The following is a 144,179-nucleotide window of genomic DNA, read 5'->3' as shown; positions in this document are numbered from 1 at the left end:
TTATTTATGGATGGCATTATAGTGAAAATAAATTATTCCCCTTTTTTTGCTGGAGACCCCCTGGAACTCTCTTAAGGACCCCGGGGGATCCTCAGACCCCACTTTGAGAACCAGAGGGATAGCCTACCTTACTTTATTAATTCCAAGGGGAAAAATGGTTACACCAAGTAACATGAAGGAAGCAGAGCAGATTAACAAACTTCATGAGAGTTTAAAACAGCAGTGCATTAGCTTGTTCATGATGCTGATATTTTTGTGATGTACAGGCCAATGCAACAATGAATTAAAAGCTTACTTTATTAGACTTAGGCTACCACAGGAAATAACAACAAATATTAGTTTTTTTGTTTTTGTTGAGTGGAATAGAACATGTTTAAAATGTGGTCAGGTCTCTCCTACAGCTTAAAATTGGCCCCTGGAGAGGAGACAAATACAGATGAATGAACTAAAACATTATGGTTAAAATAGTGACTTTAGCAGACAACATGCATGAATTTAAAATAGGCCTACTTTAGCTGTCATTTGTCAGTTCATATTAGCACAAAATATCTTGTCATGTCATCACTTTGCGGCCAAGCTAGCGTTTGCACAGCTGGTTAAAATGCAGCTGGATTTTGCAACCATGTGACTTGACACCACCTCCTCAAAGTTCAATCAAAGATGAATAAATATTAGCGTCATAAAACAACAACAATTATATCATATCATCAAAATGGTGCAGAATGAGAAAAAATGCCACCAATATTCTACTGAATACCTTAGCTATGGATTTGTACCTTCTCCCATCAATGCACAACTTCCAGTGTGTTTATTGTGTGAACAAGTGCAGACAAGAAGCGTCTGTTCTTCCGTGCCCTCAAAGAGAAGCATGGAAAGAGCACCATCAGCAGTCTCTTCGTTAGGAAGATCAGCCAGAGTGATAGCTGGCTAACAGCGTCCTGTAACATCTCCCTGCTAATAGCCAAATGTGGGTGGGTGCCAGATGAGACAACCAACTCTGACTACAACGCTCTGCTTATGGTCTATGTCCACTATAAGTCCTCCAACAGTTAGACGGCTGATAAATTTTTCTTTTCCACTTATCTGGAAACAGACACCAAGGGCCAGACCACTTTTAGTGCACTGGATGTGTATCTACAAGAGAAGTAGATCCCAATCTCCTGCATCCTCGCATGTGCCACTGATGGTTGGCAGGCACTGTGGCTTCACTGCTCTGCTGAAGGAGCAGGTCCCACATATCCTGACAGTCCACTGTATCTTGCACTGCCACAACCTTGTGGCCAAATCAGACGTAGCCAAATGTGAGCCCACTATCCAGGAACATCTTATCGACATCCAGAGCGACGATGAGGCCCAGAGTACTTTCCACACCTCTGGCTAGAGCAGCATGTGGCTTAAATATGCTCAGTGACCTCGGTAATGGATAGGGGGCACTGTCCCAAAAAAAGATTGAGAACCACTGTTCTAGGGCTTCTTCATATGAGAAAGCCCCAGAGGTGGTTCAGCCACCTTGACCCGATACGGCAAAGGAGTGCATGATATAACTATTCATCCCTCACTACTATTAGATCTGACGTACTGGAAAACCACCATGTTCTGTCGATGGGGTTTCCCCTCAGGAGAGCTACGTCACACATTTCAGTGTACACAGACACATCTCTTCGGTTGGGGAGGAATGTGTCAATATGGCCATAATTGCCATAACCTCCATCTCTCCACATAAACTGCCTGGAGCTGTCCACAGTGCTGAAATTGTTGAGACACTGCTGATGGGCAAACATGCAGTGGTGAGGACAGACAACATGAAGGTAGCAGTGTATATAAGGCAACGTGCACTCAGCTCGGCTGCTGGAAGCAGCCAGGGGTCTCCTTCAGAGCGGTGTACATCACAGGTGTACAGAACCAAGCCACGGACATGTCATGTGGAGGTCCCTACCACAACAAGTGGAAGTTGAGTCCCACACTTGCACAGATGTTCTGGAGCAGATTCAGTAGAGTGGAGGTGGATCTGTTCACCTCATGAGAGAATGCACAATGCTCACTGTGGTTCTCCATGAACATGCGAGACGACCCTCCACTGTGGATGAACCCCTTCTCTCACTGGCCGTCGCCCAAAGCTCCTCTTCATGCATTTCCCCCATTTCCTATGATTCCTCGCCTCTCAGCACGCATTCAGGAGGAGAATTTAGCAGTCATTCTGGTGGCCCAAGAACACATGAGTGTGTCATAGTTCCTGACTATGGTGCAGCTGCTGGTAGGGGAGCCATGGTGGCTCCCATGGCGCAGAGATGCACTGTCACAGCTGGATGATGTTGATAGATTGATGTTGGTAGATAAGAAACTTGCTCCATCTTCTATTAAGGTTTAAGCTACAGTCATCTCATCCTGTCACAAAAGCTATGGAGAGAGATCTGTTTTTGCACATCCTTTGGATGAGCGCTTTTTGAAAAGAGTCAGGTGACAGAGACCTGTCATGCGCTCTTTGGCACACTTTGGGTGGGATTTACCCCTGGTGTTGCATGCTCTGGGGGGTCCCCCATTCAAGCCTATAGCCCAAATATCTCTTCAGATGCTGTCATTGAAAACAGCCCTCCTCTTATCCCTGACATCAGCTAAGAAAGTGAGTGACTTATGCACACAATCGGTCTCTCTGTCTTGTCTTATTATCAGGGAAGATGGGAGCACAGTTATTCTGCAACCAAATCCCTCATTTATGCCTAAAGTCACAACCAGTTCTTGTAGGTTGAGGGTTATTTCTCTGGATTTCTGTCTAATCTCATCATCATGGATTAGTGAGCTGTGCTGTCCTACATCACCTGTTCTGCTCGCATTGGGACTGTTACGGTGCGTAATTTTCGTCCCACTCTTCTGCAGCAGCAGGTGTGTTCTGTGAAAGGAGTGTGAAGTTTTTCACTCTGACCTTCACACGGGGCTTGGCATGGAGAATGACTCCACGCTTGTGGTGTTGTGAATTGGTTTGTGTATCTGCTTGTGGACTTCGGTGTCACATGGGTCATTGACTTCATCAGCTTCCCTCTTAACCCAACAGCAACAGCTCTGAGAGGGTGAAGCCTATACAAAATAGAACATTAGTTATGTATCGTAACTCCAGATTCTATGAGAATAGGTGTAGCCCTCTAAGATCCAGGCCCCCCTGCTCCATCGGTGGCAGCTGAAGAATAAGTTGGCTATTGGCAGCAAAGCTCGGGTCACAACGTTATTATATACCAGAGATGAGGAGCTGAGGGGGGCAACTGTGCGCAAAAGAAGTTCTTCATGCCTACGCATGTAAATGGGTTTAAACCCATCACTGACAGCTCTTAGAGGGCCACGCTTATACTCATAGAATCTGGAGTTACGATACTTAACTAACGTTCTCTCTCTCGCTCTCTCTCTGTTTCTCTGTGCATGCATGTGTGTGTTTGTGTGTTTTTGTGTGTGTTTGTGTGTCTGCACTTCAGTCCAAGTGTCACTCAGCCTTGTGATTCCTTCAGAGCCTGCAGGCATTAGAATCAGAGTCATGTTCCAGCGGACACTTCGGACAAAACGGTCCTGAGGAGGAGGAGGAGGAGGAGGAGGAGGAGGAGAGTGTGTCTACTTATTTTATTTACCACCTTAATGATAATATTATGTTTTCCATGAGCACATTGCTAAGTTTGTACTTATGTATAGGCTGTTGTCACAATGCAGTTTCACCTCTAGGATTAATAGTCTATAAATCTATGTACAGTATCTATCTATCTGTCTGTCTGTCTGTCTACATATGTATATGTATGTATGTATATATATATATATATGTACATAATTCTCATTTGCAGCAGTGTAATTCATAGAGCCTTATCAACTTTGTCTTGAGTGTGGTGCTAGAGGAAAGCTCATGCTTCCGTCTAGCTAGCATCTTTCCTCTATTTGCTTTGCTCAGCAAATTTCATATCAATCTGTATTTTAGCTTGTAAAACATCTTGTGTGCAAATTTGACATTTTGCCCTGAAGGTAGCACTAGAGGAAAACAAAGTGTAACATAAATCATCAAGATTTATCCTCTTGACACCATCAATATCTGCAGCAAATTGTGTTTTAAAATTAAAGTTTAGAGTTCCACACTAACAAGAATAAGAATATCATATACAAGATAGATAGATAAAATGTGTTGACTTCAATGTAATCATTATGGATAGGAGAATGAATTAATATTTCATGTTAATCTACCAGACTACTGTTGAGTACCCAAGACACAAGGTCTCAAATACGAACATGGGCATATTAAACAAATGTGTTTATATATGTTTAGTATCAATAAGCACCTATGACATTATATGATGAATATTCCAGATTATGAGCTGTTTTCATTTAGACTTGTCATATAACAGGTGAAGCATAAATCACCTGCACTTGTCATAAAACACAGAAGAAACCAATAACATTAACGATGGCTCACTTCATGAGTATTGGAAAAACTAAATGGGATTCAGCCATCGTTAATGTTTTCAGTTACAGCTGTGATTTTCCTGCTTTGACATATCAAAATGTCTCCTCTGTCTGCTGGTCCCTGAAACTAAAGCAGGTACATCATGTGACTATACCACAGACACAACAGCCCTGTGCAGCTAAACCAATAAATAACATATAATAAAGTCATTTGTAGGCTTATAGTTCAAGCACTAAGAGCTCACTATAGTGAGTTCCTGTATGATTATGGTATAAATGGAAAAAGGCACACTAGAGTACAAATCTATAAATTGAAAATGCTTTCAAACACTATCCATCTTTATCTCATTTTATTCTATTTAAATTCATTCTATTTTCCTCTTCATTGTGTTTTTAAAGTCCTCATCAACTGCTATGTTGACTGTTTGAAAGGTAATTAAACTTTACTTGCCCTCTTATAAGATCACTATAAACACACCACTGAGAACTAAAGATAAACTATAACTCTCCTCTAGAATATTGTAGGTGTGCGTGTCAGACTAAACTCAACAATAAGTTCTTATTACAGCAATCTTTCTGTGGGGATCTATGCGTAAGGGGCAGAGCACATGTCCAGCAAGTGACACCTGCGCCGGCCAATCAGTGGCGAGCTTCAGGGCTGCGCGGGCCAATGACAGCGTCCTGTGGGCGTGTCTGTCCACTGCGAGGTGCGTTTTTTGGAGTTTGCTAAATGACTGCAGCAAGAATATAGGCTACAGTGTCGGAGCGCACAGAGGCTGGCTCTGCTGTCTAAACTGTACCTCTGTGTGTGTGAATGTGCGCGCCGGGCAGGGGCCAGTGTGTCGCTGTCGCTCTCTTGCCATGGAAAAGGGTCCACATCAGTCCGACACGCAGGTCCTCACGTTATTATAACACTGTCACTTCTCCTGTGTGGATTGACTTATTTTTTTTCTTTCTAACGGAAGCAGTGACCGGATGGGAGCGAATGCGGAGCGCAGCAGCGGCCGCCGGTGCGTCTCCAACTTGACCACCACCAGACAATGGGAGTAGCTGAGCCGTGCAGCTGCACCTCCAAGTACTACTACTACTACTCGCCCCTGGGAGACAACTACGAGAAGGAGAAGCAGCAGCAGCAGCAGCAGGAGAGGGAGGTAAAGAAAAAGAAGGAGAGGGAGAGGAAGAAAAGGAGACAGACTTGTTCCACCTGCAGACCTCCCTCTCTGAGCAGCAGCAGCAGCAGCAGCAGCAGCAGCTCCGGGACTCCCGCAACAGCCGATACGCACGGAGCGACGTTTCAACTGCCTGTGGGATGCATGTGAGAGAAAACCTGCAGCCAGATCTGAGAAAAAGCACTCCAATGTGTGCGTTTGTGTGTTGGGAGGTCTATTCCGTGAGTGGATTTAGGGATATAACACACATGCACAGTTTGTGAGACCTCTGGAGACACTGAGACGCAGCTACCCGCAGCCAAAAACTCCCAGTATTTTTCTTTTTTCTACCACTGAAGGAATATGTCTTATTTCCCCTTTCTCCGATGTGGATCGCACAGACTAGACTTAAGAGTAATTGAGTGTAATTGTGTGTCAATTAACAGCAGCCTGTGAGCGACTAACCTCCCCTCGACCCCCCCACCCCCTCCTCCTCCTCTTCCTCCTCCTCACTTTGCCCCCCCAACCTCCCACTCCCCCCCCCCCACTCCTTCCCCCCCTCCCCCCTCAACCAAAACCTGGACGAGCTTCCTCCCCGCAGCCCTGCCGGTGTCTCTTCCTGTCTCTGTCCGTGGTCCTGAAAACAATTTCGGGGTGGATTTTGTGGATTTTCCCGCTCTACGGTGGCGGCGCTGCAGGCGTGAGAGCGGACACATGATTTCATGGCCGGTGAGGTCATGAGCATCCCGCGGCTCAGCACCGGCTACTCCGGGATCTGAAATACACACACACACAAAAAAAGCGGAAACATTTTCGGCTCACCTTGGAGGTCATAAACCATAACCATAAACCCCCCTCCCCTCTCCTCCTCTTCCTCCTCCCTTTCCACCACTAAAGGATTTTTTTTTTCTGAAGGGGAATTTCAGCCTCTCAAGAGTGTGACCCCCCCCACCCCCCCTTCAGCAACACCTTCACCCCCCCACCCCCTCCAAACAAAATGAGACTGGCAAAAATGTGCCGACTAAACGCGCTGGGGATCTATTTGTGGGAAACGGTAGTATTTTTCAGGTAAGCAGAGGCATGAAATGGACTTCATGAGTGGGAATAACGATGTGTGTGTTATTTGGATGGATTTGATAAAAAATTGAAATTTGCATTTTTATTGCTTTTTTTCTGCCATTTGGAGACGTGAATGGAAATTAGAGCTCCCTTTTTAGAAGTCTTGAAGGGAAGAATATTCAAGGGAAGGATCCATGTGAAAAGCAAAGTTGCCTTTGGGTTGTGTGTGTTATTGCTCATGTGCACGCCAGCCTGCACGCACTAGTGAGTTGAATTAAGTCTCATGGAATCCATGCAGGACAGTATGTGGAGCAAACAGCGACTGCTAGTGGGCGGTGTAAGTCGCTGATGTGCTGTCCCAGAATGTCAACAGGCATGTGAGGAGAGAAAAGAAGACTCTGCTCGTGTTTTATGGCATTTAGATGATCCCTTGTTTGTGATTTTAATAGCAGTGACAAATGCACGTACAGACTGATGTTAAAGCTCAAGTTAATCAGTGAGTAGATGCAGGGACGGACTTTCCCATTATGCAAGGTAGGGAACTGCCTGGGGCCCCCAGCTAAAGGGGTCCCAAACAGCTATAGCTTTATTGTGATGTTTAGATATAAAAATATTGATATTATGTCACTATTCTAAGTCATTGTACCCCAAAATAACTTACAAAAGGGCCCCAAAGCACTTAAAATATGCAGCTGTACACTACTTACTTACTGTTTACTTCTACTTCAGAGGAAAACGTTGTACTAACAGATAGATGTTACTGGTTACGTTGCAGATTCAAATTTTACTCACAAAATATTACAATTAAAATATGATGCATCATTAAACTATTCAACATTATAAGTCAATTTAAGTACATTGTGCTAATAATACCTCTCTTTCAATCTTCACTTTAAGTCAAAATTTGAATGCAGGACTTTTACTTTACTTTACCTTGTGTTCATAGTTTTACTTCAGAAAAGAGTGTGGAGTACTTCTTATAACACTGTCAATACCAACATTCCCAGTTAGAGAAAGGGTGGAAATAAAGCAAGGTTGTGTTTGCTCCCAAATCACTAAATCTGTCCCCTGAGTAGATGGTGGCTTTTCTGTCCATGTGAAGGTGAATTTTTCACCCGAAGAAGCTGTGAAAATTCAATCATTATATTTGTCTCTGACTTACAATGGCTTTCATTCCTGAAAATCCTCATCTCATTTGTCTCACCGGCTCGATAAGACAATCAGTTGTTGTGAGGTTTGGGTTGTAATTTCTTTTTTCATTACAAGTAATCCATTAACCGATTAACAGCCATTCATTCCGCTGCTGCTGCTGCTGCACAGGTCGTAAGTCAAACTAAATCCCTAAAACGCCAGGGAGAAGGAAAACAACACATCAATAAGACATGCATTTTTTTTTTTTTTACTGACACAATATGTGTTTCAAACATTTGCACGCCACATAATCAGGGAGTACTTTTGCTAGCAGCTAGAGCCAGCCATATTTTTTTTCTCCCTGGTGTACCAATGTTGATTTTGAGGTCATCTCTGGTTCCTCTCCCTGCCGGAAGCAACATTTACTCATCTCTGCTCACTCCAAAGTTGCCTATTCATCAAGGCCCTCTCGTGCTGCATGAAGGCCCCCCTAGCAACCAAATCATCTTGCTAATGTTGCAGCAGTAGGCGGGGCATATGGTAGCACCGCTCTGCGATTGGACCGTCGAGGGCGATGTTGACCGAAACGTCGTTATGCAGCCTGCGTTTTGTCTGTGATAAATGAGGAACATGAGAATTTGAGGTTGTTGTCAGATGGACTCATGTTGACTGGATGAGGTAGATGCTGGTTTTGTGTTGATAATGAAATTACTGTAAACAGAAAGAGATGTTTGTTTTCCTTGTGGATGTTGGTTGTATTATTAGTCATGTCGTATGGTTTATGGGCACGTTTATGAGTTTAGTGTACAGTTTATTAACACTCCACTTGTCTGAAAATGATCAACAACACAAGTCACAGGACCCAATCAAACCACAAAGACAGGATGACGAAATTATGATTTGAAGGTTGTTCTGAAGACGTATCTGTGATTAGAGGAATGTGGCAGAGAGGATAGATCAGAGGGACAGAAGAGAGGTAGTTGGACTCTGGATGTACCTGGCTCCGGGCCACTATGGGACACCTAATGCGTCATCAACAAGGTGAATGCATTTAATAAAGAGTGAACAAGTGCCAGATGTCACTGCCCTTCACATGCTTGAAATTGCTCTCCTGGGATCGTAAAATGATGGCAGCGGGTTTTGGGTTTGTTGAGCTCACTGGGTTCAGGCGAGAAGTTTATCATTCATCTTTTATAAAGACCCTGATTATGACATAATGACAAACATTTTCTCAAATGACTCCTACTTTCACATGATAACTGATACGCAGTGATGGAAGAATCACTTTACTTGGGTAAAGGAGCTGCATTCTAATGAACTATTAACAGTACAAGTAGCTTACTCATGTAGAATGGCCCTTGCAGTGTTGTTGGATTATTATCATTATTATTACTGATGCATTAACACATAAGCAAGGTTTTAATGTTGTAGCTGGTTGAGATGGAGCTAATTTTAACTACTTTCACAGCGGCATTCAACAAATTTTACACCTGAAGTTCAAGTTACTTGTCACAAGGAAGATAGTGCTACATTTCCTGTTGTATAATGTGTCTGAGAAAATAACCCTGATGATGTCAGTGGTATTATCTTTTATAGGCTTTGAAACTTTTTTCAAGAAAAAGGCTGCGTTTAAAACCAGAGATGTAGAGTTTGTAGGTGTTTAACAGACCGGCAGAGCCTAATGATAGGCACTTTTAAGTTGCATTATGGTAATTGTAGGATCCAGAGTTTGGGGGATTTGCCTCATACTAGGAACTACAAGTCAGGATATCACAATGTCTGCTTCATCTGTTTTTCACCCTTTGTTTTTTTAAAAAAAACTGTCTCATGTAAGTCCCCAAAGTGCAATAGTAAATTACTGGAGTTCCCCTTTAAGTTTGTTATATACTGTCAGGTGGACGATATTTAAGTAGGGTAGAGCTTTAATGTGCTCAGGTACACATCGGTCTACAGACAGCACACCAATCAGTATCAAAATACTGACAAAGAAGCAAAAACACAGATAACACTTTGTTTAAAAAAGGTTATAGTTAATGAGCTGAAAGACCACATATACCTGGTTGTACCCTCAGGAAGGTAGAAGATCTACTCCGATGGAAGCAAATTGACCACCATCTGTAAAGGATGCTGGAAGTTTCACTAAAATTACCAGATTTATAAACTAAGATAAAAATGAATCTGCTAAATAACTGGTAACTAGTTTTCAAATAAATGTAGTCGAGTGAAACATCTCTGAAATGTATTGGGGTAGAAGTATGAAGTAGTGAAAAAAAAAAGAACAAATACCTCAAAATTGCAATGAGGTACATGTACTCATTTATTTAATATGAAGAAACTAAAACAATCTATCATTGTTTTACTTTTAGGAGGCAACTTCAGTTGTTAGGGTTAGGGTTAGGGCTAGGGTTAGGGTTAGGGTTAGGATTAGGATTAGGGTTAGGGTTAGAGGGTTAGGGTTAGGGTTGGGGTTAGGGTTGTTGGTTGACAAAAGTTCCACGACTTCAAGCAGGATCCAGATGTTTTAAACTAAACACGCTTTAGCTTGTTTGTCATTCACCATTTTGGAAATGAACTGAGAACTGAGAATGAGCCAATTCACTTTTAGCCACTGTTTCTCCCAATTTACACTGAATGCATATTGTATGCAAATATCTCACAATATAATTTGATAATATGTTTGGGTCCTGCTTTGCATTTCTAACCTGCAGGCGCCTTGCACGTTTCGTTTTATTGCATCCTGTGTGGATATTATCTTCCCTCACGGCCTCGAAGGTATTTCATTATATGAACTATCAAAGATGTTTTTTTCTACCTGCTGCAGCGACTCCCTCATTTCCATTGAATCAGGCAGCCGTTTACAGTTGGGATGGGTGGTGGTGGTGGTGGTGGTGGTGTTGGAGGTGGGTAGGGTGGGGGGGGGGGGGGGGGGGGGTCAGAGGAGTTTTGCATTCAGCGCACTCTGTTTAGTTAATGAACCAGAGTCAGGGTATTGCTGTCTCAGCTCCTCGGGCCTGGACTCTGCAGTTCCCTGCTTAATTGATATCTCTTTCCTCTCCGTCCCCACCCGGACCCCCCACACCTCATTCCACATTCAGCCTTATTACTAAACATTGATTAGCCTGTCAATGGCTCAGGCCAGACCTGATGAATACACATTTAATGCTCGCACATATCTCTCCCTCTCGCTCTGTCCCCACTCCTATTATTCATCAAAGAGGCAGTAGAGGAGAGCGTTAGCAGGAGAGAATTTAGATTGAGATTGGACCTGCAGGAAATGTTCATCTCAACAAAACCTTTAATCTTGTATTCAGGCTTACAACTGTGAATTCTGTCAAGACAGGTGACAGAAAGTGCCAAGTAGGTGAGATAATTTCCCTTGTTGCCAGCACATCTTAACTTCTTTTCACTGAAGTTTTTTTTTTAATCAGGGTTTTTGAGGAACCGGCCTTACTTTAAGACACTGTCAGAGGTTTGAAGAGCACTTGTAGACAAGTGAAAGTGACCTCTGACCTCTTCACTATACAGATCGCTTTGGGTGTTATCTCAGGAAAAAAGAATAGATTTTGCTGCTGTCACATTACTAGACTAGTCAATGGGAATAAGAGCACAAGCTGTAAAATATGAATGCAAGTGGGTCTGTCATAGAGGTAAAATGTAGAGTAAAATCAATTGACCAGAAAAAAAGAGCTGTAAAAGATTTCACATATTGTGAAACTCTTTCTGCTGCCGAAATACATCCATCAAAAGTCTCCAATTCAACCTTTAAATCTCCAAAAACAGGAGAAATTTCCAGCTGAAATTGGAGCTTTTGGAAGCTTCTATTAAGATATTGACAATCACAAACCATTCAGAATCACAATAGACAGTCAATATCATCTCAAGAATAAGACAGATCGCTGTATCAGTTTGACACTCATATACACTCACTTTTTTTCATTGGTTTCAAGAAAATTATGATTTAAAAATCAATAACAGAGCAAAATAGCCTTTTCACTTATATATTTTTTAGAAGTGCAGCAATAATTTAACTCAAAGTAAATTGTCTGAAGGGAAACATTTATTGTCCGTTGCTCTATACTCCAAATCACTTAGCTGGAGCTTGAGAAATATGTAACTCAATTATCCTGAAATGGTGCTTTGCTACCCGGCTATTTGGCTTGTATAGCAAAAACACTGATATATTAATTAAATTAAATTAAAGTGTGGTATGTCCTAAATAACTGCCTTGCTATCTAGCTCACTTTCTGCTATTTTATTTGAATGTCCAAACACACTGTAGTGCCCTCAAACTATCCTGAAATAACAACAAATGTAGTGTAAATAGTGTCCATTACCTTTTTGCTAACAATGCTACAACGCTTGCTTCGTCTTTATAAGAAGTGTAAATTATACGGTACGGCAGCTACTTGACTAACAAGCTGACTAAACATGAAATAAATTAGTTGGATGAGTGATGAAACAATCAGTTCTGCTGCTGCTGAGTTGTTCAGGACTTCCGTCATGGCCAACAAAGGATGTGTTACTGTCTTTACTCCACTGTTCTCCATTCAGTGTCTAAACCGGAACCACAGCAGAGACTTGAAATGCACAAGGTGGCTTGTTCCTCGTCGTCCGCTCGTATCGACCACTCAGGCAGGAATGATTAATCAAGTCGGTCAGCGTTGCGTTTAGTGAATTCCAACACAGAAACCAGGACCGTCAGGGAATACCAATCAGTCAGTCAAAATGATTGACAGGCCTTTGAACAGCCATTGACATCTTTGCCTTATTGCTTTTCTACCAGGTAGGAGGTTGTTGTTGGAACAGCAGAATTTTTTAGGTTAGCGCTTGAAACTCTGGCAGGTTGTCTTCTGCAACATGAGTGTGTGTGTGTGTGCGTGTGTTACCTGGATATTTCTAGATGCTTCTGTTCAATGTATGCATGTATTTGTGCTACTGCCTTTGCATATGTGAGTATGTGCATTTTGCTGTGAATGTGTGTTTCAGGTAAAAGAGGTTTATGCCAAAACTTGAACATATGTACAGTTTGCCACAAATTTCACTTGGGGGAAATTTGTATTCACTGATTTAGATACAATTACGGACTGAATATATTATCTTAACATTGTGCAAGAATGCAAAAAAAGGAGTTCAAGCCTTTCTGTTTATTTATTTAAAAAACTGGCATCGGATGTGATTTGCGACGAGGCTCGGTGCGTTTTTACTGCTTTGTTTGTCGCAGTGCAACTGCAACAACTAAAGTATCTCCAAGTTTCAAGAGTTCAGCTTCTTAGAAGAATAAAACAAACGTTCCTTTCCTCTTTTGATCATCAGGCGCTTTGCTTATTTCACATCCGCCACCCCTGTGATAACACAGATTGATCGCCTCTCTCATTTGCGGGTGCTTGCACAGATCGTTACTATGCACACATGCATGCAACAGCCCCTCGGTATGCAAACTATTCATCTTCACCCCAAACGAAAAATGTGAAGAGAGTGACCTTTTCCTATATGGATTTCTATATTCAATAAAATGCTTTACTCTCTCAAGTGGAAACAGCAAGCAGTCCATATAAACATACAATCTAAACAATTCACCTCTGGGCTGAAATATGAGCTCTACTTTCCCAGATCTTTACGAGGAACACCATCAAGTAGCTGTTCAAGGGGAAAAACGTATGCAGAATCTATAGGGATAATGTAATCTATAATTTATATTAGAGGGACGAATATGCAGTCATGCCTGCAGCCATTTACCTGTCTGCGGCTGGAAGGTAACCTTGAGCTGGCCTTGAGAAAGCACACACACACCACCATCAAGTCGCAAGATAAATTAAATCAGACTCTACGGGTTCATGAAGTAAATTGATGTTGAAATTGAGAAATTCAGAGAAGGTCATTCATCGGCTTTCTTAAATGATTTAAGTAAAGAAGCCCTGGATGTCAGACACTGTTGAGTCTTGATATTAAATAAAAGTCCTTATCCTGAACTGAAGGTCCAGACGGTTTGTTCATTAAATAAAAGGTTAGCCTCCGCGTAGAAAAAAAAAAACACAGCTGCAACTGAATGACTTACTGGAATGTCATGCTACCTTGAGTGATATTTCACTTTGGTGTAACGTTTCTAGTTGTAGCATTCATTAGTTGTATGAGTGACTCAGTGTTGGCTGTCAGCAGTATTTACAGTCACATCTCTTTTCTTACAACCAGATTGTAAGATCAACCTAGAACATATCGAGCAGAAAATAACGTCTGTTCTGTGTTGTTTTTGTGAAGTACAAGGTCAAACTTGAGTGGAAAAAAGAAAGAAAAAGGGATTTTTTTTATTTTTTTGTTCTCTGGTGCTGTTATTCACAGGGGAAACAGAGCACTGTTGCTGCTTTTATATCATATCACAGTTGTGGTAAATATCAAAGCTAGTACACTTGAGACTTGGACTTGAATCAGACTTGGGTCACAAAATTAAAGACCTGAGAAGTAACCTGGACCTGACCGCTCGACTTACTTCAGACTCCCTAAAGTCTTGTGACTTGAAAGCAAACCATTCAAGTTTAAAGTCTAGATAGACCTGCTAAGATTCAGGAGTGACAGGCAGGCATTGTATAGCCTTGTATGTTTCACCTAAAGAGGACATAACATGCTTTTTTATGATTTTCTGTCATTTATATACTGTTATAATGTTGGATGTCTATGTTAAACACAGTAAAAGTTCCAAAGCTTGAGATGAAAAGCCCTGTTTCAGACAGAGGCTGATCGGAGGGGCTGCATAAAGGAACGTTATAAGATAAATAAGCAGTTTTTTAAATTGTTAATTATGCAAAGATATTCCAGTAGAGCACAAGATTAAAAATATAGACATAGAAACGTGCATGTTACATCCTCCTTAATTTATCAGGCATCAGCATTGAAAGGACTCTGTCTCAGATATGTAAAAAAGACTATTAATAGCTTAACTATTAACATCTGATGTTTCCCATTTGAAACATGGCTTTTAATATATTTTGTTTAATTTTTGAATCCATTATTCGTTCAGGGAAATTGTGGATTGAAGGCTTCACTCAGTTCTCTGTTGTTGCTGAAAGGAATTCAGTGAAACATACGAAATACTGAAGCAGATGTAGACAGGAACTTATAATGTTTCATTATATAATAACTGATCACAGATTGATGCTAATACTATGATTAAAGGCTCTGACATCAGGCATTAGCTAGCTTTAAATATGTAATTAGAAAATACTTTAAAATGTTCAAAAAGAAATGTAAAGTCTCTTTATACTCAAAAATGCAGTTGGACATTTAAGCTTCACTGTGCAGAATGACTTTGTTCATTCACAGTGACATCACGACTAGTTTGGAGCCAATCATGGTCCAGTATGCTTTCTGGATGAGGGAGAAGGAGTAGATGAACTGGACTCAAATTATTATTCAAAGCAGATGACTTTTTTTTTTGTTAAAACACGTCTAGAGAAGATCTTTAAAGTTTAAATTGTTGCATCACACACATTTGTCTCCCTGCTGTGAATTATATACTGTATATATATATATATATATATATATATATATATATATATTATTATTCTGTAGGTGTGCGTCAGCTACAGAACTGAATCTCTGCAGCTGTCTGGGATTAATTTCGTTGCTCAAGGACACTACAGAAAGGTGGAACACTCAGCACACACACACACTCCTCTCAGAAATCATCCAGTGTCAGTTAGCATACACACCAGCTTCAGCCAAATTAAAGCGACTGCGTTATTTATGAACCTGCCCTCAAGCTATTTCATTTGTTCTGCAGGTTCTCTATCAGTATTTATCACTCACGTCTCTCATCATAACAAATCATAACATATATATATATTTTTTTTTTTTCTGTAATCAATTTCCCAACTCCTCTAATGAAAAACAATCGACTGCTCCGGTGGAGTTCGCTACCATCTCTACAATAATTAACTTCTCGGCAGGTTCATTTCCAAAACTTGATGTATGATAATACATTATTGATTAGCAGACAGAGACAGATTTGCACCATAAATAACAGAGTATATTATCAATGGCCTCTCAGTGCTGCAACTCAGTTACAGTGAAAGTGAATTCCTGGAAATGTTTGGAGTTACAGTGCATTTCTGTAATTAAAGTGGAGTTGGACAGCAACAGATAGTTATTCAAAGTGTTTTCTTACCAACAGTCCAGTTTAAATATTACTGTTACTGTTATTCAGTAACATGTTAAACTGTAGCTTGTTTTGGGACATTTTTCTTTCCCTGTACGCTGCACATTTTGAAGCAAATACCTAAAAACCAGGTCATGTTTTGTTAGATAAATCTCATCACTTGTCACATCTTAAAAGTACTTTTTTAATTGTTTAAAGCCTGTAAAGATTAGAGAAATGTACTAAACATGTTTGGTACAGAAATGAACTTCAGCTCTCCGAGTTTTATATGTTTATTAACAGCGTGAGGTGAGCAAATAGCCATTTTAATTATGAGTTACGTGATTTAGTTTATTATAACTTTAAGATCAAATCTGTAAAACAAGGAATTAGTAGTTTAACCTGCTTTACTGTGTTGCTGTAGCTCAGTAATTCAAGAAAAACGCTGTTATTTTATTGTTTATATTGTTTATATATTAACAAAAGTGTTCAAATTGAAACTTAATCAAAAATCTGCATTCCTGCTAGATAAATGAAAGTAGATTAATCAGGATGATGCAGCAACTAATAGTGTTTATGTAAATGTAATGTAAATTTGTGGGAAAGAAATGATTTCCTGACACATTATGCAATTACTTGTTTACAGATGTGATTAAATGTTTGAATTAGTTTTAAATGTGGATAAATAAATATGAAACATGCTGAGGAATAATCTGTCTGCAGGCTGCAGCCCTCCAGGATCATAACTGTGCAAAATTCAGCTGTTTGGGAATTTAAATATAGATCTTAATTTTCATTTCCATCTTGCCCTCAAAGCTTTTTAATTTTATAGGGTTTTTTTTTTATATCACATAAAACTTATTACATTTGCTGGACTCCAAAGTGCCTCACAGCACCATGAGCAAATACATTTTTAATACAGCAGGTCCCAGTGGGAATCAAACCCGAAGCCCTGGCAGTGTTTGACTTATGCATCTTTTCCCAAAGTTTCAATGTAAGTTTCAATGTGAGATTCAGCTAAATGCTTTGAAGGTTTTAAAGCATAAAAAAAGAAAAATAGCAAATAATAATAAAAAGCAAAATATTCAAAACATTAAAGACAACAAAAAAAGGAATGTCTCAGGTTCAGTCCCTGCAAAAAGTATTCAACAAGTCCTCCAAAATTAAACAACAAAATTTTGTCCATGAACTCCAGAGCGACACATAGAAGCGTTTTCTCGTCTGACAACACTAACGACAAAATATTTCAAGGCTGTTTCATAATAAATAAAACTGATTTCTGATCTTAAACCTCCATGGTTAAAGTTTGGTTAAGTTTAGGCACAGTTTAGACACTTTAAGGTTAGAGGACCTTCGTCATCATGGTTGTAATAACGACTTTAACAACCACGATCACGGTAAAAAGAAACCAGTGTTGACAGTTGGTAGGAAATAGTAAATTAACAGTAGTCTCCCGCATCAGATGTTTTATTGACCTATCCATCCACCCCAACCTCCTCCATCTGCAAACTTTGTGGCTCTTTAACAACATCATACTGCTTCCACCTTTGCTCCCGACTGACAAGAGGCACGATCAGTACTGTTCAGCCGTGAGAGGTCTTCATCACTTGAACATAAACTTGTGTCAGTTTTGGGCGTTTGCTGAAATGACTGATGCTCTCCTTTCTGCTTGAGAGGAAAGTCTCTGAGTCTTGTTGTCAGAAGTGATGTTGCCAGGTTAAATACCATCATGTCTTTACCGATCTATACTAAAACCTGCACTCACGGACCATTTAGCAATCCATGCTATAGCCTGAGACACTGGGCACTGGGTGAATGAATAACCTCTTGTTTGTCAAGAAATATAATAACTCCCCTAAAACAACAACGTGTCATTGGATTAAACAAGCAACATACTTTGTGTTAAATAGTGAGCTTTATAGGTGTTGTTAAGCTTATAGGATAACTATTTTCCCCTCCCTCCACACTCTGCTAAGCTACGTAGGCTAGCCTCTCAGCTCCGTAGAGACACAGAAGTGAGACCAATGTTCTCATCTACCTCTTAGAAAGAAAGCAGATGAGCAAGTATTTCTTCAAGGTGGATCCTGCTTTCCTACCCGATCATGTGGCCTTGTCTTGAAGAAGTCTCATTTGTCTAAATATTGTAGGCTTTATTCCAAAATTAATGTGTTTTACCACACAGCAAACATTGGCAAGGTAGTATCCCAGATAGCAACATTGCTGTGGCCCAGATCCGGCCCACTTTCATACATTTCATGCGTTCATCCGGCCCACATACCGCGTGGAACGATGGCATTTGGGTGGTCCGCTCCTGTTTCCCAGATCTGGGCCACAAGCAAGCCATATGTCAACCAATAACAAACCAGATAAACCAGAACTGGCCCACATCCAGAATACACATACCTGAGAGCACCACATCTTTACCAAAAAAAGGCCAACATTTAATTTGTGATATTTGGACCATATTTGCTATTTTACATATGGGCCGTTTCAGGCTCACATCCATTTTGTCTGGGCCAGAAGAAAGCTGGCATTGCCGCATCATTGCCTAAAGTGGCCCACTTCCATATGCTATCTGGGATTGTAGCAACAAAAAAAAAACAAAAAAAAGAAAAGAAAAATGGAGGGAGTTTGCAGCATGTTAGAGATGTTGGCATCACACAGCCAGCAGGATCAGAGAATACTGGCCAACGTGAAACACTGCAGCAGCCACAGATATGTAGCCAAAGTGAGTGTTTACTTGATAATCTGCACTGGAATTAGTTCAGTAAAATTGCCGCTAAATGGACAATAAATGCTTTAAAACCAATCAGACTGAAAGAGAGAGAGAGAGAGAGAGTGACATTTGCCCCGTGAATGTGAAAAAATGTGACTTTCTCGCTGTGGTTTGGGCTGTTATTGGAGCAGCGGAGTGTGCTACGCAGCTCAGCCATCCGAGTATCAGACCTTCATTTGTAGTGATGAGCGAGTGTTTGCTGGGCGAGCCAGGCAGCCTATCTGTTAGTGCCAGGGAAGCGAGCAGCCTTTTGCTTTCCTGAGTGTTACTAAATGCCAGGATGAGATCAATTAGGGATTCGGGTCTTCAGAGGCTTCAGGAACATAATGAGGAACACTTAGGGCTAATGACTGGAGCCTTGCATTAGCCCACACACCTCTCTCTCTCGCTCGCTCTTGCCTTTCCCTCTGCTCGCTGTGTGCATATTAGACACTGGCACAGGACGACTCAGCTGTTTTTTTTTTCTTCTTCTTTGCTGCCTCAGCATTGGCCACAGGTCTCCACAGTATAGCCACGGCCAGCATTGATCTGAAATAATTAAAGCAAATCCCAACTTTGATCATGGAAACCCAGAGAACAGGACGGTAAGGGGGGAAGATTAGCAACGAAAGCAGATAGAAAGGCCTTGGACAGCTTTCTACCATGTTGGTGGTTGATTATGAAACACTTTAATCCACTGTGGTCCCATTAAAGTGTATGTTTATATGTGGAATAGCAATGAAAGCACTGTGAAGACCACCTGCCCACTGTTGGCTTTTTGGTATCTGTATATAGATTTAATTTAATTTTGTTTTCCCCATCTTTATATTTTATTCCTCTGCTTGCTCTGCCCTCTGTGTACCTATTGTTTGTGGGATCAAGGAAGTCTTATCTTTTCTCAACTTATGTTGTTTTAAACTTAAAATACTGTTAAACCAGATAAATCAAGATCAGTTTACTGCAGTGGGGAACCATCGAAATCTGATTATGAAAAGCATTTATCATGTATATTTTTCTTATATATATATATATATTTTCAAAGTCATTTACGGTAAAATCTAAATGTTTCTAACTTCAAATCCCACCACCACTACAGTTTGTCATTATTAGAAAAATTAACAGACAAGAAAATAAATCCCCCTGTTTCCCACCCAATCAGGATCTTATTTTGGCTGGTTACTAGGTAGAAACCACATCAGAGAGCTCTGTGATTGGTTGTTCCTATGTAAATTTGTAGCAGGTAGTCTGTGTTACAAATTTGGCACATGGAGTTAGTAAGATGTGGGCGTCTACTAGGCAGGAAGGGTCTGATGATTCTATACAGTTGCATTATGGGAAGTGTAGGCTCTGAGTTTTGGAGCGTGACACTTACTAGACACTCAAAGTCAAGATATCTCAGCTGTAGCTTCTGTTCTTTTATCTTTCTCTCACAACTTCTACATGATTAAACATACCATACTAAATCATAAAACTACATTAAAGGTACAAAACTACCTGCATGTCTTGATTACATTTAAATTAAATTGCTCACTGTAGCATAGAAACATTACGGTATATTGCTTTAATTTTTCAAGTCTAAAACACACAAATATAAGCAGCCATTTTGACCTGCATTTGTACACTGCAAGTCAAAACAGCTGCTTATATCTGCTTGTTATACATAATTACCAAAAGTAAATCCACAACATGTCTTATTTTCAGTAATTAATGCCTGTAAACATTGCAAAAAAGACAACATTTCAGATCTCTCAGCAGATGACAACTAGTATGGATGGAGTCAATTAGCTTCACCTGTACTTTCTCTCATGGAAAAAGTAAGAATGTCTGTCATGAAAAAGGTCTATCGGTATGCCTCGAGTAGCTTGACCTTTTCTCTGGATTAGTGGTAGTGGCTTATCTTTTTATGGGATGTTGTAACTGTCACAGGAGATGATTTGAGGTGCAACAATATTTCTACACAGTCACAGTCTCAGCATTATGAAGATAATATTAGAGGAGACGTTTCCTGGTGAGTCACAGCTGGAAAGATTGTCTCTTCAGGTGAGAAATCAAATGACATAACACAAAAAGACCCTTGAATGCGACACTTCATATTCACTTTGTATGCTGCTATGCTTTTTGTAGTCCTGTTCGGTCACGTTGACTTTGTGCTATACTGTTTCTATACAGCAAAACTTACTGCAGGTGTTCTTGTTTCTTTCTTTCTCCTGCATCAGAAGCTACTTAGAGTCAGTCGGAGAGGGAGGTGGAATATTCTCTTAACTGGTTCATTCATGGAAACAGAAAATCAGGGCATTTACAGTGTGAGCAGTCGGCAACAATATCACAGCAGGTGGGATTTAAAAGTACCCATCAAATCTATTAACCGAGTATTTATGCAAATGGAATATAGACACCTGGCAGACATTTGTCTCTCTGACATTTGTCCCGATGAATATGTATTTTGTGGCAGCGCAAAAGTGTAAAAACAGAAATGGCTGTTACTGAAATGTAGATTCTAAACTGATGGTTTTCTTTGACATGAAGGCTTTGACATGTGTGTTTTTCGGATAATTTGACTTTACCAGAGTTTTTACTGAAAACCTGCTTGTTCATTGGGGAGACTTGTGTCCGGTTCTAAGAAGCAAAAAGATTAATTTATCTAGTTATCCATTGCCTCTTGATGGTCTGAGAGGGTGTCATACTTTAAAGCTATCTGAGAAATATCTATGATTTTTGTTGTATAAGTAAAACTTAACTGCCTTGACGTGATTCTCCGCCTTTATGATGCCTCAGGGGTCGCTCCGAATTAACAATCACCTGAGAAATAGCTTCAGTTATCTTTTTTTACGACGTACTCTAATGACTGTTTTTATCCTTGTTGTTTAACTCTATGGTAAAATAATATATACAGCAGAATAGGAAGAACCCAATGTCTTGTCTTGTCTGCTTCTCGCCGCATGGTGCGAGTAATGTACCCTTTCCGGTCATACTGATGGCGATGGGAGTCGTACACGAGCTGAGATGAAATGCAGCATAAGACGCTTAAATCAGGGAACGAAAATCCTCCTGCGTTCAGATCGTTTTAACCACAGTTCCCTCAGCAAAAAGATGATACTTTGAGGATGTGTCGGTGGAGTTTGGGTACAGAAAGTTTCAGCTGTGGTATGGATCATCCAGGGGTGATCTTCAACCGTTGTTTATTCTGGGATTGTAGATGTTGGTGTCAAGGATTTAAAGTGTCTGTTACTCATTTTGAAGCCTTGGAGCTGCACTATGCAACCGCTGACACTGAGCAGCTTCAGAAAACTAGATTTAGGTGCCAAGTTAAAGGGTTTGTTGCAGTATTTATTCAGGAAAAGGTTTTTTTGTGGTACCTTTGCACTATTTGAATTATTATGGGATTAATCTATCTATCTGCTCAAGTTGAAGGGCTACAAGTGGGAGTCCAACTCCCCCTCAAGAATTTCACAGAGTCTTAATTCAACCAGAAGTGTTGTCACACACTACGAGTCTGGGGGAAATTATCTTTGTGTCAAGGACATGCTGGTGTAATCCCAATCTGTGACTAATCTGATTGCACCGTCATCAACCCAGCAGTGTGTTTGTTCAATGCTAATTTGAAAGCCATTTCACACGGGTCTTAAGCTTTATTGTATCATCTCGGTTGCGAGCGCTGTGCCCAAACAACAGAAATTTGTTGTTTTTTTTTTTGCGAGAGCTTGATCCTATCACACTCCCACTTGTCGTCATTGCAAAGAGGATTAAGCTCAGATTCGTCACGTCGCGGCAGGAATTATTGGCGCTGAGATAATCTCTGATCCACCTAATTTGCCGTCACAGAGAAAAGAATTGGATGAAGTCTGATGTGCCTCAAAAACCTGATGTGTTCTTATTGATCGGTATTGACTCTCCAGTGTGTGAGCTCTGCAGTTTTGGGAGACGCCATCAGAGGTCCATTATCTGATCATTGATGGTTTGGAGATGGTGCGTTTCTTCAGGTTGTCCGCACTGGTTCTCCAGGGACACCTGAGGTTGTTACGCCCTGATAAATCATTGACAGCTACAGATCGTTATCATCAATCGACTCTACTTCGCTCGCTCTCATCAGTCACCTCTGTGACCTCGGGAGCATTTAAACAACAGAGCAGTTAGTACGAAATGTTCAAGCAGACAATTATCTCATCGGGGTAATCACTCATGAAAATGTGCTTGATTTAATCTCAGTGGTCACGATAATATGAGGATCATTTTCGCAGTTAATATAATAATGATCTACATGATTTTGATTAATGTAATTCCGTTGAAAGGTGGATTTCGGAGCTGGTTTATGTTTCGTACATGGATGAGAATTCAAGAGCAGCAGGTGTCATGCTTCCTTTTGACTATTGCATATACAAACTGACACATTTCACAGGCTCCAGCTATTCCTAAACAATAGAAAATAACTTTATTAGTGTTTGAAACATTACATATGTCTCCAGTCCTTCAGATGTGAACTGAACGAGTATAACATGAAAATATAGTTTCATTCCAGAGTTAGACATTTGTTTGAAAACTGTAACGTTTAATATTTTATGAACTGAATGACTGAAAGATATTATTGAAGTGTTTGATTACTGCCGGTGTCTTGTAAAACAGTTTCACCTCAGAGCAGTCGTGTCAGCTTGTAGGTCTGAGGATGTGCAGGAGACCCACAGGAGTCTTCAGAAAAATAACTTTATGTAATTCAGCAGAGATGATCCCATTTAAAGAGTCTTAGGTCCGAGGTGATCGTGCTTTCTGCTCAGCCACAGTGAAGACTGTAGTTTTAAATCAAATCTACTTTAGAAGGAAGAGCTGTTTGTATGTTAAAATTCTCACAATTAATCAATGTTCTTCCAGTGTTGCTGGTAGATAATATTGAGGCAAATAAATCATTTAGCAGTGCTCCAATAGACAAAACGACCTTGGTTGTGTTTACAGTGCAAGTTGCATTTAGCATTTTTTGCTTTTAGCAGTTTCTCCATTTCTCATAGATCTCCTGATTTTATGGGATGCATTGTTTATCCACAACGGTTTCTTAAATAAAGAAATTAATTTGACACATTTAGTGCATTTTTTAACAAAAAATATATGAAGTAAAATAGTTCTAATAATCAATATATGTTGTTTTACATGGCAATACAAGACAGTCCTGTAAAATACAGTTAACTGTGTATAATATAATTGTAAATTCTGGCTACCCATGATGTAACTTGCGTCCCATGTTTTAGTAATATGAATTATATTTCCAACTCACTTCACACAGTGTTGGGAACAGTCTTACTGTCTGTCACAGGATATTTAATAAAAACACCTCAGGGCACATTTTGCTTTCACTCTGAATTTTTAAAGCTCTGATGTGTGTCACATGTGAGGGGGGAAAAAAAAAATCAATATCAGATTTTGACTTTAGGGGAATGACAGCATAAAGTGCAACGTTGGCCTGCAGACATGTGACCTTTTGCCAGCGCAACAAGGACGACCAGAGGGAAGTCTGCTTATGACAGACACCGTGAGTCACTACAAAATATACTGTAGATCCCTGCATTCATAAAAAATACTAAGCTGCTTTTAACCAATACCTGTAATACTACTACAAGCTGCAGTATTTTTGTACTTAAACTGTAATGCATGTTAAAAAAAACTGAGCATTTAGATTTTGACAATTTTGGATTGTTGGGTTATTATCACAGTAGTATTTACTCAAATCAAATTATCTCCAATCAGAGGAAGTGAAAGATGCCAGTGTGAGTAACAGTTGTTTCCTGATACGGCTGCTCAGTACGTCAGTTTGTCATTGTGATGTCAGAGGCAGAAACGACAAGCAGAAAGACAAGATTAAAGACCCAGACAGGAGTAAGAGTCATCCCTCTGCTCGCTCTAACCGCCCTTAAAAAAACCTCCATGTCTCTCCTTAGTCACCATTTTTATTTTATCATCCTGAACTTCTCGTCCCACATGATCGTTCTAGCATCACTGATGGTGTGGTGTGGTGTGACCTCTAACCTTTGACAATGGATTTGATTTGATTTGTCAAATTTCTCCCAAACAGACAACGATGACAATGTTGTTTCTGCTTAAGAAAAATCATCAATAAAATACATTAAAACTTTGAAATGTCCTAAATCCGTAGGTGCTTCTTAGTGGGATGCTGTTATCTAGGTTTAAAAGTGAAAGAAAAAAAAAGTTAAAAGATAAAAGTTTGAGGTGTGACACACGTTGGCTCTGTGCACTGGCATTTAAAAAATCACAGGCTTGTCAAATGGGAGGTCTAACTAAAGGTCAACATTTCAGACTTTGAAAGGCCACAATTGCTACAATAGTTTGATGCATCTTGTCCCCGACTGGCCTAAAGCATGCCTCCATCAACATGTTTATTTCTTCCAGATTGGTTCATTTTCCAGTGGACTCAGACTGAATCATATGGCAGCAGACTGAGTCAAAACCCCCTCATACACTACAAGAATATTTGTCATTATAGTCCCTCAAACTGTGTCTGTCCCCTCTTTTTGACTTACTGTGTGCCAACCTGGATGCAGAACAGGCTTCATCCACTAAAACAGATGTAAACTGATACAAAACAAATGCAGCTTAAATGTTTTTTTAAAATCTTGCAGGGAATTATTAAGTAGAAACAAAGAAAAAACTCTTCCTAAAGACGAGATCTCTGCATGTTTAATGTCTTCACAAGATATAAGTTAGCAAATGTGGCTCCAAAACAATTATATCACCATGTTAGGAGAAAAAAAAAAGTCACTAAACATGCTACAAACACTCATAAGCTAACGTCACTCTAACAATTTTTAAAGTCAGAACCACTGTGACATTTATGATCTGATTTATGATCTAATCATTTGTGATCTGTTCACTTACAGTTTTCAGTCATCAACATCATCAGTCATGATGGTTATAATGTAATCATCGCTTTTATGATTTACAGCCGTTGCAGCATCATCAGCATCACTGTCATCATTCAACATCAGAGACATACAGACAGAGAGAGCGCGGCCTCGTCAGAACAGACGCTGTTCATTCACAGTCTGAAACATCATCGGTGATAGTTTTGCTTATTAGGTTGCTTTTTTATCTTATTGTTTATTAGCTTGTTTTGTTTTTTCAAGGGAAGAAATTGCTGAAGTTATGTGAAAGCCATGTCAGGAAAATGTTTCCCTGTTTGTTTTTTTCCCTTTTAAAGATTCTTTACAAAATTGTCAAAACTCCTTTAAAGACTTACAAATCTATAACCTGCAGCATTGAATCATTGCATGAATAATGTTGTTAATAATACAGACGAAAACTCCAAATTATGTTTTGGGGGTAACAGCTGAAATAAGACAGTTTGTCATGATTTGAAAATTTAACAACTGTTGCTAAGCTAACTGGCTCCTACTGAGCCTAACATACAGCCTCTGACACATCACTTGGTTAACACTTAAACAAACATGATCATTATCATTTGGAGGGACATTTGTGTCCAACTGATGAATGTAAATCCAATATTCATTCTCCTTTTAGCTCTGGTTTTTTCTCCTACAACTCCTGAGAAAAATCTCTTTTAAAATCTCTTTAGCTGCTAAATGCTCCACTATATGTTCACCAGCTAGTTACCAACTCTGTGTGCTGTTTGGTGCTGGGTAGATGTGTTGTGTACAGTGGATTTATCAGAGCTTGTTTGCTGAAAACAGCTGCCGGACGCTGCTGGAAATATTTGCTGAGGAGAGTGAAGTAAAACAGTAAATGTGCCCATGAAACCAAAACAATGTTGAGCAAGTTAAGCAAGGCTAAAAAGCTCCGTATAGCTGCAGAGCTGGTGATCATTCTCTGTTGTCTCTACAAGTTACCCTTTTTACACCACATGTAGTCATTTGATCCATTGTTAATATAAAAATACTGAATGCAGCTTTAACTTAAAATGTTTTTGATGCTTTTTGAGTGACTGCAGCCAAAAAAACAACTGTTTTCCTGAAATCTGCTGGATGTTATTGCAGCGATGAGCTCGTTAGTTAGTTTCCCTCAGCATCATCATTATCATTCATCAGACAAGAGAAGCACAGCGCCGTTATTTATCTAACGTTAACTTACTTTCAGCGGCGTCATCAGTAGCTTCAGTTATGATCATTATAATGTCATTATCAGTGTGATGATTTATGGTCGTTTACAACATCATCAGCGTCGCCGCTGACAACGTTTAACGCCGACAGACAGACGGAGAGACCGCATGGCTGGGTCCGTCATCGTTAGTCGCCTCCGGGTGCGTGCGTGCGTATGCGTGAGTGATGAGGAGGAGGTCATGTGACTCTGCAGGCGAGGCAGCTTTGGCCAGTGAGCTGACATGCAGGGTGACCCCGGCGGGTGGTAGCGGCGCTGGACGGCGACAGCAGCTAAACTTCATCTGCTGCCCTCCTTCACCTCCTCGTCCTCCTCTTCTTCATGCCTCACACACACTTACACAGACACACATGCCTCATCCTCCTCTTCTCAGTGTCTCATCAGTGCCTGGCATGATTTGTTTTTAGATGTTTTTCACTGATGAAGGCCACTTGGTTGGAAGGTCAATGTGTGTTTGTGTGCATACGACTGCACACAATTTCCCTTTTGAGTGTGTACACATGAATGTGTATCTTTTGTGTGTTATCTTGTGTGTATATGTAGGGTTTTGCAGCTGCAGGAGAGCGTTCAGTTTTGTAAACATTTGTGTGTACCTGCTCGTGTGTGTCTTCTTCTTTATGTACATGAACACATCACGAGAGAAGAACTAATAAGAGATTCGTTTTCCGATCACGGCTCCTCCATAATTCCTGTTTTCACTCCGCGGGCTGCGATTCTGATCAGTAGTTTCCTGATAAAGCGACAGCGCCGACTGCATAACGTGTTTATGAATTGCTAATGGCGCTATTTATCATGCCGCGCGTCACGATTTAGCATTATTGAAAGTCACGGTTAGCGGTTTTACATTTAGAAGGTGAAAATTTAAGCACGATCGACCGTATCATCTGTCATTTTAATTTATAAGAGATTAATGCAGCGACTCTTCTCCCCCCCTCTTGTTCATCAGTTTAGTTACAACTAATGGCTGAATGATAATGATATCCCCTCCCAAACTCTCCTTGTTGCTCTTATAGACATTTTAAGAAAATATTTTACTCTTTAGATGCAACTTTCTGAACTTAAAAAAGTCTTAAAACCTTCAGCTTTTAACAGATCCAGGTCATGTCCTTCCACTCTGTAGCCTGGATTCAACTTTCTCAGGAAATAATTTTGTTTTCAATCATTGATACAGCGAGCGCAGCCGAGAGAAGGAAGTCCCGAGTCTCGGGCTCTAACGGCTGAGACAGACCGCTGCTTCACTGGATGTCTAATGTGCTGCAAAGTGAAAATGTTCCAGCACCAAAATGAATTATTCCTCATAAACACAATCCATAACTTCTCCTCTTCTCGCCGGGAAAGTTTGGCTCAAGCAGAACCAGAATAAAAACTTGCACGTCAGGAAAAAAAAAAATCCTATTAGGCTTTGAATATATTTCTCACACATATTTATACATTTTCATGAGTCATGTTTTGGTTCAAATGTTCTAAGAGGATCAGCAAAGTGAATGACAAGGACTTCTCTGCCAACTGAATAAGTAACATGTTTTCAGTTCTCTAGCTGTAACTGTCATATTAATAACCTTTTTGACATCTACCTATTGAGTTGAACTCCTCAGCTTCATACTGAAGATTTTTGTGGCTGCATGATCACATAAAACTGTATAAATGATTCACAAGACATCTAGAATGTTCCATATTTTCCAAAAAATGCATATATGATATACAGTAGTTGGAAAATTTGACAGTTCAACTTCAAAATTTAAGACCAAGTGGGTCCAGCAGAGTTTAAGAGGTTGATATTAGTGGGAAAAAGGGAAAATTCTGCAGAAACTGGTGTAGAAATGATGCTACACATTTAAGAAGAAGCCCAAGAAATGTATTTTTATCAAAGTTGGACTGGTTTCCTTTTTTTAAAAAAAATCAAAATCAGTTCACAATAATGGAAACACAAGTTTCTACATCATGTAAAATTTAAAAGTATTCTAACAAGAGAAACTTTGTAGCTGCAGTTGCTACATTTGAAGGCAGATAACAAGGGGAAGCAACCAAAGTGCTTTTTTTTTTTTAACAGCTATACAGCTCGTTCTTGTTGTTTAACAAAGCTCATTGTGAAGCTGTAGTCAAATGAAATGGGTCAGTACAGCAGCTTATTTATAGCCCAGATCACACTGCTGTCCATGCTCTTTCTCCAGGCGCAGCGAGAGATGATGCAATCAAATACAAACCGCACTACTACAAGTGGCGGCTAATGCAGTTCCACTGTAAGGCCACGGGTCAGTTCAGTCCTCGCTCAGCGAGAGGAAGTCACTGTCAATTTACTTTCAATCCAACCGAAGCAGTGAAGCATTTTATTTCAAATCCCGAGTGTCCTCTCTTTAAAATGTTTATACAGTCTGTAACACAACAACTAAAAGCAATATCAGCATCTCCTGGATGAACGAATGAATGATGAACAAAAAGCTACTAAACTCCTAAAAACTACAAAACCTTTGTGTTTCATGCTTAGATCACTTAATGACATAAACTGAATGCTAAAAACAAAGTTAAATGACATGTTTATGTTTTTATAAAATAAAAATCCAATGTGAAGGTGAAGTAAGCGTGATAGAGAGACTGACGGTGCTTCTGTCTTTGTGAGGAACCTATTTACATACGTTTTAGACCTTGAGAGTGAAGACATTTTTAGAAAGAGGACATGTATAAAAAGAGGAGGTTTTTGGACAATGAGGACATTTTTTGAAGGTGAGGAGTGAAGTAAGAACTTTTTTTTGGAAAGTCAGGGTAGTTTAGAAACTGATGATATCTTGAAAAGTCAAGATGTTTTTGCAAATTTTGGTTTTTGGAAAATCAGGAAATTTTTGTAAATTCTGTACGTTTTTGAAAATGAAGACATTTTGAAAGATGAGATTGTTTTTGGAACATTTTGACATTTTGTAAAGTGAGGATATTTCTGTCAGGACACTTAGAAAGTAAGGACATTTTGCTCTCCCTTCAAAGGATTATTAAGGGTTAAGGATTGTTTTTAGGCTTATGGTTAGAATCAGACTTAGGAAATGTTGTAAATGAGGGTCTTCTTAGTAGTATACAAACATATCTACATGTATGTATCACTGTAAGTGAGCACAGTAGTGACTTACATTTCTTGGTAATCCAATAACCAAGAATCACTGTTTTATTCATTAAATCCCAGGAGCACCAGTCAAATGAACCCAGTTGTATATGGAGCTGACATTGACATTTACTGTATACAAGTCAGATACGCTGTTACAGCTGCGGTATATATAGGTTGATGTGCTGGTTCTCGTGGTGTCCAGGGAGCCAATTAGCGAGCTTTCAGCTTCCTTTAATTTGTTCTTATGTTTTCTTATTTCTTTTCCTCTTTTTTTTTGTTTGGCAATAAACTTCATATAGCTGTCCACTTACTTTGGCTCAATCCATCAGCTGTGTGTGTGTGTGTGTGTGTGTGTGTGTGTGTGTCTGAGAGAGAGCGTTATTGACTGTCAGCACTGAAGTCATTGCATGTCTATGGGCAAAAGGCCGAACCGGGGATTTGACATTATGCAGAGAGCATCTAATGAGCGTGATGGGCTTAATAAGGTAAAGAAGTCAACTGTGCAAATACCACGGTCTTATTGTAAAATCAATGGCACTCAGCAGGACACGGGCCTGGTTAAATGAATTAGAGCATTAGTTTGAATAACTACTTTAATAAAAAGAAGTGTGAGTAATAACCACTAATGCATTCAACTATAGCCAGCACTGACTGTAAAAGTTCACTTTTAATTATTTGGTTTTTAATTAAATTAGATAAAACTAAATGAAGTTGAATGAAATTAAATGAATTTTATTTAATTACACGTGATGGACTGATGTCCAAAAATGGTTTCCTGCATTTTTGCCCAGTGCATGCTGGGATAACATCCTGGAATAAAGACATAAAACAATGAATGAATGCATGAATTAATGATATTTGAGGATTGATACCCCTATAAAATACTAATCTTTCAGTTTTCATATCTCACTTTAAAATGATTGAATAATTCCACTGATAAGCAGTTCATTCATTCATTCATTCATCTTATCTTATATACAATTTAATTATGAAAAATACATTAATTCAGAATTGTAAAATATCTTTATTTTATACCACTAACACCCCACCAATGAATTAAAACTGTTACATCTCTTCCACTACTAGCCGCTGCATTTTTAATGATATTCCTGTGTTATGTCCGAGTTTATTATTTAATATTAATTGATATTAACTGCTGTCACAATACATTCACTGTTGCACCGTATTGTTAGTCCTGAGCTCTTTCTCCTCCATTGGTTAAGTTCTTATCCCAAACACCTGTTTCTCACCTTCATGAGCTGTTAATCCGTCTTGAGAGTGAGATTAACAGTGTCCCCAATGCCTTAACATCCATTAAAGAAACTGCTGATGATATTCAGCAAAAACAACCATATTCAAAAGTGACCTAAAGGCTTTCTAACTCTCTCTTTGAATTTTGGCAGTTTGACTTAGTTTGCAACATCTCATATCTAAATTGGTTAGCTGATTTGTGCAGCCATCAATAGTTGCGCTTTTTCAGGTTTAGACAACTAAGGCTACGTTCACATTACATGCTGAAGTGGCTCAAATCTGCATTTGTTTTTTTTCACAGAAGTGTTAACAAACCAAAGTTTTTCATATCAGATATGAGATTGTTCTCATTTTCATCCTCATCATCTGTACTGTCTGCAGAGCTCCACAACTAATAATCAACGATATAATTCTGGACATGTATGATAGTACGCATGTGGCTCACATTTCAACAGTGCTCACACTGGAGTCGGATACATGTGTACATGCACAAACATCAATGTGAACCAGCAACAGAAAAACATCTGATCTGACTACAAAGTCAGATTGAGCATTAAGGCTGGAAATGTGAACGTAGCCTTAAACTCCTTGGTTAAGACCAGAGGAAGATTACATTTATAAGGTGAAAGAATACAAATCTGCTCTCCAGTATCCATCCATCCATCTCCACCTTGTTCCTGTAACTTTTTGCTGCATTATAAGAACGTCACTCTACTTCTGCTTCTGCAGTATAAAGGTCTCACAAAATGAGTTGATGTAGTTGTGATGTATTTCATTTTAAAACAGGATGTTGAGGGAGGCCTGTGAGTGGTTAATCTTATATGTAAACCAACAGTCTATCGGTTATGGAGAGAGAGAGGCAGTTTGATAGGATGGGTGCTGCAGGAAGGAAACTTTTGGCTGAACTCTTTGTACAGTATATGAAGATGTGCTGGTGGGTTCAAGTGCTCAATTAATGGAGTCTCTAATATAATAAGTTGTTTTAAGCTGTTTGAAAAGCTAACCGATGCTGCTGTTTTCTAGAGAGGGTGGTCTCTTCTCCTGTAAAGTGCTTCTCTCTTTTATATCATCAGTCTATTGGCAGGCTACTGTGACCTTTAACCCTTGGCCCTTTTGTACTCTTGGGTGCTTGTAACACTGCCAGGCTACTGCTGTAGATGATAAATTGGTTTGGATGTGAAACTCAGCAACTCATGCAAAGAATGCTGATGTATTATGACTACAATCCAATCTTGCATTTATTTTTCTGCCTGTCAAATGTTCTCTTTCTCATTACAATCCGATCACAACATCGCTTAGGCTACATCGCTCTCTCGCCCTTTTGCATCTTCTTTCTCTAACCTTCCTCTACCTCTCTGTCTTGCAGCTTGGCAGCATCGAAAGAAGCTGCGGCGAGGAAAGCCACCTCCCCGATGCCGCCCTCCGAGTTCCTGGACAAACTCATGGGCAAAGTTTCAGGTTACGACGCCAGAATCCGACCGAATTTTAAAGGTAGGAGCTGCCACCAAGACTCAGTCGGATAAGACAGGAATGTAGCCAAACGTTATCCTGAAAAGACCTGGTAATGTGTTGTCTCCGTATTTCATTACCTTTTCTATAAATGCCTTTTTGAAGGGTTTAGCCAAGATTGTCACCAAGAAAGGTTTGTATTCATTTGTTTTACTAAGACAAAAAAAAAAGAAGAGGACGAAACAATATAGAAGTTATTTAAATTCTGTTGCTGTATGTTTAACCCTCTCATGGTTTTGGTTGTTCACAATCTGTCAATCTCTTTCATTTGCCCTTTGCAGTGTGGAACAAAGGTAAATCTGCCAATTGCTCAACATGCTAAAGACAGAATAAGGCTATTTCAGGTGTTAGACCTCCCAAACCCCCTTTTTTCTCCCTGCCCCTGCACTCATAGCTCCAATCAGACTGTAAAACATTCCCATTAAGAGATTTTTTTGGGATCTATAATCATCATGGTGCTAGTTGGCTACATTCCTTGGTATCCACATAGTATCCTGAGTGCTTGTTTTGGTGGTCAAGGTAATGTGCCTCTAAAGTGTGCTGCTAAATATGATTTCATGATGATGATGATGATGGTGATGATGATTTTATGAAATTTAGTAACCTCTCCCTGAATGGAAGCCCCCATAAAGACACATGTCAGAGGTTTCTATATTAAACTTCCTCACATTAGGAACACAGTCTGGATATTAATACGTTTGTATGACATTAGAGAACTGGGGCAACCCTCTATATTCATTACAGTATATGAATTATGTAACCAGTTAAAAAAAAAAAAAAATCATTCAGCATCTTAACCAAAATGATTCCCAAGTAATTGGAACAGGCACCGAAACAAAACTGGAAATGGCCTGAGTTTCACCTTATATATTTCAACTGATATTACTAATTAAGAACGCTAAACGTTACGTTTGAGCCTTGTTGCATGTTAAACACTGCCATAACTGAGGTTTCCAGAATGGATGTGAGTAATTTCTATTGCCGTATATTTAGTTTGTGTATTCTGAGTGTACAAAATATTAGTACCCTTGTGACATTTCACCTTACATCTCCCCTCTAATCCAGAGTATATGCTCAAATCTTAAAGTATCAAAATCTTTATATCATATACCTGCATTTTTTATACATGATAACTTGGTGGTGCAGGTATACTGTCAAGGCAATATGACCCTTGACACCGTGCAATCTGGAGATTAAAGTTTATTCTACTGTTGTAGTTATTTTAAGTTGCTCTGGATATGAAAATTGGTTCAATCAGTAGAAAAGAGTGTGTTTCTCCTACAAGTTTTATCAAAATCAGAGCAGTGGTATCTGCATGATAAGATTTACGTAAAAAAATGTCAATCTTTACTTGTAGCAGTACTAGGTAGAAATGTAGCAGAGATTCACGCTGGATGGATATGACATTGTAAGAAGTACTTTCATTATAATTCTTCAATTATGCCAATCAACAAAAAGAGTTTCTAAGAGTTTTGGCTAATTTGATTTAGTGTTATTGAATCTTCATACATTTTTCTGATGTTTATTTATTCAAACGTAATACTTTCATACACTGCTGGTTTGCTTTTGGCAAAACCCAGTAGCCAACAGTGAGGGTTAGAAGTCCTGTGAATCTCCACCAATGGCATTGATAAAACTTGGAGGGACGATGTACTTTGCTACTGACTGGCCCAAACGCTGCCTGCATCTTGCATGGGATGTGATGCTTTCTGCATACTTGTCTGCATCTATCCCTTCATCTCTAAAGCAGATTTAACAGGTGAAATTAAAAAGGTGTCCTAATATTTTGTACACTGAACACACAGGTAAACAGACTGCTAGAATGTGCAGCAGTGAACCACAGCTTATGTTTATGAATGCTGCCATGGAGCTTTTTTTTTTTCCCTTTTTTTTTTTTTTTTTTTTCTGCTGAGCCCATAATGGTATAACCCATTATATGGTGATCTCTGTAAGTGAGATTTCTCAGCTCATGCAAAATAGAATTGGGAGGGGTGGTTGGGTTTTACCATGACTAAGTGTGTATTATTAAACCTGCCGCGGCTGCAAAACAGCTGAAACCGTTCGTCCTTCCTGACCTGCCGAGAATATGTTCTGGTGTTTTTGTGAGGCATCGTCGTCGTCATGAGTCGGTTTTGGAGACCATTTCTGTTTTTTTAATTTGATTTTTCTGCAGCTCTGGTTGGCAACAATCTGGTGTGATTAACTGAGGCTAGCGCTGCATTGACCTTTACAAATCCGGATTTAAACAGGCCGACGTGACAGTTATTTGAATTTATAGCTTTTATGTTTTATTCGTTCTTTTAATGTGATGTAATAAAAATAAGTTAAATGCAGATGAAAGTATTCTCTGGCAGTGTGTTAGACATGCAGAGAATAATAGTCTTACAGCTTTCAAAATTTCCACCCCATCACAGAATCACAGAAAAATTTAGGAAAATAAACTTCTTCAATAGGTATGATATTTTATTTAACTTTTGTTTTCTTTGGCTAAATGAGAACTGAGGGAGGATCTATGATGAAAATACATATTCAGCAAGATGAGCACATCTTTTATGTAATCTGCTAAGATAATTGTGTCAGGGCTCCATTGTTAGCAGACAGGACCCGATGTGAATTTCCAGACTCTGTCATGGCTGTCAGGTCGACAGAGTGGCATAGCGTGAGCTCTCCAACTTGCTCATTCAAGCAGTTTTTTTTCTTTTTTGTGTGTGTGTGTGTCTCCTAACAGCTAACTATGCCACTGCATTAATCACGTTCATGAAATAAACAGCTTGACAGCTCTGCTCCTTAAAAAACTATGAGGGGGGAGGGAGGAACAAAAAAGTGCACTTGCACAGCGTGAGAGGGAGTCAGTCCGAGGGGATGGCAAAATGGAGGACTGTTCGAGTGCAACAGTTCTGAAATGATCATATGTCACAGAAAATAATAACAACAACACAGAGCCCTACTGGATTTAGGTACAGCATAGAAAACATTTAGGATTGGATTTAGTGATTAAATGTGCGCAATGATCTTTAAAATAATTTAAACAATTTATTAATGTTGTGTAAATAACACAGTGAATATATATTTTAAGTATTTAAATGAATCTTCATTTTACAACCCTCATAAAAAACCTTTAATTTGAGAACCTGGTTTAGTGTAAGAATAATTATAATAAAAATTGTCAACAACAATGATAATGATACATGTTGTATTGGGCAAGTGAAAATGGAATACCAATGTTCTAGAATGCTAAAATATATCAAAATGTGTCAGCGCTGCGGGATTCTAGAACTGGGCCTGCTTCCGGAATGTTGGAATGAGTGTTGCAGCATTCACAGAAGTTCATTCAGACAATATGATGTCGCAGTATTTGCTCGGAATCATTGTTCACTATTGTCAATTCAGAAGAGATTGACACATCAAAAAAAAATGGTGATGTTTACACAGTTCAGCTGGTGATCTAATCCGCTAGCGAGCAAGCTAACCCTGGATTGAGCTACTGAGCTCACTAGCTTGCCAGCTAACCAGCTAATGAGCTAACAAACGAAACTGCAAATGTAATCTTGTTTAATTTAAGTTCTATTAGCAGAACCAGAGTGTTCAAAGTCCAAAATAAACTTGTTGATTATGACCTGACTGTGATCTGCTTTTTAGCAACAAAGTTGTGTTGTCGGCTAGCCTGTCAAAGTTAAGGGATGTCATGGACATCACTAACCTGGTGAAAAGGAGATAGTCCCACACTGAGAAGCTGAAACAGCTCACTAGCAAGGTTGCTAGGTAGATTGCTAGGTAGTAATCTCATTTGCTTAATTTGGTAGACACTTTGCTAGCAAGGTAATCAAGTTTCTGAAATGAAAAGAGAGGAAAATAATGTGTCTGCACCAAGCAGGTAGCTCAAGGTCTGAAAAGTGAAGCTAACATGGAAGTGCCTTAAAGCTGCAATCTTTCTAATGACCAGCAGGGGGCGACTCAACTGGCTCCAAAAGAAGTCCAATTGTATAGAAGTCTATGGGAAAATGACCCTATTTCTCACTTGATTTATTACCACAGTAAACACTTTTCTGACGAGTTTATGGTCTCAATTGCTAGTTTCAAGTCTTCTTTAATACAACATGATGTTTATTTTGTAAATTATGGTCCCATTTAGAGTAAGATAGATGATAAAGTAGTGCATGCTCTAGGGCGTGACTACCTTGTGATTGACCAGTCGCTACCACAGCGACAATGTTGATTATGCAGCGTAAACATGGCGTAACCCCAAATCCACAAATTATAGGCGTAGCTGCAGCTATTTGACAGTGTGTTTTCAGTTCATGAAAGTTAATTATAACATTTTGGTCGCCTAAAAAAAGTCTTGTTCAGCGTTTGGTTGTACTAAAAGACCCTTTAAGGAGTCGGCTGTTTTTCCGGTAAGTACACTTTGTTTTAATGGTTTTAAGCCTGTTTTCCGCTAGCAAAAATTAGCATTAGCATTATCACAGTTAACCATAGACTGTAAATGCACTGTGCTAACAAAGCTAGCAGCTAGCGCTAGGGCCAGCTCCATCCTCTCATCCAAACTTGGTCACTTCTGGTTCCAAAAATCAAGGATGGTGATGGTCAAATCACCAAACTTCAGGCTTCGAAACAGCTGTCCACAAACCAATGGATGACGTCACAGTAACTACGTCCATTTTTTTTTTTTTTTTTTGTACAATCTATGGTCTGCACACTGCACTGTGAGATTCTGTACAAAACAAGTGACATCAAACTGTGTTTATGAACTTCTGCTATTAACTACTGTCTGTAAGGATAATAATACATCATGCAACCTAGAATGGGAGGATCAAGAGAAATGCTATGTTGGCTATGTTCCGGAACATGGAATGAGGAAAAACTTAATTCTAGAACTCCCTCTGGAATGTTGGAATGTTTAGACCTGTAGACGTTTAAAGCCACTGGAAACCGAAAATCCACAATAGCTTTCTAACTATGTAATTTAGGGTCTTATTTACATAATAGTAAGCATCTAAAAAGTTCAAAATATTGTCATTTAAGTTTTTGTAAATTTTCCTGATATTGGGTTTGAATTGGGTATGGTTATGCTGGGACATTTATTACAAAAATTAAGTAATTAGCGTTGCGAAACAATCATTTCACGTTCCTCCCCCCTGCCTTTGTAATCTCAGAAATGTGTTGTGAAACACAGAGAACTAGGCATTGCTGATCAAATATGAAACTTTAGTGTACTGTTTAGCTGTAATATGAAAACGTTTGTGACCCGGCTGCCATGTTGAAAACAGACAAGCCAAAACCAAGCACCGCCTGAATCACAGTACCTGCCAGTAGCCAGGGAGATGTCAATCAAAATGAGGGATATGTCAATCAAAACATGATCTACCATGCCTACACACTCTTGAGAAATGGTCTAAACTGCAAAATGAGCTGTTTTTTGAACTAAGTTTTCTAATAGTTATGATCGTTTATTTTCTTTCTTCACTCAGATTTTTGTGGATATTTAATGAGACACTCAACTTTGATATCATATATGCATTTTTACTATTTCAAGCCAAATTTCCAGTCTTTAAGGGTACTGAAATGTGGCAAGAATGCGGAATGTTATACAAAATGTTAACAGCATAATAGTGCAGCTAGTTTTTTTGCTAAACGCAAGATGATTGTGCTCCTCTCTTCCGACTACACGGTTTACATAAACACACACCTCATCAAATTAGCACCAGCCCTGCTAATTTTGCGGTGTAGCAACAGTAGATGGGAGGGGCGGGGAGGGAAATAGGGGAGATTTGCCTGAAGCTACGAATGTGCCAGCATGAGAGGAAATTACACTGATCATGACCGGGGTCCACTGTGTGGGCAAAAAGCTTCCGATTGATTTAGCAGGTTCCTGCATTGGAGAGAGAGGACAGCAAACACTCCTGACACATTCGGGACAAGCCATTTATAATCCATGAGTTCATCTGTTTTTTTTCATTGTCTCTTTCTGCTTTCTCAGTCTTTTATCGGTATTTTTCCATATCCTTTCTTTCCCCTTTCTTAAATCCTTTGCCTCATCCTTCTTTCAATCATTCATTCATTTTTTGTTACCTTTCCTTCTCTGATGATTTATGATGGGTTTTCCGTCTTTGTTCCTATTTTTTTTATTTTTCCTTCCCTCACACCTCTGTTCTTTCCATCTATCTTTCTTCCTTTCTTCTTTTTATGTTTTGTAATCAATCATTCCATTTCTTTACTTTTACTTTTCCCACAATCTTACTTTCATCATTTATCATCATTCTTCCTCTATTGTAATCTGTCATTTTTCATTTGTTCTTTCATTTCTCCCTCCCTTGTTTGTTAATGAATTTATTCAAACATTTCTTTTTAATTCATTTTCAGTTTTGCCTTAAAACTAATCAATCGTAATCCATTCTATCACTTGTTCCTGTATACTTTCTTTGTTTTTCCTTTCCCACACGTCCTTTCCTCTTTCCATCTGTCCTTCATCCATTCCTACATATTTTTTTACTGTCCAGACATCCATTTTCCTCTGGCATGAATGAAATACAAGGTCATTAGTATCGTGATCGCCCCATGCATCTCCCCCCCTTTCCTCCCTCCTCCCCTCCTCTCTCCTCCACTCGTCAGGCCTCCTCTGTATTCAAGCCCTGTTTACCGATCCCACTGATTCGTGAAACAAATTGGACTCCTTTGACTCGTTTGACCAGGTGGGCATCTGGCAGCAGCCGAGCTCACAGAGCAGGAAGAGCCTGCACACTTCCTCAGTAGTGAGGACAGGGAGGTGTAGTAGAATGGCAACAATCGGCCTTTCTGATCTACTAACCCCTGTAATGAATGGCCACATGGTGCTGCACAGATAAATGCGTATGAGTGTGAGAGAGAGAACCAGTGAGGGAAAGGTGTGTGTCTGTTTGCACTTAAGAGTGTTTGTGTGATCCCTCCTGTGTCTGAGTGTGTGTGCGCACTTGATGAATGAAGGAGACTACAGCTGCGACTCCCCTCTCCTTCTCCGCCATAACCTTGTCCTTCCTCATCACTCAAGCCGAGCGGCGACGAGGACAACGACCGTGAGCGAGCTTCTGGTTTTAAGCTCGACCAGAGCAGGCTGCTAGCAAGCCAGCTATCTACCGCTGCCACTACTTAACCCTCCTCCTGCCTTCCAACATCCTGCAAGACAGGAATCAGTGCTTGAAAAGACCCTGAATGCGTCGCCAACCTCACGCTCAGTGTGCATCAGGGCCGTTCAGCAGGTTTTCATCTTCAGCTCTCTTAAATGGCCTCACTAGCTTTCTTAGCTCGGGTTTGCCCCTTCGGATACAATCCTTTTATTTCACGCCGCTCCCACGGTTGGTTTTGCAAAGCTCCCTCCTCCTCTCTGCTCGTAAATCCCAGTGATGATCAGTGTAAAAAAAATCCTCTGTCGAGAATCCACCACTGTGCTTCTGAGCTGAATGATGTGGTGGCCTCTTTCTCGTCTGAATAAGTGGACTTGAGTAAATATACATAGTACGGCAGTATATTTACATGTTTGGCTTCCTCCTCTCTCCTCCTCCTCTCTTTCCTCTTTCTCTTTTCACAGGTGGAGTGCTTGTTACTACACAATGCTACACTACTCTATACTACATTTGTGTTGTACCACAACCCCCCCCCACCCCCACCCCCCTTGTTCCTCCCTGCACCTTCTTTTCTCCTTGCCAGGGTTGAACGTGCCGAGGTGGGACTGTAGTTATTAGCTGTCAGAGCTTGACGTTCATTTGGTGTTATCAGCACTTGTTTAATGGCTACTTAATGGGATTAATGGGCATAAGGTAATGAGCGTGGGATGGAGGAATGGTTGCAGTGGAAAAAAAAAACGAAAGGGTGAGGGGAGGGGGAGAGAGTGAAAGAGAAAGAGGGGGAGGTAAGGGAAGGTAGCATTGCAAATGGCTATCCGACTTGGAGGGATTTGCTTACGACAGGAGATTGGAAAGAACCGCAGATGGCAAAAGTGCAATCCAGGGTCTCACACTGCAAACACAGAATATGTTTTCCACTAGCTTAGCACCAGAATTTTGATGCCAACACAGTTCCCAGTGGGCTTCAGTATTGCTCGGTTATATATAACACTTGCAGCAGACATGAATAAGCAACTCTAGAGATACAAACTGTAATATCTACTCCCTACTCCCTTCTTATTTCTATTTTTCCTAGAGCTTACTTTCTACAAGGCTGCAAACATAGAAATCTGCTGGAGTGAGGGGACATCCTTGCACAGAGGAAGGTCTCGTGTCTCTTTTAGTATTCTAGGTAATGGCCCTCTCCTTTCCAAGCCAGGAAATTTGGATGGGGACTATATTGCACGGAGCGAGGAATTTTAATGTCGTCGCAGAGGTGACTCTCCCCTGAGTTATGACAAAAATATTGATCACGCCTCAACGTCTAGCGGGAGGAGGCGGAACGGCAAGGGCAGCGAAGAGAGGAATATTGAGTAGGGTAATGGTAAAAGGCAGCCAAACGTACGAGGGCACTCAAGACAGACTGAAAGAGAGACTGATAGGAGGGTGAGGGAGAGGAGCGGACAAATACAGAGAAGGACGGATGTTTGCACTGACTGTGCAGCCAAAAGTAGAAGTCTGTACACTATAAATGATCACGCTGGTAATTAAATCACAGTCAAATGAGCTGTGTTGTCAAGATGAATGAACTCCATGTCTCTTTAGCCACACAGTTTGCTATAAATACCTCACATCATTATTGTTTCTTCTTGATCTAAAGATAGTACAAAACGTGGAATCTCTTTAGCTCAAGGCAACGTAAAGCTAATGTGGGATGTGTAAGAACAGTTGACGGCTACATTATTGTGTCTTGCTCCCTGTGCAACTCACTGGTCCATGGCTAATAAGTTTGTAAGGAGGGGAATACTGCTTTATAAAAGGCCAATCAGTCCTCCAGTGGAATCCCATCACACCTCTAATTACCAGCTTGAGGGGAAAAAAAAAAGGTATAAGCCCTCCGTATCAGTCTGAAAGGCCTGATGGAGAGGTTGACACATAATTGTTTACTTCCGCGACATGATCACAAAGACGACGAGCTGTTGCTTTCAGACTCTACACGGTAGACATGTCTAATCTCCGGCTGATGCGTGCAGCCTGGGAGTACACCGAGGGGAGAAAAAACATTTAGGGAAAATCCCTGTACTCATTTCACACAAGAAAAACAGAAAAATAACATTGTTTTCCAACACAAAGGCAGGGCTCTTTTTTTTTTGTTTTTACACCTCCCCTGCAAAGCCAGGAGAATTGATTCTGCACAGTGCTAGTAATTAGCTCGCGTTATGAGATCTCTGCTGCCAGCAAAGCAAAGCCCCAAAAACCAAAGCTGCTGTGGTTTTAATGCCAGGATCAGGTGCTCAGATGTTCGACAGACTGCCTGGCCGCGGGGCTAAGCTCGGGCTTAGCCCTGACACAGAGAGATTGCCGTGCTCAGAGGAGGGAGGAAAAATTGCCTTTCATGGATTCAGGCAGATTATAGAGTTTAAGTCACCTGTCTACAACAGTTCATGGTCGCGACGAATACTTTCCATCTATCTTAGGAGCCATTTCCCTTTTTTTTTCTGGCTGACAATGACAGATTACAATATTGCTCCCAGACTTCTACTCGGTGTAGTCGCCATCCTTCACAATGGCAGTTGTCAAGTACAGCAAAGCAGGCCGGGCCCGGTTTACCCAGTTCAATGCGGTTCAGGGGGGAAAGAGGACATCAATCAACAAATCTGAGCTACAAAAGAAAAAAACCTCCTCTGTGTGTAGTGGGAGGACATTTTTGGCCTGTGTTCACAGAGTAAATGAAAGAGAATGAAGCTGTGTGGTGACATTTCTAACTCTGTTAAGGATTAATTACAAAGAAACTACATTTAGCTGTCAAACACATAGATGGGATCGATTATTTGCTCGGAAACTATTTAACGTGCGAAGATCAGAATGAGCTGGTTGACCTTTACATAAGGATATTTCTGGAGATGGATTCAAGAAAGTATATTTCATACACAGTGTATGAGACATTGCTACGTGAGTGCATTTTACACATAATAAAGGATGAAAGATGGAGTGTTGTGGGGTTGGAAGAGTGTCTGCTGATTGAAGGACAGGAAAACTTTTGTCCATGCTTTTCTTGAACTTCTTAGACGAATCTGATAAGCCACTGATCACAGCGGCACATCAGACACAGTCCTTTGTAGAACAGACAGTAACTTTCCTGGAGTGAACAGGTGAAAAGGCCTTGTCACTGTGAAACAATGAATTGTTCAGCCTCAGCTTCCAAATTCTTGACATTAGCAAGTCTGCAGTTTTCCATTATAAATCAGCCTCTCTGCAGACTAAAAGGTCCCTTTCTGTGGTATGACTGAAATTATGGGGCCCATTTGGAAGAGGTTGAAGATTTACATTTTTTGGGGGGGGGGGCGGGGGGTACAATCTTTTGTCATTCAAATGACGTACGGCTCCATTTCAGCCAAATGACTTAAAATTAATGGCGCCCATTTGAAGGAAGAAGTAGAATTTCATTTCAGATTTGGAGATCATTTATCCATTCCTGTGGGGTTACAGCTCCATTTCTGTAGCTGTAGTCAAACCATTATAAGGGACAAAGAATCCATTTTGAGAACTTTGTTACTAGAGTGGTTCATTTCATTTAGAAGTTGGTCAAGTCATTCTGGAATATGCAACTAACCACCAACCTGTTGCCCAACAGAAAATAAAGAAAAAGTGTCATTTCCATGAAGGCCGAGTGAGGCACAAATCAAAAATGAAGCCAGTTTGACATGTAGTCTTTGCATTCTCCCCGCCCTCCTCCTCCTCCTCCTCTTCCTTCTCTCTGGCCTCTTGCATCTCCTGTAGTGCATTTTGCTAGTCTTACTTCAGCTCCTCTTGACAGAACTGCATTGCAACCCTCCTCTTCCTCCTCCTCCTCCTCCTCTTCATCTCAGTGCATCGCCTCTCCTCTCCTGCCCGCTGCAGTATGGCAGTAGATTGTACCTCTACAGACTCGTGCATCCCTCCTTCCTGCTATTGCCTTCACAGTATGTTGCCCCCCTCCCTCTCCCCCCTGCCCCTCCTAAGTCTCCCCCACTGCCACACACTCACCCCCGCTGAGTGTTGGCAGCAGTGCGACAGCTTAGATAATCGAGCCTTGCTGTCTTGTTCGCTCCTTGATAGACAAAGCGGTTGTTTTCCTTAATGAGGACAAACAACGTATAGTTGGTTACGTGTTGTTAGAATATGCTGTGTTTAATTCTGATCTTTTTTTTATTAGACCCCAAAGGCTCCAAAAATGAAGCTACTCACAAGAAAGGTACTTTCCTTTTCTTTTTTCCCTTTTTCTTTTTTTCTTCTTCTTTTCTTCCCTGACCATGATTTTGTGTTTGTCACTCATGCAATGATGAGGCATTTTCCAAACGTTGACAACACTAGGAATGTTAGGGAAATGCCTTTTTGGTTTAAATATATAGACATTGCCATGTGTTGTTTTTAGGCTATGTGAATAAAAATGGTGCCAATTTTATTGCCTAGAAATCACTGTAGAACATCTGGTGACGGGAGCAATTAAGCAAAAAAGTATTTGTCAGACATCAGCAATAATTCAAGCTTTACTTAATTCATTGTGTTGACACAGACATTTTTCTCCCTTAACGCCACGCATAATTGTTTCATTAGTGGCAAAAAATGTTGGAAAAAAATTGCCCAGTATGACAACAGTTAATTCCTCCAAAACAGCAGATATTAAGCCTTTTATCCCAGGCTCAGGTAAGCCTGTTTCCTGACAGTTCTCTCTGGCCAAACAGGGCCTTTTCTGAGAATGTAATGTTTTTTGTCTCCCTTATGAAGGTAAATTCAGACTTACAGCTCTTTTTATATCCTGGCTTGTCTGTAACGTACCACTGTCAAATCATTGTGCTGGTCAGAAAGTTTTTAAACTGCTGCAATACTTTGTTTTATAACAAGGCTTTCAACACTTAATCATGGCTGATGTGCAAAGTCAAATGTACTTTAGATACAGTATATGGCACTTGACATCTATTGTGTTAAATAAAGAGGCTGTGATACTTAAGTATATTATGTAGAATAGAATAAAATCTCAACCACCTTCATTTAACCAGGAGAGTCCCACTGAAATTGAGAATAGTTACAGACATAACACACAAAAGGAGACAAATTTAAAAAGCAAATAAAGAACAAGCATAGGGAAACTCACATTTCAATAGATACATTACCAGGAATCAGTTGCATAACCAGGGAAATTAAAAACATTTACATCCTAGGGAATCTACCTCTAATTCTTTCATTTTGGATTTAAAAGCCTTTAACAAGATTAATTCATTGAGTCTCAAGTCATTTTGCAACGTATTCCATGCTGAGGGTGCAGAATACACAAATGCCCTTTTTCCAATTTCCTTGCAGGCATTTGGGACAGACAGCATAAAAAAATCTGCACTTGTCTGCATGATAAAAACACATAGGTAGAAAGGAAGCAGACCAAGAATTGCACTATATATAAAGGTGTACCAATGTAAAAGCCTAGGATTGGCCAGAGCAGGCCATCCTACCCAAGGGTATAACTCACAGCCATGAGTCAGAGCTTTACAATTGGTAATGAACCTCAAGGAAGCATGGTAAGCTCAACCATATGAAGACACTGAGCAGAGGTATGCATATATAAAAGATCACCATGGTCCAACACAGGTAAAAAAAGTGACAACAACAAGTGAGTTTTTTTTTACATGAAAATAAAAACCCAGTTTTAGCCTCAGCTTTTTCATCAGGTACCGCACATGTGACTTAAAAGTGAGGGAGTCATCACTCAATGTACCCATGTACAAACAACATAAGTTTTGGCTTATCTGCATTGAGAATGAGTTTCAGCTGAAGTAGGGTATTTTGGACAACAATAAAAGCATTTTGCAGGTATTCAGAAGCCTGTACAAGAGTTGAGACATAGCAGTATATAACAGTGTCATCAGCATATAAATGAAAATTAGCATCTGACACATTTTGATCCAGATTATTTATATAGATAGTGAGTAATAGTAGGCCTAATACAGAGCCCTGTGGTACACTCTCATTAACAGATACAGTATCAAAACATAGACCATCATATCCAATGCACTGAGACACATTATTAAGATAGTTTTAGAACCAAGCGACTGGTTGCTCTTGCTAAGAAGTCTAAGTTTTAAAACATGGTCAACTGTGTCGAAAGCTTTGGACAGATCAATAAAGAGTGATGCACAATGTTGCTTCTTGTCAAGTGCAACAGAAACGCCATTTACTACCTTCAGTGCAGCTGTGATGGTGCTATGTTTTATTCTAAAGCCTGATTGATATATTGATAAAATAGCATAGCACTCCTTAAGTTGATCACTCACAAGAGCTTCAAGACTTTTAGCTAGTATTGATAATTTAGATATCGGCCTATAGTTATTTAAAATAGTTGGCTCAACCCTTTAAATAAAGCGAAGGCAAAAGCAGATTTCCATATCCTTAGAATTTCCTTATTTTCCACTGTAAGGTTAAAAAGATGTGCAGGAGGCTCTGCTACAAAATCAGCTGCTCGTTAAATGGTTTTAATTTAGGGACCTTAGTTTTCCTGATAGCAGCAACAACACAATGGTCACTTAGATCATCGCAAAAAACACCAACAGCTGAAAATTTATAAGAATTAGTCAGAATCAAGTCAATTAAGGTGGACTTCTCAGGGCATTTAAGATTTGGACGAGTGGGTGAATTAATCAACTGAGTAAGATTGACAGAATTACAAAAAGATTCAAAATTGTCAGATACTGGTTTAAACCAATCCCAGTTAAGATCACCAGCTAAAACAACTTCACTATATTTTAGTCTGGATAAAAGGTGAATCAATTTGGTCTGTCAGCATGATAAACATTGTATCTATTCATGTCAATATCTTTATCAATAACTGATTGTGTCAGCTAAGTTTCAGATATTAGAACAATGTCTGCATGTGTTGATTTAATCCATATTCTAATCATATCCATTTTGGATAACGAATTGCACACACAGACAATAAATATTTAGACTAGACAGAGATTTTAAATCAGATGGCATCTGAATACACTGCAAATCATGGCCAGGGTTAGACTGCACATTACCAGCTATAAGTAATAGTAAAACCAATCAGCCATCTCTGTTTAGCAACGTTACATGACCATTCCTTCGACATTTCATATATTAAATCTGAATGAGATCTCTCATTGAACGCAAAGTAGTTATTTAAAGCCAGAAGGCTTTGAAGGTGGGGTAAGTCTCTAGGTAATTACCATGATAAGTTCATGTCCTGTGCCAACCACTACAGGGTATGCACAGATTATACAACAGCCATAGAGCAAGTACATCCATAAGCAATGTCCAGTGGAGACAGCACATTGTTAGACGTACTCACCCAGGAACGATCACTTGCCTTGTAAGTCCCAAACAGACAACACGCAAAGTAAAGTCACGAGAAACGCTTCTGTCTCTGTCCAGAGAATGTGTGTGTGTGTGAATGCACAGCAGGCCGCAGGCAGAGGAGTGGGGATGGGGAGAGGGGAGGAGGAGATGCGACGGCGAGGGCAGGCGGAGAGGCCAGGCAGGTAGAAATTGACTGACTGATGCACTTTTTGAAACCCAGGATAGTTGGAGAGATAGATTCAGAGGACCAGAGCAGATTATATCCCAATTAGATGGCCAAGGAAAGAGATATCTTTATGATCTTCATAAAATAAAGTTTGCACATGCAATATGTAAATATTTTGCTTTACTTCAGTATGAATGTTAAAAGAATAAAAGACTTGTTCGTAAAAACAGATGACACTTAACATTGACATAGACTGAGATGCTGCCATCTTGGATTCACCTTATCTACCCTGATTTTACACTGATAGTCATGGTTGAGTTAAATGACTGAAAAACAACAGGCAGATGATGTTTTTATAGGCTGTTAACTAGTGCATAATAATATAATAGTATAATAATATCCATACTTGCAATAACATAGTGGACAATTGTACTGTAGGTTTAGGAAGTATAAGTTAGTATAGTAGAGAATTGTATCTGTATGTGTCACCTACCAGATATTGTACCCGACAGCTGGAAACTAATATTACAGTGGTACAGATAGTGACTCAGCACAACCTTCACTAAGTTAAAATATGTTTTATCCAAAACTGCATTTGAGTCCTTGTACAGTAGTGTTCAGCAGAGAGAAACAAAACTTTAAGCATCCAATAATATGTCTTTTGGACATCTTTCCAAACTCACCCTGTAGAGAGACTTCTCTTTTGTTTCCATACATTCTGATTCATCGTAAGAGATATTATAGTATAGTATAGTGTAGTGTAGTATAGTATAGTATAGTGTAGTATAGTATAGTGTAGTGTAGTATGGTGTAGTGTAGTGTAGTGTAGTGTAGTGTAGTATAGTGTAGTATAGTGTAGTATAGTGTAGTGTAGTGTAGTATAGTGTAGTATAGTATAGTGTAGTATAGTATAGTATAGTATAGTATAGTATAGTATAGTATAATATAGTATAGTGTAGTGTAGTATAGAGTAGTATAGTATAGTGTAGTATAGTATAGTATAGTATAGTATAGTATAGTATAGTATATATATTGTATTTAGGATGTTACAGTAGAGCATAGCAGAGTGTTATCCAGTGCAGTACAGTACGGTACTCTGAACTGTGTGTGTCATACTCCCAGTTTACTAAAAATTTACTAGAAAAGCAGAACACCTGCCAGCCAATCAGAATTAGAAATTCTCAATGGTCATGGCAGAAAGGATACAGTAGTATAGCGTAATATAGTATTGTATAGTTTAATCTACCATAGTACAGTATCATATAGTGTAGTGTAGCATAAATAAGTAAGTAATAGTATGGGATTGTACAATGATAGTAGGCTATAGCACAGCAATAGTGTAAAAGTGTACAGGGTGTAGTACAAAGAATATATAGTGCAGTTTTATACAGTATAGTTCAGTAACAGTCAGTTTTTTCTGGCATAAATTGGGTAAATTCAAACAAACAGCTCTTTTGCCTGTGATGTATGGTTTATAATCTTACTCCACTTCTAAATTATTACGCTGGTCAGACAGTATAGCAGAGCACAGAACAGTGCAGTATAGTATAGTACAGTAGAGCAGAGTACACAGTGGCAGTACTGTATAGTACAGTGCAATATGGAATGTGACTAGAGTCACTTCTCTCCGTTTGTTCTGTGTTGTTCCATGTTGAAGAATTTCTCTCAGCCTATTGGCTCATTAGCTTAACATGCTAACGCTCGTAGCACAGCAGGCCCTTTACACTGTGGCTCCTGTCACTCGTAACTAATGTGTATGTGGCCCTAATTTGTATGCACAGAGTGGAAGCCATAGGAGAACCCCCACATACACACACACACACACACACACACACAGACTCTGCATCCATCCTGCAATTAGTGCTGCAGGACTTTCCAGACAATTACAGTTGGTGATGGAGCAAACAGCAGAGGTGATGCACTGGGCAATCTTTTTGGGCAACGCTGCCAGAAACAGTCGACAGAGTGCAACAGGAGTTGAGAAAGGTTATTCCAATGTTTTCTGGCAACAGAGTACTTCTAACTGATTATAGAAACAATGCCGAGGAAACATCGGGACTCGAGTCGCGCCGTCTTAAGGAGATTAAAACAAAAATTCATCTGCGATACTGCAGATATGATCCTTTTGTGTCTGATTACTCTGGGTGACTATTGAGAGAGACTCTGTTGGTTTGCAGACTAAAGACCCCAATTACCTCCTGAGCTTATTCTGCTGGCCAATACTGTCAGCTTCACAGGAGACGACATTTTATATTAGCAGGCAGCAGCCCGCCTGCTTCCAGGCTGCTGCGATGCATAACTTACCCACTGGCTCGGCAGAGGGAAAAAAAAAAACTGCAGAGCTAATAAGAAATAATTTCTCATTTTAATGTTCAAATAGAGGGAGAAAATTATAGCCTAAGATAATAGATGTGTTAGAGAGAAAGCCAATCAAAGGCAGCAAAAATACAAATGTTTGTAATTACTACTGTGATATTTACATTTTTCTGTACCTTCCTTTGCTATTTATAATATATTCAACTGTGGTTAGACTTTAAAGTGATCTAATTCCAGTGTAATAACTAATAAACAAGGCAACATGCACAACTACAATATAAAGTGTTCAATAATAGAAAGGTTTAACATTTTGGAAGGAAACAATCATTTAATCAGGAAGTACAGTCATTGCCAGCTGCTTATCTACAGCATAAGGAAGTGTCTAAAGAAACCGCAGATATTGTATAACATAATAAAGACTATTTATTATCGTATGTTATATATAGTAAGATTAAAATGCTATTTATTGGTCAAGGTTGATTGTATACAGTGAGATGATGAGATTTGCTGCAGCTGTTAAATGGCTCAGGGTGCATTAGGTCATTGTAGCTTGACTATGTTGTATATGCATAATTAATAAGCAATTATAATATTGTATAGGTGTTCACTTTCTGGTCCACCTAACTTCTTCACATTGGTTTTTATTGTCAGGCACAATTTCTCAGTCCCTCCAAAAAAACTCCTGCTGTTAGCTAATCTTTACATGCTAGAACTAGCTTACATGCTAACATAAATCAGTTAGTATTCTAGTCATATGCAGGGTGATAAAATAGGATAGAACAATTAGCACAGTCAGAATCTAAAACCAGTTGGAGTATTGATGAGATGATGAGCTCTTGATCAGAAACAAACTTTTGACCTGCAAATTTGAATTTGACCTCCAATATGACCTTCAGATACCATGTAAAATCAGCTGAACACACTCTATTGACATCTAAGAACTTATCAAAAGTGATTTGATATGCTGGAGATTAAAGCTCATTGATTTCTAACTCTGCATAGCGAGCAGTAAGAGAGTATTTTATTTCCTTCCACTGGTTTTATTTGATCCGCAGTCGGTATCCTTATGTGTAACGGCGGTTATTGACGTCCACGCAAGCTCTTTATCATCAGTAACGGTGATGCTAATTTTTTGCTACAAAGTAGCGTGAAGGATCGGCTCTGTAATCTGCAGAAACGGTCGGGTTTAGGCAACTTTGGTGGAAATGTCAGTTTTAGATGAGAAAAGGGGGGGAGGGCAACAGAGGAGACGTGAAGGGAAAAAAGATTACGTTAATGTAGAAGGCAGAGAGGAAAGATGTAATACGGAGGAATGTAGGGGGGGTGGGGGACGACTAAAAGGAAAGGAATGGAGAGGCGAATGCGAGGAAAGCAAATAAAAAAAGGGTCAGGAAGAAAAAGAAAAGACAAATGAGGAAAAAATTGAATTATGTCAGGAAAGGAAGTAAAAAAACCCAACAAATGTATTTATATGGTTTAAAATAACAAGTAAAGGACAGTGAAGGGGAGGAGAGGATATCAAAGGAAACATGAATAAAGAAAAAGAAAAATGATTAACAAGAGACAAAAAAGTTCAAGAAAGGATAAATAGGAAGTAAAGAATAAACAGTGAAGAAAAGTAGCACAAAACAGAAAGACGGAAGGACAAGAAAACAAACAATAAGCAGCGAAGAAATAACAGGAAACAAAACAAAGCGACAGCAGAGGTAAAAAAAAAAAATGAATGAAAGAATCAAACAAACCAATGTGGAGACCTGGAGCGGCGTGCTCATCAAGGTGGACACGTAGGAGGAAGGGGAGACTGGAGGAGAGAGAAGATAGGAACGAGGACACAAAGAGAAGAAGGGGAGGAGGAGGGAGGGAGCGAGGGAGGAAGAGGAGATTTCTCTTCCAGCGTGTTCAGCAGAATCCAGTCAGCAGGTCAGGGCCCGAAGCCTCGCCATGGCCGTCGGCAGCAGCCGTTCTTCCTGATTAGAGGCTCTGCTGTGCTCCTTCTGTTGTGGGATGTTCAGCACATATTACACACAACTCACCTCCTTGCACCGGCGCTTTATGCAGATTAATGTTAGGCCAAGGGATATTTGTCTGCTAACAGATTCTGGGCTCTCCTTCCCCCCTCGGTGCCGTGCGAGAGGCCCAAGGATTCAATCTGTCTCTGTAGATTTATGCTTATCCGAGTGCCCGGTTTCATGGAGGACGGCTTTGTAATATGATTGCATAGTGCTTCAGAAAGGTGACACTTTAATATGAAGACTGCAGGTTGGAGCATATTGCGGTTATTTTACTTTTTTTATGGAGAGCAAAAGAGGAAAAAAATCTGCTGCTATGTAGATTTATGCTTATCCAAGTGGCCTGTCTCATAGAGAACACCTTTATAATGTGATTGCACAGTGCTGCAGAGGGCTAACGCTGCACAATGATCGCTGCATGTTGAGAGCACGCAGTGTGGTTTTAGTGAATGTAAAGCAGGATATCCCCCTACACAGATTAATGCCTATCCAAGTGGCCTATTTTAAAGACTATAATATAACTGCACAATTCTTCAGAAGGGAAATACTCAGGTGTGATTGTGAGGGCTTTCCTCAACTGTAGAAATCCCAGTTGTCATAGCGAAATCACAAAACACTGGTAGTGGCTTGTTTTTGGATTTGTCACCTGTCTGGTTGTAGTTAAAAAGTAAAACTACATGTTTAAGGTTAGTGAGAGATTGTTTTCTTGGTTGTAACAATCAAGTGTTTACTGTGGAGGACACAGGACATGAATTGTGGACTTTTGTGTCAAAGTCAAACATCCGTCTCGCTAACCCGACTTTCACATCAAACGTGCAAGCGTGCACAGCTAGTGTGAGGTTCTGTGTAGGGTGAAGAGCATTAAATAAAGCCTTACTAATCCTGCAAAGCAGCTAATTAAGATGCAAGGGACTATATCGGAATATATAAACAATCGCAGGGTTAATTTACTATCCTGGTGTTGCCATCCTTCCAGATATTTTCTGCCATGCTTCAGATTTTTTTTATCACCGACCCCTCTGGCTAAAGTCTGGCCAAGTTTAAGCATTAAAAAACCATAGATTAAGGTTTCAGAACATATATTTTCATTGTTAAAACAAGCCAATGTTGTCTGTTGGTAGAAGATGTCCACCTCAACCCGTCTTTCAATGTGCAAGAATGCATTTTTATATGTTTCTCATATTGTCTGCAATGCTTTAGATTTCTTATCCAAGTCCAAAGTCTTTTTTTTTTTCTGTTGTTTTCTCAGAAATGTGCCAATTAGCCTTAATGAGTATACCAGAGAGAATAATGCATGTTTAACACTTTTTTCTTTCATCAGCACCATTTTTGAGTAAAATATAGATATACAGGATAAAGCTTTATGAGTATCAGTAATACTTAAAATAATCAAATTGGCAAGGGCATAAATGCACGGACGTCAGAAGTGTTTATTAAAGCGAAAATCGATCCCTGTGTCTCAGTCTTTATATAAACTTTATAATGAAAGAGCAGAACAGAGTAGCTAATTAAATACGCTGCACTGCAGAGAATCCATATCACACTTTCTGTTTACATCCAAATGAACGTGTGATTATTGCACGAGGACATATGGACGATACATCACTACTGCTGTCAGATGTCAGTTTATCTCCTCTTTTAATTACAATAATAATAATGTTACTGACATTTTAAGCTAATAATAATCATTCTACTCAGCACTGACAAAACACTCATATAAGATAAAATAAAAGTTGTCTGAATACAATAAAAAGTAAAATAGTATTAAAATTATAAAACCTTTAATTTTAATCTTGAATTAGAGAAAACAAGGACATGATAATATTGACTCAACCTGTTTTATCAGTGAGGTTGAGAGAAGGAGTGCATGTGAGTGTTTGTGTGATAAGATGAAGTGGTGGAGTGTGTGTGTGTGTGTGTGTGTGTGTGTGTGTGTGTGTTTCTCCACTAATCCCACATGACTATCTACCTTCCTCTCAAGATGATTAAAAGCACTGAGCTAACAGCCGAGCATCACGACACACCGTTAAATCACAGACTGATTTATTGAGCAGATGACCATCTCACACACACGCACACACACACACACACACACACACACACACACACGAGAAAATATCTCACTGTCAGGCAAACAAACGTGCAAACAACAAACAGGAAGGATCAAGCGCTCAAGTTCACATGAGCAAAAACACACACAGATACAGAAACACGCATATACGGTGCAAACTTTTCCCGCTTCCTCTCTTTCCGTCTCTCGCTGACACACAAACACTCTGCAGCGTCGCTACCTTTCTGTAATCCATTGGAACAAAGCTCCGGTCACCTCATCTCCGTCGCCGTGTTGCCGCCGCAGACCTGCTATCGATTTCTGTCCCTCTGCGGTCGAGCGGCTGCCAGCCTGTCATGTCCACCCGTCAGTCAAAAAACCTGGCCTGGAAAGCCCTGAAAGATCTAAGAACACCGCTTTGTAATTCACTGCAGGCTTAGGTTTGGGTTTTTGTTCAAAGGGGAAGATGTTTAAGTACGGGGGGTAATGAGATGCATCTGCAGACTGTCTCCTCCTGGATGGTATTCATACTGGTGACATGGTTGTGTAAAGAATGAAAAAGAGAGCTCGAGAGAAACGCAGTGACTGGTCAGGTGCTTGTTAAACTCTTTTCAAGTTCCTCTGCTGTTTGTGTTAATTGCTCAATCCCACCAATTATCTTTATTTTGCAGGAAAGCAGGAAGTGACCATTCAGACAATAGACTGTTGGAGTGTGACCGATATCTAGATCAGTATCTGAACAACAGCCGGTACAGATATGAGCTGATAGAGTGACTCTACCGATGCCCTCCCTTTAAATAATAATTAGACTGCAGATACCTTTGTGCTACCTGCGAATGCAAAGTATGATATAATAAAATATCTATTAGCCTGTTGGGCAGATCATTTGTTGGTCCTTCTCTCAGACTGTCTGTAACTCTCAGCCCCGAGGCTATTGGTTCCTTCTGAAGATGTTTAAAAATAGCTCCCAAATATATATTTAAATTCATTAAGAAAGGCTCAGTAATTTCCTAAAAACAGCTGTAGCTTTTTGCAAATGTTTCTCAAACTGGAGGAAATTTGTTGGGGACTATTTTCAGTGGCGGATTAATCCCACCATTTGATGCTTTAGTGAGTATTTCTGGGAGCAGGACTGTGTGTGTAGGATTGAGTCAAACTAAACTACAATGTGTGTGTGTGTTCACGGTAATGAAGGAACATGTCACCCAACGGTGTGACTCACTGATGTGCTTTTAATAGTTTTACTGTAACAGCACAGAGCAGTAAACTACAGGCGTCGCCAACACGCACAACCATCCGTCAGTTGGATATTGTTTGTGTTTGTCTTTTCATGGGGTTTGTTGACAATAAAAATATATATATCATAGATAGAGTCTAAATGAAACAGTGTGTGTGTTCAAATAATATGTATAAACAGAGGGACTCTGGGACACAGGAAGTGCACACATGCAAGCACATGCTGACAGGCAAACATACACAAATATTCACACGGCAAACACACGCACACACACATACACACACACACACACCGCACAGAGACACTGGAAATGCTCACAGGCATGAATGCCAATTTTGAGTAAATATGCACAGATGAACACACACACACACACACACATAGATATACACACATATACACACACACATACACACACACACTTACACACACACATATACACAAAGCCTCAGGTGGATTCTGACCAGGCTGCCATCCATCCCTCCATCCTCTCCTCTCTGCCTGCCTCCCACTTTGAATACATTTCATCTCATAATGAAACTTGAACACCCCGTGGCTGAAAGAGAGAGAGAGAATACGAATGAGAGAGCAACAATGAGACAGGAAAAAGAAAGGGGGAGAAAAAAAAAAAGTAAATTAGAGAGAAATAGATTCGTGGAAAGAGTGAACGACAGATAGAGTAGGAGGAGGAGGAGGAGGTGGAGTAAAAACATATACTGTAATGACATTTCTCCTCCCTCGCTGGGGAGGAAAATAAAGTTTTTTTCCCCTAAAGTTCACACCGTGGAAGAGGAGATGATGGATGGCTGAATATGTCGGTGGGAGTTACTACCATTCCTCATCTCACCACTCCAATTAAAATGTGACGGGAAGTGTTTTTTTGTTTTTTGTTTTTTTCCCCCTCGCTGTTGATCAACCACACTGTTTACTCCCTCGCTTAAAAACCAAAAGGGTATATACCGTTCTATAGGAGAAGCCACGTATAGGCTTTTACATGTGAGGGAATAACGAGAGCTGTCTCTGTAAATGAAGAAGGATGCGGCACAGGAGAGGGTCCACAGCATCTACATGGGAATAAAGGCAGAAATAAACAGGAGAAAGATGCAGACAGTTGCTTTTTTTTTTTTTTTCAGGTGTTGGATATCACTTTAGAGAAGGTAGACATAAGGAAGAGAAAAGTGGAGGGGGGGAGGGTGGGGGGGGGCAAGTCTTGTTTCAATAGTGTTTCATTGTTGAATCAGGAGACGGACGGCACTTTAATGTTTCGCAGCCTTCGAGCATTTTCTTTTCTTTTTCCCCCTCCAGGCGTTTCACAGCCTTGATGTTTATCTCCTCCTCCGTCGTCATGTCTGGATGTAATGGAGGGAAAAAAAAATGAAAAATAGCAGCAGGAAGAATTAAATTTATTCTCGTTTTTTTTTTTTTTTTCAGCCTGTTGTCCTGCTTGTAGGTGTGCAGCGAGTAAAGTCAGGAAAAATCCTTGAAAGTTTGTTGATTTTAGAAAGAAAGATAAAGCCAGTGCACTGAAAAATATTTATTTATTAGAGATCTTCATTAGATATTGTATATTCTGTATTTAACAAAGTAGTCCATATACAGGCTGATTCAACACAGGTATGGCTCCATCAGTATTTTTTTTTTTTTTTTTGTTGATGCATTAATTGAGTAGGTGGGCACAATTTTCTTGATATTGCTGTTTTGGCAATACTTTGTGGCCAAGGTACCAAATTAAACAGTATCCATAAATGGCACTATCCTAGGATTATTTAGGATGACTTAAAGGGGCAGTCCGACAATTTAGCGTTGCACTTTCCTAAAGTTGGGGGAATCATAAGAGTTAAAAACAATAAATAAAAAGAACATCCTAAGTCGACGCAGCATATTGTGGCTTTTATTCTCTAGTCTAGGTCAAGCTCCTTAAACAACTACACTTCCCATAATGCAGCTTGATAATGTCTTTTGTTAGACCCTCCCTTGATACCGACATATTTCAAACTCTAAGTCTCGCAAGCTTTCTGTTATAAAATGTTTGGTCTTCAAGCCCAAGCTGAGATAACTCCGATATATATATGGAGTCACAGTGAAGTTGAGGGTTGCCAGATCATCACGTCGAGTATCCCTCATATTCTGCTCTTTCATTCATTATCATAACTTTTTGCAGAAAACACACAAACCTGGCATCTCTGCTGAGAGCTTACCGTTAGCATTACGTGGAGAGATCTATTAGAGAACCAGTGGAAGTAAAACATGTTGTTTGATGATGTTAAAATATATTCGTGACTCACAGTTGGACTGCAGTCTTCTTAAAAAAAAAAAAACTGCTCTAAGTTCCATATGCCATCAGAAGAGCCGCCGGATATCAGCTGCAACACACACACACACACACACACACACACACACAGGTACAGTATACTCTGAGCTTGTGGCTGAAAAGCTTTTGAAGGCCTTTTTCTTTTTTACAGAATCAGCTTTTTATGACTTTTAGCAAACTTTTTTAGAAGTTGAGCTGAGTAATGTCCAGGAATATAAAACTCTATAAAGCTTTTGATAAAATGTTCATTATTTCACTGTTTCACCATCGAGTCAGGAGATTTATGAAGCTTTAAAGTTCCCAGGGAAACATTTTTTTTTTTTCTCCTTACTGGCATTTCAGCTCTGATGTTTATGCATGGAGGATAAGAACGAAACAATCACCTCCTCAGCTGTCATGTCAGGACATAATGGAGGAAAAAAAAAGAGCAACATAGGAAAAAGAAAAACAACCCTCTACTTTATTCTCTCTTTTTCTTTCTTCCTCTTCCCTCCGTCCTGCTTGTAAAATGAGCAGTGTTCCTCGACTTCCATGAGCATGTGTGGGGAATATATATTAGTTCAATAAAAAGTAAAACTGCTTCCCCTGGACCATATAGCCTACAGATGACGCCCTATAAATATTTAATGTCTCACAGCCATTGTAGTATTTTTTGCTGAAGGCAGCTCAATTGCAAAATAGGCGATCCTGCGTAATTCAGAGTATTATTCATATAATTTGTAGCCTGCGACTTTTCTTCTCCCCCTTTTGCTTTGTTTAGCTCTGTGCCATTTGTTGCTGTGAATAGATTCGGCCTCACCGCTGCGCCGCTGAGGTGTCACTTAGAGGAGTGCAAATTGGGCATCAGGAGAGGAGAGAGTTAAATAAAGCATAGTAGAGCAGGACCAAGACAATCCCCTCGATACCTGTGTTTTACAACCCTCAAAAGGCTTGATAATGGAGCGTACCCCACTGTACCACCTATACTCATTCCTTCTTGTAAAAATATGAGGTGTGTGCTTGATTTATGTCGCTTCATTAGTTCCACTTCGCGGGTCCAGGTACGCCGCAGTGTGGAGGTGCTAGTAATGAAGGTGTCAGCAGGGAAAGCTGATGGCTTGACCAGTTAATTGGTCCCTGTAAATGGCATATCGATGATGAAGGGTTTGGGGGGGGGGGATGCATCCCCGCAGGCCGGTCCGTCTGTGGCAATAGTTGGATAAATACATGAGTGAGTTTGAGAGTCCAGAGGATGCTGTTGGAGAAGGACCAAGGTTGACGAAACATAAACATTGCGCAGTGTCATTAGCAAAAGAGCACAGCGATGAAATGGAAAGCGGAGAGGAGAAAGAAGTACAGCAGAAAGTTTTGTTGACAGTTTAATGTCTGCGTGAGTGGAACTTTGGCCTTCTTCCCCCCCTTTCTGGATTTGTTTGATTGATTTCAACCAAATTCTATTGTCTCCCCTTCCTTATAACCTTGGCTTTGTTTCATTGTTGTTTTTCATTTAACATTTATTTTTACCAGCATAGTCTCTTTAGATCAGGGTATCTCTATTTCATCAGCAAAAAAAAAAAAAAAAAATCAACACAAAAGAGGATAAATGATTGTTTACTGCTGTTCCTGTGTTTTAGTGTGTTTGCTTAATGCTTTTCTCATTTAAGATAATCACTGTCACCAGAAGATAATGTTGGAGTGAGCAAACATATGGAAGAAGTAAAACAAAACACTTTATTCCCTTTACCCTCATAGGAGAATCATATCATGTGGCATCATGTTGAACTTGATTCTCAGCTGATTCAAGCATTTTATCTCCTCAGTTGCCTAGTTGTAATAATTACCATTAATTAAAGCTGAGAGCAGCATTGGTCGGGACCTCGCGCTCTGGTCCGTCGGGATCAGATCGTTTTGCTTTTTAAAAATGAGGGATATTTATTACAAGTGTGGTGTGCTTTTATTTTGAAAGATTGATTGACAGGATGAGAATTTTCTGCAGGGTGAGACATGTCTGTCTTTGCTCACACCTGTGTCATAGTCAAAGTTTGAAGCCGATACCATTAACGTCCTCGGAGGAGATAGCGTTCGTTCGGGGTCCAAAATTGGGGCAAAATCTTATTTTGAAAGGCTGATTGCGGACTTCCTGTTGGATTTAGGTCAGGGGTGTCAGTATATGATTTGTAGGTCTTGATGAGACGAATAATTGAGTTTTGGTTTGATCTCTCTATGACATTCCTACTGGCCGTGACGGCCATTTTTGTTACATAGGTGGCACTAGAGAGCACATTTTGGCACTTTAGGGGTTAATTTTTACATTTTATCAAATTTTATACCAGACCTGATGTGCATGCCAAATTTGGTGAGTTTTTGAGCATGTTTAGGGGGTCAAATTTAGGGTTTAAGTCCCGTAATAATAAAGGAAGTAAGAAAGAAAGAAAGAAAGAAACAAACAAACAAACACATGAAAAATAATAGGGTCCTCTGCCTTTTGGGCTCGGTCCCTAATTATGTTGTGATGACAAGCACAGAGGAGTATCCTCTGTTCACAGAGCACTTTTTGGCTTTTTGACTTTTTATGAATCATACCACAGTCTGACCTGAACCAATCCCAGATCACCTCAGTCAGGTGGGTTTGGGTTTCGGTTCTTGGTCTGCATCTGTATTCAGAAAAAAGTTTATTTGAATGAATCTCTTAGTTTTAGCTTGATCACCATGTGTTCCTAATGTTCCCGAGTGGTATTTTATTAAGTATTTTATTGGCAGCAAGGTTTTTGAAGTTTTCTCAACAAAATCTTAATCTCTAAAACAGTTATAATTGACATGATAATGTGAGATAAATTGAGATACCCAACATTTGGTAACCAAAATAACTCACATGCTCAGAGATCTTTATATCCTTATTCAAAAAGTGAAAGTGTTCACAGGTCAGAACTGCTGATTCTTTATGAATGAATCCAGGATTACACTCCTGTTCTGAATGAATCACTGGAATCAAACTCCCTGTCCACCAAAACAACAACATCTGGCAGTTTGTCTTCCTTAAAAATGTAAATCTGCTCGTCAGACATGCACAGCTCAGCCGCTTCCGTCATCGGCATGAAGTGAACTGTGACTGCTTTCAGTGTTGCAGATGAGGTTTGTTGTTTTTTTTTGTGGAAGTTGTCTGAGTCATCGTTGGCGTTGTCGCGATCCAACAAAAGACCACCAGAGGCTCGAGGATGGCAGCAGTGAGTCCTGGATTGATGCTGATAAGACCTCCGAGCCCCGTTGGAGGTTGGTGAGGAGGCAAGAATTGCAACGGTGCCATGATTTGAAGCTGGAGAGACTGTTCTGCCGTGTTGAAACAAGTAGTGCCAAGCTGCTAGAATTCAATCAAAGATCAAAGAGAAACGATGCATCTTTTGTTGTTGCGTGCTGAAGCGACGAGTCATCTAATATCTGATATCTATTGGTGGAAGTAATACTGAAGTGAAAGCAAAGATGGAGGTTGGAGATCCTGCTGGATTTTGACTTGTAAGGCAGATGAAGTATTCAACTGTGTCCTAAATGACATGAAATGCATTTTCTGATTTTGTTACAGTTTAGTCAGAAGAAAGATTGCCTTCATGGCTAAAAAGAAACAAACACTGACTGTCGGTAAAAGACGGGATTCAAACTCTGTTTTCTAAAGTCAAAGTCCAAAGTTTTGTACTCTAAACTATCCACCCCAACTTCCTCCCTGACACTTTGTAGTGCACATATATACTCATAATCACATTTCTGCATTTCAGCTATGATAGCATCACTATATTTATTGACAAGCTGAGTCCTACTGTACTTGTGGTGTTTGTGATCACTCTGTTGCTTTCTCATTTGTCCCAGTAGATGATAAAACGATCTTTTTCGCTTCACCAGTCGGAAAAGATTGAGTAAGTCTTAGTTTTATTATTTCAGACTATAAAGATGCTTCTCTTTTCTTGATTACTGATAACACTGTGCCATTTTTACTGGTATTGTCTTATTTTTCTACAAACCAACAGAATATTTTTAAAGCTATACATACTGTAGTCGCTTTAAGTATCAGCTGGGCATCATTGTATTGGAGATTCTCCTCTGCATTGGCAATAGTGATGCTCCCCGCAGTCTTTATGCACCTGGTATATCATCCTAACATATGGCGTTTGGTGGACGTGGCATAACCTGCTGTTTAGTAGATGCTTTAATCCAAAACACCTTCCAGTATCATGAGTGCATGTAAATTGAGAGGCTCCGGTTGGAACGTGAAGCTTTATCTCGGGGCAGCGATGAGCTGCAGAAACCCAAAATATGTCATGTTTTCACCAGTGCTTGAACTTAATTCGAGGTTAGAGATGATATAGAAACATTCCCACAGGCTCATGTCTTGAATCCACAGCTCGGCGTCGGTTCCAGTGTCAGTTTAAAAATCACAACGAGGACGAGATGTTAAGTTGACACCGGAAAAACGTTCCAAGTCTGCTGAGGGGGGGAGCGGAAAACCCGCCGAACTATTAATCATTAAAAAAGCAATTACAGGCACTTCCCTGGCAGGTTTATCAGGCTGTCATCTTCATACCATCTCTATTTAGACCTATCTACTTCCTGGATAACCACCAAACACTCTTTTCCCTATGTCAGTTCTGCTTCGAGGTGAAAAATGAGTAGATGACGATGACCACAGAGTACAACTCTGGAAAATAAAAGATTCCAAGGAGAACCAAAGTGGGGAATCACTGCCAGGAAGCAAAGTTTTGTAGGTTTGTGTCTTTTGAATAAAGAAATGGACTTTCTGGAGCCCGTTTCGAGCAATATTTCACAATATTCCACCAAAAACGTATATATGTAATACACAGACAGGAAATGTTGAGAGAAAGAGAAGATAACATACAACAAATGTGTCCTGCCAGATTAACGGCGGCAACGTTGCCGTAGGCGGAGTGCATCTTTGAGTCCTCAGCCATGACATTCATGAACTTCAGTTTTTAAAAGAAAGCACTGGAAAAGCAAAATATCACTGTTTACAGTATCCTTCAATAAGTGTATTACCGTTGTTTGCACATTCAAACGTTCTCTTGAAACTCACATGAGAGAACGAAATGAGTCCATGAACAGCTTGGTGAAAATAGAGCTTTTTGTTAAGACTTAATGTATTTAGTATAAGTTAGTCTGTGTGTTCCTGAACATTTACATGGATACAATTCAAAGCCTAAAGAGAAGAAGCTTAATGTGAATTTGAAATGTATTTGCAGTCAATTTGTTTGACGTTTCACAGTTTCACAATGTTCATGTTCACAGCAAACCAAGCAGTTACCAGTAATTATCCGCTTCAGCTTCTATATTTACGATCAAACCATCTTCCCTATCAGTAACTATCTGCAACTACAATTTCAATGACACTTATTAACACTATGTTGCATTTAACAGCAATATTGAACAAAAAATGTCAGCAAAAAGGCTTCAAACTCAGTTAGCTGGTTAGCTAGCAGCAGCGTTGATTATTTAACGTGACGTAAAGAAAGCTCACAAACACGTAGCTTTATTATTAATTATTATTAAGGCTAATATAAAAAAAAACTTTCTAAAGCCATCCAATCCCAAGTTCAGATGTATTTCAACCATCTAGTTTCCTCAAAAAGAGAGGAAATCTAAGTTTGGAGACATCAGCATCAAGCAAAACAATCAAATGTATTTTATTATAGCAACAGAATTGTATAAATTGTTTCTAAAGGTTTTGTTTTGTGTTCAGTTTACAGGTTAAATCAAACACGTAGAGTCTGAGAGCTCCGGGGGCTGTTTAGAGCATTTATACAGTAAGAGGCTGCAGCGGCTGCAGTTAGCAGAAGTGCTGAGAAGCCGAGCCGACTCGTTTGTTTCGCCCTGCTTTATTGCTGTTGTCACTTGTTTTTAATGAAAGTGGAGTTCAGCTGAAGAAGGGGGGGATTTATTCGTGCCGACACACCTCAGCAGGACTTCAGCACTTTCGCTGCCCTTGATTGGCCTCCTCAGCGTGTGTCTCTCTGTGTGTGTGTGTGTGTGTGTGTGTCAGCTTTTGTTTGTGTGTTTTTGAGAGTGTGTGTACATTCAATGAAATTAAGTTTTCAGCTCACATAGCGGACCTGCACTGTGTCTCATAAGAACAGTCGGAATAATTTGTATTCATTTCTCATAAAAAAATGTTTCTGTCTGACAGGTAGCGCTAATGATTTAGTGAGTTTAATAAGTTTAAAAGTAAATTGCTAATGCAGTTTTAAGTATTGGCTACTACTATTTCACATTTTGTTGATGAGGCTGTGGGTTTGCTTTGTGTTATGTGACGTACGGCAGCCAGCAGGGACAAACTTAAAGAACAGGCAGAGACCAATGACTGTGTGTAAGATGGTTAAATGTTATCAGCTGCAAAAGATCAAGAACCAATGAGGCGTGTTGACAATATGTATCCATGCAAAATTATATGTTAATAAGTGTTAATAGGTCTTTCTGTGTGTGTGTGTGTGTGTGTGTGTGTGTGTGTGTTTGTAAGCCTCGTTCATACGATGTATATGTGTGTGTCTGTGTGGTTCATTCATGCTTGAATGCACCTGCATATTCATCTCTACAGTTTAGCATATATAATGTGTGTTCCTGGGTGTATTTTTGTTTGTGTGTGTTCATTTTGTGCATTTTTAATTTAGTGTGCGTCCTTGAAGATAATTCAGTGTATGTGTGTGTGTGTGTGTGTGCATTTATGTATATAATGCACATTCCTTAATTAGGTGTCTTTATTCATTCTGCACGTTTACTCGTTTATCTTTCTCATCTGAGTTTGTGTGTTTGTCACTAAATCATTTCCTCGTGTTTGTCCATGTTTATGTTTGTGCATTCAGGTGTTGATCTGTGCGTATGTGAACGTGTTGATCTGACACCGAATCCACACCCGATAATTACATGTTACCCATATTATTGACAGATGATAAAGTCGCACCACGTGCAGATTTAGAATGACCGATGACAGGACATTAGCTTTTTAAATAGATTTGATGTATTTTTTATATTAGAACATTAGAAACGTTAATGCTTATTTATCAATTTTTCAAGACCAAACCTCCCAGACTTGAATTTCTGTTGCTTCCAGGAGAGCTCAGGCCTCTTTTGACTGTCTGGCTTAGCAAGACTAACTAGTCAGAGCAGCCATGTGAAGCTTACAGTACGCTGCCTTTCAAAAACCAAGAGAACATGAGGAAAAAGTGCAAACTGGAGCTAACATTAGTTAGTTAGCTACCTACAGCTGATAAAATCTTCAATTAAGAGTCGATATGCATAATGTCAATGAGGGTTTTAGACATACAGGCGTGTCTGTGTGTGTGTGTGTGTGTGTGTGTGTGTGTGTGTGTGTGTAGCTCAGACCGTTTGACACATACACACCGAGGCAAGTAAATGTGCAGCTACAGTAGCCTCTGACTCACACTGCCAGCCTGTCCTCCATGACAGTTAATGAGCTGTCGCTTCTTTTTCCTTTCTGTCTTTTTCTGCTGCAACCCCGTCTTCTGTCTTTATTGGAAAGCTATAAAGCAAACTCTCTCTCTCTCTCTCTCTCTCTCTCTATCCTTCTCTCCCTCACTCTGGATGGTTATTAAATGAACCGCTGTGGTAAAGAGGGAGAGAAGCAGAAGGCGGAGGTTTTTGGTGTGTGTGTGTGTGGGGGGGGGGGGGTATTAGCTTCTCCACCTCCTCCTCCCCCCTCAGGTTCTTTGCGTCACACGCAGCGAGGAACGTCAAGAGAAAAGACAAATTATGATATCCCTCCACTCGCCTCCCTCCCTCCTGCCACGGAGCGAGAGAGGACTTTGAAGGAGGGGATTTTGAACAAAGCCAGGATGCAGAGAAAATGTGTCAGGGGACTTGAGTTTAGGCCTGAAAAGCCATTCTGAGAAAAAAAACCAAAAAACACAGTGATAATGTAATACCAGCTGGTTTATGGATAAACACTATGATGCACTCAGACATATCAGAGCATGTTCTCCACCGGGTTTGTAGAGCCTTTATACATCCGACAGCTACTGTCAAGTGGTCCAGCTGCAGTGATTATTACCAGGAAGGTTTTGGAGTCTATTTATCTGCTAATCGCACCTAGTTTGTTTGTTCCGATGAGAACGGATGGTACAATTTCAAACTCAACAGAGATGTAGGTTTTTGCAACATTTAGGTGCCTACTTTGAATGCATTTTTAAAAATAATACTATTAACTAACTATTTCTTTACTTGTAAATTTGAGGGACTCTAGCTCTGGCATTTGTGTTTTTCCCCAAGTTTATCATAATAAGCATGTTCATGCAGTTCTTGATGCAACAACTTTTGGATGCTTGGAGACATCCAGTCACAGTGGAAAACAGTTAAGATCTAACTGCTCATGTGTTTTTTGTTTCTATGAAAAGTCCTCAAACATTAAAGTAAAAATATCTTACGAACAGCTGCACAGTATAGTATTAAGGCAGGGGTTTGCTCGAAAGACAATGTTCATATGACGTGTTATCCAAGGCAAAACTGTTAATAGAGTAAAAGAAAAGCCAGTTATTATAGAGGAGGGCAAGACATGGTATTCATTTAAATTCATAGTGTCGCACTCACCTGAAAATAAGAATCATTGTGTTCTCGTTACCTTAGAATGAGCCCTTTACATCTACATAGGGAGCGGGGCTTTTTCCACAGAGTCCACCATGTTGCACCGATACGTTTGTACAGTAGCCCAGAATGGACAAACCAAACACTGGCTCTAGAGAGGAGCTTTCATGGTTTTCACATGTTTCGCAGCCACCTACCCATCCAACACGCTTGACTGGGAGGGGCAACCTTACTGCTAGATGCTACTAAATCCTACACACCGGTCCTTTAAAGTCTGCTTACTAGAATGTCAGATAGTCAGTTTCATAAAGTTAAAGCCCCTCCCCCAGTTCTGATGTCAGAAAGGTGTGGAGGGAGCGGGTTCCAGACGCTGTTCAGGCATCCAACATGCACTTTGTTTAGAGCACACTGACACCTTTAAACTCAAATGATACTTTCTACGTCCACATATCTGTTAGAATTTGCACAAACTGTCTGTGTGCAGCCCAAAATTTATGATCGTACACGCCAACTGCATATAGGTGAACATGTCCACATACAGACACCAAATGTAGCATAAAGAAAAACATGTGTGAGCCTGTTTTTTTTATATATGTAACCCATTTAACAGCTTCATTCCCCAGACTGGCACATCCTGGCTACTGTACCTTTTCTGCTTGTCTATATTATCACTGGTGTTTGCTAACAGGAAAATTCTCTACATGAGGTGATTGTAGGTAGAAGAGACAATGCTGGTCATCATAAAATCTGGACAGATGAACAGTTTCTTAAAGCTTGAATATGTAATTTATATGTGTTTTATACATAAATTAACTACTGTGTAGATTTGAAAGTACCGTCTAGCTGTCTCAAACAAACAATAGACTTCCACCATTTTTATATAAACATTCTTTCAGTTATACTATCATCTATCACTTTTTGAAGTAATTGAACCTCTTACCCTGGCAGTTTTAGTGTCTTGCTCTCCTCATCCAGCTACAGTACGCAGCTATTTCTCTTTAGCTACATTGGAACAAACTCATTTCATCTGCAGCCAGTTTCATTTGCTGCATTGGAAGCAAACCTGGCTGATTTAATATCAGAAAGTCCCCCCCCCTTCCATCTTTATTACTTCATCCTCTTTTCCTCACGCAGTCCTGTGAGTAATCTATTGTTTGTTCTAATTAGATGCTGTACATGTAAGTCACGTAGGGAACGATCGCCTCCGGCTAGCTTTAATGATTTTTTCCCTCTTAACCGTGCATCTTCAACCCTATGATTCTACTCATGGCTTAACCACAGTTGCGTGCTTGTGTGTGTGTGTGTGTGTGTGTGTGTGTGTGTGAATGACTCTCAGATGATATTCCTCCCCAGTGGCCTCCAGCAGTCCTCAGACTGTGACAGGGAGAGTAATTGGCCATCAAAATAATCCAGACCCCTTCCTTCATTCCCAGCTAGCCGCCGGCGAGTGGAATTAGACACCGAGTTTAGCCAGGGATATTAAACACAAACTCTGTATCCGTGTGTGTGTGTGTGTGTGTGTGTGTGTGTGTGTGTTTTCATGAGGCATAGTTTGACCTTAAGTCGCATCAACATGTATCAGAATATGACTGTGATGCAGCCTCATGATTTATTAAAAATATTCCATTTGGTAATCCAGAATTATAATAAATACAATATTATGATAAAACTCTGCTCAAACACAGTCTAATAAAAAATGTATTAAATGAAATTGGATCGCAGTAATCAGATTACAAAAACTGCAAAAATGTGTCCAATCTAATTACTTTGCAGACAATGAATAAACTATCACACTTTGTTTAATACGTTTCTATACATGAAAAATGCAAGAGTGCATATTGAGACCGGCCTGCATGCAAAGGAGCTATTATGGTACATAATTACTTTATAACAGCGAAAAGTCTCTTGTGCGTTAATGGAAAAAGCACTGAATGTATACAGTAATACTGTATGAATAATGACTTAAAATCTGAACAAGATTTAATGTGTTTTTCTCCACAGATTTAGTGAATCTTAACATTAGTTAACACATGAGAAAAACCTTTCTGAGTGTATTTATCATCAAGGTTCCTTATGCAATGTTTCATGTGATTTGCTACTTCAGTACACTTTCCCACTTCCCAAATTTTAATACTTGTTCATTTACAGTATCTCTTGTTATATGCCAAATACATATCAAAAAATTAGTATTTTTGGTTTCAAATGTGTGATGACTCATCCTGCACTCACGGGCGTTTACAAAAGTTCATCAAATCAAATGTGACTTTGGGAGAGTAGCTACGACCCACCTGCTAGTAGCTAACAGAGCGATATGGAGTTTTAATTATTTCCAAAACAATGTGGCTGCTGAGGTCTGATTCATTCATCTCTCCCTCGTCCTCCTGATCTAACAGCAGGTGAAGGAGGTGTGTGAGTGGAGCCAACAGTTGTCTGCAGCTCCATATCGTGCTAAACTCTAAGCCCCGCCCACTTCCTGCAGTCCAATCAAATGTGAAGAATTTGATTTAAATCCCTCTCGTAACTGTATACGGCTCAATACAGAAGCTAAAGACTTCTGTTTCACTGAGACTTTAACAACAAATGTTACTGAGATGACTGCAGAAAATTGCTGATGAACCTTTAATATCCAGGAATTCACATTATAGACACTACTGCTGACTATCCCTGTAACAAACTGGCCACAATTTTGCATATTGACCACAAACGGTTCAGCCATATATTAGATTTTCACCTAATCTTGTTTGAAGATGTCCAAAAAAAGTGTTTTCTTTGATTCCTTGTTTTGCTTGTTGTGTGTATTCTGAAGTTTAAAAGTCCAAGGTGGTTCTTAATCGGTTGGATGATGTTAGAGTTTTGGTAAATCATTGCTATGATAGAAAACCTTGATAAAATAAACTAAATGAGTTCCAGAGACTGTAGTAGCATCAAGCACGAAGCTACGAACAATCTGGAAAGTCGCGCCAACATGCATGAATATGGACACTAAGCACCAAAAAAAGAGAACTACAGTCACACAACCTGAAACAAAATTTAATCATGACTTACATTGAAATGGAAAGTTTATCTCATGATGGTCTATTGAATCTACTGTGTATTTCTGAATCTGTATGTCTTAAATCTTTTTTAAGTGGATTCATGGAGGCATTTAAAGTATTGTCCTCCTCCTAGACATGAGGTTTTAAGCTTTTAAATGAATAGTTTTACGTTTTAAAAAATGCAAGTTTTGGTTTTCTTTCAGAGTTACATGAGAAGATCGATTCTACTCCCATGTCTGTGCAGACAGAGCTGGAGTCAGGACATGGGTTAGCCTAGCTTAGCATAAAGACTGGAAGCAGGGGGAAGCAGCTAGCCTTTTTAACCTGCACATAAATAACATAAAAACAGTAGTTTGTGGTTTAATGAGGAGTTATGAGCTGGAAGTATTTCTTCACCAATAATAATGTGGCATGGTGACTTCCTCCTTTTCATTTAGCTGGAAATTCTTTGCAGAGAAGTGCTGGGCAGCTGAATAAATAGATTTCCATGAAGAAGAGCTGGGGTAACTAGGCTAAACACCTCTTGACTCCGTACTTGCTAACACTCAGACATGAGAGTAGTATCTAACACTCAGTAAGTCAACAAGCACATTTCCCAAAATGTTGAACAACACCTGCGGTCTCAATGTCAAATGTGTGTATAATTTTAAGTTCTGCAGTTTACTGGGTCGATTGACTCTCTGTCATCATCAAACCGGAGGCAAACCGCCCTGAGGTTGAGGGTTATTCACTGTGATTTATCTGTTAAAGCCAATATCATGTCTGCTGTCCGTTTGGCCATCCTCCGTCGCTGCAACTCCACTCCTGTCGCCACGTAATCGCATTTGTGTTTGTACAACCCGGTAATACAGTGAATCAATGAAGCAGCTGCGAAAAGGCTCGAATGCTATTTACTTTCACCTTGACTCGCTCATCTGAAAACAACCTTGAACGCAGCGTCTCATATCTGTGAGAGGAGCGAGGAGAGAGCGTTTTTGTCATTATGAATTCCTTTATGATGACACTGTGTTTATTGATATTGTCTGAGTTTGACCAACGGGGGGTGGGGGGGGATGTGGATGTGAAATAGATTTTCTCGTTTCTACTTTTCTTAAGTCGTGATGAGATATTGACACACTTATTTTCCGTCTCAACAAACTTGCTGTCGTCAGGCAGTCAGACACTGTTGGAGTATTTAAGTCCAGACCAGGGTCGGTCTATTCACTGCAGACCCAAATCCTGCATTAACACCAAACTTACCAGAAAGTTTCTTTCACTTTCTTTACTTTCTGCAGTCTGTCATGAACTCACTTCAGCTTTAAGTCTTCTCTGCTGCTCTAATATGGAGTCACACACAGAGGCTGATGCACACAAACACACTATCAGTCCAGTTTCAATACAGAAAATACTATAAAAAGTTCATATGATTTAACAAGAGGAACGATAAAGAATAAGGATGAGATAAAGTGCTGATGTTGTATCAAATTTTTGGACTTATCTTCGATCAACGGGGAAGATTTCAGAGTCGACCTCTGATTCGCTGCCTGCATTTGTTCGGTGGTTCAAGTAGGTCTTGTGTCACGCTCATTAATGCTGTTGGAAAAACAACCGAGTCAATCAGAGCTTTGTAAGTTGGGTTAAGAAGGAGGATGATTTCTTGTTGAGCCAGAGTGAAAATGGCCATCAAACGTGGATGAGATCGACCCAGCTGTACAGGTTGTTATAAGTCAACTCACAGAAATAAATCTCAAAGCTGCACTGCAATGTAAAAGGTTTCTTTTATAACAAATGGCAAAGACTGACGTCGCTGTTCCCCTAAGCTCTGAGAAGCCTTTTAACGTCTTTTAGCTCATTGTTTTGGTTTTACAGCCCCTGACTTCACTTCCTGTTTCAATCTCTCAGCTCTCATCAGCGTAATTTCAAGCAAGCGGCTGTTTTCTGCAAACAAGGGCTGATAAACTCACCTAAAGACAAAATTAGAGACTAGCTGGTGAAGAAAGTGGAAACTTTAGCAGCTAAAGAGCCAGATATTTTCCTCAGGAGTCGGTGGATACCAAACCAGAGCTAAAAGCAGAGTGAATATTGGGACTTACAGGTGGACACAAACACAATTTCAAATGTGTTGCTCTTTGTCTGCTGGGTGTTTGCTAACAAGTTTTTATTATACGTATGTCCATGTTATGTGTACAACTTGTTTGGCTGCTCCCGAGTGACCGAAAAAATCAATCAGCGCAGTCGATTTGGCCTGTTTCCCTGATCGACTGCTGCCAGCGATCTCTAGAGCAAAATAATCTGCCCTCCCGAACAGACAACAGCTAAAGTGAACACGACGTCAGACTGGATAACGGAGCAATTCTGCAATTCAGTCTGATTATCACACAAGATGTCAAATTCCTTAAACATACAATGGAAATGTCTGACAAAGATGGCTGCTGCTCATCGGTGACAAGACAAGACTGTCAACTTCCTGTCGATGTTAAAAACATGAAATAAAAACTTTGTTGCCCTTTCTTACTCCAGCCTTGTTTATTAACGTTTCTGATGATGATGATGATGATGATGAATAATGAAACCGTTGTACCTGCTGTTTTCTGCGCGTCATGCTTTGATGAAATGTAACTTTTGTGTCTCTTTCCCTTTCTTTCCCCCTTCTCTGCAGGTCCACCTGTAAACGTAACCTGCAACATTTTTATCAACAGTTTCGGGTCCATCGCTGAGACGACAATGGTAAGCTCAATTATTCTTAATATCACTTTATAACACAGCTCGACACATGTGTTTTGAAAGTATTTATTCTTCACTCGTGTGTGGATGCTGATGGTCGGGTGGCTAATGGAAAATGTCACATCTTGTCGCGGCTCCGTTTCGGCTCGGGGTAAACGATGGCGGCGCTGATATTCGGCACATCCAAAGTTTCATTTTTATTTCCCTTTCAAAAATTAAAAGCCTTCTGCCCTCTGAGTGTTTTAGAAATTTCTCTCCGCCTCATTGAACCTGTCTCCCATTTCCAACACTTCATTTGAAAGAGCGCATCACCGACGCGGCCATTTGCATAACAACGCGACGGCCGTGCTGTCGTGCCTGTTTTGCAAGCGATGAGATGGAAATTTTACGCTCATTCATTACACAGAAAATCCATTAGTGTTAATATAACTGAACCATCAACCCTCACAGAGCAGATATGTGTGTTTGCATGTGTGTGTGTGTGTGTGTGTGTGACAGCAGAGGTGATCTCTGCACCCACAGCATCCATGATTGTTGCTAAAAACAGGCACCACACCAAACTCTCTAACCTCCATAAAATACATGCGTCATGTTTTCATCCACCAAATGCATCAAGCTTGTCAGCTGTGTAAACCATCTGCGGCTTCCACTGAGGAAGGTCATGTCCTTGGTGGCGTTTCTGGGAATGAGTCAGGTTTTAGCGATCTCAGAAGGAAAAAGACTTTTTTTTAAGGGGGAATTAAGATATTTGTCCGACTCGGTGTCTTTAAATTTGCCTAAAATACAACAGAATTTAATATTTCTCCAGAATTAGCCGCCTGTATTCCTGGTAGAAGGCTTTTAAACAGCATATGAAATCATTTTTAAACCTTTTCGGGGGACAAATTGGATTCAGCATTTCTACAATTCCAGCAACAGACTTAACCGTCAGAGCTTTTTGTAATTTTACAGGCTAATCATGTGGTCTGAAACGGAAAGTAAATAACCGTAACTCTCATCAAGTGTAAGTACGGTTTGATTACATTTGATTGAGAGTGGCGTCTCCCTGGCAACACAAGCAAACAACCCCCAACAACTGTTATCAGATTCAGATTCTAAGATTAAATGGTGATTGAGGAGTTTTCAGGGAATTTTAAGGTTAAGAGCTGGTGATATTCCATATTTATATTCCATATTTTCTTTGTACCAAACAGTCAGAAAAGGCAGAATAAAAAAACAAGGAATGTATTGATCCTACTAACAAGTACTGTGTGTGTATCTTATTCCTCTGCACCAAAAACTATTAAAAACACATCAATAAGCCGCATCCTCGCACTGGGTAGTATGTTTCTTCATTACCATGAACACACTCAATCATACACACACCGTCCTGCTGCCAGAAATACTCACTAGGGAACCAAACGTGTATCAATCCGCAGCTGAAAATAGTCCCCAACAGATGCACTGTTTTGTCTCATTTGAGTAACATTTGTCAGGAACTACAGTGCCCAGCCGTTTTAGGAAAAATGAAAAGAAGGAAGTAGGAAATAGTGGGAGATATTGTCGTTAGTTTTGGACTTTTCATAATAAAAAAAAGAATATCGCTAGCCTCATCTTTAGCAGAACAAATAAGCCTTTGGGAACAACTGAAACCTCTGAAAGAAGAAAAAAGGAAGAAAGAGAGGAAGGAAAGGAAGTATGAAGTATATGCAAAGGAGCCAGAGCGAAAGAACTGAAAACTGGAAAGAGACACACAAAGGAAAGAGAAAAGGGATATAATGGGGGGAAGCAAAAAATGTAGGAAAAGGAAGGGACAGAAACAAAAGCACCTGCAGAGAGGAAGGGAGGATATCCCAACCTGAACCTCCACTAACACACATCTCTGCGTCGAAACTGCTGGCTGCTGCAGATCCTCGTCACGCGGGACAAATTCCAGATTTTCCCTCCCGCAGAAGCAGAATCGTTCCTCGTCATAAACCGAGGAGGAGGAGGGAGGGACGAAGGAGGGAGCGGGAAGATGGACGGATGGGGGATGAATGAGGGAAGGACAATAGGAGGGAGACGAGAAACCTTTATCAGATCTGTTACACGTTTACATACAAAGAGCCGCACAAAGTCCTGCATCCTAACTTTTCAGTAATTTCTCATTAAAATTTAGCTGCATCCGGTTGTTTATTTACTCTATAGCCACTTAAAAACAGAACATTCATTGCATCTGTTTTTAAAACTCATCACCTGACAGCTCACACGCCTCTCTGAGGTCATTTACTGCTCCTACAAATTTAGATCTTTCCGTTTCTTGCGAAATTAACTCATGAAATTGAAGCAATATTGTAGAAGAAACTTGCTTGCTTGCTACTTTGCATCATAATTCTACTTCTGCTACTTCTTGTCTACTCAAACATGCTGCAACTATTGCATTTCTGTCCTGAAAGAAGGATCCGTCCTCTGTCGATCTTCTTGAGATTTCTCCCATTTTTTTCCCTGATTTTCAGGTTTTGTAGACTTCTTCACTATGCGAATGAATGATCTTATTAGATTGTGTCATATGCTTTACTAAGTATATGAGAAAAAAAAAAGTGATTTTGGTCTGGATAAGTAAAATGTCACTGCTAGAGGTCAGATGTCATCGGAGGCCGTGACCGAGCTCACATCCTGTCAGACGGAGCGACGCGTCAGTCGGTCTGTCGGTAACTCGTGGATGCTGGACGTTCTCCCGCCGAAGACCACAGTCGGTGTTGTTGTTGCTCTCATCTCTCGGAGGCTGGATCAGAAACAAAAACAACAAAGTACTGAAATAATTGGATTTATCAGGTTTTTATCAAAGCAGAAAATCCATTTAAAAGCTCAAGAGGCGAAACACAGAGCGAGCAGGAAGCCCAGGACCGGATCTCGATGCGGTGATGATGCAGTGTAGTGTAGCTCTGGACCGTAGTATCCCCTCCGTCCTCATCACACACACACACACACACACACACACACACACACACACACACACACACACACACACACACACACACACACTGTGCTGTGCTGGGGCTGGAGCACAGTGATAGATGGAGTCGGTAGAATGGCGCAGTGCTTGTTGAAGTCCCGGCGGTACATGGCTTTATTCCTGTTTCAGTGCTCTCGACGCTCACTCTCTCTCTCTTTCTTTCTCTTTCTCCTTCACACACACACACACACACACACACACACACACACTCAGACAAGCACGCAAACCCTTCTCTCTTTCTCTCTCTCTCTCTCTCTTCATCCCTCCATCATTTTCTGCCTCTCTTACTTCCTCTCCCTCTTTACAAAACACTCCAACCTCACTCACTCATTATGTCTCTCTCTCGGTCAAACACACACACTTGAACCTGAAACACTCGCTAATTCACTCTAACACACACACACACACACACACACACACACACACACACGCACACACAGATAGAGAAAGGTGGCTTTTTTTTCATTCTTTAATGGAAACTGCATCACGTATTGAACAACGGTGACAGAACAAAGACATCTATATCCATTAACTCTTACATAATGTTCCGGTCAAATTTGATCCATTTTTACTCTTGAGAGCAGTAAAAACACCTTTTTTTAGCCTTAAATTTTATGACTTTTTCCTAAAGTGACCCAGAAAATACAAAAATTTAAATATTTTAACTTTTTCTCACAACCGAAACATATCTTTGTACATAGAGGATGTTCCAGGTTAAATTTGACTGATATTTAGTCAAAAATTCACCACCATTCATTCAAAAATGTTTCCTCATTGTTCACATTCATTAAAATCATTATGGTTGTTTTGTTCTCCTGTGTAAGGTAACATAGGAGCATAATATAGTGTGATTGTGAAGTTTTTTTCTCTATAAACAAATAGCATAAAACCTAAAGAATAAACTCTCTGCTCTCTGAAAGCTTCATTAAGGATTAATCACCTATTCATGAATGACTGATGAGGTTTTAGTGAAGGCAAAATAGATTTGTGGTTCATGAGTTTGGTATAGAGATTAATTACTATGAAGGGTCAGAATATGTAGAGTACGTCAGGGTTAAATGCCAAAATAAGAAAAAACAAATAAAAGACAACAATTGTAAAAAAGTCCATTTATCCAACTTAAATCTCTTCTGATAATTACTGAAGCAGATCAATTATATATATAAACATGTTGTATTATTGATAAGTTTAAGAGACTTCGTTTAATTTTCAAATTCAGTCATGAATATTTCAAAAGAGGAGTAAAGATATTTTTTTTGGCCATTTTGGAGATGAAATTCACCAGTTAAGATAATCCTCCAGTTTCCTCCAGGATCCTGTCATCTTTTAACAATACGATCGTCAAAATAAATGTTTATTGTTTCTTTCCATGTCGTGCTTTGTAAGATGTTGTACTCATAGACTGTATATAAATATGGACATAGTGAAGTGTGATGTAACCAAGTAACATTAAACTTACTGAAATATTGCGACAATATGATTCGTAATATTGACTTTCTTGAGAGAAGTTGAGGCTTTTTGAACAGGAGTCAGTTTGGAGCAGTCGAATGTTTTGCACTTTAAGGTACTTCTATGTCAATCGGGGAACTCATTGACTATCTGTCTGACGATGATGTAGCTTCTGGGAGCAACAGCCGACATTTCAGGGCTCCTGGTGTAGCCAGCGGATATCAGGATAACAGATATCTAAGCCAAGACTTCCTCCTCCATGTGCAGGTCGTTGTTTCCAGTCTGATTAGCAACTTGAGACGCTCCAGACGACATTTCAGCTAATTTCTATGAATAGACATATGCATATGAATGCTGTTTACCTGCATGCAACCAAAGCCCACTCAAACGTGATTGGTCAATACTACTCGGACTACAAACGGTACCTAAATCTCGTCCCGTTGCCTACAGATTCAGCATTTATATGCAGATATCTGTTAATAGAGATTAATTCCACGTCGGCTTCAGCCTCAAGCCGTGGTAGTTGCTGCTTGGTTGTACTGTAGTTCTCTAGTCTCTTCATCCCTCTCACACGGAAACCTCAGTCACTTTATTTCCCTTTGTCATCTCTCTCTCTCTTTCTCTCTCTCTCTCTCTCACACACACACACACTCTTTTATCTCGCCGCTCAATCATTCTCTCTCTCTCTCGCCCTCCATATAAAGACAGCTGAGCACCGTGAACAGGCTTTACAGTGTTACTTAAAGTATTATTTCCAGCTTTATCCCTCTCTCTCTCACTTTCTCTTCATCTCTCTCTCTCTCCTCCTCCTTCCTATACAACGGGGGAAGTTGTGACTGTATGTAGTTCACATCACTGGATGTTCAGTAGCCTCAAAGGAAGAAGGACACTAAGCTCCTGTGTTGCTTTCAAATGCAGCTCACCAGAAATAGTTAATTTCCTCTATCTTAAAGAAACAGTCTGTTTAATAAATAACCAAAAGATTTGCACATGCTGTCAATATTATTGTGTGAATGAAGACAGATGTAGAGTGACATGTTATAAGGCTGTAAAACCACTTAGGGAGGAGGTTAGAGTTGATGGTTGGGCATCGTGACTGTTTGTAGCTACCAAGAGTCAGTGTTGGCTTCTTTCAACCATCACAGCTATCTTTCCCTAAACTTAAATAGGTTTTTTTAGTTAACCAGAGGCTGTAATCGATATGTTTATAACAAAGTATCAGGGTTGGCTTGTAGTGAGGAACCTGCAGAGAATTATCAGCGACTCTGCAGGTCCTCTCGGAGCTTTATAACGAGTTTCAGCTCATTGTTTAGCTGTCCGGCTGCAACTTTACTGTTTCGGTTCACTCAGCACTTTCACCGGTGTCGTTTTTCGGGCCGCAGCAGGCAGCTGTTTTCAGAGAAAAAAGCTTTTAAAAAAGTAAGATACCTTATGTGTCTGTAGACTCTTTCACTTTATCTTTATTCACTTTAACGGTAAATCTGGATGTCATGCTGTTTAAATCTCGGTATAAACTGAGTCACTCTTACACTACTGGTCCAACTTGTTTTGTTTCTCTACTTCCTGTAGTTTACTGGAATAACATTCCCAGTGGTGTCGACACCAGAGTTTTAAATTACTTCACACAGACTCGATCTGAGATATTGCAGCATCCTGTTTGTAATTTTCCCCACATAAAATCTCACATAATGCAGCTTTAATAAACCATGTTTAATTGCATCAGAACAGTCCAACCTCTCATTTATTAAAATCCAGGAAGATCCTGGAAGAAGTTCGCTGTTGAAAATTGATTTGACATCCCACAGTGCTGGTGGTGATGTGGCTTATTTTGAGGCCACACAGTGAAAACAGCATCTTCCTCTTCCTCTCTCTCTCTCTCTTAGTGCAGCGTTGTCTGAACGGAGCAGATGTGCTGCCATAATGTGTGAGCCTCCGTAGCCTCCTCTTCCTACCTGAGCAGCATCCAGGGAGCCAGCAGGGTGTTATGACAGGCGTGGAATTAGAATATGGCTGCTGCTGTCTCAGTAGTTATTGCGGTTGTTGTTGTTAGAGGAAGGATGAGAAGAAGAAGAAGAAGAAGAGGAGGAGGAAGAATGCAGTTCTTTCATGCGTGGTTTACCGCCTGATTTTAATACATGCTGAAATGAGTGCGGTATTGTGTAAGTACAGCATTTCCTCTGCTAATGGTTTCATAGCAGCGTGGCGGCGGTGGATGGTAATTTCAGGGTAGCACTTAACAGTCCAACAGCCTTATGTTAGGATATTAAAACCACAAGTACGACCCTACAGACGTCGTAGGAGTCCCACTTTTTACCGCACATATGCCGACGTCCTGCAGCGTTTTTCCACTGTCCTCAGAAAGGAGGCAACATTCAGTACAGAGCTGTTTTAATAAACCGAACACTCAGTTTAGTCATCTATTCCCTCCGATTGTAAATTAATCCCTGGAATTAATCATTTGCACTCTCAAATTACTTTTCCTTCATTTGAATCCTGGACTGCAGCACCGTCCACCCCCCCCCACTTAATGTCCATCCATCTGCAGCCATGAAGAGTCCTTGACCCATGAAGCTGAGCTTTTATGGACCGGATGACATCTGTAATCTGACCATTTTTTTTCCAATGAAACAATCTATTCTTCCATTAAAGGCTTTCAATGTTGGATTTAACAGACATAATTATATGAATCATTGCATATGATGGAGTTCTTTTAGAGGACGTCTTCTGACAAAATAAATTAAATGTGGAATCTGTTGTCCCAATGTAAATAAAAGTGTAGTAAACCATCATTTAAAACACCAGATTGGATCCTGCCTTCAGTAGTAGTAGTTTAATACTATATATTACACCACAACTAAATATATGTGTATAATATTCTCTGGTTACCTTATGTAGAAGATTTGTATAAACATCTGAATTATATCAACTATAAACATTGAAATACAAAATATTTTCTAGACACTCAAACTCCTCAATTATTTATGTGCTTTACATCCTGTATATATATAACCAACATTTAATTATCAGACCTTTTAGTCCAGGCGATATGTGAAAATTATGTTCACTTTTTCATAAAAGCATGAAACTTGGCACACTTGTACAGTTTGGAGCCCTGAACATTTTCAGATATTAGGTTATGGCGGAAAGTAAATTGGTCGTCATGGCCACCACAAGGCGTTTTTTGTGATGTTTTTTCTGAAAATGTTCAAGTTCAAGTGTGCCAAGTTTCATGCTTATATGAAAAAGTGAACATATCACCTCAAATTTGCCACATATCACCTGGACTATGTTAAAATAGTGAAAAAGACGACAGTTTGAGAGATAAAATTAGCATTTTTAGAGAATTTGCAGATAACTTTGAGACCACAAACAAGTAATTTGAGAGAATGAATGATAGAATTCACAGTAATGAATCAGTAGTTCAGAGAAAAGAAAAGAACATTTCAAGGAATGAGCAATTAAAATTATAATTCCCAGTAAAAACAAAACAAAACGTAATAGTCTTGCTACCAAGCAATTTCAAAAAGAACCGCTAGCTAAACAGCTGATTGAAAGTTGTTTACACTATTGCACAAACCTGTTTTATTAGCATGGCGCTCAGAAAGAGATATGAGCAGTATTAATGCACAATAGATGAACTGTAAATGCATCAAGTCACATTTTTAAATAATGATGAATATTACAGACGTGGACACGTGTACAGCTACAGGATGGAAGAGTTTCCAGAAGGAGAAATAAAGAACTAATGTTGGAGATTTGCGCAACATCAAATCAATTCGTTCTGTAAACTGTGAGACTTGTGCGGCACCAAAATTCATAATTATCTTTGTCCTTAGTGGTTTGACTTTTGCCTTTTCCGAGCTGGTGTCAAACTGCAGGCGGGTTGATGACTAACGATCGCGGCGCGGGCTCACACCTCTCATCTAGATCCCCTCATCCCTCCTCTCCATCGACAGACGCTCCTCATCTCGGCGCCATTTCAGGTTATTTATCATATCTTCGCCACAGGAGAAAAGGCGACTCGTTCATGAAAACGTAAAGGTCGAGCTCATTTGTTTCATGTGAGATATTCAGTTAATAAAAAGTGATAAACAGTGAAAGGAGCTCATTGCCACGTGACTGTATTTCACACACACACATGCAGCACCGTGCCTGATTGCTCCTTTAAATGCCACCCGCTGGGGCTGCTGGCATGGCCGTACCTCGTCCCTGCGATGTATTTCTGCTACGCCACGCAGCTTAATGATGGCTCCAGCCTGGCCGAAGCGGTCGAGCTCCATATTCTGAGAATAATTGACAATTAGGGGGACGGAGGGGCAAGCTAAATGCCACCCCACGCTGAATAAAGAGACTCCATCTCTGATTGTGAAACGGGATGGAGAACGAGGTGGTGGAGGGGGTTATACAATAAAAGCTCTGAGGGAAAAGCGGTTAATATCCTCCACCTGGATCAATTCGACTGTGATATGAGAGAGAGAGAGAATGAGAGAGAGGAAATTTGACTTGTAAAACCTTCAATTTAGGCAACAAGTCATCTAAAACTGAGAGATATTACAGAATATAGAGGATATGTTTTAACATCCGAGAGAGAAGAAAATGAAGAAATGTTTTGTGTGAAGCTCCACCGACCACACACACACACACACATGTTCATACAATACTTGGAGGAATTTGTTTTATTAGACTGTGGCTTCATTGACAATTTATGTTGGTTTTGGTCTTGTCATCCAACTCTGCAGCTCCTCTCGGCTTTATGGAGCTTCATAGCGACTCTCAGCGCTCTCATAGCATTGTTTTCAACCGCAGCAGACAGCTGTTTTCAGAGAAAAAGCTCTAAAATCCAACTGTACACTACCTGCTCAGCACAGACACAGTTAGCTGTAGACTAGCTGGTGAACATAGTGGAGCATTTAGCAGCTAAAGAGCCAGATATTTCCCTCAGGAGTTGGTAGAGAGCAAAAACAAGAGTTAAAAGAGAGTGAATATTGGACTTACATTCACCAGGCGGACAGAAACACGACTCCAAATGAAAGCATGTTGCAGAAGTACCATAACATTGTTACCTTTCCAAACTCTTTTAGGGAAATGGTGAGTTGGGTCAACAAAGACTTTGACTCAGGAAACCATGGTTACCTGTCTCCTTCCAGCAGTCAATGTCGGTTTCGGTGAAGTTTTCCTAAACATGGTCACAATCTTTCTCTTAACCAATTAGTTTTATTGACTAAATCATGACCATAACGATGGGAGATCAGAAAAATGTCAGTTATTTTGAGAACGGTCATTTTATAAGGAGGAGAAATCTGTGTTCTCATCGCCTAAGTCTCAAAATTAGTCCCCACAAAGACAGATTTGAAGGAGTACTCACACACATATTCACACACATACACACACACACACACACACACTTTCAGACCTGTGGGAGATGTATTGATCCACCTCTTTCAGTTAAACAGTGGAGGCTGAAGGTCTTAAAGCCATCTGTTGGAGGTTCATTTCCACGCTGCGGTTGGGTTTTAACCTCCAGTGGGCTCAGACTCCAGCTGGATGAAACCTTTTCAAAAGCACAACTGAACGTCTGAATCTCTGAATCGTATAAGTGCGCAGAGATCAGCAGCTTTCACTCAGACAAAAGTCAAACATTTACATTCCTGTGCTGTGCAGAGAAGAAGAAAGCATGAGGACTTCTTGAATTGTTGCGGTTTTCTTCCATTAAAGATCTCATTAGTTCCTCCAACAAGTTGTACATACAGATTTTGGGAACAAGGAAATAAATGACAACAACAAACCATGGTCAAACACTGTAGTCGATTTGGACTATTTTTTTTATAACTAGCCATGACATAAAGGCTTTTTCCAATTATTCCCTGAAGAGCGACTTCCTCCTGGACTTCCTCTCTTCTCAGCCAACAGAAGTACTCTTTATCATCTCTCCTTTGAAGGCTCTGTGAGTTAGAAATGTATACATCCAGCCCACAGGCCTTGTCTTTCAAACATGCACCATACAGCCCTCTATCCTCTGTTCATCTATCGCTCTGTCTGTCCTCTCACTGTATCTCTCCATCTCCCTGTGTAAGACTAAAGAGGGAGCAGCAGCTCAATGACCTTCAGCTGCCTTCCAGCTTCGCGCCGGGGTCAACACTCCACACATCCATCTGCCTGTCTATAGATCCCTCTGTTTCCTGCAACTTCCTTTTCGGTGCTTTTACTGCGTTTTATTTTGTAAAAACGACCGTATTTCTGCAGCGCTTTTAAAAGAAACTCTACAGAGTGATTTGCCAATCAAAAAACTGTAAAGACAAGACTCAAGGGACAAGTAGAGCATGAGGATAAAGAGTAGGAAAAGCTAAAAATCTGGGTTGATTGTGCTGAAGTCTTCAAGGCTGAAGAGGATCTGAGGCAGCGCACAGGCGGGAAAATGATTTCAGATATAGCTCGAGGCCACAACTCGCCGTGATCAGTAAAATCTCTTACATTCACAGAAAAGCAGAAAATGACATACGGATGAAGACCCATAACCAGCTGCTCATCCGACCGCAAAATCCCGTCCATCAGTCCATCTCTATATCTGCCGGTATATCTGTCGATCCATTAGTTAGAGCATCTTGAGTCAGCAGTTCAGTGACCCTTAACGAGCCCTTTTTTCCCTTCATCTCTCTTCTTCTTTTTTTTTTTTTTTTTTAAGGGAACATCTCCCCGCAGATACTCTTAACATCCCTCCGTTCAAGACATTTCAGGGATTTATGCTTTATAACTTTCACTGTTTTGTTGTAATTTAATTTCTACACCGAATCAATTTCCTGCCTCGTCTGCTTCAGAGACTTTTCGACCTCCAGAGAACGCGGCTGTGATAGACGAGGGTGTAGGAAGCGGTAGAGATAGTGATAATATAATACGAGCTAAAAAGATGAGAGATTGTACACTTTCAATTTGTGTGGCTGCTACGTTGCATTCTGATTGCATTTCCTGTCCTGCTGATACGTTTCTCTTTGTGTGCTCGTTGACTTTTGAAAGATACTGAACACACAGAAACCAAAATCTGACATTGAATTGTTAAGATTTGAAGTTGCTTAAGCTTTGTTTTGGTATCAGGCCTCTAAACACCACTAAACAATCAAAACTTACTAATTAAATCTTAGAAATTCTGCTATTATATGTTTTTTCTTCATTTCGTCATCCTTTCTTTCTTTTCATCAGTTGATAAAGGTCTGAATAGTGAATGCCATTATGAGATAGTTTTGGAGTGAATACATGCATCTCTATTGCAGAAATCTCATATTTCACACCACAGAGGGGAAGAAAGTTTTGTTTCACATTTATTAGTGAAGAATTCGCTGCGAATTTAACATCCATTGATCAGTAACACCAAAAGTCAACAGCTTTGATTGCTTGTAATGACCTATAATTACGTTTTCCCAGCGAGGACCTCTTGTGGTCATGAGAATAATTACGGTTCTGTCTCAGTCGCATAACATGATGTAGGTTTTAAGTGCAAAACACGCCGGTAGCGTCTTGGAAGGTCATTCATGATACTTCAGCAGCATCTGCGTGAAGAGTGGAAGTGTGCTGGAACCCTTGAAAGTACTGTATGACAGCGGTGCATCCAGATGTCAGTCCTCGATGAGGCATCTCAAGACATCGTCAGTGTGTTAAAGCAGCACGACGAGGGGCTGCATTGGTGGGGGATGTGTTGCTTCAGGTACTAGTGAGACATGAATGACAATGCAGGAAGGAAGAAATACTATTTATACTAATCAGATACAGGATTTTACAACTTTGGAAAGTTATCATTGTGGCAACTATTTTACCTCCTGGGATGGGCTCATTCATTTTTGTCGCAGGGCTAAAATTGCACATTGGATGCGAATGTTTTGATATAAATCCATCTGATGAGTGTGTGCGTGTTGCCCTTTAGAGGCGAGTTCAGGCTGGATAGATGTGTGTTTGCATCTTATCTGGGCCCAGCAGCAACAGAACCAAACCTTAACTATACAGGTCCCAGATCAGAAAACACTATGAGTCATTTTTGGGAGGCAGTCGAGAAAGAACCTGCAGTATTTTGTCATTTTGACTTATCAAATGTGCCATCCACACTCAACTACAGATCGTTGTTTTACAGAGAAAGTTATTGGAAATGTCTTTTCAATCATTGGATTACTGGTTACTGTATATTTATTCTCAGTAAAGATGCTTATATTTGTTGTTGTTGTTAAATATGTGTCTTTCTTATCTGTACATGCATCCATAATTGCAGAATATTTGGTCGTCCCTCCCTTTAAAGTCTCTGTATCGTCCGTCCTTTCCGTCTCCTTGCAGGACTACAGAGTGAACATCTTCCTGAGACAGCAGTGGAACGACCCTCGGTTGGCCTACAGCGAGTATCCCGACGACTCGCTGGACCTCGACCCCTCTATGTTGGACTCCATCTGGAAACCTGACTTGTTCTTCGCCAACGAGAAGGGAGCCAACTTCCACGAGGTCACCACCGACAACAAGCTGCTACGGATCTCCAAAAACGGCAACGTGCTTTACAGCATACGGTAAATGGAGGCGGTGTGAGGTTTCATATCCTAACTGTGAGGTTAATGCAGCTTACTGTATATCTTAAAAACATTATTTCATTTGCTTGCACATTTTCACAATTTCATTTTAATGTAACTTAGTGGATCTTTTAAAAAACCTGAATTTGCGATACAGTGTTGGTTTCTTACTCTACATATTCAGCTGGGATCACTCAATACAGTTTGATAGTATTTAAATAACACAATACACATTATAACCTCTTGTTGCAGTTTTATAAATCAGGAAAAATATTCTGATCATGTTTGTTTGGCATTAAATTAAACTGATATCAGCGATAGAAAATGTTATCATTCCTGCCACTACATTAAGTTTTAATAGGTTTAGTTGTGCATTTTCTGTTGTTGCTGTGATTTAAGTCATCCAATCATTTATTTCAAAGTTTCAGATAGGCAGAATTAAAATTTTGTTATGTCGTTACTGTCCTTTATTTCTTATCAGTTTGCCTTTTTGTTCAAATAATCAACATCCAAATATTTCTAATACTGAAAGTTCTACTTGGAGGACGACACAGAACTAATACATACAAAATGAAATAAATAAACATATAAAAAAGATAATATATAACAAAAGATACATACAAAACAATCAGTGACCAAAAAAACTTCTTCCCTGAAAAGTAATTTTGTAGTTATAAGCTTCTTACACAACATGAAGCGAATTTTAGACAAAGTTCTTGCACTCCAGACAGTCTCATCAGCAGACTGACTGTGAAAGCACCAAAAAAAATCCTGCAGGCCGTCCATCACTTGTACTCACTTTATTAACAACGTTTCAGTCCTCAGACCTTCATCTGCAAAGATTTATGTTGTTAATAAAGTCAGTAAAATGATGGACAGTATGCAGGATTCTTTGGTCCTTTCAGAGACGGCGCCATAAAAATTCAAAGCAAGTCACAAAGCACAAATTGAGGTGAAGATTCAACTGTGAAAATGTTTCAATATGAGTAAAAAAAAAAAAAAGTGCTTATCCTGAGGCTGTGCAGCTCTTAAATGTACAAAGACGAGAGAGTAAAGCAAAGAAAACGGAGGAAAATAACAGAAAGAACTGCAGTGACTGTTGGGTTTTGAGATCATTCAGCTGCTTCACTTGTTATTCAAACATTAGTTGAATAGTAATTATACAGGACTCAACACACACATTTGCATGGACAACTGGCGCGTATGCTGGTAGCTAGCTAAAGCTAATATCTGTATACAAAAAGTAAATGTGTGTGTAAAAATGCAAGGAGAAAAACTCACTTTAAATGCATTCAGCCTTGATGACACATGATGCTACATGTGCAGTATGTGTGTCGAATATTCTGTATTTCTTGTCCTTATCTAGCCCGACTTGTTAAAAAGTGCAACAACAGAATTAACTTTTCTTGAAATTAACATTTTAAGCGTCCGTAAAAAAGCAGAGAGAGCTTTGATAGCAGTGAAACGAATCTGTCTGATGGTTTTAAAAGATAAGAATGATATAAAAAAAAAAAGTTTTAGCAGAAGATGAAGGAGCAGAGTTATAAGTTTGGAGGTTATATTGAAACAATCGGTTATAAAACTATGATGGAAAACAGCGAATGTCTCTCCTACTCTGACGTCTTGTTTATTGCATTCCTGAGACCTTCATCCTCTGCTTTAGAGCGCTCTTATTGCATCCAAGTTGGAGGTTTTTATTTCCTCCTGAGCTGCACTCCCTACGTTTTTTTTCTTCTTTGTATCTCCAAGACATCCCATTCAAGGCTCTCAGAGTTATAGCCGCCTTCAGCCGACAAACCTTTTAGTCTGCCGGTGCCTCCACCTCCTCCTCCTCCTCCACCTCCTCCTCCTCACTTTTTATTGCCTCTGCTCAGGGGCGAATGAGAAAACGCTGCAGCAGCCATGGTAATCTACTCAGCCTGTTAGTATTCCAGCGGCGAGTCTGATCCGTTATCAACCTCAGTTTTCACCTTCCTGTCCAGCTGGAGGAGGAGGAGTGAGATTGGCCCTTTATAAATATCGTCAGAAAAAAAAGGGATGAGCCCTGCACTCCCCCCTCTGCCACTTTCATTTTTTAACTTGACAACATCAGAATGAACCCTCTTCTTGATCAGCTTGATCTCGGAGGCGACGGAGGCGCGGCTCGGGATATTAAACCGTCCCCGGGGGGAAGAGTGGGGTCTTGTAAATGTTGTTTACTCCGTTTTTTTTTTTGTTTTTTTTTTGATGTTTATCGCTCAACAGTCGAGCGGCGAGAGGAGAAGTCGTGACCGATGACCGCGTCTCCGCCGAGATGAAAGTGAACTTTTTGAGATGGGAATGACCGGATTCACATGGAGTCCAAATCTCCTGCTGAGCTTCGAAGCAGGAATGCAAGGCTTGCACTTAACTGATATGTAGCCCCGTTTGTAGATGTGAGGTGCTATATCAGAGGAAAAATCTATGATAATTCTATGTATTTTTTTAAAAATTACAAAATTCATTCCTTTTTTTTTTACATATCTTCATTTAGGATGATTAAATCTGAGAATAATGTCCTCGCAAGACAGTTTGTTGTTTGTTCAAATACCCAGATTGAGCAATATTTACATTTACTTGACAAGGACCCCTAGTGGCTGTTTGAATAATTACACTTTTCTGTCAGGAGCAAAAGCAGAAGTAACACGACGCTTTTGTAAAGTCAAAAAAACTCATAAAGAGGAGGATGTATGTGTTGGAAAAGCATGTGGCTTTGACATGGGAGCATTGTTTTTCTTTCAACCTCGACTAAACTCAAGCAAGTAGTTTTTGTGCCAAACCGAACCGTACGGTAGCAGATCAGTAAACACTCATGGATCATCTTTTTCTTTTTTCTTATCCAGGATAAATCTTGTTGAGCACCTTTTATTTTAGATTATAAAACATCTTTCAAGGTGACTTGTCTCATATAATAAATCTCATATTTAGATTTAAAATCAAGTTGGACTTGAAGAATAGGTTCACATAGATCTTCATAGTCTACAAAACTCAAGTAACCTAGAAATTATGATCATCTGGACCTCACAATGACAAATGTAGCATGTCTAGCTACAGCTGTCTAGCTTTTATTACCCATAATCACAATCTTTCCCTAATCTTATTTGCTTAAGCTTAACTATACCGTAGTTATAGAAGATATTGTAGAAAGCAAGTATCTCTAGTCTGGTGAGAGACCTGCAAAAAACTTACATATACCGACTTTCTTTGAACAATTCAGGCTGCTGAAGTTGCGTCAGCTTTAGAGTCACAGGAGGGCTTCGCTTCAAAAGACAGAATCTGAACCTATTGTTTAAGACAGATCACTGCACTAGGATTAAGAAAAAATGACAAGTTTGTTCTAGAAAAAATCTTGACACAAGTTGAATGAGCTTTATTATAAGAGAGGGAGGCTGTTTGTAGTGAAACGTACATCACATGTTCCTGCTTCCTTATCAGCTGTAAAGAAACACAACAATTAGCTCCTTAACTGGGCTGAGATAAAAGACAAATAATCAGTTTTTCAAGTTTTAGTTGCAGAAAAATTACATACTGTAATCAAATATCTTCATATCATCCACTGTCCAGGTTTTTCCAGGTCTTTGTTATCTCTCTGATAGTGGAACAAAGGCACAAAACCACCAGCAAGGTTGTAAGTTCAACTCCTGAAGCTCTAAGAGTATAAAGCAAGGCAATAACTCTGCCTGCATTCGGCGTTTAGGTGTCAGGACGCGGCAGACTTCTCTGTCTCTCTTTCTGAGAAAGTGGGACATCTGCTGAAGCTACATCATGTGTGTATTACATATTCAGCATCCTGTCAGGGACTTGTAACAATGTGCAGACGCAGGCAAAGTTTATTTGATACATCAGGCCGACCGGACACGTGTGTGTTGTAGCGGCGGGTGTCCTGTTAGAGCAGAACAGAAGGACTGAGTGTGTGCAGCGAAATCACGACAACCTGCTGACAGCTCAAACTCACATAATTGAAGCCGGAGTGAGGGAGAGATTAACACTCTCGGACGTAGTATTTAGTGATTTATAGATCATTTAGAGAACAGTGGTGATGGTGGAACATCATCATCAGTTGCACGACACGTAACACGCTCCCTGATTACCACAACATATGACAAAGCAACCAATTAGTGCATTATGACAATTAGTAGCAATGCCGTCAACCAATCAGATTCCTTAGATGAAGCTGTTATAAAATGTTGTATTTAAGATGGACAATCATCAATATTTGGTGATATTGAGATTCAAAGTCTGGAAACAGTACTTAAGTTAATCTCACCACAAGTTCCATGTATTAGCTGTTCTGGAACTTTCAACTGTATCACATGGCCTTCATCAGCAGATGGAGTTTGTACTGTAGATGTTTCATTTTCTAAATTATTTTAGTACATGTCGTTCATGTTGGTATAAAAGCTGAGATTCAATGTTAATTCAGGCAAATTCAAGATAATGTGATACGATCGAAAGCTCCAGAAGAGCCACTAAATGGACCTTCTGGTAAGAACGTTTTTCTCAAATCAGCTCTGCTATGATGAGTCTTCAGTTGAATGTTTATACTCTATTACTGTCAGGCTTGATGTGATGAATTAATTATAATATTGATAAGTGATTAATTGATATACAAAGTCACTTTATTATTGGCTTCATTTTAATTTGCTGGTGAAAGCATCAAAAATGAATCAATCAAATTAAGCATAGCTGAGACTTACTTTGCTGTTTGTTTTCTGATATATATATATATTTTCAATTTACAAACTGCAGTTTACTGATAATAATTGTTAAACTGCATCTGCGGTGAGTTAAATTAAATGTGGGAACAGAGATGATTACATCTCCTAAATAAACTCCTTCCAAAAGGCGACTTATTCCATAACGGCAGATATTGAGGTCTAATGGATGTAATGCAGCAGCCGTATTGTTCAAATGGTGTGATATCTCATTTTAAAATGAAAGTCTTTAATTTCAGTAATGCATTATATCAGTTATAACAAAAAAAAAAAAAAAAAAACGGTTTTTCCATTAATTTGTGGGAAAAGTTCTGCAGAGATACATTCCCTCCATGTGACAGCAGTAATTAATTTCGGTGCCTGAGACTCAGAAACCTAATGTGTCACCACGACGTGGGACCGGCTGCCCCGAACATTTTAATTTTCTGAGTTTCACGGATCAGCCTTGCATGAAACAAGATTCATTCCCACGTTGCTGCACGCCTCCCGCTCAGCTACAGGTTTTCATCCTGTTATGGTCCTCCAGCAGAGAAGAAGACGAGCTGAGGTTTGAAAACTGTGACCTCTAAAATCACACTGGTGTTAGTGGTTTCTGCAGGTTTTCCTGTTGTGTGTGTGCGTTACTCAGAAATAACAATCCATATTTACACGTTGGATTCATTAAAGGATAAATTTGCTGTTATTTTACATTTTTCTTATAGTCAACAAATTGTTGGTTTGTACTTTAAAAAAAAACTCCTCACAAGTCTTTATTTTTAACTGTAGATTTTAAGCAAATGTTACTCAAACAGGATGAACTGCTGCATCTGTTGGGGACTATTTTCAGCAGCAGATTAATCCACATTTGGTGCTTTAGTTTAGTGTTTCTGGCAGCAGGACGGTGTGTGCGGGATTGAGTGAAAATACGAGACGATGTGTGTGTTCGTGGTGATGAAGGAACATGTCAACCGGTGCGGCGGTGAGGCTCATTGACATGTTTTTAATAGTTTTTGGACAACGGAGCTTTATGTCACAGAGGAATATAGATATATCAGGCTTTGATATACACACACAATATTTGTTTGTAGGATAAATTCATTGCTTGTTTTAACTTATTCTTTAAATGAAAAAAAGAAACTTGGTCATCAAAACCTCTCAGAGCCCAAAGAGACATCTTTAAGTTGCTTATTTTGTTTGACCAACACTTGATTCTTTTAATTCAATGAATATTCAGTTTACTCGGTTTATCACACAGAGAAAAGCATCGTATCCTCTCATCTGAGAAGCTCAAGACAGCAAATGTTTTGCTTTTTTTTTCTTGAGAAATGACAGTTAAATGACTAATCAATTACTAAAGTTGTCATGTGTAAATTCTTTTTGCCAGTTCACTTATTATATTTTTATTGATTCTGTTTTCATACATTTAATTTGTTGGACTTTAACTCATGAAATCTGGCAATTAAACTATTTTATTTCCTGTATTCATGTGTGAGCATGAAATGATGATGATGTTAATGTAATGAAAGCGGCTGCTAATAACGCCAGTAATGAATGGCTTTAGGCTGTTGTTGCAATTATTCAGTCAGGCAGATAAATTGATACAAATTCATAAAATGTTATCAATTTCAAACCCGTCCTGATGTGTGTGTGTGTGTGTGTGTGTGTGTGTGTGTGTGATCGGCGTGGTGGTCTGCCACCGGCTGGTTGAGTAACACTGATAAAGCTGCAGATAATCCTCTTAATACTAAGTGATACTGTATGTGTGTGTGTGTGTTTCTCTCTGTGTGTGTGTTTTGATAGAATAACACTGGTCCTGGCCTGTCCCATGGATCTGAAGAACTTCCCTATGGACGTCCAGACCTGCATAATGCAGCTGGAGAGCTGTGAGTACATGCATGCACACACACACACACACACACACACACACTCACACACACACTCTTTCTCTCTCTCTCTCTCTCTCTCTGAGTCAGGGGCACATGGAGAGCATCGGTCGATCAGTCACTGAGCAGCTGGCAGGGTGAGAGATATGATATAGATTTCTCTGTGGCCTTTTCATTCTTCGAACGGACGTGAGCGGAATCACAAAAACCGGAGCTGAAGTTCAAAGAGCTCAGTGCTGCTACAAAGATTCGGCGATCAGAAAACAAAGAAAAGAACAATACGATACTCGCTACTGATATGTGGCGTCAGGTCTGATTTCACGGCATCAGAAGGGCTTCGCAACGTCAGCGTCTGACACGATCACATTTTTAACCTCGTAATTAATATTGGCTCCGGTCAGATGTGAATTTATCCTTATGTGAAACTATGAATTAAAGTCTGGTATTACTTCCTCTTCTCCGTGTCACTCAAACCACCGATCACAGCGAGCAGGTAAAGCAGCAAATCAATGTTGTAAAGTCAAGTTTTCACTTCATAATTTTTAAGATATTTAGTTTAATTTTTCAATTAAACTGGAGACTTTTCCATATTTCTTTACATTTCAGAAAAATAATTACTTATTGCTTGCTAAATGTATAAAACTGGCAGATATTTTATATTCAACATTAGCTCATAAAATATCACATTATATCCATGTTTCATTCTTTCCTTCCTTCTATCATTATTACTGTAATAATTCCTCCTTTTCTTCTAATTTCTTTCCTTTTATGTTCTTTCTTCATGATTCTCTCCTTATTTTTATTCCTTTCCACATCGTTTCATTTATCGCTTTTTCATTTTACCTCTTTTCTTTCTCTCCTTCTTGCTTATTTATCATACTTCTTCCTTCTGTCTTGCATTATTTCTTTATATCACTTTCATTCCTTCATTCATCTTCGTCTCTGTCTTTCCTTATTTTCTTCCTCTATCTTTTCAGTCATTCTCTATTTGTTTCCTTATTTTCTTCTTCCTTTTCTTTGGCTCCTTTGTCTTTCCTTATTCATCTTCATCTAGCATAAAAAAATCTGAGCTAAATTCCACTCGTGTTTACAAAGAGCATTTTAGATACTTTGAGTACATTTCACTGCTGTTACAAACGACCACATTCACTGTACCGCGCTTGTTTTACAGCTGTGGACATTGCTGTGAGCTACAGTAACCACAACACATGACATGGTGGTGGTGATGTGCTAGATAGTAGAATTTCCAGTTTGTGTTGAACTGGTCACACACACACACACACACACACAAACCCTGCAGGGGGGGTGAACCTCTCACTAGGTGACCCTGCACTCCATCCAACCAGACGCAGAGAGCTCAGCTTCCTCCTCGAGGGGGAAAAAAGAATAAAATAAACGACCAACACGCTGATGAAGACAGTCTAACCTCCTGCTCTCTCTTCTCTCCGCCAGTCGGCTACACCATGAACGACCTCATATTCGAGTGGGATGAGAAGGGCGCCGTGCAGGTGGCCGACGGCCTGACGCTACCTCAGTTCATACTCAAAGAGGAGAAGGACCTGCGCTACTGCACCAAGCACTACAACACAGGTGAGCGAGACAAAGACGGAAATATGGCTTCTGGCAGTTTGAGGTTATTGTGCTAAAATCTTTCAGACACTGGTAGTAACTCATTATTTTATGAATCTGCGATTTCCTGGAAATGTTCCCGAAAAGAACGATGGAATTTAACAGGGAACGTAGCAACAAAGTTTCAACCCCCTTTCTTTAGTTGTGTTGACTTTAAAGCAGTTGTTGATTTTCAGAGGAACTTCCCTGATAGAACTGTACCATTTAAACCCAAGTAAATATGCATCTATTATCACCTTGGAAACTTTATTCTCCATATACACTGTCTGCCTGTGGACAAAATCCACATCTTTTCATTTTCAGCTGACCTGCTGTCCACAACCTGAAGGACGCTCCAGGGAAATATAGGAATTGATTATTTTGTAGTGTATAATTCAATCCAATTCCCTTAAAATTAGTACCAAATTACATCATCCTCTCCTGGAACTTCTTCACTAGAAAAACAGCAGCATTGGTGGTTTACTGAAACACCTACAATGCCTGTTTCCTGACAATAACCATGAGAAATGATTATCATCCTGTACTTATTGTGCCTAAACATTCCCAAATCTTAACCATAGAGGTGACAGATTAGAATAATACACCACATGAATGATTCTGGTAACATATGACGACCATTTGTGATGGTGTTGGAAGGCGCTGACCAATGATGTCATTCTGTAGATAGGGGTATCAGCATAGATGTATGGACGTAGTTACCGTGACGTCACCCATTGGTTTCTGAAGAGCGGTTTTGAAGCTCAAAGCAAGCCGCTCCAGCCGTCGCCATCTTGGCAGTGCATGACTCTGCCTAACTCCCAGCCAATCAAGAATGGGCAAAGAGGCGGGCCGAATGGCTGAAACAAGCCACCTAGCGGCTGGCGGACCTGTCACTCAAAGCAGCCATGTCCTTCATTATGCATAACTTTACCGCTTAATAAAACTAAAAGGGGAAATTAATTATAGAGACCAAAACCGTTTCTTGTACCAGGCTGTAAACATGTTTATTTCTGCTGTAAAGTTGGGCATTTTAACATGGGGGTCTATGGGGATTGACTCACTTTTGGAGCCTCAAGTGGCCATTCAGGGAACTGCACTTTGGCACTTCTGCATTGGCTTCACTTTAAAGCCCCGGAGGTTGCCGCTTGGGTATCAGATAAGAGAGAGCTTGTAAAATATAGCATTTGTTTTGTTTCACTTATTTTAATAAAACAAGACTTTGGGGGCTCGCTAATAAACAAAACACTTCTTATGCAGCACGGTAACATTGTTGTGGACTTGAGAAATGTGAAGAATGAAAGAATGATACTGTACTTTCTTCATTTTTGCCCTTTCTGTATCTTTTCCTCATCCCTGTCTCTGTACCTTCTTCTCTATCCTGTTTCTCTTCTGTTTCTCTCAAGCCTCCATCCATCTTTTTTTTTCTATCAGTTTCTCTCCGGGCTTTGCACTGTAAAGGGAAGAAAGAGGGATAGATAGATAGAAAGAAAGAAAAGGGAAAGGGAGAGAAGAGATAGAGGAGGTTAAGAGAGAAAGAAAACAAAGCAGGACTCAAGGCAAAGAGAAGAGAGAAGAATGGATCTCACTATATGAAGACCAGAGAATATTATCTAAATTAAGACTTGGCAATCACACACTTTGAAATTAAGCAGAGGAGACGTTCAAAAAATGTATGCCTGGAGGACCAAGATGGTGCATGAGTCAGAGACAGGATTTTATTTTATTTGACTGTGTGAAATGTGGAAATAACGGAGAAATGGAAATACATACAGTATTCCCCAAATATGTTTTCTCTTTTCCTTCCACTGTCATGAAACTTTCAGTAAGGCTCAGTGAAGAGGAAAACACTGTGGGATGTGAAAGTTTGTTTTTGAAGATTTTTTTTATCCATGTGCATGAAAAATAATGAATAATAATCAAAATGAGCCCCAGTGTACATCTTAAGACATCTTTGGACATGAAAGAAAATGCACATAGCAGAAGATTAAAAAGAGAGGGAAAAAAATAAGATAAGAGTGCAGAAAAAGAAAGTGTTAAAAAATAAAATAAGGAAAAATGTTAAGATGGAAGAAGACTGGAAATCAGAGTAGAACAGAAATGCAAGATGGTGGCACCGAGCAAAGAAAAACAAACAGATGTAGAGAGAAAAAGAAATAACAGTACAGAAAATAAAAAAGAGAGGAGGTGAGAATAGCAGAGAGGAAAGAAAAGAAGGAAAGAGGAGAAGGATTAAGAGAATACATGGTGCTGGAAATATGAAAACAGAGGGAATGAAAGAGAATTGGGGAGAAAGGACAGCAAGTCATGTGAGAAAGTAGCTGAAGAATTGAAATAAGTGAGAGCAGCAGAAAAAAAAAGAAAAAAAGAGAGAGAAGCGAGGAGAATCTAGCAGAGGACGGGCGAGGACGGGGGCGGCCGCCACGCTCTGTTTCTCCCTCCAGGTCTTCCAAGTGTGGCTGAAAACCATCTGTCCAGTCCACCTCGCCAGTCCACAATTCTTACACTCCAGAGAAAACAGAATATATATAAATATATATATATATATATATATATATATATATATATATATATATCAGCCTGAGATGCCAGTGTACAATAGGCAGAAAAGGCACAAATAGAGCTGTGGATGTTTGGGAGGGACATTTTATTTTTTTGCGTTTGTGTAGAAAGGAACTGAGACAAACTGAGACATCAAAAACAGTAATATTATCTCCAAACTTGAAGGCACAAAAACCTAGAAGAGAAATTAACAGTCACAATGAAATTATTACTGTGACTAACCCTAACCCTAACCCCTAACCCTAATCCTAACCCTAACCATAACCCTAACCCTAAATGCTCATTTTCATGTCACAGGTTTAACCTTAAATGTGCACACTGGACTTCCATGTCATTTTCTCCATTCATCATTTGAAATATGTTTGTAGTGTTATTATGCCTTTCATGGTGTTCTGTTATTTATATACTGTTATGATGCCTTCAGCCTGCTCTGAATTCTTTGTTTGTAATGTTTTTTTCTACCTTGCTACGCCCATAAACGGCCGTCTGTTCTGTAGCCTTGCTTGCTAAGGTTGTTCCGTGGGCTGTTCACATTGTTTATTGTCATATTTTGGATCGGATTTCAGCTCAAACATGTACAATTGTAGTTGAGACATTATCATTTCGAGTAAAGAACAGAAAAAGTAGTGAAATCCTTCACTATTGTTTGTTTCATGGTTTGTAGACGTGGCCCCCAGAGCAGATATCCTGTTTCAGACAGAGGTTTGAACTGAGGGGCTGCATAAAGAGCCAGTATAACATAAATCATGCAAAGATATTCCAGTAGAGCCCTAGAGTATAAATACAGACCTGAAAAGGTCCCCTTTAACTTAATTTATTAAAAAGTGCAATTTACAGATTGCCGATTTGCTTTTTTTTAACCTTTTGGATTTTTTTTTTGTGGCTACTACATTGCTTTACTGTAATTGAACATAAACATTTCTAGAAATAGTACCAGTTTTAAAATTTTTCTGATTAAAAATCTGACATTTTCAAGAGTAAAATCGTTGCATCAAAAAAAGATTAAAGGCTTTATGACTCTTGTAAACTGCTAGAAGTTATTTGCAGTAACGTGTAACATTGTCGAGTCCTTGGGAAGTAGAAACCCAGCATGGACTCAGCATCTGGACAAGAAAGATGTGAACATGTTTTGCAGACTGATTCGTTTTTATATTATAAACATAACTTTTTTCTTGCGATATTATGACTTAATGCTCATAATATATACAATGATTTTACTTGCAAAATTACGATTTATCTTGTAATATTATGCTTTCATTCTCAAATTTATGACCTTATAATCCAAACATTACAACATTTTTCTCCAGATATTTCAACTTTATTCTCAAAATCTTTTTTTTCTTATTTCTTTCCCCCTAACAGACACCTCATACTCAATCATAAGCCTTTGACTTTCTGTCTGCATATAAAACATATAAAACTGTCCTCTTCTTCCATATGTTGGCTACTTTGAATGGTCTCTCCTTGCATTATGTTCCATCCAAACCTCCACTTTAAGCTGGAAAAACATCCAGGTACACAAGAAAAATGCTTAATTCTAAGTTTAAACATAAACCAGGAACTAAACATCATGACCAGATATTGTTTAGTTTTCTTATAAATAGATGGAAAAACAAAAGTGAAGCCCATCAAACTGTTGTGGGAACCCAAAACTACAAAAAAACAAAAATTATATGTCACAAGAAAATCCATTTTCAGATGACCGTAGCACAGCTCGAAGTGTGTGTGTGTGTGTGTGTGTGTGTGTGTGTGTGTGTGTGCAGCAGGCTGATTACTTCAGATTCAGAGCCATCACTCACACAGAGGTTGACGTCTGCTGTCGCCGCTGAGGAGATGAACGATCCACCTCCAGACGAAAAGCCTTGACACAACTCACACACACACATCACAGACACACACACACACACACACACACACATACACAATATATAAATACACACCTAAAATCCATATTCTCATGCACACACAGTCAGATGCATGCACAGAGACAATCAAGTAATAATCCACAGCTTTGTTATATAAATACATATAAGTCTGTTTTCTCTGTCACTGAGCCCTACTCAGTCAAATTCACATCACTTCCTGTTTGAGAAATTAAAACTGTCCTAAAAAGAAAAGTGATAGATGACAAATGATGCAATGCATTGATTGTCTGTTGCCTACTTACACACCCAACAGACAAATGAACATTATCATCCCATTGTGGTCGTGTATGTGTCCAGTATTCACTCTTGTTTTAGCTCTGGTTTGGGTCTCCACCAACTCCAGAGAAAAATATCAGGCTCTTAAGCTGCTATATATTCCACATTCTTCACAAGCTAGTCGCTAACTTTTTCTGTCTTCTGCAACCTGAATTACTTACGACTCCCAGGGGACTTGAAGCACAGCAGGTTTATTAAGATTTAAGCAAAACCATGATTTCTCGAACCAAAGTGCTTTTGTTGACTAAACCCCAAACACGACTCAGTCTCTGGTGTCAGAGTCCTGCGTTTCCTTCTGTTGTGATTTGGTGCTATATGAATAAAATTGACTTGAGTTAAAAAAAAAAAAACATTGCCTATGAATATAATCCAGGCAGTGATTATGTTTGCCAAAACAACATAATTGGGAAAACAATTTAGTTGTACATACAGTAAATGTAATTTGTAGGAGATAGAGTTACCCCAGGGCAAAAATGATCGTTTTCTGGAAAAAACACTTTATTTATATTTGTTGTGATAAGTTTATTGAATACAACAGTATTAGAAATATGCATAATGTGACCACAATTTAAAATAAAATAATTTTCGCATTGACAGGCAGTGAATGTGAGACTTTTTGGGGCATTGCAGATTTTATCTCTGTATTAAACCAAAAACATCTTTCTCTAACGTTAACCAAGGGCTGCCAGCGCCTTTAGATAACCATAAAAAGTTTTTAATAATGCTACTGTTGGTCTGTAGATCATACTTTGGTGGGAAAAAGAAAGAACTATGTCGTCTCTTAACATTCACTCATACGTTCAGCATCAACAATTTTGCAACTTGCCAAATAAGTTAATTAACATTTTATCATTATGTTTCCTGCAAAAAGTATTTACTTTTGCATTATAGTATTATATGAACATTTTTTCAGGGAGACAGGGTTGACAGTGAGTTTATCAGAGGTTGTTTGCTGCTGCTGGATCAGAGCGTTGAAACTGAACTGTTCAGTAAATGTTCAGTCAAACCAAAACTATGAGCTAAAAGAAGCTAAAACGCACCGTAGAACTCCTACAAACTGCGGGTTTGTCACTCGACTGACCCCCGTTTAATCTAACTATAACAACTTCCAACCTGCGCTGTCTTCTTCTATTCTTTCTTTTCTTCAGTAGCAGACATGAATTCTTCAAGGACAATTTACACCCCCATCCCACCCACCCCTGCGCTCTTTCTTTCTTTCTTTCTCTCCTTTTCCTACATTTCGCTTTCTGCACCTTTCTCATCTCATCTCCGGCCTATTACTCTCCACGCTGCTCCTCTGTGACTGCGTGTGTACTTTCATGTGTGCGTGCGTGCGTGCGACCATGTGTGTATATATATGTGTGTGTAAGTGTGAGTGGTTGGCCATGCACACGCCTCGCTGCTTCCCCAATCAAGCATTAAGAGGGAATTAAGGTGTCGTTTTTACTCAGATTTATTAGCTGCAGTCCATTGTGACTCCGAGAGAGAGAGAGAGAGAGAGAGAGAGAGAGAGAGAGAGAGCATTTCTCTGTATCTCTCATTCTCTCTTTCTCCTACTATTGTCATTTTTTGTATCTCTTTCTATCCTTCCATCCACCCCAACACACACACCCACACATACACACAAAAAAGAAAAACGCCATGTTTGAAATACTAATTACGGTTTCTGCTGCATTGCAGGGCGCCTTTGTTTTCTTGCTGGTGATATGTTTGTAGTGTGTTTGGGTGCAAAGCACAAAGATACAGGGTTTAATGCATTTCTTAGTCCCTGACCATAACTTAGCCCTAAACCTTATTCTAACCTTAAGGCATTTTCAAACCTACAGTTGGTTTGCTCTGACATATTAATTACGGTTTCCGCTGCATTGCTTGGTGTGTTTTTCCCTCTTGGTCCAGTTTCTTTTCACATAGAAAAAGAAAAACACTTCCTGTAAAGGGTGTTAGTGCGATTGCTGTGTTCAGATTTGGCAAAACGAATTGTGCCGAGTGTGAATATGAGCCAGAGTCGAATTCGAATGGACTAAACAACACAGGTTTGAAAACGCCCTTGAACTTAAAACTGAGTCTTAACCTTTAAATATCTCTGTGAAGAAGTGAGAACTGGACAAAACGTCCTCACTTTTCAAAAATGTTCCAGAAAACTGTATATCTTTACTTTCAAGGTCCTTATAAAGGTAGTATAAAAAACACACATGCACACACAAAAACAGTCCTAACACACAGAGTATGAAAGAAAGTATTGATTTTATGACACACACACACACGTGCACACATGCAGAAGTGCACACACAAGACTGGAAGCCATTTCATACATACCTCTTCCAGATACAGTGAAAAAAAAAAAGCGTGTGCCTTGTTACATACAGAGCACACACACACGCACACACGCACACACACACACACACACACACACACAGTGAGATAGGGGCCTGGCTGAATAATTTCAATCTTCTTATCAGATGGAAAATATGGACAGCACTTAAAAGCTCTGAAGTGTATCACGGCTATAAATCAAGTCCAACCCCATCGACTCTCCTCTTCCTCCTCCTCCTCCTCCTCCTGCTGTCATTTTTTTTCTCCTTCCCTCCTTTCCTCCTGTCTTCTCATATCTCCCTCTCCGCCTCATCCCTCTCTCCTCTCGCTCAACACTCCCATTTCCTCCGTCTCGTCCTCTTTTTTTTCCCTCTCTCCTGTTTCCTCTATCCCTCCTTCTTGTCTTCTTTCCATCATTTCTCCTCTCTCCGGTTTCCAGTCTTTTTAAGGTTAAGTCTAATTGATGAGGCTGTCTTCCATTGATCGTCTTTGATTAAATGGATCGTCGGCCATCTTGCTTTTTGGTTCTCTTGTGGTTTATTGTGAGACCCAGGGCTCTCATTACATTACAGCAGGAGACATTTGTTACTGTTGCTGTTACTGCACTGCAATGTAAATAAGCCCACTGCAGCATGTGTTAATTTAATTATCTCTGTTGCAGGATTTCCTTTACAAACAATGACTTGTGCAGAAAATATGTGCTGTAGAATATTTCTATTTACATTTTAACATATTTTATATTTGGACATTTCATCCATACAGTGCATCAGTAAACTTTAAAATACAAAACATAGCTCTAACTATGAAAAACAGACAAATAATAGACTATTTTCTTCTCATTAAGATTGCCATTTTTGGTACAAATGTCAGATAATCCAATAATATGCTAAACAGAAACAAAACATTATGAATATGAGCAGTGAGAAGACGAAGACAAAAAAAACACCACCTACAGAAACTCAAACTACAACAACAGAAAAATCTCAGGCAGCGGCTGTCAAAGTCTCACACTGTTTGACTGACAGGTGAAGGCTGTGAGGTGAAGCACAGAAAAGCCGATAGCAAAGAGTGTCGAGCACCAAACATAGAGACTGAAAAACATTCTTAAAAAAAAGTGTTGTTGATTTTTAACTACAAGATATAATATTGGATATCGAACCATATTGTAGGAAAGCGGGAGCAGAGATTTAAGGGGCAGGAGGAGGTGAGATTCACTCACTCCCTTCCTTCTAATCCCTCCACTCTCCTTTTACAGCAACACGCTGCGAGCGTAAACATTCACAGTTACTTTCCCTTCACAGCCACACAAGGACTAACAGTGCTTCTGGCAGCCGCAGATCACCAGACGTTCAACTGCAGCAACACAGTGTGTGCAGTGTACCAGCATAAGAAAGCAATACACGTAGGTTAAGAGGAAGGTGAGTTAGATGAGTTAAAAGGAAGGTGACACCGGGAAAGAATAAAAATGACCAAATTCAAGTGTTTGTCTCTAGAAAGAGTCAAATATCCTTCAAAAGCAAACTACTGCCAGCTTTATGACTAACTTACTGCATCAACAATCACACAACAATGTTAGATTCTTGTCCCCATGGTCACCACAAACAAGTCTTGCACCTTATTTTGCTTCACGCTTTTATGAATCTGTGAGACCGTCCTCCCAAGAAAAAAACGACACAATAGGTCATAATGTCAGTCCCCCAAAAACAACATATAGTTACTAGCTGTGTGCCCGAATACAAATACATTATTCGGCAAAGCACAAATATTGGGTTTTTATGAATATTTGTTTCAAACAAATTATTTGTTTTCAGGAAGAAAAATAAACCGTGTCAAATACCAGCATGCAGGTCGGTTACATCGTTATCTCAGTGTCTCTCCTCTGCTCCGCTGTGACGTCTATCAGCAGGTCTTAATGAGGGGAGTCACATCCACCTGCTACATGACGCACATTTCCTAATTTGGACATCACTCCCAGAGTTTGGAGTGTTCCCCAGAGATAAAGCTGAGCTACTGACACACGCCTCATGAACACTTATTGTAACACTTTAATTTTCTAAAATTAAAAGCATAATAAAAACAAATATAGGATTTTTAAACCTCTGTCCACTTTTATTCGAATACAAATACAAATAATTTTGCTGCCTCACCAAATACAGATACAAATACAAATCTGGGCTCTCTGCACATCCCTAATAGTTACGTTTGAATGATGCCATCTACCGGCTGTAGTAACTGTGACCCGAAGCAGTGGTGCGGTTCAGATGATGTATATAAGTTGATAAATTTCCTCATTGAAGGGAGGAAGGGTGGATGGAGGCTTTAACCCAACAGTGGACTTTACCACAGAGAGACTGCAGTTCGTTTCCTGTTTCCAACTGCGAGTCAAGACAGTTTTAGTTAAACTTGTAACTATGATCGTAACGACCCTAACCTTAAACCCCCGTAGTTATTATTGTAGCCATGACGATGAAGGTGATCTAACTTTAAGGAAGTTGTAACTTTAACCCACACCACATCTTTCTCTAACCTTAACAAAATGATCATTTTAACCCAAACTAAACCTAAAAAGACTTTAACCACAGCCTTGTCATAAATTGATAGATTTAGATTAGAAAACGCTCCTTTGTGTCGTTCTGGAGTCACATGATCAAACGACTTATTTGATTGTTTAGTTAGAAGGGACTTGTTGGAATCTGGACAAATCTGAATGTGATGTAAGAGTTTGAACTATGAATAAAATCTGAACGGAGACACCTGGAATTTAAAACAGTCTGCCAGGATCTCTATGTCTCTTTGAATCTTATTTTGAAATCTTGTATTGTTGCTGCATTTAATCTCATTCAGAAACTGTTAAATAATCTAATTTCTGTACAGTACAATGGCTCAGTGAGTACAGAAAACTCTAAACTTTGGTGCCACCATCACCAGAAGTATTATCAGTTTGATTTAACTTCCTGTATGATCCTCTGAGCAGCCTTTCAGACCCTGTGCGACTGGCCGTTACTGCAACAAGTATCTGGCGGTATAAATCCAAAACCACCATTGGTGTCTCTTTTCAAAAATACAACATGTTTGCCTTCATTTGATATTCAGCAAAGCCTGGCATTTGTGTCTCTCTGATTTTCCGCTCATGATTTACACTTTGGCTTAGTGTGAGTGCTTGAAGAAATATGACATTCTTCTCTCAAAGCTGTCAACTTCACCTTCAGTCCATCCATTTTTGGCTCATCCTCCTTTTCACCACCAGTCTAACATCTCCTCCCCTTCTCCGATCCCTCTTTTTCACTTTCTTCCTTCCTCGCTCCCCATCTTTCCACATCATCCTTTTAATTTTTAGATCGTCTCATCATTTCCTCCACCTGTTTCGGGGGACACGACTGCGTCCGTGTTTAGATAATATGATCTTTCAGATGAAGATAATAAGGAAATCAGAAACACTCTTTGCCGCTAATGGAACGGCACCGCCTCAGGTTAAACTGATGAAAGAATATTTTTGCTTTAAGCAGAGTTTAAACATCGCCCGGCTTTATTAGTCTTCCACATTATTTTCTTTTTTTCTTGGAATCAATCGTGTATGCTTACTGCAAATTCAGTCATTTCCAAAATGAGATATCCATGTTGAGAAACAGGACACCCACTGAGACTGAAAATAATTGGCTCTGTGAGTAAAAAAAAAACTCAGTAGTGAATGTATTTGAAGCTGTAAGTATCATGAGCCTTCTCATTATGAAATAATAACCTTTTAGTTGGTGCAAATGCAGAACATCAGAGTAGATTTAAAATGGAATAAATAAATTTCTCAGTAGCAGAAGGTTTTTGTTACCTTTGATGCTTCTTTTAACTTTTCGCATATATAAATATTTAAGTCTGGAATTTATTGTTAAGACAGTAACCTCACCTGGCATCATTACTGCTTTTTTAAAATTTATTACACAAATCTGTATTTTTCCAAACCTGACTGACTGAACTTTTAACTGAAGCGCCATCATTTCTTGATATAGTTAAAATTGATTAAAACTATATTTGTTCTCAGTATTCAGTATTCTCAAAACTCTCATAATGACACAAACTTTGTATTTGAAGCTTTTCTTTCACACATGACTAAATATCTTTTAGATTTTAGACTGTTGATCAGATAAAACAGGACGTTTGAAGACATCAACATGAGTGAGCTCTAATCATTTGGTCTGTAAAAGGTCCGAAAATAGTGAGAAATGTCTCATTATAATCCCTAAATGAGAAAATAATCAGCATCAGATTAATTGATAATGAAAATAATCATTAGTTGCAGCCCTACTTGTTTCCACTGAATAGGTGCATGTTTATGAGATTCGATCATATGCATAATTGATACAGCTAAATTGCTCTGTTTGTGGGCAGGTGTCACCCAAAAGTAAGAAGAAGAATGACACAATGCAGAGCTTCAAGTCCTGCTTTTGGTAGTCAGTAGTCTCATTAAGGGAAAACAGTTAATACGAATTAATGCAGATGTCAATGATATGTCATCAGATCATATCAGAAACACAATAGTCTGATATAAAGTTAGAGGCTAAAACACGTCTTGCTAAAGCTGCCGTGGAGAGAAGCAGGAACGTACCCAGATACAAGCGACTACAGGAAAGGCTGAGGATTAACTTCTTTATTCAGGCTCAAGGGCAGGCAGAGCTAAACTGAACAATACTGAACTGAACAGAACAGAACAGAAGATCCTAGCGAAGCTGAAGGAACAGGTGGAAAGACACAAAGGCAGGCCGGAAGCTGATAGGCTGAGGGAAACAGAGGGAGCGGGGCAGGGCTGACGAGGCTGATACAGGGCAGGTGTGAAGGTAACAGCAGGCTGGGGAAAACACTGAGAGCAGGGTAGGGCTAACGAACTTGACGCAGGGCAGGTGTAAAGGGAAATAAAACGGGCTGGGGAGGAGCACAGGAACATAGGAGGGAAACAACACAGAGCAAACAGGAAACCAAAACCCCAGAAAACACGATACCTCTTAATCACAAAGCAGCATACATTAACCTGGCAAAGAATACACAAGAATATAAACTTAAGTGCACAACACTACAAACTAACTAGCTAATAATGCAAGGCAGTCCATATCAATGAGTAAAACCATATGGAAGTGTAACACAGGAAACCAAGAGAACAAAAACACAAAGAGTCCAAAAACCAGGAATCCATGACAAAAGCAAAGTGCTCCATATCTTTAGCTTGACGGCAGTTAAGAGGAAGTGATTCTGCAAAACTCCAGATTATGTCCAATACTAAAATTCTACAATATCTTAGCATGGCAGCTGGTTAAAGTGTTAATAAAGAGGTGAGTGTTGCAGGTCTGTGATGAGACACAAACTCTGATTTCATGCGTGAAAAGTCCGACTCTCTATATGCCCGTCCACCAGCCCCGACCTCCACACCGTCACTCTGTGCTTCGCAAAACATAAAGGACACACTACTATCCGCAGTGGCATTGAACGTTGGCACAAGGCGTAAATCGTGAGGTGTAGAAGTGTCCAACATGGACGTAATTCCTGGGGATGGGCTGCCACGGGATAAAATTTATAGTTACAGATACAAGGATTGCAGTGCGGAGGAGACTGTGCGTTCCAAACTGAGAGTAGATGGTAAAAATCAAACAAAAGTGTCATGTCCAGTGCAGAGGTAGATAGTTTTGTTACGTTTCAGCTTTTAGAATGACCACCAACCTCTTCCTCTTCATAATAGTTAATAAAACTGTCTTCTTCTTCTTTCCATCCGCCCCCACCTCCTTTACCTCATCCTCCATCCAGGTAAATTCACCTGTATTGAGGCTCGCTTCCACCTGGAGCGTCAGATGGGCTACTACCTGATCCAGATGTACATCCCGTCCCTGCTCATCGTCATCCTGTCTTGGGTTTCCTTCTGGATCAACATGGACGCCGCGCCGGCCCGGGTGGGTCTGGGCATCACCACCGTGCTGACCATGACCACGCAGAGCTCCGGTTCCAGAGCCTCCCTGCCCAAGGTGAGGACAAAACAAACGCACCTTTCAGTACGAGCTTTTGTAATGCGAGACACTTCACAAGCAGATGTATGAATTTTTAGAATTGAGAATCATTTAATACAAGTTTTTTGCTGAATTATTTTTAGAGAAAATAGAGAGGAGTTAAAAGAAAAATGAAATAAAAGGAAGGAGAGATAGAAAATGTCATTTTCATTGACAAATGTGTGTTAAAGTGGAGGGTAGAGGGTCAAAAAGAGGCAGAGGGAGGGATGAGAGAGAAAAATGATGGGGGAGAGAAGAATAAAGAGACATTAACGGAGGAAGTTCAAGGAGACAAAGATGAGAAAAATGACTTACTAAAAAAAAGAAATCTTTTCCTGTGAGAGATTTTCAGATTAAGGAGGGTGGGGGGGGGGGACGGTTGCGTGAGCCAGTAGGATTGTATAATTATGTCCAGGGAAACTGTAATCCTCAACACACACACATACACACACACACTCGCTCTGTGTTTGTTGACATTAGGTGCTTCATGCGCTCTAAAAATTGAACAAGTGAACCGTGATTCCTCTGCAGTTCAGCTGTCACAATAATGATCACACAGCACAGCTGAGCTTAGGTGGGCATACTGCTCACACATACCTCTGAATGTGTGTGTGTGTGATTGATAGCATACACACACACACACACACACACACACACAGCTCTTTTCACATGCCAGAGAGGACTGCGTCAGGCGGGGCCAGATGAAGGTGGAGATTAGGAAAGTAGACAAAAAAAAAGAGAGAAGAGGAGATTTTTGGATTTGAGAATTTAGCAAACTGTTGTTAGTGATGTTGTACAAGCTGTTAACATTAGTTTCCTGTATATAGATGGACAGAAAAGTGATGTCAGCTCACTAGACGCTATGGTTGGATACAAAATATGTAACTGTCATACCAGCAGTCATAATCACTCAACGTGTCAACTCTGCTGCACAGTTTTGTCATATTATATGTTTTTAAAGAGTTTCCTGAACTGTGATGAGTTTTTAAAGCAACTGCAGCCGGGATCAGACGACTGATATGAGCTTGAAAATGGCCCTGATCCTTCAGACATCAAGCATCAGGCATGACAATTTGCTATTTCATTGCTTGAGTCATGGGGGAACACAGAATTATTCACCTAGTCTGGTAACATCTACGAAATACTCCGTGAGCCTTTCAGGGTCACGGTTGTTGACGTTTGGATCCCAGAGGTGTGTCTCTAGTCATTCCTGCCAGATCACCTTTGCACATATTACAGGTTGTGAAAGGCTGCAAGCTATGATTGGTCAGGTTTTAAAATAGCCTGGCATGTATCTTGGCCAGGAAAGACGTAAACATGTTTCACATGTTAGTCTGATCCTGGCTTAACAGAGCTCCAATACAATATGAGTTATAATCAGTATATAATCAGTATTATTATATCAACATTAGATCATGTGACTACCTGTATGTGAAAGCGTCCACTTGTAATGATAAACCCAACTCTGCAATTCTCTTCAGCTCTGCAGAGAGTTTCAATGTCTTTGTAAACTCACAGTTTTGGTTTTATGGTTCCATAATTTTACTGTCTTGGTTCACTCTCACCACTCTAATCAACACTCTTTCCAGCAGCAGGCAGCTGTTTTCAGCAAACAAGCTCTGATAAACCTGCTGTCACTACTTGCTCCACACCAAACAACAGACAGACAAAGACAGATAGCTGGTGAAGAAAGTGGAACATCTTGCAACTAACAGCTAGCAGCAGTTGCTGGACGCCAAACCAGAGATAAAATGAGAATAAATATTGGACTTAAATTTGCTGGGAGGCCAGATACATCACTCCAAATGGATGCTAATGTTGCTCTGTGTCTGCAAACAGGCAACTGTTTGCTAACAGTTTAGCCAAATGAACTTTAAAAAGGGGATAATATGTCAGTGTTGAGGTTACAGCTTGTTTCCACTGACCATGAGTAGCTGGAAAAATTGCATGCTCAAGACTTTAACGATTCAATTTCAAAAACAACTTTATTAAAGCTTTAAGACAGTAGTTGACAAAAAACTATAGTTGTTAAAACTACAACAGTCCTGAAAATAAACCTCAAAATTATTCTGGTCAATTGTCAACACATCAAGGATAAAACGTATTAATAAAATATCAGATTATATCTACAATTGTTTTTGTTTTGTTGGTGAAAAATGTTGGTACAAGAATAGTCCCGCTCATCAATGATGCAGCAGTTGACTGACAGTCAGCAACCAGGCAGTGTGTCTGTCACCTGCACATTAAAATTCACTGGATATAAACTTTTTTAGTTGCCGAGAACTGTGACTGTGCATTCAAAAGATACACTAGATATTAACAATCAATAACACACTGTGACATGTAAGTTTTAAAAGAGTAGATTATAATAAGCTTCAGTTTGGGTAAATAACCCAACAGTATAATAAAAAATAAGACTAAAACCGGGTCCAAACAACCCCTTGTCTTGAGGGGCTTTCTGGGTAACATTAACCCAGTGTTTGTGCTATAATGACCCAAACTGGGTGAATTTTGACCCAGTGGTTTTTACTGTATGGTCAATAAGTCAGCCAGCCAGTTATTTGCTCATTTTTGCCAAATAGCGAACCAGTCAGCCGGTTAACCAGTCAGTCAGCTGATCAGCGGTCCAGTCTCTGGCTGGCTGCATCTCTCCACTGTGTTCTTTTTTTGAACATTGTCCTATGAAGCATGAGTGCAGTAACGCCACCTAAGCTGCAGCTCTGCAGGCCGCCGCTGGTCAGTTTGTCTGTCAGAAGCTTTCAATCTCAGTCAGGACAAGACCGGGCATGGAGGAGCCTGGTCTGGACTGGCCAGGCCGACTGTAGCTGGGTTTGTTTTAACTCAGCTCGCCCAGTGCCATGCCATAAGTCTATCTACCATGAAAGATCTATAGACTACTTTAAACGCCATTTTTAACATCATCTGAAACTCAATACGCCCATAGTTCACTCTAAGCTTTTGATAACGCTGCAGTTTTCAAAGAAAGTGTTTAGTTTTTGTCTTTCTTAAACTTTTTAAGACCTTTTAAATGCTCATTAAAATTGAACATTAGAACAGTTTCACCAGCAAAATGAAGAATCAGCTTATTTCTGATTGTAAACATGTTATAAACCTATAAATTGGCAGTAAAGTAAAACAAAGACAGCAGGAAATAAACTATTCAGAGACATGATGTCCAACAATTTGTCGCACTCACTCTACTTCCATCTGCTTCATTTACTTCACTTACTGGTTTACTTTCCCAGAAAGCCTTTCAACCAACCCCAGAACAGGATGCTGTTTGCGCTGAATGCTGACTATTTATTATTATTCCAGTTTTCCACATAACTTGTTGCCTGGTTTCACAGAGTTCACATAGTCACCAAAAATGGCTTAATTTGATGGAAATACAGAGTTATTTTGCAGTTTGAGAGCAGAAACCAGACTGCATCCTCTGTTTATGCATCTCCAAACCCATTTTTATATAAGATAGTCATTTTAAGGAAAAAAATAGTGGTGCAAAAACTGTAAAAAGTCATGTTTTTGAGGATGCTTATAAATCTAATGCCCTTAATGCCTATGCTTAAATTCCCGTTTAAATATTGTTATATATTTAATCTCTAAATTGATGTAATTTACAATCTGCTTTCTGTTTTTCTTCTGTTCATCTCTCTCTCTCTGCATGGATGACCATCAAACCGAGTGAACCAGTTGACCGTTTAGGCCTCAGCGGCTCTCAGAAGCTCTGGGGGAAAATCAGTCAGCCGGGCATTCAAAGATAAATGTTTTCATAAGCATCAGACTCTGCGCAAACAAGCACGACTTACAAGAAGGCCGAGTGGCGACGATAAGCATTGCGTGTTTGTGAAAGTGATCTAAAGTCATAGTTTAATTGGGTTTTAAATGGCTGATTGTAGGTTTTCTCTCTCTGTGACAGTATAGGGATCCCCCCCCTCTCTCAGGCTGCACAGTGTAATTGCGTGTGGAGATGGAGAGTTGTAATGACAGGCCAGGGTGAATGCACTTGAATAATGGTACTTGGCGGGCAGATAGCAATCAGACAATGATCCAACCAGACTTCATTTAGCCCTTATTATCTGGACAGTCCTCACCCTGTCCATCTTGCTTCACACCGAACTCTATGTATGTAAAAGCTGCTGACATGCAGCCGGCTTTGTCTGCAGATTTTATCTTGTTCTGTGGCTGATTGTCCACATGGCTGTCCATTTAACTTAATAATATACAAATATAACATCTTAAAACTGTGATTTAAGTTCTTCATACCCTGGAAAGGTTGTATGTATGTATGTTGGAACACATTTACTCTGAGCAGTTTTCTCTGCACAGCTCCACCATAACAGTCAAGGTTAAATGTCATGTTCAAGAGCACTTCAGCAGAAGAGCTCAAAGAAGGAGAGAGTGTTTTATTTACTTTCCCCTCTTAGTTCTTCTCTTCAAACCTGGATTAAAACCAACTGGACTGGAGGTTTTCCCTCTAATGAATGAGTAGTGTTGCAGATGGTCACCAATGCTACATAGTTAGCCATTTACTGCACAATTTCCCAATTAACTTCATACAGTATTTGTCCAATACTGTTGTCCTTTCTCTTTCAACAAGCACTTCTTCATCATATGAGCAGATAGTAGAATGTGAATTGCCTCAGCACACTTGTAAGTGAAAAATTCAAACTCAAGAGATGCCTTGTTGTATAGAAACGCTGCAACATCAAGTGGAATGGGCAACTTGATGTGTTTTGTGTTGTTGTATACAGGTTTTTGCTGTAATTCAGCCTGAAATAAGAAGTATATTTTGAGACTTTGGATTATAGACTAGAACTTTAAAATAAAGTGGGTTTTGAGCAGCGTACAAATATCTATAATGATAAGCCGCTGTCACTTTCCAAATCTCTTGAGTCCATAAAAAGATGAAAAATGTAATAGAAAGTGGTACAAAAAATGGTGAAAATGTCTCTTTGCTGGCTGCAAGGAGGAACACTCTCCGGATAGACAAAATGCAGAGCACTGAAGGTGTCAAGAGAGGAAATTTTGACAAATCTTTTCCTCCAATTAGTAATTCATGCATCAAATTTTAATTACTAATTAGTGCACTTGATATATTTATTTAACTTCACATTTTCATACTGTTGAATTTTTTAATGTGTTCCCTTATGATAACAAAGTTGTGCCGTCGGGTTGCTAAATTGAATTAATAATAAATTGAATTCCATTGTCCTTTTCCTCTCAGCCCTTGGATTTAATAATGTTTGTACTATATATTTATATATTAATGCTATATATTTAATAATGTATATGTGAGGAGACCCACAAATTCCCGGAATTGTTAAAAAAAAACCTATCATTATAAATCTTTCAGTGTTACCTTTCTAATCCCCTTCAAAGTACTCTCCTTGAGATGCAATACACTTGTCTTACAAATTACAATCTTACAATTTCATTTAGCAGATGCTTTTATCCAAAGCGATGTACATCTGAGAGTTGATACAACACAAGCAAGGATCAAGTCAGGAGACAACAACGCGAGTAAATACCATAAAGCTAAGCTTGAGTCTGATATGACAGGCAGTGCACAGAGGCAATGCATAGAGTGCATAGAAGCAGATTTGTTTTGTTTTTTGTAGTCCATCTAGTGCAGAGGAGTTCGCGAAAGAGCTTTTTAGTCTTTTCTTAAAGATTGAGAGGGACTTTGCAGATCGAACGGTTTGGTAACTCGTTCCACCAACGGGGAACTACAGAAGAGAAGAGTCTAGCTAGTGACTTGTTGTGGTGGTGGTACCAGGCGCCTGTCATTGGCAGAGCGTAGTGAGCGGGAGGGAGTATAGACCTGAATAAAGGAGTTCAGGTAAGCGATTGTCAGGGTTTTGAATTTGATGCAGGCAGCAACTGGGAGCCAGTGAAGGGATATGAACAACAGGGTGATCAATACGTGATATTACAAGAGCCTGTACCAGGAGTTGTGCTGCATGCTCAGACAGGTAGGGTCTGATCTCCCTGATGTTATACAGGGCAAATCAACACGACCGAGCAATTGAGGCCACGTGAACCTTAAAAGTTAGTTGGTCATCAGTCATGACACCCAAGTTTCAGGCAGATTTTGTGAACATAAGTTGGGTTGATTCAAGCTGGATACTGATCTGTTGTTGTATAGAGGGACTGGCTGGGATGACAAGGAGCTCAGTCTTAGAGAGGTTACGTTGAAGGTGGTGTTCTGTCATCCATGCCAAGATATCGGCAGGGCATGACGAGATGCAAGCCGACATTGTGTGGTCTTCCAGCGGAAACGATAGGAAGAGCTGGGTATCGTCAGCAGAGCAATGGTATGAGAAACCATGGGAGCAGATGATTGCACCAAGTGAGGTGGTCTATATTGAGAAGAGAAGGGGACCGAGTACTGACCCTTGAGGAACCCCTGTGGATAGGCTGTGCGGTTTGGACGCTTCTCCCCCTTCCAAGATACTCTAAAAGATCTCCCTGAGAGGTAGGACATGAACCAGCGGGGGGCAGATCCTGAGATACCAAGCTCAGTGAGTGTGGAGAGGACTTGGTAGTTAACTGTATCAAAGGCAGCTTGTCCCAGCGCTTCTCCCATTCCTGTAGTCATTTTTCTATTACGGTGTCCAGAGCCTCCTGCTATTCTTCCTAGATTTCTTCCACAGTGATGAATCTTGTCCCTTTCAGTCCCAATTTTAGTTTCACCAAGCTGCCTGCATACATAGCGGCAAATCCAATAACCACACCCTACTCCCACTCTATCAATGGCTTCTGGGAATTTTTGGGTCCCCCTTCATATACTTCAGGTTATCTGTTCAACAACTGTTCAACAACTTATGTTGTTCCCCAAATTACTTAATTTGGGGAACAACATAAGTGCATCGTTCACAGATCAGTTTAGGGAAACAAATTTCTCATCTTAGGCAGCAATTTATCAAAAAGCTTCCCCACCTGACTCCTGCCAGACTTTGTATGAAACTCATCACAGTCCTTGTTAGATGTGGTTTTTTTTTCAACAGAAATCAGACATCATGGTTGGCGGGAGACAACAAATCCTCTAAACCCAGCGGCTATCTAACTCTTCCCTACTCTCTGCCCCTCACCTACAGGTGTCCTATGTAAAAGCCATCGATATCTGGATGGCTGTATGTCTGCTGTTTGTGTTCTCGGCCCTGCTGGAGTACGCCGCCGTCAACTTCATTGCCCGTCAGCACAAGGAGCTGCTGCGCTTCAGACGGAGGCGACGACACATGAAGGTGAACACTCACTGACATCTGTGATACAATCAAATATATACATTCACATTTACATTTGTTTTTTTTTAATCTTTCCACCAATTCTGTGTTTTTGCCTGATGCATCAAAAGAGACAACAGGTGAATTGAAGAGTTGTAATTAAAAATTATCCATGGGACAAAACAAGTAAACAAAACGTCTGATAACACAGAATGAAACCAGCTGCTCATACTTTTAAAAGAATGATACACGACCTACGGATTTGACAAAGAGGAATTTAGATGCTAAACTCATTTTTGTCTCAAAACTCTTCAATTCTCCTGATCCCACGATCGGCCATTTACATTCTCTCCTGTAGCTGTTGAAGAATTCAATAAGAAAGGACATAAAAGGCCCATTTTTAGGAGGAAGTAGGTTTGTACAAAGGGCATTTGGGGGAAAGTTCAAGGCATAACTGTTACCAAACCAGACAAGTTCAGTTTTCCAATGGTGAAATACAAACAGTCCAACATTTGTTTGGTCCACACATGAGCATCGACATCAATCACACTTTTAGTCTCCAAACAAGCAAACAGAAAGAAACGCATACTGTAAAACCCTAAATGTGTTGTTTTTAAGGGGTAAAAAGTGGTGCTGTTATTCTGGAAATCCTCTGCCGCTGAGCTTTTGACAGTATAAAACACTTAAGGTTGTTGTGGTCATTGACATGATGGCTGGCACTGTAAACAGTTTTGATGCAGTTTGCATAAAAAATCCCTCCTCACTCTCCTCCATCCTCCGGCCTGCTGAAAAATTCAGTTCGTGTTTGATATTAGCTTTGCACGGTGCTCATCACCAGGCAGAAACACAGAGCATCAATGTTTCATGGGTGGAGCGTTGAGCATGATTAAAGGGTGAGCTGCTGAACAAACAGGAGATGAGACTCATAATGGATTCACAGTGTAGAAGGGAAAACAAAAAAACAAGAAAGGAAACTTTTTCCCTCGGCTCTGAAACTTTGTGGAAATGCATCATTTACAGGAAACAACAATGAGAGTGCTGCTGCTCTTACAGTCCCAGTTTCAGTCACTTCACTGCGCTAGTTGTCTCTTATTTTTGGTTATTCCAAAATCAACATCCTGTCAAAGCCAACTTTGCAGAATGGCAAAAAAAAAACAACTTTTTACACATTTTAAACATAATAATGTAAAAAATATTTTCTTTAAAGCTAAAGTTCATTCTCGACCTTGGAAACAGCAACTGAGAAAACAAACTTACCACAAGGTCCATTTAGTACCTGTTCTGGAGCTACTATGTACGATAAAAGTACGGTCTTGACCTGCTCTATGTGAAAAGTGCCTTGAGATGACTTTTGTTGTGATATGGCGCTATATAAATAAAAATTGATTGAATTGATTGATTGATTGATGATCTTCCTCGCCAGATGGAGTTTTCCCAGTTGTCATGGAAATGTAGATGTTCAAATTTCCGTTTTATCGGTTAACGGTTTAAGGACTTCTCACCCATGTTGGCTTAAAAGTTTAGGTTCAAAGTTCATTCCTGATCTTAGAAACAGGTGATGTGATATGATCGAAAGCTCCAGAAAGAGCTACTAAATGGACCTTGTGATGAAATTCTGTTGTTTCCAAGGACAAGAATGAACTTTGGTCCTTAAACTGTTCTAAATAAAAATTAAACATCTACATTTGCATGACATCTTAGCATACTGCATCTACAGATGAAGACCATGCAATATGATCAAGCGTCCAGAACAGCTACTAAATGGACTTAATGATATATATATATATCGATGGCCGGAGAGCAAAACCTCCTATCTGAAAAATGCACTTTTTTGAGAAAACTTGTTGTTTTCTTGCAGAATGCTATTTGTTAAATATACCCAACACATAATACACTGTTTTTGGACTATATTACTATATTATGTGTTGTTGTTTACAGTATGTTCGTATGGTTATTACGGTATTGTTAACACATAATAGGATTCTGCAGGAAAACAACAATTTTTTTTTTTAGTTTTCTCCAAAAAGTGCATTTTTCAGATAGCAGGTTTTGCTCATTTGGTCCTTGATGAAGGAAAAAAGCAGCATTTTAACACGATTAACACATCAACAGCCTTTTAACTTTCTTAGTTTTGACATTGCTGTGAAGTCAAGAACAAATACGGCTGCCTCAAAACCACCTCATATTTTTTTATTACCTGTCTCCAAACCTTAAAAGATTACTTCTGATGAAATGAGGATGAAGTGGAGACCATAAAATATGTCAATTTATTTAATAACTTGAAACAGCTTTGGATATATTTAGTAAAAAAAAAATGACAAAGCACAATGTCAGTTTTCCCTGGAGAAATGTTGAGACGTATCAGGGGTTTTTTGACCCCCCCCTTCTCTACTTTTTTCGTTGGTTTTGTTGTTTGAAGCATTTAATCAATCAATTCTATCTGTCCGGTTGGATTTATCAGTCCCGGGCTGCTGTATTGAATAAGGAGTAAAGCTGTCAGCCCTGCAGGGAATATTGAAGTGCTGTTTGAATGTGAAACTGGTGGTTTGTGTGTTTGTGTGGGTGGAGGGCAAAAAATATGCAAACACCCACAAGAAAACCAACAGTGAGCCTGCAGTAAACAATCCGTACAAGTCCTGGATTTGTGTCCGTATATGTGTGTGTGTGTGTGTGTGTTAGAGAGAGAGATTGTATATACTCAGCGAACATGCATGAGTGCCTTCACGAGTGCTGTCGTGCGTTTTGGTGTTGTAGGGCATGTGTTCGTGCCTGCCATGTCTGGAGCTGCTTGATTGAGTTTGACACGTTTTAGTGTGTGTGTGTGAACGTGTCCTCGTGTTTCTGTATTTACGAGGACCCCGTGTCCCCACAAGGCTGGTAAGGTGACGGAGGTGCCGCCGAGCGCGGACACCTCGCCAGCTCAGGGTTACGGTTCGGAGGGAAGGATTGAGTCGAGAGCGGGTTTAAGTTGGAGTTAGAGCTTAAACTTGTTTTGTTTTTGATCAATTTTTTGTTTATTTATTTATTTTATTAATTGAGTAATCAAATTTCAAAAAACATATGATGAAAATGGTGAAAACCAGCAGTCCAAAACCCAAAGATATTGAAAGAAGCTGGAACCAAAGAATGTTTGTCATTTTTGCTGCTCGATAAATGACTTAAATGTTTCAAAATTTATGTCCAATTTTAAAGCACAGCAGGGCTGGTAAACAAAAGTCCTGATTCACATTTAGCTTGTTTAATTGACAGGCTTGTGGCAACCTGTCATCCTAGAGATTGTTGTGGTGAGGACAGACTTCAACATGATGAAGTGTCTGTCTCTTCTTCTCCGCTGAGGACACGTGAAGATGCAGACAATTAAGAAAACGTGATCCGAAATGTGTTTCTCTTTAAGCCGCAATCCAATTATGATTCTCAGAACAGTGACAAAAACATTAGAAGTGAACTTAAAAGGTAACATCTTATGAAAAATCAAAACTTTGTCTTTGAGTAACATATTTATGACTTTTTCCTTTGTCAGAGGCTTCAGCTTCACCTGAAAATAAATCATAAATTCTTGTCATTTGAGGTGCTTACTCATACTCAGTTCAGATCGCATAGTTCTCCTAGATGACTGGTTGGCTTGTGACCTTTTCTAGCCAAGTAATACGTATTTAAGACCCCTTGTTAATATGCATATGTTTATGATTTCTAAAATATGTTCCCTCCTTTAAGATTTTTTCATTTTAGTAGTGTTTAGAGGTCTGATGAGGTAAACATTCCCTGTGTATTATAAGAAAATAAAGATTTAGGGTAAAATAAAAATATATTTTGTATTTTGGCACTGTTTTTTCGCCCCCCTCAAAGTTTCCCCTTCCCTCTAAATGCATCACCCCACCAATACTCACTGAATATAGCGTGAAGCCTACTGTTTACAGTGAATCTGTGCTACGGCGTCGTCAAGATATCAAAATGCTGCGGAGACATTAGAGCCAGCAGTAAATTACCAAAGAGCTGCACAGATCACTTCATCAGATTAGTCAGCTGAGATGACCAGCTGTGTCACCCGGCCAGCAGCTTTCAGCCTGGCTCAAAATCTCCACCATCGCTGCCTTACTGGGCACTCACACCAACAGATTCATAAGCAGCGTTCTGGTCGCTGGCTGCTCATTGCCAGCCATCTAGCAGTCGTCAGCAAAAGGAGGGTCATCGACAGACCTCACATTTGGTTGTGGCCAATATGAAGTTTGTAGTAGAGCTATTCGGCAGGCCGGCAGTGAACCAGACATCCCTACTATCTCTGACACTTTCTTCCATATGTCTTTTTTTTTGTTTATGTCATGGTAAACAAACAATGACGAATCGTACAGCTCCGGGAAACTGGAGACCACGATGATCAATTTCTCTTCCGTTGTCAATATGGAACGGAACAGATGTTTGCAGTCGGTTGCTGCTATTTGCATAAAGTTTAACTCTGCTCAACTTCAACTCATCGCTCTCGGTGCTGGCGTCGCGCCGCTCGCTGCTGCCAAGGCATCTGAAGCCAGCTTTCACCAGCTTTCCTTGAAAATGAATGACTGCCGGCTGCTTTTGACGCTTATGAATCTTTGGGTTTGAGTGCAAAGTTAGTGGCAAAGAGAAACGCTACTTCTTCTTCCTCTCATGTTGGACTGAGGGCAGACTGGGTGACTCACTATCGCCCCCTCAGGTACAAAGTGGTATTACAAGACAGGACAGACCGGGGCTAGCTGGTTAGCATGCTAACTTCAGTAGATATCAGCACAATATGTCTTTGACATAACATCAAAACTCTTATTTCTTCACATTCTGTTGATAATTTAAGTTAATTTTTAAACACTTTCAACTAAAATTTTGGTCAAATCTTACATAGTGCACCTTTAAACCTCCTTTGAAATCAGTCTCAGTCAATAAGAGCATAGTAGGGAAGAGGAGTGAGGCAGTCGAAGTGGGGTTTGTCGGGAAAAAATAAATAAATAAAACTAAAGAAAATATATAAATCCTAAATCCTAAATCCCATTGTTGTAATCCCAAATCTCCTGAGCTGTGATGGTAGGTGAAGAGGTAGATTAGCAGCCCGGCTGCCGCTGCACTTTCAGGTGAATCAGACACAAACTCCAGCTGCCTCTCTCTCTCTCTCGCTTCTCGTTTGTACACCTCTCTCTATGTCTCTCGACCCTCTCTCACCCCAAGAGCAGGAGGAGAGAGATAGAGAGAGAGAGAGAGAGAGAGAGAGAGAGAGAGAGAGAGAGAGAGAGGACCGCAGGCTCAGCATTGACCCACATCTGGCACGTCAAACATTTTGCATATTTTTTTTTTTTTTCCTATTACACAGTTTATTTCTGCTCATGTGGCAGAAGCAGGAGGTGAATTTGGGTCATCGGTTGCGTTGCGTAATTTGAGTTTTGTTAATGAAGGAGCTCGTGTGATCAGCTGAGACTTCACGGCTCTTACTGAGGAATCCTCGTCGATGTCTGTTTCAGCTCATATCATAAAAAAATAGGTTTAAGGTTCTCAGGTTCTTATATAACGTGATTTTTTTATGTCATGTTGTGTAGCAGAAGATGAATTTAGGACAAAAGTTGAACTTCAGGTTTGTGCCCCATGTTTTTTTCATTCTGGAGGTGAATTTGGTGACAGTTCAGTCTATTTTTCACACCGTGTGATTTATTTATTAGGGATTTTCTATCCGGAACTGAGAATCCCAGTTGTCTCCGATGAAAGTTTGTAAAACTACCCGGAGTAAAAATAGTAACTATGAGTGCACTCTAGTGTTTATATAGTGGGGGAGGGCTCATGCTAGTCATCCCTCTATGTCATCGTACCACCATTTCAGCCCCAAAAAATCAGAAATGGTGAAAAACAGTTCAACGCTCTAAGTCCACAGTTCAGTACTACACAGTTCACAGTTTTTTCAGCAATTATTTTCCAACACGTATAATGTGTTTAAAAAGAAATCTCAGACAGAGACTTTAAGTATTTTATTCCAGTAAATGTACTCACCTTCCACCACTGGCATACAAACTCCTTCATCTCTATACAAACTGTGACAGCTTCAAAAATTAAGAAGCTTTTCTATTTTCCAGTTGAAACCTCAGCAAAACTACGAGCGCGCTGAGAAAACACAGAGAGGAATTTGAGGTGTTTGCATTTTAAAACAGGATTTTTGCTTGAGAGGGTTGCATAATAATAACACGGTCCGAATGGAGGAATCATTCAGAAAGTGTTAAATTCAGCTCCTCTGGTCTTCTTACTTTATTTCAAGCACAATAAAAACCGAAGAATATGATTCATTAATAAAAGTATGAGCGCCCTCAATAAGATCTTCACCATTAATCCCAACTGCTCTGCTATGAAATAAATCTGGTGATGGTGAAACCCGAGAGAGAGAGAGAGAGAGAGAGAGAGAGACAGTCATTCAGGCATCACACGTTCTTAATTAACCTCTCTGGCCAGTCCTTCTAATGTGAGTCTAATGTGATCCACAGCCCTCCATTACGGCTCTGAGAGGCTATCAGTCAGGTCTTAGCTCTCTGCAGAGGAAACGGTCACTGCCGGCCTCCAGCACGTATAAACTATTCTGTCCAGTCGCCGTTATGTCGCCGTCTACCCGCCCGCTCACCTCTCTGTTTCCAAAAAAACAAAAGAAAAGGCGGACAGGGAGGTGGTCTGTGCGGCCTCCACCTCCTGGATACGTTTTATTGTCCAGTGAAACAAAACAAAACAACACATCCGATTTTCATGCCAGATCGCCCAGAGTCCGCATCACATCACAGACCTGTGACTGATGTTTGCTTTTGTTTCCTTTTGTTTTATTTACTGTAGCTATGATCTTCCTCCAACCATAACCAAGCTGCTGATATTGTTGAAGACATCATTTTAAACACATTGTCATTCAACATTAAAAAGCATCACTGAATACAATCCAGAGTTTCAAAAAATTGCCCAGTAGAGATACTAAAAATTGTATTGATCCACATAATAAGGTCAAAGGTCTGGAACAATCGGCTAAACGTATCAATATAAATAAAAGTTGTCTATAGGGTAACTTTATATTCAACAGCCCATCATTTAACCACTGAAGCTACACAACAAGGCAGCACAGTGATTTGACTTAGCAACCAGTGTGTTAAACTTTGGTGCAAAAGGTGTGACAGACAGAAGGGCACTAATCCAAGTGTTCATTAGTGTAGCAGTATGAACACATTACATTCAGTGTTGGACTGCAGGAGAATGAAAGCAGGTTTCTGTTCATCAGTTTTGCTTTACTTTAAATTTTTAAGAATATCTTGCTGCTAGCGTCTGTTCTTGTCATGAATAGTTTAACAAACTTAGGACAACGTGCATGAACACACATACTGTACACATTTAGATGAAATGTACATTTAATGTTCTCCTAAAAAGACTAATAGTCTGATATCTTGATATGTGGGTATCTTCAATGAATACTCGAGGCCCCTGCATAGCAAGTGACACACGGTCTGGTCCAGATTCATTTGCAGTTAAATTATTACCACAAAGTTATGATGCATTGTCACATTGTTGAAGAATTACAAATTAAACAGTTATATATGTGCTGTCTGAAAGAAGAAAAAACATGAGAAACCTAACTGTCTGTGTTTAAAAGCTACTGTAGTGGCATTAGCGTGGACATACCACACAGCTAGTTGTGCTTTATGGGAATTACCAGCATGGTTAGCACACGTCTTCAATTTTGAATGGTAATTGTGTTAGGGATGTATTGGATTAGAGCAACATTTCCCCAGAGGGATTTGTTTACTGTGATTATGGCTACAACACTGATGAATAGCTATGAGGGGCAGCTGAGTACAGTTAAAAGTCTCTGTAATCCCAGTGAAGAATGTCCTCAAGGGTTTTATGGCTTTATGCAACCGTTAGGATGCATGTGTGCTTCTTTAAAAGTGTTCTTTTGAAGCTTTGAAGTCAAGTGCACATATATACAATAATGAAAGGAAGCTGGAAGGATAAACAACTCGTTCCAGGATTTCTGGAAGCAATAGTCGAGCTACTTGTGAGCACAGTTGAAATGCGGCTTATCGATCTGAAACCAGCTGATATGTGACTCAGAATTAAAGCTGCACTACAAACGCTGCCGTCCCTGCACTGACATGAACACAGCGCTGTACTTCAGCTCATCTTTCAGTGTTGGAAGTGAAGCCGTCGTTGCAGTGCAGGTAGCTGCTGCCGCAGCAGTTGGAGTACTCCCAGTGGTGCTGATTTCTGTGGTTTCTACTCTGATGCTTTATTGATTCGTTAGTGACACTGATAGTCTGGAGAGAACAAGACAGAAGGAGAAAGAGCGGGAGCAATCAGACTGAGGCTACCTGCTTCAGAGGCCTGTCTAATTAGAAAGACAGAGCGAGAGGGCATCAAATGGACAGATACCGCAGCCCTGTGAGAGGGAAGAGAAGAAGAGCCGGCTCCTCTGAGCATCGATGCGGAGTGACATCCCCCCCTGCTGGGGGACTTGAGCAACTGCAGGGGGATCAGATCAATAGCGCCACTCATCCTTGAAGGATAGGCCCGCCTGGCAGCAGCTCACTTGTTTAACACAGACAAGCTCTCCAGACTGAAAAAGAGAGAGCCCCTTCAGAAATCAAAGGGAAGTCGAACATTACTGCCTCTCGCATCCGTTTCAATCAGAACTGTCTTCAGTGCAGTTTCTGAAGTTCAGGGCGCAGAATGCAAATTAGTATTTTTAGATCAAGAAAAGTTTTCATTAAAATAAATAATTTGTGAGGAATTATCCATCCGGGAGTGCAATCAATCCTGTCGGCTGCATCAAAAATAACTGTCCTACATTACAAATCCCAGATACCATCCAGTATCATAGTAAAAAAAAAAAAGTACAATAACCATATTTCATTTAGCCTCAAGGCAAAAAGCTACTAAAGCCTGACGATTGTCCTCCTCCGCTCCTCTTTGACCTCAGCTACACGAGGAAACAAATAACCAAGAGCGACCGTGGCGCCTTGAGATGCTTCCTCCCCTGCAGCTGGCTCTGATTTTGGTAACACTCGGCCTTCTGGGAAAAAAAAGATGTACATTTGGAGAAGTGGCCTGAGGGACATGACCTCCCCCCTCCCCTCCTCCTCCTCCTCCTCCTCCTCCTCCTCTTACCCCCTGTGACTGCAGACGCCATCCCGCTGTTCAACAATGACAGCGCCTTATTAGGGAAACCGACTTTCTGATTGATCGGCTATAATCAGCTCATTAGCCGTGATTAGGCATTTTTCAGCAGGGGGGGAAGCACGACATGCTGGTTTGCTGTAAAAGCCTTGATCTCACAGGCTGTTCAGCAGCTTTGAGAACAAAGGCAGATAAGAGAGCGCAGGGATTAAAAGGCCTAAAGGAGCGCAGGGAGAGCGATCAGTGATCTCCGTGGACTGAACTCAACCTCGAGATTGACAGGTCGGCTGTGAAGTGGCATGAAACACTCACTTACTGTTTCCTGATTAGAGGAAGAAGAGCTTAATGGACAGAGTGGACTCCTTTATTTTTGACATCCTGCATGTGAGCATTTGCACTGATGACACTTCATTAATATAACTCACTGGCACCAAATTATCATATTACCGGAATTATGTGATTCCCTGTTGGACAAAAAAGTGTTTTGACCTCTTTGACCTTATTATTCTCTTAAAAGCCACTGGATTAGTTAAAAAAAAAAAGAATCCTCATCAGGCTCTTCATGTTTTTACTACATTAAAAGGTTGAACTTTTGGACACAAGGACTTCCACAATACTGTAACATAAAATATGAGTTCCTCTAAAGCTTTTTTTTTATTGAACAACATGAATAAGGAGAAATTTAACAATCCAGAAGTTGAAAATTGTTTGTATAGAAGAAGAATAAGTGCACAGCGTGGTGGCCGGATTAAAGTTTACTAGACAATATGGAAAAATAACACTATAAAGAACTGCTGCTATGATTTCTTTTGACAGATATACAGACATTTGCAGTTTATTCTGACTTAAAAATTAATTTTAAGTCAATATATTTTTTGCACCAAGGTAGTCTTGATGTTATGACATGATATGATAGTTATGATACATTATCTCAGGTTTTATATTCATGACATGCAAACTGAATTTTATCCATGAGTAAAGACATCTGTCATATGTACATTTAATTTATTTTTAGTGTGTAGATGTTGTAACATTCGTTTAGTTAAAAAAGCACCATAAATGTAATATAATATTTGTAATATTGATTTAAAATACCAGTAATGAAAATAAACTATGATAAAAAGGAAAACTATTAATTGAAACATAGTTTAGGGGTCTATAACAGGTTTTGAGTGTTTCTGTGGAGGGTCGACATTGTTTTCATTATGCCCATCTGACATCAAAGACTAAATTTAACCCCACATTACGTGGGTGAAGTGAACCCTAATTGACATTAAAATTTAAACATCAGATTTAACGCATGAAGCTAAAGGTGTCGTGGCTTCCCAGAATGTTATTCAGACCAAACGCTGGAACTGAAAGAGAAAGAGGAGAGAGAAAGGAACAGTGCAGCAGATCATGTGGATAATCATTCCAGGTCAGCGGCTTGATGAGCGAGAGACATTAACACACCGTGCCTTAATGCAAGCGGGGACTCCAGCGGAAACAAGTGCAGGAGAGAGACAGAAAAGCAGGGATGGATGAGTGGATCGCTGGATGGAGAATCAAAAACATGGGCACATTTTTCAGAGAAAATGATCAGGAAAGTCAACGGGATTAGACTTAAAACACTGGCAACATGGAACGAAGCTCCAACATCAATACATTCCCCCTCAATTATATAATATTATATAATATTCTTTAGAATATTATATCCAGAAACACTGCTGGGGTTACTATGACCCCTCTATGCTCTGGGAACAATGCTTATAGCATATTACGACTATATTCATGGTTTTAATTACCTTAGTTACAGCAATTGAACTTATGCTTGACACTAAAACATGTGCCTCATAATAACAAATGATACACAGGCTAATTAGCAAGCTAATAAAATCACCTAAGAAGCATGTATAATGCATATAGGTGCTGTATGACCAAAGTCTACTCTACTAGCGTACTCTAACTATACTGGAAGATATACTGATCATATTCTATATAAGATACATGGTATCTACAACTGTAAGGTACAGTAAAATTTGAGCAGCTTTTAACCAAGATGATTCACTTTTTTGCTTGTTTGTTAGCATTCAACATCTTCGCTGAAGACTTTCTCCATGATAAATGCTACACAGGCTAGCTGGCTAACCTGACTGACGTCAGCGGCCAAACTCAAGCTTGGAAAACATCTGTAAAGAGGCTAAATTAGCTCATAGGATTGACTTTTCAATCACAAAAAGAATAGTGCGATACATGGATTGCCAAAAGAGACAACTGAGATAAATGGACTCTGTAGCCTTCACGGGTACAGGCCTACCGGTGTTCACACACAAAATATGTCTTGTTTGGTCTAATCACAAGTGGCAAGATGTAAATACAGATGTGAATGCACCTAACCACATAGAAAACACACTGGACTCTGATAATTTTGGCCAAATTCTATAAGGTGAAACACATCTGCTACTTTGTGCAGCGTTGCATTGTTTTACAACGATAACTCACATTAGATGTGCTGTACAGGCAGAAGTAGTCAAGGTACGGTAGCTGGGATATGATATAAATATGATTTAATTTCTGCTATAGTAAAGCTTTGACACATGTCAACACTATGGATGTATTATAGGAAATGGATACCAGACTCAAAGATGGCGCCTATTCACTCAAATGAAAATTGCTCGCCTGGCACATAAGCTGAAAAACTCTTCTAGCTTCCAGGTTTGCTTCCTTTGTGTGGCACACTGAATGTATGCATTACTGTGCACTGGCCCCGCCCACACACTCAGCCCGTAGACTTTAAATTGGGATGACGTCACAAACTTTAAAATCTCTTTTCTAGGCTCTCGGAAAGTTGTAGACATATAAAACCTTCATGCAGTTTGAGGTGTCCTGTCAACATCTCTTTTATAACAGCAGTCTACAGTGAAAATGCTTTTTGGGGCCATTGCAGTACCACAAGTGGCCACTGGTAAAATAGGCTGAGTAGTGGCGCCATCTCCAGCTCTCCTAATACATCCATGGTCAACTCTGGGGAATAGGAGAGTAGCGTGTCAAGATGTGACATCACATGTTGACCCTCGATGACAGATGTCTTGGCGTTGCTGGTGTGAGGGCTTACATAGAAATCAAAAGACGTGGATGTTTTGATGTCCGTTGTACCCCACCGGTGTGTGTTGCCTTTAAAGTAGCTACATGTGACCACATGCAGTATGTAATATGACTGCATGCATGTTTCTAACTACACTCTGGACCATCTCTCTTCATGCGTACAGCATGAAAACCCCCAGTTAGTTGATTTGCTTTTACCGTGCAAGACTTAAGACTGCACGCGAGGGGACTTACCAAATAGTCTCATCAGTCCTCTTCGCTGGATGACTGTGCAAAAATATGTTTTTCTGCTCAGCAGCGATCAGTTATGTCACCAAAACCAATCGCTAGCGGTCTTTCGAAATGGATCCTAGACTTATTCTCAGGTGTGAAGTGCAATCAGTCTCAGCTAGATATCAGTCTAACCCAAATTTAAATCACAAATGGAAAGAATATCAGCGTCTGTCTTTTAAATATCTTTAAGTTGAACCGTCGACTAAAAGAGAACTTTTTATTTTAATCTCACATCTACTTAGACATTCCTCTCAGCTCCACAGAATCCACTCACCGCTGACATATTGATACTGAAGCATCCTAAAAAGCCTCAAATGGCCTTAATCGAGGAAAGAGGCAGAGGGGGGAGAAAAGGAAGGGAGGGTGGCGGACGGTTTGAGATGAATCCACCAGAAAATGGATCAGCAAAGGCAAATTTATAATACATTTCCTTCCCCACTGCTCGGCTGGAATTGCTTCTAGGGGGAAATCATAAAGCGGAACGCAAGCCAAGGAATTCCTCCTCCGGCCCTCTTTCAGGAGAGACTGATGCCGGTGTTAGTTGGGGCTGACACCTTCCGAATCGTGTTTTATGTAAATGCAGGTCTCTAAAACAAGTATCCAAGGGTAATATTTGCAGAGGAGATGGTGGAGGATAGCGGGCCTTACGCAGTTTGCTTCCTGCTTCCTGCTAATCTGCTCGATTAATCACATCAGCAGAGGCAAGAGATATAAATGCTTCAATCGAGAGAGGAAAGCATGATGGATGAGCAAGCTAAGAGGTCCTCTTGCTCTCTTTTTTCTCTTCCTCTTTCAGTCCCAATCTCACCCTCTTCTTCTTCTCCCTCCATCATCTCCCTCAGTCGTCTCTCTTCTCCTGGTTAGTTTTTTCCGTATTCGTCTACCATGACCTCATTTTCTTCGTTGTACCTTGTCTTTCTTTCTGGATTTCTCACCATGTCCGCCTTCTTCAGTCCCTTCTATTTCTCTGCTTCACTTTCTGTCACTTTCCATCTTTCCTTCTCTGCCTTCTCCACCACTTTTTTTCTCATCTTTCACTTCTTCTCTTCCCTCCATCACTCTGGCAGGTGGTCTACCTAAAAGCCTACAAATAAACCGCACCAAAATGGGAACATTTTGCCGGCAGAATCGTTGTATAAAAGCAATTCCCGTAGTTATTTCAATAAAGTTTTGCACCACAAAAGGACAAGAGTCAGCTTGAGTACATCTTGGAGATGTGAGCTCACAAACTGATGGGAAATAGATTAACTATGTCTTATAGTGACTGGGGAGAGAGTAGCCCTGGCTCACTACCAAGAGGCAGCAAGTCCTTCTAACTAAACAAAGTGGGTCTTTTGTCAATGCCTTTAAAAATGACCCATAAAGTTTTTCCAATCCAGTGCCCCAAAGGACCAGACTACCCTGTTTGTCAGTACCCTCTGAAAGTACATGAACATTTCCTGATTCGCCACTGCCATGGTTTTGATTTAATTGGGTTAACCAACGTTAACCGTCAGTAGGAACTGAGAGACGGTCAGCAGTCTCTCATGTCAAATCACATGCTATGTTTACCCGTTCAGCCTGACCTTCTCTCTGTAAGACTTTATGGCTCTGTAGAAGGTCAGAGAGTACGAGAAGGTCGTATTTAGGCATTTGAACAAATGACTGATGCTGTCATTTTCATTCAAAGGCTCAGCAGCATGTCTGCTGAGATTAATCTAGTCAAAAGTTTTTTTTAATCAACTAAATAAGCTTGAACTGGCTGTACTTGTGCCCTGCCGCACCTTTATGGACTGTAAGCATCTATTCTAAGAGTATGTGTTCTCATATAATGTACTGGATCCAAAGTACCAATATCTACTCTACAGTATTTACTTTATCAAAGAGTGCTGTAAAAGTGTTTGTTGTTGTGTCACCGTGTAGCAACAAATGACGAAAGACAGGAGGGAAACAACCTTGGGGCCAGTTTTCAGCAGAGTGAAATTTGTTCAAGTTTCATTCGGTGATGTGTTGTATGTAACAAGGTCATAAGATTTGCAGAAAGATGGCAGAAGGAGAATGATGGAGAGAAGATGAGAGCATGGAGGGAAGAAGAAGAAGAACAACAGGAGAGAAAAAAGGGAAAGAGGAGCGATTAGCTGCATCCTAAAGTAACGCCATAAATTACCTCCCGTGTCCAACCCAAAGGGCAATGTTTCATTCCTTCAGTCTCCTCTGTCCTTCCCACCATCCATCCATCCCTCCATCCGTCCAATACACAAGCCTAGTCCTTGATGCGTTAATGGAGGAAATTTCTAATTAAGCATGAATATAATGAATCACCTGGGCCATCCAAGGGCATAGGTTCGGTCTCAGTCAGGGGTCTTCTCACATCAAAAGTGGTGATTGTGCTTTTTTTTTTTTTTTGCCCTGAACAGTGTCTGTCAGGCTACAGATCGGGCTTCCTCCTTCCTCTATTTCCCTTCTCGCCTCTTTATTGTTCTCCTCCTCCTCCTCCTTCTCCTCCTCCTCTTCCCTCCATCGTCCTGCTCATTGCGCCTCCTCCTCACGTTCCTCCGCCCTACACATTAATCACATGGCAGGGAGAATAAAGCAGAGCATCTGTAATAGTTTAGCAGCGTCACTGAAGGACGGGCAGAGGTCGGCTAGCATTGCGGCTAATGTGTAGACGCTCCGTGTGTGTGTGTGTGTGTGTGTGTGTGTGTGTGTGTGTGTGTACATGTATTAACAGTAATAGATGGGTTGGTGTGGATGCAAGGACAGAACGGGGACATGAGGCGCTAAAAATGGATCGCTACCTGGTGGTCCAACACACACACACACACACATATGAACGCTATACCTGCACACAAACAATAAAGGTAAAAAAAATTTCCCTTGCAGCAGCTTTTGCCCCATTTAATCTTATTTTTATAATAAGATTACTTCTGATACTTTTTTTTTCCATTTCCTTGATGCACATTGGTAATTATCGGCTCATTGATAATGTGTTTAGCTTTTTTTTTTCCTCTGCAGTAAACTAGAAGCTGCTCCAACAGAGGAGACTTGAGCCATTTTTTTTTTTTTACTGGCTGGTTGATTTGTTGCTGCTGCAGAGGTTTTGCGTCAGTCGTTAACTTCTCCTGCTGCCAACAGTTCCTCCTGCTCCGGGCTGCGTTCCTGCTTGTTTTCTAATGACAAAATGCTCCTTTTTTTTTTTTTTTCTTACCCAGAATGCACCAGAAAGATTCCCTGCTGATAGGCTGCCACACAGTCTCCCACTAGCGGCCCACAGGGAACACTAGTCGCATTCATGCATGAATTTTTTGACACCGTCTTTTATCAAAAATGTGAATCCAAACAAACATGACTCCTAATCATCGGGGATCTTTTAGTCTGCTAATTTTTAATTTCATGGGTGTTGTTTTATCTTTAAAGGGGCACTTTGGAACGCCTGTTATTTTCACACACACACACACACACACACACACACACACATTCTGTCTCTCGGCCCATCGCTGTGTTTGTGTCGGAGTCTCTGGACCAGATAAGGAAGTCATTGTGTCTCCTGTAATGAAAAGGCAGGGTGACGGTGCAGATAGGATTTTCAATATCTCACTGTGCTCGGGTGAGAACGCCACTCATGCTCATAACCTTGAGTACAGCGCATGTCAGTCAATCCAATCTATTCAACAACCCCGACTCCCCCATCATCCCCCCTCCCTCCCCCCCCAGCGCCGGTACTCCCCTTGACGGGTGAGATAAACACACTTTACGTTCAGCTTCAGCTCATATTGATGACTTTTACAAAAGGAGAGATATCAACCCTGATCTCAGTGCTGCAGGTGGTGTGATCAATATTGAGCTCATAATATATCATAGCAGAGACACCGTTAGGAATGCATTATTTAGTCCTTTCAAAAGTTATATTTGTACTCACTTGGAGAAGAATGTGACTTGTTTTATTACCTTTGTGTTGATTTCTTCTTACTTCTTATTCCTCCTTAAATTGAATCTTTTGTAAACAGATCTCAGTCTGGATTATGACTGTCAGGCTCCTGAAACCCTGCTGGAGAGAATCAGTTAAATATAATAATAGCTGCCTTACTCTCACACCATACACATCTCTGTTATAAATGTAAAGTCCTAAAAGGTCAAACTGTCTTCACCAAGCTGACTATTTAATGACAATAATAGTCTTCAGATAAGCTCTATGAGGAAGATACAACAACATTGTTTTTACGTAATGAGGCATTTATTTTATCTTTTTAGGCGCATAGTGAAACATGAAAGCTCATAGTGAGACATTAGGAGCCTTCAGTTCCATCTTTATATAGTTAATGAGTTCACAGCATATAGACTTTGGGTGATTTGTATGAATTGAACTGCTGCCTATAGAGGTTACACTTCATTAAGTGAGCGATGCACAGGAAAATAAGTCGAATTGGAGGAGAATATAAGAGACAGACAAGTGATGTCAGAAAAGTTTCAGAAACACTTTAAAAAATTGCGAGATGACTAACTTGTCACACATGGACCAGTCCGATACATGACTCATCAACCAAATAATTAGAGTCAGGTTTCTTTTATCCAACTCTCCAAAAAGATCAACAAAAGAAAATTCAATTTAATGTCCATAAACTGCTGTGATGTGAATATTTGGAGTTGGCGTCTTCGAGATAAACAGCTGGTGGCGCTAATCATCCAGTCGGAGGCCATTAAACTATTACAGAAGAAGAGAACACAACGAGTTATTAAAAGAGAACAAGTTAAACCTCAAATAGTGAAAAACATTATAGAAAACATGATGGAAATACATTTCTGTTTATGTATTAATTTGAGGAACTCAGCCAAGCATAAAAACAATGAATAAACACAGCTGGATGTAGATACACCTAATCAATCAGCCACAAATGACCATTGGAAAACTGTGCTTTGTGTTTGAACAGTGATGATGTTGATGTTAATGTGAAAGGTGACACAGTATGACTGCTTTTTCTCAATGAAGAGAGAATATGCAAATATCTTAAATACAACAGCTGTCAACAGCACCTGAGAACTGTTATAACTCTGAACAAAACCCCTAGTCATTCTTGGACGTAGTGGCAACAAGCTTGCTATGTAACAAAATACAACAAATGGATAAGATGACTTTGGAGCTAACTGGCTAACTGTTTCCCCCTGCTTCTAGTCTTTGTGCTAAGCTAGGCTAAATACATCCTGGACTTATCTCCCTACTAAATGGACAGAAATCAAATTAATATTGTTCTTCTCGTCTGAGTCCCAGTGAGACAGCAAATAACTGTCCGAGTGTTCCTTGAAATTTAAGGAAAGTCGTAGTTATGTATGGTTTCAGGAATCCTAACTCGTCAGTGACAGAACAGATTCAGGAAACACTGCAGTGATGGAAATTACACCACGAAGTATGAACGCACAACCTAGAACATCTATTACTGGTTTAATTCAGACAGACAGACACGCAGTGAAACGACTCACCTTCTCACTTTTCATTTTCACTTCACGTCATCTGAAATATTTGGTTTTCATGTCTGAACTACTTTGTAATTAACTGAACTGAAATGGAACTGACCTCTGATGCGCACAGCTTCAACACCTTCAACACCTGCATTTACTCACCTTTAACACACTTTCACACTTCCACACACACACACACACACACACTCACTCATTCACAAACACGCACACCTCCAACAGTAACGTCTTTCTCTGGTTCCTAACAGCCTGAGTCTTGGCCTGTGTTGCAGGAGGATGAGACGGGCGAGGGGCGCTTCAGCTTCCCCGGCTACGGCATGGGCCCCGCCTGCCTGCAGGCCAAAGACGGCATGGCCATCAAGGGCAACAACAACAACGCCCCGGCCTCGGCCGCGCCCGAGAAGAGCATCGAGGAGATGAAGAAGCTGTTCATCGGCCGGGCCAAACGCATCGACACGGTGTCCCGCGTAGCCTTCCCGCTCGTCTTCCTCATTTTTAATATTTTCTACTGGATCATTTACAAGATCATCCGCAGCGAGGACATCCACAAGCAGTAGTCAAGAGGCGGAGGAGGAGGAGGAGGAGGAGGAAGGCGAGAACGGTGCAAAGAGTAGAATGCGGAGAAACGAAACAGAAGGAAACGGAGAGAAGACTTGGATAGGAGATATCATTGCGCCCTTTTTTCACGCCAACCTTTCCTTTTCCTCTTTCTGCATCCTCTTCCTCTTTCGGTCGAGGATAAGTTGCTTTTTGTGGCAGTCGCCCCCCCTCCCACTCCCCTTCACCCCTACCTGACCCCTACTAGACATTGTTTGAGATACGTATTGCTTTATTTTCCCTTTATTCTCTTCTCCTGACCCGAATCCCAAACCCCGTCCCCCGTCTCTTTACACCTCCTGAATAATCCGGACCAGTGCAATAGCAATGCAGTAAAATGCATGATATATGAATGTGGCAATATATTAATGAAAAGATGAAAAATTGAAAAAGCAAACACAGACTTTTGCAGGTACACCCAACAAACTGTGTGGGAGCGGACAGACTGGAAATGAAAGGAGAGGACGAGAGAGTCTTGTAAAGGGTCTTGTATTTGATTTGAGGTCTTTTTTTTTGTGTGTGAAGACAGATATATAATTCTATATGAAAAAAAGTGATGTGGGGACGGGGTGGGAATGTGCGAGAAGCATACAGCAGTGTAATATACTCATGTATCTATCATAAATGGAAAAAAAAAAAAATATGAACTTTGTTTCCAAAGGAGGGCCATCTGGAAATGAGGGATTTTTCACCCAAAAAAATGGAAGGAAGTCGGATTGGTGCTTCCATTAAATAGAGCAATGCAAGGATCACGCGTTCTATATATCTAGATTTGCTTCAAATGTGTATTGCAAGCACTCGTCAGCGCTTTTCCTCCCCCCAACTCCCCCGCCCCCCCGCCCCTGCCAACACCACAAAACCTTGAACTGCAGAGACACTTGAGGTTTGCTGCTGCCGCTGTCAATCACATGACTGGACAAAAAGAAAAAAAAAAACAAAAAAACAAACACTGGACGAGCAGTGCTGAAGATTATGAGACAAAATATCTCATTTATCTGTGGTCAACGTGTTCCTCTACCTGTCCTTAATTTATTTCATATTGCATTTGTTGGGGTTTTTTTTTCTTTCTTAATTTATGTGCCAAGTAAACATGTCGCTTGTGGCTGTGCAGCGCTCTGCAGCTCCGACCTTTTTCGTCCAAAGGAACAGCGACGGTTCGACGGTCAGTTGCTGACGTCTCCTCACGTGCTTTTTCTGGGTTTTTTTCTTTTTAATCCACAAGATGTAAGTTTGATTCATCGACCGAAGAAAGCGCGAATAGATCCTGGACAGAGTAAAAATACAGATCCTCGTTTGCTTTCCTCGTTGTGTTCATTGGGACTGAAACATAGATATGTTTACATCTTATTAGTGCTTCCTTGCTTTGACCCCGCCTTAATGTGACACCCCCCCCCAACCCATCCCCCCTCCCCCCTCCCTCCCTGAGAGGACATACTGTATGAAGTAAATTATACTGATTATAACACCTGTTATACCTTAATTAACTATATTTTCATCTCATTCACATGCACCAATGTAGCTGCAAACATCATCATCTGTGAAAAGCTACGTCACCGCCACACGGAGAGTAAATAACTGGATTTATGTTGTCATAGCTATGTTGGACAGGATTTCATCATTCAGCAGGTCGGTTGGTTTGATTGATGATTTGTCAGAAGACTTTTTTTTTATTTTCTTATACTTTGCGCCGGGCTTCTCTATGCAATGATCAGTATATGCAATTATGATTTTCTCTTCTTTTTTTAGCTCCACCATCTCGAAAGTGCAGTGAGTTTTCGGACTCATACTGTACATGCTAACCGCTAAACAAAGTTTCTTATGCTTATTGGTAACTATTAAACGAATGGAGAAGATAAAATGATGATCAAATGCAGTGATGAAGTAGCAACCTGTCCAGGGCCCAATGCATGCTGGGACAGGCTCCAGCCCCCTTGATTACACTTAACAGGAAAAAAGAGCAGATTATTGTTCAAAGAGAAGGTATAGAAATTATTTTTTTTTACATGGTTGTTTCATATTCCTATTTTGTCTGTATCATTTACTCAAATAATCCCAAAGGGCTTCTTTATTTAAAAAAGAAATTTGACATTTTTCAATTTTGTAGCAAAGCAAAACAAATGTTCAAACGAAGCATTTAAACTTAGTTTCATGCAAAACTGGGTTTAAGATTCATAGTATTGTTATTTCATATTTTGGAAACACTTTACAGTACGAATAGGAAGTTTTCTAGAAAGAACTATGACTCTTTTTTCCCATATTTAGTGACAATTTACAGAGGCCTGAGACAATTATTTGAGTTTATTTAATTGCTAATTATGTTAAATTTATAAGAAATTGTTGATTTCCAAAGGAATTACTCAAAAAATGGCTCCATTTTTTTAAAAAATTGGAATTATTCTTCATATTGAATTGTACGTTTACCTGTTTGCTGTACAAAAAACTAAAAAACTCAACATTGTTTGTATTTTCTTTAGAATTAGTACCAAATTATGTAAATCTTTCCAGGAAACTTCCTAGAAAATTATTACAGTACGAACTTGCAAAAATTGTTCATTCAAAAAAAAAAAAAAAGTGTTTAGCATGATTTTGTCAGTATATAGTAGCATTTTCAGCCACAATGTCACAATGTCTCTTTTCACACCAAACTCTCAACATTCAGTGTTCAGTGAGACACTTCTCTGCAACTGTTACACCATCGTGTCTGTGTAGTCACCTGAAATAAAACAGTCATCTGGATTTTTTAAAATGTGAAACTATTATGACAGATTAGCATTTATCCTGAGGAGCTTCTGTGCTTCTTATTGGCTGAAGAAGATATAATTAAAACATCTTAATCTTCACCATAAAAATCCAGATGATGTGTTATATTTTGATTTGTCATCCCTGAACATCACATACAGGGAAAATGTGGTCCAGTACCAGTATAAATCAACTGTTTATCACCATGATAATACTATTTCACTAGAAACTTGTTAAAATATTTAAACCCCAGTCCAAACTTGGTTTTGAAGAGAAACCAAAGACGTGTTTTTGTTGTTGTTGTGTTTGAGGTAGTAGCCATGACCTTTTGCTGCTGTTGAGGGGAAAATGTTGAAGATTTGTTTGAGGATGTTTTATTCAGTTAATCCGAATGTTAACTGATTGCCAGATGCAGTATCGGGTTTGTCAGATTATCTTCAGATATAAGAAATATGGTTATAATATATACAGAGATATTTTCTTATGACACTTTTTTTTTTTCATTTTACCTCTATATTCAATTAATATTGTTTTAAAAGAAAGCAGACAGTTTTCATTTGATTGAAGTTTACTACTTATCCCTTAAAAGCTAAGCCTACACACTTTCACTTCTTTTAAATTTAAGCAAAGCACGTTGAGACGAAGAAAACAGGTGGATCATTCCTCACACAATAAATGCTGTTCCTTCTTTTTGACATTTTTGATCCGGTGGTACAGAATTGTCCTTTTTTAAGAATCATTCTTACAGTGTGTCAACATGTACGTGTCCGTCCTCACGAGGAAAAGCGACACTATGGGTCTAAAGCTCAAGCCGGCAAAAACAACTTATAGTTACATTTATGCCATCTAGTGGCCGTAGTAATTATGACATGGGGAAGTGACGCAGTTCAGATTATGTCAGTACAAGGTGACTTGATAAGATAATTTTGCCTAATTAGGAGGAGGCGTGTTGGGTGGACGGTTTGTTAGTTAGATGGCAGAAAGTGGCAAAAATCAGACTTTGCTGCAGGATTCCAACCGCAAGTCAGGACATTTTTTCTGTTGCCATGACGATGAAGGATGCGTAACTTTAAGGAAGTATAAACCATGTTTCAAGTGATCTTTTTAACCCAAACCATGATCTTTCCTTAAACCTAACCAAGTGGTTTTTGTGCCTAAACCTAACCAGACCTTGACCACAGTGTTGTCACACCATAAAACATTATTTTATAACAGTGATTTGTAACTGTTTTGGAAAGAGGCATATTATGGACCTATGGGTCATTCTGGAGTACATTACTATGGCCACTAGATGGTGTAAACGTAACCGTAGTGCGTTTTTTTGCCGGCTGAATTTTAGACCTATAATGTCATTTAAATATGAGGATGTGTTGATATTTTCAATTTGATTCACTACGTCATAAATTCAATAGTGAATTCAGTTATTTCAGAGTGTGTAAGACTGATCCGAAGGGCTATGCCACGCACACACATTCTTCTGCTCACATTCCAGTATGTTTTAACTTTGAAGTGGAAGTGCCATAGAATACGATTCACCCCCAAAAACTATGCATTTCATCCAGTAAACCATTACTGGATAAAGTGATGTAAAACCTTTCAAGGCCGTGATCACCGAGGACGTTTTAATTTATCTTCCATTATGTGGTCACAGCAGGTACACATCTACTGATGACATTTTGGATGTGAAGACCAAAATTCGCCCCAAAATGTTTGTTTTAGCTTCATAGAGAACAGTGTTAGCTTTAGCAGCATCTACTCTTTTAGAAATGGACCCATCATCCTCTTTGTTTTTTTCACGAGCACACAGAAGATTCTCAAACTTCTCCTGGTTCCTTTATTTTATTGGTATGCCTTCAGAAACTGTAGGTTAGCTGGGAAAGACTAATTAGCTACATAGTGATTAGCCCCACACGACTCTAGATGGCGTCATTACTGTACCATTACAGAGTTGCAGCAACAACTAACTTCCAGGTGGCATTATCCCAAACTACACCTCTTCTTCTTGGTTGTTTTTCATGCAACTCCCACTGGTAAAGTTTCAAGAAAAGCCCTTAGGTTCAACAAGCTTGATGACTACTCGTAGGGGTAGTTAGCAAACTAACCGCTAACACGCTAGCAAGCCAGGAACATGTTAGCACAAGTTAGTCATGATAGCTACTTGAGCTTCTTTGTATTTTCTCTAAACATGACACTTAAATTTGCGCTGATTTACTTCATGTGCTAATCCATTGAAGTGAACTGATTTTGTCTGCAAAATTTTGTAGTTTTTAAGTGCTAGTGGATATCTATCAAAAGGAGAGAGAAGGCAGCACAGTACAAACATGCTATTTAGCTTAGTGTTTATTTCTTGCTAGAGACAAGCAAATTTAATTTATATAGCACAGCTTATTATAAATACATGATACAAAAAACCATGGAGCTCCCAATATGTTTTGTCTTGTAACCCCAAGATAATAATTTAAACACCTTTTGTGACTTTGAGGGCTCCATAAAAACTTTGGGATATGAGTAGCATCTTACAGTTTCATTGCAAACGCCAAAATAAATGCTTGTTTAATAGGAAACTAATACTGATGTTGAGACTCTGCAATGCCTCATCAGGAAATATGCCATCTGTTACATATAGACATTAATAAAGGAAAAGAACTTGATGCCTCCTCTCTGATCACGGCCTCCTATACCTGACTGGAAAACTTCAGCAGACTCAGTCAAATTAGGATGACTCATTTTTACTTCTGTGCCATAGACAACTGCATCTGGGAAAAGTTAGAAGCACTTCTGTCCATCAGCCTCTTGCCAACAGCAGTCGTCCGTTTTCTACGTACTGATCTTCTTGTGCCATATGGGGGTTGAATATGCAAACAAAATACGAGGACCTATAAGCATATCATGCATTCATTCAACCACCATTTTACATGATTCATACCCTTTTCCTCAGGCGTGGGTTGTTGTGTGTATCATAGTCATTTTAGAGCTTTGTCATAGGCCTCGCATCATTGTATTGATCATTATTATACTGTATGGGGTTTGGGGGAGGGATGGGTTCCTAAGATGAGATAGATAATGTGTTCATATTGCATTACGGTGAGATGTGATGCATATAGACTGAACAATGAAGGATGTGTTTTTGGAAGTTTATAAATCCTTAAGTTCCGAACTGGATTTTAAAGTAGCATGGTTTGATTTGTTGATGATTAATGACTATTCGTTTTTGGAGTTTTGTTTGGTTCTCTTGTATTTTCTTGTATGTATCGTACAATCCGATGCCCTGAGGGAGAAGGGAAAATACAGTGACTCCTGAACTGCTGTGAACTAAAGGAAACATTGTTATGATTATGATTATTATGATTATTTATTTATTTTTTTCTTTGCACAAGTTGGAATGGCCTTAATTTTGCTTTACTAGCTTCTATTGTGTATTGGCACAAAGTGCACCTGTTTAATTTGCAAAAATGACAAAGCTCATTACGATGCTTATAATCCGAGAGTGCATATCAAAGCAGGATGAAAAAAAAAAAGAAGTTCAGCAAATCCTTTTTATTTTTCATTAATCTGAGAAACAATATTTTGCATGAATATAAATACAATGGCAGATATTTTGGCTTGTACAAAAAATGTGAAACAATTTGAAGAGAAAAAAAGAATGTACCGTTTCTGCTGTATCTGTATATATCTAAATATTTATTGAAATATGTCATAATACTAATTCTATTAACGATTAAAGGTTTTCTGAACAAAAATCTCTTTACCTGTTTTTGAAACATTGTCAAGGTTGTTGGAGTTGGATCTTCTGCTTTCTGTTACTCGACTCAAGGATCTGTGTAATCATTAAAGAAAAAGTATTAAAAATTGCAAATAAATCTTTGCTTGTAGGGTGTATTTATTGTCTGACATCCCTGTGACAGATGGACATCTATCTCAACAGCTGTTCAATCTTCATTTTGTTTACCATAGGTTTGTTTAACTGACATTTTTTCTCAGAAAATCTTGAAAATGGTCACACACACACCTTCCTTACAGTACATTTTGCCTGTATTTTTCCCTGAGCTCTGGCTGAAAGTGCAGCCTCTACTGGTACAAAAAGAGCACTCCACTGTTTAAATGCTCATTTTACTTACTGTTTTTCCTATTTTGGGACATTTCAATGTGATAGTTTGCTATCTGAGATCTTCAGATTATGCTTTTTTTGTTTTTTTCCAAAGTCTAGACCACAGACCAAATTAATTTAAAACATGAAACAAGCAGTAATCACTTTTGGGCACTTCAAAGCTAATGGTGAACATGTTAGCAAACAATTGCCTGCCTCCACAGACACCAAGGAACATTACCATCCCACTGGAGTCGTGATTGTCCAACTAATGAATGTAAGTTCAATATTCACTCTGCTTTTAGCTCTGGTTTGGTCTCCACCAGGAGAGAAATATCCAGTTAGATGTTCCACTTTCATCACCGGCTAGCCTCTAACTTTATCTGTCTGATGTTTGGTGCTGGACACGTAGTGTACAGTTGGTTTAACAGAGCTTGTTTGCTGAAAACACCTACCTGCTGCTGCTGGAAGTAAGGTCGAAGAAAGGGCTGAGTGACAGTAAACATGCTGTACAGCCAAAATTATGAGATAAAAGACGAGAAGGTTCCACAGAGCTGCAGAGTTGGTGATAATTCCCTGTAGATTTGTCAATGTGTCACATTTTTTCACACGTAATCATTTAATTTTATGTTAATATAAAAAAATATTGATTCATCCACCTTCCAGAAATTCTTTCAGAAGGAACCAGGAGCTGGTCAGGTGCTGGTATCATGTAGGGAGAACTGGAGAACCCACACAAACTACACCATTAGCTTTAGCAATATTATAATTCATGTTGGCACCAATGATATAAGGATGAAGCAGTTGTAGATCACAGAAAGCGGGACCAGGACGTTGGAGACCCTGACCATGAAGGGTAATGCTGATGTTACAATGGGCTTAGTTCACTGAACCGCTGGCTGGCTCGTTATCATAATGATCAGGTATTTGGTTTTGTTAACTGACCTTCTTTCTTGGGCCGCCCTCACCTGCTGAAAGTGGACGGCATTCATCCAACTGGGATTACAGACGGGTGTCAAGTCAAGTTTGATATGAGGGATTTGGCACTCGGCAGGTCGCAGGTGATTAGAGAGCCTGCGAGGTGTCCAGCAGGGAAACCTCTCAGTGCAGCGATCAGACTAATAGCTTGGTTTACAACATTGAGTGTCTCCCTTCCTCGCCGTATTACTCACAAGTTCTTTTTCCCCAAATATGTGAATCACAAAAATCTATAATCTGGTGCTGGTGGCGGTAAAGTTTGCCAGAAAGCACCAGATAATATCCTGCACAACAAAACATCAAATGTAATCATCACATGTGTGCGCATGACTCCAAAAGTTTCTACAAAACCTTGTCTTGCTTCAATTACTCTATGCCATCTTGTAGTGGCTCTTCAGATTGGCCTATTACTAAAAGCTGCAGGTCCAAAAAGACCCTCAAATTTGTCTTTATTAATATCAAATCACTGTCAACTTAAGTCTGACTGATGGATGGTAAGATTCTTGAGTACAGTCTCGAAATGGTTTAAGTGTTTTCTTATCATTACATGAAGCTAGTCTGTTTTTAATTTAAGCTCCAAACTTGACATTTAATTCAACTCAGTTTGAGGCTTTTGTTCAAGTCCATTTTCATCAGCTATGAATTGCCTTGTCCAGGGTAACAGACTCTGGTCATCCACCTCCTGCTCCTTTATTCCCAATTTTTGAAGAATTTTGGAGAATTTCTCAAATCTTCTTATTCGTTCTGGGATTTTAATTCTTGGTGACTTCTATATTTTATTACAGATTATGGCTTTCAATCCAATAAATAAAACCTTTCTGTCACTTTTGGTTCAGTTTTGGTTTCACTCACATTTGAGCATGAACCTACTCACTGCAGTGGTAACACCCTTGAATAGCATCTCTTGTATCTGTTTTTCTTATTAAATATGAAGTAACACTAACACGCCTGTCTTTGTACTGTTCTCCTTGTGAAGGTCTCCATATGTTTACAATCTGTCTATAATGATGTCATCCTAATTTTCTATATTGTAATTTAGCTATTTTCTGTACACACGAGACCTATTGCATGTCTGCCTGGAAGAGGGATCCCTCCTCTGTTGCTCGTAGTTCTAGTTTCTTTTGTGTGTGTGTGTGTGTGTGGGTGTGTGTAAGCGCTATCCGTATGCTTGAAGTCTTGCTGCCAGCTGGGCCAGAACATGCTGGAAGCCATGTTGGTCACTGAATACTAATAATGTGTCTGTTCACAGCAGGAGGGCTGCACTCACGCTGAATACTGATACACACAAGAATATACTATATGTGTGTGTGTATGTACAAGGTGAACATTTGTTAACATAGGCTGTACTGTAACTAGTAGGTCACAGGTTTAATCCCCCAGAATACAAATATGTCCATTAAGAGCCACATGTTCTGGAGCAAGGCACTGACCTATTTGTCTGCTCATTGGTGAGAGCATCAGCTACATGTGATATATTGTTTTTAAGCCCAACAATTCAGCTGCTATCATGAATTGAGAATGTTTAGGAATGGTTTATGGTGTGCATTTTTTGTTTATCTGACCAGAAATTGTTTTCTCATTGTTTTAATCCTGTGTATATACTTTACTTTCAGAAACAAGGTCGACAAATGTACTTATTTTCCACTATTATTAGATGTGGTTACTTTACACATTTAAGGATACTTTGAGTCAGCACCACAGCTTTGATTTAGTAGTTTTAAACATTGTAAATGTATTATTTTATACCAGCAAGTTAACCATAAGCCAGCCAAACTATAAGCATGGCTGCTGAACAATTGCAGCTTTTAATAATCACTAAAGAGCATTTTTGTTAAACTTGAAACTTGCTTTAAATGCTGACAAAAGAAAACTTAATACATGTGCTCTCTTTTAAAGTACAAATCAAATATTATTCTGTATAATTATTACCAGATGCAGTTTTGTAAACACATGCATACTCACATGAACTGTGCTTAACACACACTTAGCAACAGCACCTGCAGCTACCTCCGGGCTCTGTCCCCCTTACACTCCTCAGTTCATCCTCAGTTCAAGTGAAGTCAGTGGGGTAGACAAAAATCAGAGGTCCTGAGAGAATGCACGGGAGAAGCTCACACACACGCACACTCACAGTCACCTGAATTCACCTGGGTCGCTCACTCACCTTGTGACACCCTGCTTTTCTTTACCTACAACTGAAAACTTAAAATGGATCAACCCGCAGTTAGGTTAAGAAGAAACAGAGCAGGCAGCTGACTTCAAACTCTAGTATCAATATATTTGATTCAGTGTTAATGAATTAAATGACTGTGTGATATGAAAGAGGTAACTGATGAACCCATAGAGTCAGCAAACAAACTCTGATAAAGTGGCTAACACTGCTGAAGAAAATTTACATTTTGCTAAAAAGAGCCTGATATTTTTCCAAGGAACTGGTGGAGACCAAAACAGAGCAAAAAGGAGAGTGAATATGGGAAATGCTGCTCTGTGTCTGCTGAACATGTTAATAGGCAAATGTTTGCAAGCCATAAAACTTTTTTATGAGGGGAAAAATATCAGGCTGTTTTTGTTTTGGAGTAATTCTGCTCCCTTACTTATTTGCTTTTCTGATAGTAACATAACTGATCACCCAAATGAGAAATGTTCAGATCCTACACATAGAGACTTTTCAAGGGTAACTTAATAATAAAAAATACCTACCTCCAATTGACTGCATTTTTTTTTTTAAAAAGATGCAGTTTTTTATTTATTTATTCATTTATTTTTTGATCAGCCTTCCCCGTGGGTCCTCAACAGTGATGTCACAGGGTCCTGGAGTACATCACAGCAGCAAGATGAGAAGTCAAACCACCAGATGTCAGCAAAAACAAGGTTTCCAGGAGGTGTTAAGTTACTCTTTAAAGTTGTGGCTGTTGGACTTCACCTGTCCCAATCCTGATTTTATTGTTTTTAGCAGATTTTTAAATGTTATGAAAATGTAAAAAATCATCAGAATTACCAACAACCTGATGGTCTTCATGCTGTGTCAGAGGTTGTTTATTTTTTTTAATCTTGACAAAGTTATTGTTCTGAGCTCATGGAAGTTTTAGGGTATTAAAATGGTCAAACTTCCATGATAGTAAATACACAAAATGTTGACAATCAGCATCATTTCAAAAGGTATTAGTGCTGTCTTTCAGAAACCATAAAATATCATACAGGTAACATGAAATAAGGATTATCATCTATAAACTTAAAACATACACAAGCTTGACATTGTTAGCAGGAAACTGTTGCCCTCATCCAGAGTGACTTGAAATGAAAGGACCAGTAGATGAGTAACAAAGTTAAAGACCATCAGCTGATCTGATGTTTTCAGTCTCTGATCATTAGGCCCCTCTGATCACTGTAATAAATGACCAGTTTAAACTCACATTCATGATGTGAAAGACTAGTTTGGATTCAAGAGACGGATGAGAGGCTGAAAATCGATGCTAATCATATTGACAGAAGCACTTCTCGTACGTCTCCAGGCCTTCTTCAAACTCCACAATGGATCAAGAAGAAATTGCAAAAGATAATTACCTTCTCTGTTATCTATGACAACCAACATTAAAACAGCCATTGGCCTGTCTTATTGTGCATTCATGCACTGTTGTGATGACTGGATATACGTTTCCATGAAGAAGTACCTCTTAAACATGCCCTGAAGGGCTATTAAGTCAGGGAAATCTGGATTTTAGTGGGTCCTGCGTGAGCTGCGACGTGGCTGCTTTACTAACAGAGTTGAGCTCAAATCATTATTCAGCTCACAGTGAAAAATGATTCAAGTTACGCTGTACATGATCCACCCGCTGAGAGTATTGTGGGCTGTTTTGCATTAATTAGACAGCTCAAAGATGGAGACGGAAAGGAGTGGAGAGACGGGCTGACATAAAAAATGTCCCTGACCAGATTTGAACCTCTAACAACTTAGCCAACAAAATGTGTCATTAAAGATTAAATCCATAAAACCAAAAACTGTCCAGAAGCTTCATTTGTCCTCCTCTACTCCTGAGACTTTGTGATACACTCCTGGATAATTTAGAAGGAAAGGCTGCCCATGAAAGATTGCAGTGCCATTAACAATATTATTTAGTCACTATTATTGATAACAAACTTTTGGTGCCAGAAAACAAAAAATTGACATTGTGTTAATCTTTAAAAATGTCTTTTCCCATTAAGATGACATAATATTAATGTACACTGAAAATTAAATAATTGTTTTTCTTTGATCTTTTGCTCAAAACTTTAAAAACGGAGAACAGACAGAGGTTGCCAAGTGTCATTTAGAGTGACAGGTGCTTTATGGACAGTCAAAACAGCTTTCAAAGAGTTTTTTTTTTACCATTGAGACAAAGGCTTAAATTAAAATAACTAAATAGCAAGACTAAAAGTCTACAGCCAGTATGTGAGGCTGTCAGTGGTGGAAGAAGTACTCATATATTTTACTTAAGTAAAAGTAGCAATACCACAATGAAGAAATACTCAATTACGAGTGAAAGTCTTGTATTCAAAATCTTTCTTAGGTAAAAGTACATAAGTATTGTCAGGTCAATACTTCAGTCCAGTCTTTTTAAACTGTGGCTTTATACTATCCTTTAAAGTGTGTCAAGTACATTTAAATTACGTTGTAAACATAAATATACATTGTGTACAATGTATATTTACATTGTAGTGTAGTGTAAATATACATTGTGTACAATGTATATTTACACTATAAATTCTAATATTTTATCATTTTACCAGGTATTTATGTCCCTACATGTCTTGTATTTTTAATGGCAGCTGATACACAAATTTTCTTTGAAGGAACAAGAGTCTCCTCCATACAGACTTAAATACTGCCATACTTTCTGATTATTAAGCGTGAGCTCATGACATGACATACAAGCT

At 39.7% G+C, this 144,179-nt stretch overlaps 1 protein-coding gene across 1 annotated transcript; it reads left to right on the top strand.

The window, feature by feature from the left end:
* The first annotated feature begins 32,476 nt into the window (after nucleotides 1-32,476).
* glra1 (glycine receptor, alpha 1) lies at nucleotides 32,477-132,873 on the top strand. The gene is made up of 8 exons (XM_067600044.1): nucleotides 32,477-32,594; nucleotides 71,366-71,433; nucleotides 84,167-84,390; nucleotides 90,903-90,985; nucleotides 92,438-92,575; nucleotides 105,451-105,665; nucleotides 112,784-112,930; nucleotides 131,137-132,873. Exons 1-8 carry the CDS (start codon nucleotides 32,516-32,518, stop codon nucleotides 131,419-131,421), a joined length of 1,239 nt encoding a protein of 412 aa, XP_067456145.1. The 5' UTR covers nucleotides 32,477-32,515; the 3' UTR covers nucleotides 131,422-132,873.
* The last annotated feature ends 11,306 nt before the right edge of the window (nucleotides 132,874-144,179 follow it).

This window comes from Thunnus thynnus, chromosome 9, assembly GCF_963924715.1.
Source record: "Thunnus thynnus chromosome 9, fThuThy2.1, whole genome shotgun sequence".
NCBI classification, from domain to species: Eukaryota; Metazoa; Chordata; class Actinopteri; order Scombriformes; family Scombridae; genus Thunnus; species Thunnus thynnus.
Note: the sequence above shows the minus strand (reverse complement) of the source record. Positions and strands in the feature narration are given on the sequence as shown.

Excerpts from the sequence above, each read along its gene's own strand:
- glra1 (XM_067600044.1), top strand. The coding sequence starts at position 32,516 with ATGCCGCCCTCCGAGTTCCTGGACAAACTCATGGGCAAAGTTTCAGGT. Across the intron at positions 90,986-92,437 it reads CATAATGCAGCTGGAGAGCT|TCGGCTACACCATGAACGAC; the intron begins GTGAGTACATGC and ends TCTCTCCGCCAG. Across the intron at positions 92,576-105,450 it reads CACCAAGCACTACAACACAG|GTAAATTCACCTGTATTGAG; the intron begins GTGAGCGAGACA and ends TCCTCCATCCAG.